The sequence below is a fragment of the Clavelina lepadiformis genome, chromosome 2 (assembly GCF_947623445.1).
Source record: "Clavelina lepadiformis chromosome 2, kaClaLepa1.1, whole genome shotgun sequence".
Taxonomy (NCBI): Eukaryota; Metazoa; Chordata; class Ascidiacea; order Aplousobranchia; family Clavelinidae; genus Clavelina; species Clavelina lepadiformis.
In genome coordinates, this window is record NC_135241.1 from 2,851,169 (window position 1) to 2,990,648 (window position 139,480).

The window sequence follows — 139,480 nt, forward strand, 5'->3', positions numbered from 1 at the left end:
GTAGATCACGCAGCCTGTTGTTAAAGATTGGCGGTTAAGTAAGGGGAATAGTTTAGCAAAAAGTCGATTTTAGCTATTTAGACTTGAAGGTAGGTTTAGGTTACCATGTTATGACATTTAGATTAGGTTAGCAAAGAATGTAAAAATTCGCTTCGAGCAGACGATTTTTCCCGGCAAAAATAGTGACAGCCAAAAGAAACAAGATCTCAACAAGGGAAGACACGCGCCACTTGCTGCGTTGCGGGATTCAAAATAGGAGATATTATCTATAAATGCAACTGCAATAATACCGAACAAATTTTCAATTTAAAATTAAAAGTGTACATTGATGACGAAAAATTGTGAATTAACTGAACTTACAAATTGACAAAAAATATCAAATGTAATGTTCAGCATCCTTATCAGCGCAACCTTAACAAAGCACGATAAAATACCGGATGTCTAAGCATGGGCAGCAAGCATATTAACAGCCATGATTTAGCAATGTTTGTAAATGTGCTCTACTAAAGATATCCATGCGCGACGAAAGTAGACAAATCACCACCCCTGGGTCAGCACCTTTTCAGAAAAACTCAATAACGTTTCACTTTATCACAAGTATAGCGGTAAATAGGACAACACGAAATAAAACTAAAAACTTTATATGAATAGGAAATTTAGTTCAGCGGTTATTGACGTGATAATCAATGCAGATTGAATGAGAAACTAATTTAGGTTCACGCTAAACGACGCTGCCGAATAAAGTTTAATTCAGTTGCGCAAAAGTGCTACTCGTTATTCTGCGATAGAAACAGAATTTTCTATGTACATCTCTCAGTGATTAGATTTTGACATATTTTGTCGCTCAAGTCCTGTTTACGAAAAAATAGCCATATTTCATGTAAAATTTCTGTATGGACGTCTTGCATATAATTACTTGATGAAAGAGTCTTCATTCCGTTCCAACCTGACCTGTGCAAGCATTTTCATTGAAGCTTATTATCGCATTCCACAGCGTGTTGCTGTAACAGTTCAAGGCAAGAATTCTAAACGCTGGTTATCGTCATTGAATTCTGAAACAAATAGTCAAAAGAAAATAATGCAGTGCAACTTTAGATATCGTCACAACAATCTATTTGTGTATCCTTTCTTGTGCTTTGCCATATTGCTTACCATCATCAATAACCAGCAAGGCATGGTTCGTCATCTTCATGCGTTGTATTTTCCGGCTTATCACGATTGCCAGGGTGGCAATAACTAAGGTGCCAACCACGCAAGGAACAGCGATGACCCACCATTTTATAGCAACGTCTTCAAAGAATAAATCTATTTGTTAACCAGAGTTGCAGAGTCAACACGATTTCACATGCATGGTACAAATGTTGCTAACAAATTGGTTATGATGTTCATTAGCCTACAGTTATGAGGCATTAAATGTTAAGTGTAGCGGCTAGAGATATAAGTTGTTTTACCGGGTACAAAATCAGGGGTCGGCGTTGTCTTATTCGTAGCAGGAATCCCTTCCGAATAAAGGGATATGGTTGCCGTGGCGGTTACTCGATTACCTGCGATTACCATTGCATAATACGCAGAATATTAGAATTTCTTGACCTTAGCTGATCAAATATAATTCTAGATACTCAGTTACCATCATTTCTATCTCCCCTATCCTTTACGACTGCTTTGAACGTAATAGTGACGTCACGATAAAAATCTGCACCCATTAACACGAAGCCGCTTGCCAAAACCAAAACAGTTCCCCTTGAAGCGTGCACTGTAAAAGATTAGAAACAAAATAATGAATAATATCGAATATGGCGTTTATGCATTTGCGTAACATAGTGTAGCCTGCTCACTTACCATATTTGGTTTGATTCGCATATTTTAAGCGCTCAGAGCCCATAACAGAGTCAAAAACAAGTTGAGCGTTCAGTCCGATGTCTGCGTCTGTCGCCTTCAGTTGCATAACTTGGTCACCTTCATAGTTCACAAATCTTAATTTGTTTGTTGTTGACATTCTTGGACGTACCGGTAATACTCGTTTCGTGCAAACACGATATATTCTATAGGTATGCACTTTCATGCATGTCTATACTGGTATAGGTTAGTACTGTTGGACTGTATAATTTTCAACGTAAAAAGAAACGTGGTTTTGATTTTATAGTTTTAGTTTTTGATTGAATGCAATTTAATTTTATAAAACTCAGAAGATTTATTTTATTTTATTTTGTTATAAATTATATTTTATTGGAATTATTACAAACAAATAATGCACAGGTATTTCGTAACAATACAAGAACGATAAATCTGACAGTTTCCCAGTCCAGGGAGGCCTACAGGTGCTACACCTTGCCCAAGGGTGACTTAGAGTAACGACAGCTAAGAGATAACTCCGTTTAGTCTCAAAGTGAACCCCTGTCGCCGGATGCAGTTTGAAGTCATACCCAGGACTAACTCAGAAGATTTAACTTGTCAAAGAAAACTCAACGATGTCATTACGCCACACAGTGTACTCTTCGGACTTACCGAGCATGACGTTAGTTGGCACGGTCGAGTGGAGCGATTTCTCTTCAAATATTGGGCTGTTGTCGTTCCTGTCACTCACGGTTATCTCGAACAGGTATGGAAAGTCGCTCTGTTATCACAAAACAGAAAAAATTTTGTACACTTTCGAGAAGCGCATCAGTCGGGAGACGCGTTATTTTAGTAAAAACCATTCAGTGATACCTGCTTTCCATTGCTCCTAAAGCAACGCACTGTTACGAGATGCCGATCAGCCTTTTCTCTATCCAAGTCGTAAAGCTGCAAAAGCCGCCCTTGGAAACTCGGTATTGATCCATTACTTGTTTGTGTCGGAACAACATACGCGATCGTTGATTGAGTGTTTGCAGTTGGTGGTGTGTGCAAACTGCTGGTGGTTTGGAATTGTTTTGACGCGTAGGTAGAATGCGGAAATTCCGACGTATAGTTGCTTGGTTCATATGTCGACACCGCTGGCACAGTGCTGTACGTCTTAAGACTTTCCGTTGTTGTCTCCAGTTCATGCGCTCGCGCTGGACTACCAAGCGATTCCATCGTAGCCGCAGTCCCCGTGGAATTGAAATTATCTATCGAGCGTTTGATAATTTTATCGGAGCTTGTCATTTGTTTGACGTCAGCGCCGAACAGCTTGGGCACTTGCGGTTTTTGTGAAGTTCCAGGTCGTGCCAAATTAACCTTGCTTACCTCACAACGAACCTCGTCACCGTATAAGGGGAACTGCAAAAACCGGTTATTAATGCTCTTGTTTAAACTGGTAATATTGGTCTCAGATTGTAAAGGGACACTTAGTGTTTATTAACCATTTAAGTGAAATACAATTTTAGATTGTTTTTCCCGCATACATTGTACAATTGTTTATGGAACTAGCTTACGCCTGATTGCAAATCTAAGTCATTATCATTTCTTAAATTTGGCATCTGAACGCGTGTATTGGTAAATATTGGTAAAGTTATGAAAGAAAATGTACCGTCGCGATTTCAACTGGACAGTTTCTTGGACCTTCGGGAATGGTGATAACTGTGGCGATGCCACCTGTCAAATACGAAATGAACTGTAATTATAACCTAACGATAAGTATTATAACGTTAGTTTTGTTTTAGTGCATAGCTATGCAGTTGTTCAGATTCATCGCTCAATAGGTTGAGTTATATTCAATTGGAACTCACCTTGTGTTGCGATCACGTTTGTTGCTAAGATAATTACAAATATCCAAATGTCTTGAGACGTCATGTTGGCATTTCTTGTTCTCACACGTATTCCTCCATGTATTATCAACCCCAGTTTAAATCATTCACAAACACAAGTCGGCTTACTTATATAGAAAGTTAAATACGATCGATCGATATGTGCTTCCTGACTTCAATGAGCACCTTCTGCTTCTATATCAACGATAAGGCATGTTCTTCATCCAGTTGATTAATTATACTTATCAAGCGTTTAATTTTAAAGCTTGAATACCTTTATGCTTGACAAGCTAAAATGGTTACAGGTAGGGCTTGCTTTTGTTGAAGTGTCTGAAAATCATTCTGCTTTACTATGTATGAGGCCTGATTTCACGGAATAGTAATTCATCGAAGTATTTCGACATAGGCTGTTGCGTTCATGGAATCCAGGCATGTGGTCAGATAACTGTGGCTCACGTATTTTGGCTTGTTCTTTGAGACGCTGGGAACGATTGAATGCCCCTATCAGTTACATTGTGTGTATTAGCCACCCTTGTAGTATGCTAATAGGGGCGCACGCAAAATGTTTTCCAATGGTACGCACTAAATTATTTTATGCCAGTAATGATGCCATTGGATTGTGCTTTACATTACATATCAATCAACCTTTACATTACATATCAACCTTTTGTCCGGGGCCGTATTTAGTGTTATGTTGAGGGGTTTTGAAATTCTTTGAAAGCCTTAAATTTCCGCCCTTGTCAACTCCAACGCCATTCAAAATGCACGAAGCGCAAAAATTCTGTTCTTTTTCGCCTAAAAAAAACTTTAAAACACAATGGACTTCGTATCTCACTTGCTGCGCAGGTATTAAGTAATCGCTAGTACTGTGTTTCTCAGAAAATAAGACAGGGCTTATATTATTTTTCGCTTAAAAATATGACACCAGGGCTTAATTAAGGGTATGTCTTTTGTTTTCATTTATTAAAAACAAACTTGAGAATTATGTTTATTCAAAAATGATCATATCATCGTCCTCTGTAATATCTTGGATGTCACTAGATTCTAAAGTTCCAACGAAGTTTGAATTTAACTGTTTTTCCTGCCGAGCTTTTGCACCTACTCTTTCGTGTTGAGCAATAAAGATTTCATCGCGTGATTGACTATGTCTTATTTTAAAGGTAGGGCTTATATTAAAATCATTCTCGAAATTCAGGCTAGGTCTTATTTTTAGGGTAGGTCTTATTTTCGGAGAAACACGCGTACACGACGCAAAATAAATATGGTTGTTTCTTGTGGTTCTTTAAAATAATTTAATTATTATTCAGAGTAATTTTGTTTGGTAACTATATGTTGTAGTCATTAAATATTATTACGCAATAAAACCTCCGTTGATTTTGTAGATTTTTTGCTAGGTTAGCCAGAATAAATCAATCAAGTACAGTAGAACAAGTAACGTACATTTGATAAATACTAAATAATGTCCGATCACTGGCGATAAATGTGACTCCGAAACCAACACAGTGAGTCAGTGACAGCCTGAGTTTCTTAAGGTGAGAAAACTTTTTACAGCATAAATTCAGAAAATAAAGCGAAAAATTGTACGCACGCGCGTAGTGTGCGTATACGCTGCGGGCGCCTATGATGCTAGGCCATTTATAACAAAACGACAGGCCTGCTCGCGCTATTGATGTACGCAATTCCAGCTATAAACGTTCTGATACACTGGTCAAGAATAATGAAAACAAAGCATTTTCTTCTTAAAATGATATTTTAAAATGTTTATGCTATGTTATCCGTCATTATCGTTTCAAAAGCTGCCTAAACATAACCGTTTACTGTATATATAATATATATCACGGTGACCCTAAACTAACCTAACTTCTTTCTTGTGTCGATGGCTTATTGTTTGCTGGACCTTTGCGCACTTTATCTTGCTGCTGCATGTCGTTAGTTCCTTCCCGCTTTTTCTAAGAAAGTCCCTTCAGTCTACAGCCTCTGTGCATCTAATCACAATATCGTTTCATCGACTCGCAGTGACGTATATGTTTCCGGCTTGAAACGTGTCTGGACTTAGTCTATAAGATGAGTCTTTTGCCTACCTGACGTCAAGTTGTGTTTTGCTTGTTTCGCTTCTTCGCTGTGATCTGTGCGATGCGTACCTTTCCAGCTGCTGCTTTGCAAAGTAGAAGGAAATACACTTATAAATGCCCTCCTATTGCTATTTATGTATTTCCGAAATCTTTTATGTCAAATACACCCACACCACTTACTGGAATATTGGTTAAACCAAAAGAAGCTCGATATCCTACGCTATTCTTTGTCTGTGCCTTTCTGTATAGCGCAAAACTTCCTGGTACTTCCTGCTAAGCGACAGCTTTAAATCGATCTACGAACGCTATGCACATAGCCATATCTCAAAACAACCTTTGATGATCTTGTTGTAGTGCTATGTCGATGTTACTGTGTAAATAAACACTGCAGCCGGTGTTTAAACTTTCATTCAAGCGTGATGGTTGACCTTTTGACACCAAGCAGTGCTTAATTTCCTTTGCGCTCGCTTATTTATCTGTGTAGGCAAAGTAGCCTATCTCACATGCAGATAAGGTTGTGACGGTTATGCTTCAATTTTCCTTTAACCCATGTACGTCACTGGTTGGTTCTTGCTGTCTTCATGGGCAAAGGTTAGCTGGTATATGTCTATACTATAGCTAGTAGCTACCGGCTACTGTGCAGTTTCATTTGGTATGGTGAGTTTTCAGGCTTAATCATTTCTTTATTGTTATGCTTCTGTCGTTATATTCTTATATTATTAATTCACTGCTCTGAATTTGTTGAATGCCTGACTGACGCAACGGCGTATACGGGTTAAACAGCCTTCATTTATGTTTGGATTAATAGCGTGATGCGATGTCTACGTCATTATCTAATGATCGACGAACAGTGTTTACATCAAAATCAGATAACCATCGAACTCAGCTTTGTCTGAAGCTAATCTAGCCTCAATCTTGTTTGTTACTTGACCACCATCTTGTTTCGTTAAGCTGCTTGCTAAGCTGAACTACCTAACATCGTTTAATAATACGTCAAAGTAAAAACAAATAGATATAAAACATAAATTTGACAAAAAATTGAGTAAATATATTTATCAAGACGTACAACTTAACGGTACGTATAAAATTTATAACTAAAAGTAGTAAAAGTGTCATATAGATGCATTTTAAGTCATAATATTGCTGTCCAGGATACAACAAAGTTGTTTGAAAGTATAAAATGCCCAGGCTAGTTGTGCAAACAGGTCAACATTCTGAGCAACATATCAGTAAACTTTATGAAAAAATGTCATTGCTTTGTTTTCTGGACGTTGTTAATTGAACCACGATTTCTGTTCAGTCTTTAACCGATGCTTTCAGTAGAAGGCTCGCTATTTGTCTTGCGATAGTTTAATTCAATGTTTGGTGTATTTTATGCAATGAAGTGAAATGTTATCACGAAAGTGCGTAACATAATAGTCAACTCAAACACTAATGCATATGAGATTGCACTAAAGTCCAGCCAGGTTGTTCTTTTTCTCCAACTCCAAGACTGTGTTCGTTCGTATTGAATAAGGAATCCCTTTAAGTTTGCTGTTTGTCATAGGCTCCAATCGGCTGCATTAGTTTCGTTCAGGTTCAAAGATGTTTCGCAACTTGCCCAGTAGCCCTTATGCAATCTTAATTTCCGGGAAACTTTATCTAAATTAGGGTTCACTTTACAACTCTTCGTTTGTTCCTCACTTAGAAGCCTTGATTAGAGCAAGCATTAACGGAAGTTGATGCCGATAGCCGATTTGAATCACTTCAGATTTGATTAGGTTCATTGAGCAGGTGTCCGAATTTCGCTCCTGAGAAGATTTGGTGACTCCCGTGGTTCACTGCAGGAGAAGATTAAAGGTGACCGTTCTCTTTCCGTTTTCTCTTCATTCGGCGAAAATTCTGCGGCCAGATAAACACAATATGGAAATAAAGGCGACACATTTTTGCATCATAAAATGTTGATTATTTGTCGCAAAACTTGTGTTTTTGATTGTTCCAATTTATCAACCGATCAATTTTAGCAGCCGTTTGAATAATACTTGCTTGATATATACCTTGAGATTTGCTCCCAGATTGTCGTATTAAGAGCGGCCGTGAGCCAGGTTTTCTTTTGTTTTGCGTCTTTAGCCTTAATTTTGTTACTTCGTTGTCAAATGTTCTATCTTCTAGAAAGGTTAAACAAGCGCAATCTATATTTCGTGGCTGGTCAAATATAAACGCCCTGTACAACATGCATCAGCTGTGTAGCAACATTTGCTTGCCTGTACGAGATGCACTCTTCACAGCGTGTGGCATGTAGATATCTTGTATGTGATAAAGTTTGCTAGATGTCTCCCTATTTTCTAACACCATTGTGATGCCAATCAACATGGCGTAGATGCCCACACCAATTCCGATCGAACCATAAAGCATAAGCACCGTTAAAGTCGTCACAATAATACCTACAAAACAATTTTTGTTTAATCAATGTCAAGGAGTTTTATTTGTGACGTATATATACTTATTTGATGATGTTGCTTACTGATTATTAGGACACAAAACCCAATCACTGTCAGCATTACTCCTGGCGACTGCAAGCGGACATTTCCTTTCACATGTAGTGCATATGTCGGTCGCAAGTTGGCACAGTTCTACGTTCAAGAAATAAGAATATAGTTGTTTTTGTAACAGAAATTACAACATTACGGTTGTATTCCTAAAAAAATCTAAACGGTTTTCCTCTGGTAACACTCAATAACCTATTCTTCATTTTATCGTAAAAGTTCTACTTCTGAAGTTGAGGTAAATAATCTTTTAGGCAAGTAATTGCTATGTTATTTATGGTTACTTCAAAATCAATCGACTTGTTTTAGTGTTTTAGTTTTTCATATACATGTAAGAGTAGGATGTTAAAGGCCATATGCTCAGCTTGGACGTAATGCATCTCATGAGGTTATGCGTTTCACTTACCGCTTTCGGTTTCAAAGTGTCGTTCCAGTTGATTAGATTTGGGCTATGTTTTCTTTTCTTGTTTTTCTTCTTTACGGCTGGGATTTCAGCTTTCATAGATTTCACTTTATCTGCCGAAAGCGACTTTGATTTCCGGCTCAAATTGCGAGATGCTAAAGCCCCGCTGAACATTTTCAACCAGTTTCTCTCTTACAGATACGTCAAACCCTATAAAAGCTTGCTAGATAAAGCACGATAAGTGAGCAATTAATTGAAACGTATTTCCTAGAAAAAAGCTTCTCTCTCAATTTGGCTTTACTTGAAAAATAATAGCATACGAAGGATTTTATTTAAACTTTCAGCAAAACAAGAGCGAAACGAAAAAACCTCTTAGTCGTTTATTTACTATATGCTGTTAAGGGTTACATCCTGTTCATTACGATTAATCGTGGAAAACTTCCTGTTATTTTGTTAGTTCAAAACCCGCTTAGCCGTTGAGCTACAATCATGTTACCTGCTTTGATTGTATTCATTTGTTTTTTCTGCCTGTCATTGTTGTCCGGTCGTTGCCCCTAGCGTCTGTACGAGACTTATTACACGCTTTGTCTTTTCTCAAACTCCATGAACTAGAATAACTCAATCTCACGACGCTAATGTTAGGTTGACCCTTCGTCTCCCTTATCACGTTGCTTCTTACAAACACGGTGAAGTCTTCTCTTAATGTTAATAAACATACTACTTTTAGTATTGCGCCCAAGGCTCTAAAATGGTACGATGCATAAGGTCGGATGTCTTTTACAGCTGTTGATGTAGACAGGCCGTTATCCCTTTTTTGTAGTATTAGGTTCCTACTTGCATCTTTGAAAACCCGAATACTTTTGGATCAAATATTTGGAAGGAATTGTCTACCGACATCTTTATTAAAATACCAACTTCCCTCACTATAGCCTAGCACCTGGCAAGTGTTGCCTTTTCCACTGTCCGTGACGAGGTTAGTAGGAACGATTTACCGTCAACGTTGAAAGTGAATGATCATGTTGAATTACTTATAATTCGGTATGAAAATGCGCGGGGAAAGGAAGCGTCATTCATTATTAACGTGCGGGTCGTAAACTTAATCATTCTGACGTTTTAATTTTCATTGTGAAAACCCGATCATTTCATCCGACCATGGATAAAAATGAAATGAAATTGTGGCGTTCCATCGATGTCATAGGAGGTAAGAAATATTCATGAAAATTTTATTAGGGCTTAGTATGAGAATTGTTTGAATCGTGAACGCACTTCGGGCAATTTCATTCTCGACAACTGCTGCTACGTCACCAGGCCCTTTAATGCTTATATAATAAGGTTGGAAACGCATTTGACTGTTTTTCGTGTATTTTCGATTCTGCTCCATCATGAAAAAAGTCCAGTAATAGATAGTCAAAGTATTTCTTGAAGCTGCTTTATTGATGCACTTATTGCAATGTTAAAGTTCCGGGAAGTTGTGTTCCTCCCTTTGAAACACGATCGCAAAAGTTTCTCTTAAATGTCTTCCCAGCCTCTTACAGCAACGCTTATTTAACAATCCGCATTGGGCTTCTGACAAACTAAATGTTAACGCACTCAAAGACAGATTTCTCTAAGCGGTTTAAATCTTCGTTTGCCAACGTTAACTTTGTTTTACGTGAAGTGGATACGTAGGCCTATTAGGTGGCATCTCTTTGAAGTACCATAATGTCTCAAAATTTATACGTTTAGGAAAATTATTTTAAGGAATTATTTAGGAAATATTAATTAATTGTCAGCTGGTATAAATTAAATCACTTTTCTGATTGTTTAACTTAAACTTGAATCGCATAATATAAACTTGCCTTATCTTTTCTCTCAAATGAACTTCCTATTTCCAGCAAAGCAATCTGCGAGTGAAATTATCACTTTGAGCTAGATAGTTACTTTTACCCCCTCCAGCTTCTGCTTATCTGGGGCTGTATGTAGTTTTTATACAGCCGGTAATTGCGGTACTTACAGTTTTGCTTCTCTATATTTTCTACAGTATTCTTCTCTCTTAAACAGCGATTTTACTACACTCCGGTGCTTGCGTGGTAAACTGTCAGTGCCATGGCATGGACCTGCATGTCTGGTACGTTTCTTCGTATTTTCATCTACACAACTAACACTGCTGTTATTTTTGCTGGTAATTGATAAGTGATATTTTGTATGTTGTCATAACAATCTCATTTCCTAGCCAGAGTGCGTTAGAATGAGGAATTCTTGTGAATCGTTTGGTTGAGTGTGTAGAAATGTCGCTGTATGCCCCAATTAGGCGGCATTATTACCTAGCGCAACCGATTACTTTGCATGAAGTTGAAAGCGTTCAGTTTGCTTTCATGCATGATTAATTGCTTAAAATTTCAATTTGCTTGACTATTTACCCAAACTGTCAATATGTTGTCATCTTGCTTTGAAAATAATTGGGCTTTGAATGATACCATCAACTTTATATCTCTATGTGGTTCGCTTTACCCTTGTTCATATAGAAATTTTGTAGAACACTTACAGAAAAAGAAATAACACACTTTTTTCTAATATTATTATTATTATCTTTTTAGTTAATCTGACAGCTGTGCTCGCAGGCTGCATAAAATACTGCAAGTGCAACAGCCAGTATGTCTCTGTACGGTCGCCAGCATTGTGATCAGATTGTTGCACGGGCTCAATCAACCACAAAATAAGCAGCTGCTTTACAAAATTGTTCTCATCTATATGCCTCATCGTATTAATGTCAAGTGCGTTGGTTTGATGAATCGCTATCTCTACTTCCTACTTTGTCAAAATTTGTTACGCAATACGCTTGCCTGGTAAATTTCTTCATGGAAAATCGACATCTCACACTTGCTGGTTTGTCACTTTCATGGTTTTCGGTTACGGAATGAAGACTTTTGCATTGAGTTGACACAGTATATTGGGTTTTCAGCATTAGTCCACAACGGTTGTATAAAGGGTTATTATGCACACAAAAGTACGTATAAAGAAGCATTCCAAAATGTCAATGCTTACTAATACTTAAACGTTTTTTAAGGTAATTGTGCTACTGTCGTTCGAGTTATGTTTTATGGAAACAAAATTATGTTTATGTAAAAGAAAACGGGTCCGAAATTGCTTGTTTTGGCAGGCATGGGTCTCCCAATTCGTTCTTAACGGCAATTGGAAGCGTTTGAAACAAATGGTATCAATTACCTGTATCTACAGGTACACCTCTTGTCTTGTCCTTTAAGCTATTTAAAACGTCGCTAACTCGAGCCATTTACAATATTGCTTCTGAAAAGTAGATAGTTTGCAATCAGTCAATGGCATGAACAATAAAAAGTTTATTACATAGCAAAACAAATATATAATGTAAACAAGTAAAAATGAAACAAAAAACGCCAATAAATGCCTGCTCGTTTTGATGCTGGTGTCAAACCTAATATCATTATTGCAGTGCTTATTCCACACATCAAACAGTTTTTAAAGTACTTATTTGACATCTTAAATCATTTCATATTACTGAAATCGCGGTGAGAATAATAGATACCATTTTGCAGGGAAAACAAACAATAATGAAATTCGTTTCTGCCCGAATTTGTAAAAGAACAATCTGTGCCACCGAATCCTCGTTTGACAGGATTGGGCAACACTATAATACAGAATTTTGGCAAACAGATTCAAAGTTATTTGGGTTTTGCAATCTTCTCTGAGAACCAAGTGCTCCCGATTTAGGCTGCAATCAAGACAAACGATTGTACATAATATCTTCCTAATAACAGCAGCTTTAACAACCGTTTATTAAAAGTTTTTAGTTTTCAGATTTAAGAAGTATTTATATTTTACAAAGTTTATCTACCTTATAAACACTAAACAGTTTGTGCTTTGCAATTGGTCTAACTTCTTTCATAGCACCAAGGACCGGGTATAAAAAACTCTGGCATGTAGCAACAACCCTTCACGTTTACACAAGTGTGAAAGCCGTCTGCTTCGCATTCGGTTCGATCTCTCGGATCCAGTTCGTTTCTGTCTTTGCAATACAAGGCCGCTGAAAAATTGTGAACATGTTACCAAATTGTGGTCGACACCGCTTACAAATTTTCGTGAAGGCATGTCTTGGTGTAGAACAGGCACTTGTACTTTGCTGTGGCTTAACGCAAATTTTAACAAATTTTAAGCTTCAGATTTTGCTGGACTTACGAGCTGGCGGTGCTGGCTCAACTGTGGGCGGGGCCACAGTTCGTTCGATGACAATCTCTGCACAAAAAAGTTAGGTCATTTAAAGTGACTATTGTACAAAAGTATATAAATACAGTATCGCTGGAGTACTGTTATCAATTTTACTAAAATGTACAGAATATTGTCATAATACGTTTCTTTTTGTAGCAGGGAGGTGGCGCTATTTGTCCCAGAGCTTGCATTAAAAATGAAACTCGAACTTCTTCGTAACAACACCCGGCATTAACGCATGACTCTTCTGACAGGAATCCGTTGTAGTTAACTGTAGTAACAATAAATACAAAAGATATCCTGCGCTTATGAAAATTGCCTTCATGTCGCTCAGTTTCTTATTTTGAAAATGTTACCCGCCATCTAGTAAAAGTAATTTATCTTTTAAAAAGCCACTAGATGTCGTTTTTTACCAACTTATATTTATTCTTGAGACATGCATTTATGTTGAATGACTCAAGCGCTAGCTAATATTTTTTAATAACAATGTTATACATACAGATTATTGCAATATCGGAGCCCACTTACAACCGAAAGTTGACGTCAAACAAGGTTCTCGATCTGTGTGTCCCACTCGCTCACAGCGTTCCTCGTTCGTTACAAACGACTCTGAAAATAAATATTCTAGTTTCAAACATTGCAACATCCAACGGGGTAACATGTCTAGTCGCAATACGTATCGTTGCGTTTGTAGCTTGCATGAGTTATAGGCAACGTTTTGATGAATAACTCACGAAGTTTAAAAAAGCACCACGGCGCTGAGGACCCAGCGTTTGTCACGTCGATTGTGCTGTCATAGCAACATCTTGGGTTAGATACACACTCGTCTTTAGTGATTCCTGTCACATAATTATATTATTTGTTAGCAGGTGTTGATTAATCTGTCGTTTAAGGCGTTATGAAGAACTATTGACTGCCTTACCAGGATGACCACAATCTACTCGTTGTCCTTCTGGAACAGTGTGACATTGCCCTGCGAAATAAATTTATTTTTTGATAACTTAATTGCGACTAACTTGATGCACAAAGCTACTGCATTGTTTTGAATCATATCGTAGTATCTCAATGTACCCAACATAATCTACTGTATATAAGTAGCCTTTATATATATGGGTTTAAATTGCCGTGCTTATCCATATGCAGATGCAAGTGTAGGGATACATTTGATTCTGGCCATGTTTAATGTTACAAGTTAGCATTTATTATATCTTGAAAGCAGCCTAACCGTAACTTGCTTTTCTAAAGCATGCTGGAACGCTTAGATCAATCCAGTCTGGATCGTAACAGCACTCCATTGTTAAACATTGCTGTTCTCCTCCTTCAGAAAGCGCCACAGCGTTTGGCAGGCAGGAATACTTCATTCTTTTTTCTTTTAACACGCCTCGACATGATTGAAATACTTGAAGCGACAAGGACTGCACGACTGTAAATCATAAGCAACAGCACTCAGAATACTATCGCTCCTTCCGGGCATAAGAAAATGAAGCTAGAATTCCGATTGTAGAAATCTTTGATTTCAATGTTTTACGATAAGATCTTTGAGGAAGAATCGCTTCAGTCATTGCCAACATTTTAGCTTGGCTTCGAATTACTTGATCAATGTTGCAAACAACGTTGTCTTATTTTGCTGAAGTCGATTCTAAACTTACTCGGTCCCGAAGGTTCGTCTGGGACATATTTTCCATCAATCAGACCTTGCGAGCTGGTTACCAAACCCGACATCCCTGCATTATAAGCCAACTAGGTTAGGGTCTAACTGCCGTGAAAATATTCAAACCAAACTTATTCACTTCGGTTTGTAAACGAGGGTGTATGTTTTTAGTTTTAGAAATTTGCGTTTTGTACTTACCATCCGGCAGCTCCGTTACTGTATTGGGGAAAGCTGTGGCTTCTCCGTGCGGTTCCCATTTGAAGTTTGGTCTAAACTTGCTAGGTTTAAAGACCGGCTAAAAACAAGAAGTCAAATTGTAACTTGTTTGCGAGCGTGAGAGTTTTGGTTTTACTACCATTTTATTTTTATTTGTCTCACTAATTCGCTTTGTTTTAGGAGTGATTCTGCTATAAGCTTGTGTTGTTTAGTTTTCCCATGATTGTACTTCTTTTCCATTTATCATAAGGTTTCTAAAACCTTCGATTCGAAATTTTGGTAAACATATAACTGGATTGATCGGAACTATTTCATTTTATAAACAAACTGCTGGATCTTATCCTCTAATTACTGAATTCATTTATGTCCAAATTACTGGGTTTAGACTGAATTGTTGTCAGTCGAGGTTAGAGATTTGGACCGAAACATTCACAACCTTACTATTAGCAAAAGTGAAAACCAGTGCGGCAGAAAGAGTTATGTCTAAAATCTCCAAAATTATAATATAATTATCTCTATAGAAAAAAGAGGAAAATTTAAAACTGGGCTATAAAACCAGTTCGGTATTACACCGAAGTTATACCATGCCACTTACGAGAGCTGTTGGCATTGGAAGCATATATCCGCCGTTCCCAATTTGCAGCGTTTCAAACCAAGACGGTTGGCTTGGGTCCCTGTCGACGGAATACTCAGAAGATATTTCACTGCTGGGTATCCCTGCATATACAGCGGGAGTTTATTTCGATAGTGGTTAGTTTGAAACGAGCATTACACTCTGATTGTTTATGCGTGGCTCTGAACTTGTCAAATGTTTAACTGTTATTAAGGTTTTTCTTACATGGAATACCATCGGGATAAAAATTCTCCAACGAAGGTAACTGGCCGCCGAAAACGTTCTGAACTATGTAGTCTTCATCCCAAATATGCTCCAATATCCCAACACCTTTGTAATTTGTTATAAAGTGATATTTTGTAACACTGCACAAGTCGTTACTGTAATCGGTTTTACACTGCTGCTATTTGCAAAACTTAAATTCGCTTAACGCGAATCACCTATATTTCCGAATATGTTTTCGTAACACAACGGCCTTCCTCCGGAAGTGCTCGACTCATGGAGGCAACATCCGGCGTTGATGCATTCGAGTGAGGAAGGATAAATACGACCTTTCAAGGCTTCGCAACTGATCCTCCAATCAGCATCATGAGCAGCACAAACATAATCTGCAGAACATAACCAATGAAAGAATGCTACTAAGCCTCAGTTTTTTTGATACAATTTTTACAAAGTAACTTTTTACCGAACGCTCCGACTCCGAAGAGTTCAGCAAACGTTTTTCCTTCGTTGCCCAAGGCTGCGATCGATTCGTTCATTGCAAGCGAGAAGATGATGCTTGGTGATATCTTTCCGGGAAATTTTTTGTGGTTGTCGACCATGTAAGCGAACATGGCTTCGTTTCTTGGATAATGTTTCCTAATAGCTGTATATTGGTCATGAGTTAGTACAGCTGGTCTTAGTCGGAGATTATTGTTATTAGTAAATGTCCCGTCATAGACTTACGCGTCGTTTTCTCTGATGCGGCCAGAAATGCCCACTTAAGGGCGGAGTTTTTCTTTCCTGCTATGAAAGCCTTGTAAGCCTCCCTTGAAAATCGGCTCTCTGAAATGCACAATAGTTCTAAATCCAAATAAATGGTTCAGTTGTGATATCAGGTGATATTCTTTTAACGTTCTTGAGTGCGGCTTTAAACTAATTACCGTGTTTGAACATCTGGTCAATCATAAAATTGTTCACGTTCGATTTCGTCAACCCTCCTGACGTCATTGACGATAACACCAGCGACGACATTGGGTCAAGTTGGGTTTTTGCTGGAAGAAATTTAAGCATTAAAACTGACCAAGATCCCACCTAGTTGACAGTAGCAGTAGTAGCCAGCAAGAATCGTGCTTTAATCGTAATAAATAAGAGAATAACAAAATCGACTTCGTTACCAGTCGCCTTCGATAGCAAATGGTTCATCAGTGGATTTTTCTTGTCGGTCATCATCAGCTGTGAGATAGTTGGGTCAACGCCTGAAAGAAAAAGGAGCGTTAGAACAGCTCATACGTTCGTATTAACTATGGTCAAAGTTTTACGTATAAAGAATTAACTCAGATTCAGAACAAATTTGTACCATATGTTTTTGCCACTTGGTTGAATATAATTCCCTTCATATCGTCCCCGCGTAAGTACTGCGCCAGGACAGGGTTTAGGTTCATTTTTGCACTTCCTGCCCAAACATATGCAGTCATCGGTTTCTTGCAGCTATTTTTGCGACATAATGTGCTACTCTCGTAACTGTTGTTTCTCTTGTTTACACAATTTACCTTTCATAAGTTGCATCATTTCGTTTTTATCAAGTCTCCCGTCTCTTAGCGCATACAGCCATTCACCATTAGGTATAGCTGTAAACGGAAATCAATGTGTTTATTACAGTGCATTGCAATTCATCAATATACAGTAAGTTCAATGGCTCGAAAACTATGTGGTATTGGTATTACTGCAACTACACTTGGTCTGGCCGTAGGCTAATCCACTGTCCTCACTTACAGTCGGCCAATAAGCTGTTGATGATGGATTGTGGTACGTCATCTTTTTTCATTTGCAAATAGGCGTACATGCTCAGCTTATACGGATTGCCGTCGTCGTTTTCTGAGTCTGTTGTGGGCGAAGTGCTCGTGGACAAGGTGGAGTTAGTTATTTCGTACTTTCCTAAAATTTGTGAAGAAACGTTATCGCCCGTATCGCCAAAACACTTTCATAACATAAATCACAATTACCTTTGTAACACCACGGTACAAGTCTGAGTCCGGTTCCGAACTTTGTTTTCTGATCAAAGCAACATCCCCTTTAAATAACACGTTATCTTGGCGTGGTGGAAGTTCACAAAGAAATTTAAACGGATTGAAACATTTTAAAACGTTTTTTTTTTCATTTCCCGGTGTTTTTCAAATGTTTACTTTTTCATCTCCACCAAACTATTCCCCAAACTTTTTTGACCTTCGACCTACAATGCGACTGATTTTCCACAACCTTGTTTACATTGACCATGGGCGCAGAATGGAATGTAAGATTCTGTGTATCGTAACGTAAAGTATACTTGGCATTGGTTGTTGTGCAACGAAAGGGCCAGACCCCCATTCGTACCTAGGTTACAACAACGTAAAGAGGTCTGTGGGTGTCGTGTTTTTTGTACAAATTTTCATTTCCTCAACACTATTTAGAACAGTGAGTCTATTTTCTTTGCAAAGGCAAATTTTCATAAGATATTATTTGTCGAAGTGCATTTTGCACCAAAGGGCACAATAATTGTAAGAGCATAGGGTATAGCATGCGTCTTCGGGAAAATCTGAAATGGTGCAGAATGCATAAAATCTTCTGTAATTCCAAAAAGCAGCGGTTTAGATCAGAGAACTAGAGTTTCCTAAAGATTGTAGCCTTTTTGTACTATAGTTTGTATATATACTATACTATAGCCCATTAATTGCATCCACGGCTTTTGTTCCACGCTAAACTCCAGTACATCATCAAGGATCATGCACTTTTATGGGACGCTTTACAGAACTCTGCTATTTACATTCTTTTTTTCTTTGAGAATACATGGTGTATAGTTTTTGCTTATCATATTTTGCTTTTTGCTTATCAAATGAAAAGCTACGAAAGCGATCACATAAAAGCTCAATCCACGTGTCTCAACCCATGCTGATTACCATGCCCGACATTGAGAAACACTGATATACACGAATCATAAACTTACCTTGTAATCTCACACTCATGTCGGGTTATTCCAGCATCAGCATAATTTCCACAACTTATCTTTCTCGAATCAGGGCTGACACATCTCGGGTGTAAACGTTGTGGTTTGACCCCAGTTGATAATAGAACGACCAGCGCTAAGGCTTGCACGTAAAGCCTCATTGTTAACGATTCTAAGCAATAAACCTGAAAAAAAATTTTAAACTCGGTTAGATTCCAAATATTTCATGCTTAAAATGTACTTGTTGTAAACACTTTCTTTTAAAGTAAATTTACTTTTTAGTACTTATCGTTAGGTCTATTTAATTGCCTTTCCTGCGAAACACTCGCACCTATTTGTCAATTGCTGTCTTTGTTACAAAACGTTACTGATTTTAATTTTTTTCCCCCCTTATAGGACAACTCCTCTTAGGCCTACCACTCATATAGCAGCGAACTTGCAAATTAAACTGGTAATGTAAGCAGTTTCTGCGATACCTGCATCTTAGCACGCCGTTTTGAAAGTTTTGCACGTTGACGAAAATAAGCTCATCGATGAGAGGGTAATAAACGTCCTTTTTAAAGTTCGAAAGTGTAACAAATTTCACTGTAATTGTTACAAGGTGTGCCTATTGTTGTAGTATTTGCTTGTGACGTAGGTTATTTATTGGTCTGGAACCCAAGCATGCAACGTACATTGCATATTCAGTCATCATAACATACTTGTATAATACATCCTAGTCATCTGTTTAAAACTTTAGAAGTTTCAGTGCCGGTTTTCGTGATGCCAAGTAATATATCACGGGACTTTAACGATATTTTCTAGGAAAGCGGATATTGCTTCCATTTAAAAATGTAAATGAGTTTGTTTATTTGTTTGTTGAAATCTATTCAAGTAGTCACACTTTCCCAAACTAATCGCGTTCGTTTTGATAACTCGTTATTATTGTTTTGACAACTTTAAGAACGTCGATGACACTGACACGCGTTTTTGTTTTGTTTTTTTCTACCACAAAAAAGCATTTCTCTGTGCTCGAGACGGATAAAAAACTTTTATCAAAAGCATGTATTCGCAATTCATTTAAGCGTATAATCTGGGTGAGCTATGTTCATTTTACAAAAATACAGTACTTTAACTTTAAACTGTTTGCGATTATTGAATACACGGTTACGGGCTTGCGGTTGTGCACGCACACAGGCGTTTGGCATGAAGTGCATACAGAAAATTTATTAGCGCACAAATACTGGTTGCATAAATCGTTTAGAAGCCTGAAATTTACTATAGCTACGTACATATTTATTGCGAACACACCCTTGGCACCTTGTGAAAAGTTGCATAACAATAAAAGTTTGCTTAGATTTATACCCTTCAGGGAATATTTAGAGGGACTATTGTTCCTTACACTTAGCTTTCGTTCAGCAATTACACAACTTGAACACAAATCAGTTGAACATGCGCATGGCTACAGGTTAAAATGAGAACACATGTGACGTCACTTCTTTCTTACTTTATCATCGATTTATAGCTAAACGGTGAGAGTTGAAAGTGGGCAGTGTTTAAAGTTCAAATAAATATTAACTTTTACATTATGTGGAAAAGCGCACATTTCCCAACCCCGTGGGATAGTCACTTTAAAAGCACACTGAAGCTCATGTTTAATCCGGTAATTGCGCATGATGATATTTAAAGGTTTATCGTAGCTCTTGATAATTTGCATGCACCTGCATGTCACATGCATTTGTTTACGAAATTGCCGTAACGTTCAATTTTGTTTTATTTTTTGTTGTTTAAAATTATGTTGTGTGTACTGATAAATTGTAAAACATAGAAATAAACAGTAATAACGTAAACCTATAACATGCTGGTCCCATTCGTTATACCCTTCGTCCAGCCTTGCCTTATACCTTTACGATTTGTTCGATCGTGCGTAATCACATCAATATTGCCGATGCAAGAATAACCGCAAAATGTTTATTGTTCAATGTGTAATCATTAGTTATTGTTAAAAAGTTTTTTTCAGCCCAGGTAGGTTCATGTTTTTATTTTTTTGAACATCGACCAATCTTGGGAAAAAACAAGGCGATTGAATAAAGTCATGTTAAAACCGCAAGTGGTTGACAAAATAAATATATCCTTAATAAGGACCAGTATACTGCTTTTTGATATTATTTTTCCTCGACCAGCAGGAAACACGTCATCTGAGATAAATGCGCCTCAACAAATACTACCAGGGCAAAATTAATAATAATATCTTAATAAAATAAACCTGATAGTGGCAAATGATACGATCGACGTGAAAGAATTTTTTGATTGCGCAAATAATTTTATTTTAATATCCTTTAATGTATTTGAAGTTTTTACTGTTTATATATTGACAGCTTGCGCATACGCTTCGCGATTGAATGAAGAATATCTTTCTTACTACTATAACGGTAAAAATGCATAAACTTATAAATTGTCCGAAAATAATGGTTTCTGTATTAAAATGTTTAACTATGCACTAACGATGTTGTTGTATTGAAATGCAAACGTAACGGTATTTAGTTTTTAATTGCTTTTATAAAACAATTCCTTATTAGCCTACTTCGTGCAAATATTAGTTCAAAATCAATACGTTTTGGAGCATGTAATTATTTAAATGTTTTTATAAAATATTTAAAAATAAATTCTAATAAAATTACATATAAAACCATATAAAATATTGCATACTTACCTCTGAAAGCAACAGCAAATATCTTTCCCACAAATGTTTCCACCGTTACTCGCGTTACTCAACTTTCTGCTTTTGGGTGGATCCGAACTTGAACTGTCTTTTTATGGGAACGAATGTAGCAACACGTGATCGTTCCGACCAATGAAAGCCTTCATTTAATTGTCTTTTTTTACGATGGAATTTTCTGGCAAATCCGGTTAAATGAAGGCAAACGAGTGGCAAATAGTAATATTCTAACACGCCTTAAACTGGTTTCGGAACGATGATATACGATTAGTATGTACGAGTAGGTATTTTTATTCGGCATTTACGACCTTTTCTATTTGTAGATGATTGTACCAAGGTGTTTACTGTCATCTAACCTCTACCATTTATAAGCAAATAATTGTGAAACAAAACCGGACGCAAGCCGCTTTGTCACGTTAACAATAGAAGACTTGATAGGTTTATTGGATGCCGTCTGTGATATAATATTTGCAGAAAAGTACGTCAACCCTTATCGACAACTCTACACTAGCTGCTATCATAATTTATTCGTAAAGCTATAACTGTAGTCCAGAAAAGCACAGACATCTAATCGTTTGACTAAAGCTCATACCAATTTGGTCGGTGTCAAGCTACGTATGTTTTAAAATGCTTTGCTTAGCTGCCGAAACAAATTTTTGTACGTTATAGGTATTGCGAAAATAGGCAGAGGTAATATTTTTTTTGAAAAATAAGGTGTCTTAGACAACGTTCTAATGTTTGCCACAGTTCGGGCTGTTTGGTTAATCCTATAATTAAGGGTAGTTTGCTAATCCTATTATTAAGGGTAAAGAGAATTTTAATTTTCGTTTAAATAATGCGGTGATGCTACGATTACCCAACCATCTAATCTAATGTCTCTGACATCTCGTCATTACAGAATACTTAAGCTTAGGCGGTTTCTTCCACAATTTCCTGCTACTTAGTTTAATTTACTCTACCGGAGCTGATTTTGATGAAACAAGGTATTTCATAATTGAGTTATGTCAGGTACTTGATTAAAGCGGTTTGCGCTGAGTGAGAAACCGAGAATAATAAAATTTTAATATGGTTAATAAAACCTCTACATGTTAATTGTCGATTTTGGCATACAGCCTTAGAAATAGATACCCTTATACTCGATAAATATTAAGATTTTAGATAATTGCAAACTGGAAGCCCTATTCAGGTAGGAAAAATTTGTGACCGTCTCAAGATAAACTAAACAGTCCACATTCCTTTCCTTCTCTCTATGTAAGTTGCAAAATTAATCGCGAGTCACTATTTCACTATCCATTGTGGTTATACACATTAACCTGCTTATTTTGCCGAAAATAAATTTTGAGACACATTTGGGTATGATATAAATTTAAATGTTTGTCGTGAACTAACTTAATTTACTGTTACTTGTTAACGTGGACATTTCATGCCTTTATTTTTCCACTGAGATTATAAGTTTTTGAATTGAAACCGTTACAAGTAAATCACATTTACCCACCATCATAAAAATTATTCTGATAAAATCTTAAAATCATTTTATTTTATCGTCCATTTTGGAGAATTATGATGTTTTCAAGTTTTCAGATTCTGTATACAAGCAACACGCTTTGCACGTCAACTCGGTGTCATATTTCTACACCTTTGTTTGTGCTAATTGTTCTTTAGAAAGCGGCATATTAGTTGGGCGTTAACACAACAACGTCCAAAAAGATTGTTGGACTTACCAGTTAGTTTAAATGATAGGTTTTTATTTAATAACTATAGCTTTGGAAAAGAAGCCGACCGTTCACACTCATTATATACTGAAGTCAGTTTTGCCCCTCTAATCTAAACTTGCTTACTTTTTCGTAATACTTAGTCAAACACGTTTATTTCTTAAAATGGGTTGTAATCGACGAGTTTGAAACCGTGTTCCTCACTGCTGTCATGGTTTAATAGACGGTCTTGATTTTTGGCTTGTTAATTTTTCGTTGAATCTGGTGGACAATTTTGTTAACTAAGTTCGAATCGCAAAACAATTGATTGCATGTCTGCTTGCTTCTATGGAAACAAATTTCACGAATTGAATTCGCGCCTATACTGTACGGTTGGTGCTTCTGCAATAAGAATATAAGAACGCTCATAGAAAAAATTTATAAACACACGGTGATGCGCAAAATGAACACTGTTCAAATATTATTACACGCACATTAATTCGAAAAAATGTAACAGTCTTAAATAACAAAGTATGAATATTTTCTACTACTATTGTTGCTAACAGTTACAAGAAGGTAGCTTCAGTAGGATTCGTTTCAAGTGAAAGCGAAACAATTTTAATCTCCATGAGAATAAGAAAAAGTTTATAACACTATTTAGGTGAGAGAACACAATGGCGAGATTGTAGAGCCACGCTGGCAAGGAGATGGTTTCGTCGTGGTCGAACCTACCAGTAATCCAACATGTTCAAAGGAAGTTTTCAAAACATAGAAATAACTTACAATGCCGTCATTGACCAGCAGTTTTAGTGAAAGCACCTACTCTATAAACTTTATGACAGCATAGTTGGTTATATCACAGCAGTATTTTGTGCTTAATGTAGACAACATGGCTTACCGTGCAATTGAATTAATGATATGAATAGGCATCCAACATATCGCAAACGACAGGACGATCAGGGCCAGAACCGTCGCTGCATGAATGTCTCGTTTCCTCTTTGCTTGACGTAAAGCAAGGTGACGTTTTTTGGTCCGAATGCTCAAGTCAGTACCAGTTCGCGAACGCATGAGAACTGGAGTAGACTACATAGATAAATCAAAATCATACAAAATCTGTCTCTGTTGTCATCTAACGGGCATATTACTTTAAACGTTCAAGCTTTGATGGCAGTAAAGAGCAGGTTGTCTTTATCACTATTAGGACGTACTCTTGGGAAGCAATAGCTGTATCATTGAGTTTATACTATAAAGTTTTATTCTGATAAACCTTTACCGTTATTAATTGTGGCTTTGATTGTAGAGGTGACGTTTTTATGGCTGTTTAGAACAAAATATATCAAAATTGTTACCGTAAGTGACACTGACGTGTCTAGAAGTGTTTTTCGCTGACCGTCGTCGAATGATACGCTGTGAAAGAAAGAAATAACAAATCGCGATTACTTCTTTTATTGTCACCAAGTTTTTAGGCCATTATCGTCACCAACGATAAGTGAAAAGGTCGAAATAAAATTCATAGCGGGTGGCTTACCGCAAGGAATTATCCACTTCAAGCATTGATTTAATTGAGCTAAGTTTATTGAGTCGGTCACTAAGCTCTTGATCGTCCACGCCCTCTGTTCGAGATATTTCGAATAATATTATGATGACGTAGCCTACCTTTCATAAGTACTTTGATAAAGACTTATGCTAGCGTAGTATAGTTATAACTTCGTTTGCAAGGTTACATTTAATTTCTGAACATTATTGATTTCTGACGTGGTTAATGATAAAGATTACAAACCATTTTTCAATGCAGTTGATGCTTTGTTTTTTGAGCTCTGTGCTGCGTTTTCTTCTGCGTTTTTCGGCTCCGTTGTTGGATTTAATATCGACTCTAATTAAAGAAAGATATAGTCATCAGTAAGTTTTATAGGGACTCGAAATGTCGAATCCGAGTAATTTCATTTGTTGCTCGGCCGAGTTCCGAGTACTCGGGTATTACGATACAATGTCATTAACTATATCACTTGCACTACTAATTATGTCACTAATTATATGTAACATTTATATCACGGGATTACATTTTGTCAATGACGAAATTTGACGAATAACTTAATATTGAGTGTCGGTAACAAGCATCGTGTAATATTGAAAAGCCGCACTTGGGAAAGCAATTTATTGCTGTCATTGTGACGTTTTGTTTTGGTATTGTTTATTTTTATTTTTTTATAAAGTAATTGGCCCGCCCTGGCCTAATTACAGGCACACGTGCGCCTTGCTGCGACGTCGGTACTGGGCCATGACGTTTTATTACCGCGGTCAATAACATTGGAATTACATTGCATGATTGATAGACGATAACAAAATTTTTTTACAGGGTGTTTCTAAAGTGGAAAAAATGGTATGAACACAAATTGTAGTAACGTCTAGCAGCTGTAACGAAACCAGACAATAACCTATGAAAGGTTAATGTAATTAAGTAATTATATAAGAATTTTTATATTTATTTATTGTTTTTATTTAGTTTATTTTTATTAAAATTAATTTATTTGTGATTGTATCGCATTTTCAAAATATCCTATGTACCGTTTTGACACCGAAAAACAAAAACTTGTTGTGCCGCTGTAGCAAAACAATGCAATAAGTAATCGGAAATTGCTTTGGTTGAATAGACATTTTGACCTGGCAAATAATGTTCATACAATCGAAGGCCGTAGGTGCGAATGTGCTAAATATAACACAACCACACATGATGCGGAATATTAGGCAATACTCAACTGAATCGGAGTATTAGAAATATGCCAACGCTCGGTCGAATACGATTATTCGGATTTGACTCTTCCCGTACCTATATTGAATCGCTAATTATAACTCAATTATTGTGGCTTTAAAATGCAAAGTTTACAAATGCAGTGCACATTATTGCAACCAGCTTTTTTGAAACTTCAATGCAATTGGTTGTTTGGTTTGACGAAAACTTTAGGTAAGATAGCGTTTTAGTTAAGCACATCCAATGTGTTACTGTGATCCATTCAGAGAAAATCAATTACTTAATTCCCCAGGAGAGATAGAGAGTTATTACTCGATAAAGCATAGTAAGCACGATAGCAATGCAACTATTGTCACACACATATATAGTTTATTTATGTCATACTCTGTCATTTGATGATTGGGAAAAACCGCCAGCAGCTTAGACCAAAGATATTTTACTTTTTAACGTACTTCAATATTTTATGTAAAATTTCATGCGTCAAGTATTCCAAAGTTGCTGTAGATAGAGAATTGATTTATAAGTGACGTCATAGCCAATAGATGGGAGCGAAGTTCATGTGCGCGCTGTTTTGACAATCAAGTCACCGATATCCGGTTCATTTTATTTTACCGTTGCAAAACACCATCGTTGACTTGTCTTCACATTTCCCGCGAACACTCGTTTCCCACTTTTCCGCTGTCCTCGTTTTCATTATGTTCGTAACGTCACCGGTTGGAGAGGACCTCTGCAGGAAGTTGAGAGTCAATGACATTTTCATCATCGGTCAAATTATGAGTTGGAAATGTGTTAATTGGCATGCAAGGAAACTTTTCTATAGATATAGTACGCCTTGTACACACATAACATATTCATATATACTTTCTATACATATAGTATGCCTTGTACATACATAACTTCGCAACAAACAGTAGCGTACTTTCATTTTGTCAATAGTCCATGCACCCCAGCAAACCATCTTAACACTCACCATTATGTTCGTTAAAGGTACTTCTGATTTGGCGATAAGGTTGTTGTTTTTCAGCATATTCCGGGTATCTTCTATATGAGTCTCCTGCAACGTATTTCCGCGAACTGCCGATTTTCTGATGCATATTGAATAGAATTTTATAATCTACAAATTGTATTACAAGTTATTTAACGGTTTTCCTTGACGAAAGGTGAATCGATTTTAATTGTGATACATTTAAAGTGAGCAAGTTTGTAATAAGACGCGGTGGATAGAGATTTATTGATCTGTTTCAGGGATGTCTACTTGAAAGGGTGTCATGTTAAAAACGTGTTGTGCAAGCGACAAACCGGTTAAAATTGATTTCTTCCCTTCAACATCCTGTCCTGTTTGATTTACAAATTTAGTTCCACCAACGACCATGTTGTGTAGGCTACTACGGCCCAGAGTCGCTGTTTCGTGTTAAATTTATATTTCTTATTTTCTTTCTATATCGTGTGGCTTGTCTAAAAGAATGATTTTAAATAGGTTCTCAATTAATTAAGGGTATGAGATTGTGCGCTATTCGCAGAGCTCTTTCTCGCGGAATTTCCCAAGATGTTTCAGTGCGTGGAAAGCGACTCACAAAAATAAAGACACACGTACTTGACTTCACTTGTAGCCGACGTCATAGTACCCACTTCCTCTGTCATAAACATTCCACGTCACTTTATTTAAAAATCTGATGTAAGAATACTTACTGAACATAACGGAGCGGTAATGGAGAATTTTTGGATGCTGGGGGAATTTTATGAATCATGTTTGGAGTTCCACATGCGGGAGAAGGCGCCTTGCTGAGAGGCGTGTCGCTGATGTTTTTCGATCTCAACAATTGTAGGAATACGACAAAATAAAGAATTGCTGACGTCAAAAGAGGTGGAAGAACACAAACCGTGAAATTAAACAACATGTAGTTCGGGTCCATGACCTGAAAGTGGGTTGTAAGTTTATTTCCAGTAGGGTAACTTTATCAGAAAAAATTAGCCTAAATCAGATGCTTAGGTTTAGTTTGTCTACAATAAAAACACATTGCATTACACGTAAAAAGCGTCGACGGTATTTTGTTTACCAGTTTTGCAATGATAATTGACGTTTTATTATTTCAGTGTGAAGTCACTTTATACCATAATCGCTTGTAGTGAACACATTCTCATCACGAAGGCCATATTGCTAAGTTGACTGAGTCCGTGTTCTCTTTACCTTTGTGAACTCGCACTGTACAAAGCTGATGTTTTGGATGATTGAAGAAACTTCCGTAACTGCTACCGCCACAGTTGTTCCAAATACGCGACTTTGGTTCACTTCATGCGATGAAAGTTGATATTTGTCTGAATCATGATAGAAGCTGTTGTTAAGTTTTAGTAAGCTATTCGCAATTATTAGTTAAGTTATTATTAGTTAAGTTATTATTAGTTAAGTTAAACATTGCTAGTTAAGTTTGATTTCGAATACAAAACCACATTCCAGGTGAAGCTGTAAAAACTGTTAATATGCCTCAGCGCATGTGATAGACATAATAAATATTACCAATACTACTGTACATAATCCTTCAGTGCATTAACTAACCGTTAATGGAGTGTGCCGGGAAATTTGAGAAGTGTGACATATTGTTCCAACCCAACAGAGGCAGCAGCCCAATAAAACACGAAGTGATCCATATAACAATGATTGTAACGAATGCTTTTCTTCTGGTAACTTTCGTATAATGCATGCGTGGAAAGCGAATGGCCAAATATCTGCAGGATCAACTTAAAGCTCACAGCAGTATAACAGCAATATTTAGTAATCAACGTAGCCATAGGCCTACAACCATCCTAAAGCATGCTTGATAACGTCATTATGGAAAACTCAAACAGAGACATTTAGTCCGAAAATACACTACTAGTCGGTTACCCAAGCGGTTGACAAATACAAAATGTCAAATTTTTTTACATATAATAAATAATTTTTGCAAGTATGAAGTGTACCTTTCTACTGATATAGCCATGAGATTGAAGATTGACGTTTGTGTGGGAACCATAATGAGGGATAGAACGGCAACACAGGCATAAGGCTCGTTGTGGGGATGACCAAGTTTGGTGAGTATTGCAAATGGAATTGCTATGATCCCAACGCAGAGATCTGCCAGCGCCAACGACGTTACGAACATGTACATAACCTAATGAACAATAATGACGAAGTTGATCTGACAATGACCATATAGGCACTGGTTGGGTTTGGTGTATAGCTACGTCCAACGTTTTCGCCGTAAGTTTGTGAGCACCTGTTATGCATTTGCCATTTGGATTCAAGGAAACAATGCGAAGTATAAGCTAAAAACGTGCAATAAAGAAACCAATTATTCTCCTTCTTGCTATTTCCGCTGTATTGGAGAACATGAAACATGAGTGTGTTCGCGTTTCCTTTTCGCCGCGTAAGCTCGTTATCGCATAATACTGTATATTGCCAGTAAATACAACTAACTTTGGGTAGACATTTGATATAGACTATAGAGAAAACAATGAAACAACATATGTTTATTGCTATTGTAGGAAAGAAGCAAGCTTAAATCAGGATATAAATTTTGCGCATCAAATTATTTTTAAATCAAAAAGTTACTGCCAATATAATGATAGCTCTCGCCTTGTGTTTAGCAATAGGGCCTATGTAGCTTGCATGACCAATGTTACAAGAAACAAACCTTTTTTCGAAGTGGACTGTTTAGAACAACGTAACACACCGCTGCGTTTCCAGCAATGACTAGGACGGCAACTGCAATTTCCAGGCCAATATAAATAACTGTATTTACGTCCATGATAGAATTGTTGTCACTATGCTCTGGAACGAAATGAATGATTTCGTCATATCTAAACAATTTTAGGAAGAGTAGGCTATTATTCGATAAACTACACTGTCGTGTAATCTGAAACATTTTAAAAATTTAATGCTTTAAAGACAAAAAATAAAATAAACAATGTATGGGGGGGGGGGGGGGGGATTTTTAAAGTAACGTAAGTAAGTAAAGAGCAGACGATTGCGCCGATGTAACAACGTCCTTGGAGTGTTTACAGTTTTTCTATAAACATATGCATAATTCTACATCCCGAAAACACACAAGCTCATCAATTAATTATGTGTCTTTCCCGGTGGTATCTACATCGTTAGCTTCACGTACGCGGAGGAATATTGATTAGGTCCCGCGTGCCGTGCTTTGTACACGATCAGACGACGTTAATTGCAACAAGTCAAATGTTTAGCCTGATTGTGATTCAACTATGTACAAACTTTCTTTGGACTGGTAACGTTAAGCCATATACCCGCTATAAGTTACGTAAACCGCAGAAACCATATGTTTTGCCAATACTTTACTTTTTGTTTACTTTTTAGCAAACACATTTGACGATTTTGGTTCTATTTATCGTAACCAAAATTGATCTTTTCACTCATGGCGCTATAAGTTTTTTAGCAAACGCAATCTTCAAAGCAAATACCATACTTTTAAATTGTGCATTTCATGCTGCAGTGATTCAAACCAATTTCAGGTCTAAATATCGTGCAGTTACATTTTTATTGTTTTTCTGCAATCAGCAATAGTTTAGCCTGCATTAACCCCATTTGTCTTGCATTGGTAAGACATGCGCAGTCGTACTGAGTTCAATCTACTTGTTTGATCCGACACCGCGTATACTTTGCTTTTCGTGTAAGTAAAGTTTAGCATTGACCGACAACAAACATTACATTACTCGTTCCTTTCACAGCTTATACAGCAACGCAAAAAGTTAAGAGGTCAGACCATTTTATCCCAACAAACAAGTTTAAAACAGCTTATAAGTTATTAGGCCTAATGCATTGAAAAACCATTCAAAGTTACTTGGAAAATTCTTATCCTATACGATTTTACTGTAACTTCTAAGCTATGATGCTTTTGCTGCGACTTCTGCATAGAACTGGCCTAAAGCCTATGTCATACGTTAAATTAAAATCACGTCTGCCGTGTTGTCATGGGACAGTTTTTTCCGAAATGCGCTAAATTTCCTGTCAAAGTGTTAAAACCTTTTTTCTTCACTTATACGTTTTTTTGGATTCCTTTCTTAAACTTCCTTTTCTGAAACCTAGATTTTTTTAATATGTGTCATTCACGCATTTGATGTTAAAGATCCTGATTAAACTGGTGACCTTCACGTAGGAAATTTTAGTCCTTCCTGTGATTCGTCAGAATCGAATATGTAATTAATTGCTCGAACAACGCTTCTCTAGGCCTTTTCCCAGAACGCTAATGTCATTTTACTTTGCTCGGGTACGTCATCGTGCGTAAAAAGGTTGCCCAGCAATGTTGCCGATAATTTTAGAGCACAACTTTCGTAAATAAGCCTACCATCTACAAAAGCCCTCGTGCTTTCTAAGTCCTTGCCCGGAGTAAACAAGGGTGCAAACGAATTTAGTTGAACGATGACAAAATTCACAAGGGCTCCGAAGAAACTTTTTAATGCACGTTTTTATCCTTTAACGATGACGAATTCCCACCTTCAGTTTCACGAACTGTTGACGAGTTTTTTAAGTGAGTTCGATCGTAAATTAAAAGACATGTATTGCTTGATTCATCTACTTAGCGGTTTTTTTAAGTGTTTATCTCAACCCAGCCCTACAAAGTAGACGTTTTGAAACCTTAAGGCTGAGTATAGATAGAATTCTCAGCACATTCCGCATATCATGCTGTTTAAGTAATCGAACTGTTTTTAAGCTTTATTAAGCAAATTGTCAAAAATTTGGAACATCTACGTCGATTCTATATTAGTCAATTTTTCTCATACACGGAACATGTCTCATTGACACCGGTGAATGTTTTATCATGGTTCCCAGATTACCCAAGCGTCCGAGCATTTTAATGCCAGCTGTCATGAAAACTTTGATGATCAGGACCCAACTTTTCAACTATTTCTACTCGTGAAGTTATTCTGGTGCCTTTACTGACAACCTGCTTTGCAGTTTTGTTACAATCGTTAATTTTGCTCTTCGCCCTACTCTTGAAGCCGGGAAAGGATTTGTACCCCGTTGACGTCATAACATTGCGAGGTTTCAATGAGTTTATGGGGCTGTTTACTGCAAACTGGAGGTGGCTGGCGACTGTACGTTATTGTTTGCTAGAAAGAGACAACAACATTTTACACTGTGCAAACAACAAAACATGCCTAGGTTATTGTTGTACGTCGTTGACGCTCTCCCAGGGTTGCCAGAGGTCTTTTAATTGAAGTTATTTATTTAAAAGTCTTTTGTTTATTTGGCTCTGTTTGTTGTTTATTAGGATGCCCAATGACTATTAGCTGCTGAGGCCAAGATATGTAATATTTCGAATAGGTTACATATGTAATGGACGCTGTGTAGGCTTTGGCAATTGACGAGAAAAATAGCATAAGTTGCCGAAAGTTCATCATTTGCTTGAGTAAGGAGGATTAGTTTGCACCGATTTTACTGACCACATATATTGTACGATCATTCTCACTTTCAAAAACGATATATTGCCTTCTTAAACACTAGGGACGGAAGCACCAACGGGAGGTGATGTTAGTAGAGCATTTGTCACCCACCATCTATATTATTTGTTTTACAATGCACACATGCAGGCTTTTTTGTATGAAAAAACGACCCTTAATCTGTTATTTAAACATTGCGGCTGATATTAGCACATATTTGGGTTTCTAGGTCGATTCAACCCACGGACTATTCAATCTAGGACGATTCAACCCACGGACGATTCAACCCCGGACCATTCAACCCACGGACGATTCAACCTATTTACAAAAACGTCTACGCAGTTCGTTATCAGGCACGGATGCCACAGCTTTTACCACTATACCAATACACATCTTGTGTTGAAATAAAAACAAGTTTATGAATCGTGCTGTAATGAGTAGGCCTGCTTAGCAAAAAGTAAATAAAGTCTACACGTCGATTAAAAGTCAAACCTTAGTTTGTTGATGAGAATGAAGATTGCCCGCAAAAATGTTCGAAGCAGGAGATCGAACATTTTGAGAATATTACAAGTCGCCTGTCTCCAGTCAATTTATTATTTTGAAAATAATGGAATAATCTTTCCTATAGCAGAGAGAGGGATTCTGTGGGCTATAATTCTGCTTATTTCGTTGTGGTTAGTTTGTACAAGCTAAGTTATGCTTTACTATAATCAACTATGTAACTTCGGCAAAACGTTTTAAAGAAAGGGCTTTAAAGTTGGAAAAAATTGCCAGAAAGTAACTATAAAAACTAGCAGATAATATTTGTAGCTGTAAACGCAAAATGAAAGCTGTTTATAACCTAAGGATCACAAAAACACTGCAAGCTAGACGACTGCTATTGCAATTACGATAGTTAAGCTCATCGTATTTTATTAATCGAATTGTATTTTATTTTGTTTTATATTTTGGGTTAACACGGTTCTGCCACCATCATATTTTCACGAAATACTTAAGCGTAACAATATCTGGTCAATATGATCTGCATTCGCTTTATTACGAAACATTCATATTCAAAACAACGATTACTACAAAAATAAACCTTTAAAACTAAATTGATCCGAGCATAACAGGATCAGGAAGGCCATTAAATAATCGTTAACCAAGAGACTGTTCTTGAAGAGAAATTTTCCTTATGGGGGCCTTTCACAGGAAAGTTGTCTAAAGACCTCGGCCACAATATAGCAATATAATACACTTATACCACTGGCTACAAATCCACACTGCCACAAGAATACTCTGTTCGTCAGTCAATTCGTGGGTTGAACCGTCCATGGATTACACCATCTGGGGTTGAATTGTCCGGGGTTGAACCGTCTGTGGGTTGAATCGTCCGACCACCCATATTTGGTCAAATTTTTGTGACAGGTTCTATGCTAAAACACATTGATAATGGGAATGACCGATTGCATGATTTTCCTCAGCTATATAGCAAAATTTAAAATTTGTCAATTTATGTTTGTCAATGTGTTTGGGCAGCAACACTCTCTCCGGAACTCACTTTATCTTCTCAAAATGGTCGTTGGGCTCTAGGAGCTTCCTAAACAGTTCTACTTCTTTTGCCAATTCTGCCAGATTAGTTAATGGGAGACCTAGTCGTGACTCGTGAGTGACCAAGTCAGATCAGTGATGTAATTGTACCACCTCTGGGAAGTGGTAACCTGGCTAGTTCTTGGTCACCTTTTACCGGTTGGTGGTGCAAGTATAACTGGATTTGCAAGTTTTTTTCTGAGGGTTTATCATCAAATATAAAAAATTGAAAGTAAACTGAAAACATTGCAACCATTATAAAGTCATTACTTTAATAGCTTACATTGGGGATTAAGTAAGCCTTCATGACGTCCCACTTCAACCTATAAAAAATGAGAAATTTTCTTTCTTTCTGCGCAAGCGAAGAGAAACAGAACAAAATATTATGTCCATGCATGTACATATATATTTTGTAAAGTACAAACATTTTCATAGTATCCCTATGCCATATCTTGATCGCTTTCACCCATTGTTCATAGTAAATTAGAAAAAGCTAACAATGGCGCCATCAAGCGTAATGTTACCATGGTAATCATGACAAGCTTGAAGTTGCGGGAGTTTTTGGTCATGATTAGGTTAGGTTGGGGCGCTTGGAGAGTTTTCGCGTCTTTTCGTTTATGTTTTGACTTCAACTGAAGATACAAAATAAATTGCTAAGCGTCCTGAACTTTTAGTTCCGTAGAATCTGAATGTGTTTATGTGAATGTGTTACATATTCTATCACTAGCTTATCAATAAAATGACACCCAGCAAGACAGTCTGACAGTCGGTTGCAATGTCCGGATAGCAGCTATAAAATGTGCAGATGCAGCCCACTTTTGTAACATAAACTAATGGATAAGGTTTTTCCGTTTTCCAAAGTGTTCGCCCAGGTTTGATTACATCGATTTTTATCCAAATTGTGCGATTATTTCTGTGGATAGGTTTAAGATAAGCGGCTGATTTATCAGCCACACATTGCAAATTTTTCCAGTGTAGACTCAAACCTCAATCTAACTGTTAATCGGCTTGGTAACCGAGTGGTTCAAACCAAGTTCTGGCTACCCAGTGGCGCCATGCCGTTGTAATGCCTCAATGCCCTTGTGCAAGACATTAGCGACACTTGTTCCTGTTTAATGGACCTGGTGGACAGTTCTAAAGTGGTGCAATGCTATACAAAAATAAAAATAAATAATATGTGACAATCGGAACTTGCACAAAGGCTAGCTCAGTAACTGAGGCTTCAGTGATAAGGAATCATCACCAACTTTAAGTTGTGCATAGACTTTCCTTGGTCAGGACTCAGGATAAAGATTATCATATCATACCACGATAAAAACTGCAGTCTGGTAGTAAATAATGTAATCTTTTGATAAAAGAGTCACTTCAAACATCAAACTTCATAAAAGTATGCTGTTTTGTCAGAATTTTTCTCAGTTTGCAGAGCTCAGTGTGTTAAATCAGCAATCAATCTAAATTGGGTCAAATACACAGTTCCTGTTATCAAAGAGATGATCTTGAATTAATTGAAACAAAAGGATTCTAGAATCTAATTAATATTTAAACTATTTTTTGGGGTTTGTCTATTAGTAATTAATATCACTGGTTTAATATTGATCTTTAGCTAATTGGATAATTATTATTGACTTAAAAATACATATGATTTGTAAGCTATTTAAAAAGTTTTGTTATCATTATTTTAATTTGCTGATGTAATCTGTTTTAGTGCACTTTTAACTTAAAAAAAAGCTGTTGCGCAAAAGTAGAACTGATTCTTTCAACATGAAAGGTAAAAAAGGCAAAAAGACACCAACTCCACCTCCTCAGCCAGAAGAAAATCTGGCCGAAGTTCAAGAAGAACCGAGTGAAATAAAAATCGACGGACAAATGATGACCCTGAGCGACTCAAACATATTGAACACGAATCAGATAACTGGCTACAAAAACAAAGGTGACTCTCTATTTATTCCTGATGATGCTTCATCCATACTACTTGAAGATGAAGAAGAAGGGATGATAAAAGTTGCCGTTCTGACGCAAGAGATTGTTGTTGATAGTTTGTCTAATGTTGGATGTTCTGCTTGCGGCACAAAACAGGTTTTCCTCAATTTGTCACTGCCTGGTTTCGGCTTGCAAGATATATCTCTTTTGCAGAAATATATTTATCTGCAAAAGCTCAATCTTTCTTATAACAGCCTGTCAGAGCTATCGGCCCTCAATTGCATGAGGTATTTGATAGAGCTTGATGTATCTCATAACGAACTTACATCTCTGCTTGACTTTCAGCCACCTTTCGGCCTGCAAGAAGCCAACTTTTCTCATAACTTAATAGAATCTATGACTGATTTGTCAGCGTATGATCATCTTGTTAAGCTCAACTTAGACCATAACAACATAGTAGCCATCAGTGGCCTTAAGGATTGCAGGTCTTTATTACACTTGACGTTGTCTCACAACAACATAGAAGAAATTGGTGGATTGGATAAGTTGAAGATAAGGCATCTTAATCTCAGCTACAACCAGCTTACACAAATTGAAAACCTTGACACCGTGTTAGAATTGCAAGAGCTTGATTTGTCTGGAAACTCTATTTTTGGCTTGATTGGTCTCACCAGCAGCAGCAGACTCTACTCCTTGAACCTGGAAGGAAACCAGGTATCTAGTTTGTCCGAAATACAACACATTGATTCAACTACAACTTTACGCATACTCAACTTTCTTAAAAATCCTATTGTAAACGAAGAAGAGTACAGAAAAAGCGTTATATTTGCCATGCAACAATTGTCCGAGCTTGACCATCAGGTAGTTACTGTCGAGGAGAAGGTGGCAGCTGTAAATTTGTTTGACCCCCCAGCCGAAGTACAAGCCGCTCTTGATCACATCACACACACAGTTTATCGATTTCTGCAACCGAGTAAAATATATGAGAGCACCCTTCCCAGTATTGAAATGCCCTACCCTATGCTAGTACTTACAGGGCCACAAGCATGTGGGAAGCGTGAGCTCGCACGCCGACTTGCTCAGGAATTTCCCGATTATTTTGGATTTGGAATTTCCCACACAACCAGGGTGCCATATCCAGGAGAACAAGACGGCAAGGATTACCACTTTGTCACTCCAGACCATTTTCAGATATTGGTTCGACAGGGTTGCTTTGTTCAAACCTTTAAGCACGATGGCTGTCTGTATGGTTTGACACTTGACGCTGTTGAAAGTGTCGCTAAAGAAGGACTGGCCTGTGTAGTACACATGGAAATCAATGGCATCCGCACACTAAAGAACACTTACTTTGAACCAAGATTTGTCCTTCTTTTACCAGTTTCTTCTGAAGCACACAGGGAGAGAATGGTAGAAAGAGGTGTGTACACTGAGGCACAAGTTAACTACGTTACCCAGCAAAGGAAAGCAATGTACCAAGAAGTCAACCAAGAGCACCCAGGTTTTTTTGACATGGTGATTAACAGCGATAAACTCGGAGAAGCTTATGATCGTCTACGACAACTCGTCATGGATTATCTTGGAACAACTGACCTCACCAATGTTGAGGGTGAGAGTGTACAACCAAGGCTTTCTACAACAGAAAATAAAGACGAAAGCAGCACACACCACACAACTATGTCAGCACATCGAAGGACATGGTCACGTCCGTCATTTCAAGGCGAATCTGCGACAACAAATGATCTGAATTCTGCCAACAACAAAGCAAAGCTGGAATCCAGAAAGACTCCAGTGGAAGAGGCTTCAATCCGTCGAAGGCAACATGCAGCCATTGAAGCTGTGGAAGGTTTTTCTCCCAGCGTCTATGACGATCTTTTTAGGAGACCCATGGTTCCTATGACAGCCCCAGGGATGTTGGAAGGAAGTCCAATGGCTCAGGCTGCATCTATGTACCAAGACCCTGCACTCTTGGCAGCTTTATATCCTGGCATGACTAATGAGAACTTTGAGGTAGGCATGGCTCAACACATAAATGGAAAATCTAATACAAAATCCAACTCATCTACTCCAGACAGTTCCAACCGGTCACAAGTAGCAAGTTCAGGTTTATCTGGTTTGTCCTCCGCTCGTGGATTTTCTGATCAAGAATCCGGCAAAGAAGGAAAATGCAAAGAAGCGATTGAACCTTCAGGCCTGAGCGAACAGGTTCTGGATTTAACTGCTCTAAGCGATGCACTTGAATCATTGAGAGGATCATCACGAACTATCACTCCACTAGCTCCACGACTGGTTCAAGGCTTCGACGAGTGGTTAGGAATCGGAAGAGATGAGGGTGACAGGGGTGGAGCAAACACTAAACCAGTTGTACCATCAATACCGACCGGAGGTCGATTGACTGTAGAATAGGTCTTTAGTTGTTAGTAGAAAAGTTTATGTGCTGTTTATAGGTGCGCTTTCTGCTTTTTTGCTGTTTTTAAATGAAATTTGGATGTTTGGTAAGCAATTTTATAGGCGTTGTCCGATATATTGGTGTATTCTCATTGCCACTTGCACTTTGCACTTACATTGTTGGGAAATATTTCTGGTAAATTATGTCTCTTGTGTAAAGTATGAGTTTGTTTTGAAGCATTGTACTAACCACACCAAATACATACAAGGTTAATCGCAATGAAATTAGGAAGGTAATTTTTGACAATTATTCAAAATGGCTGAGAATCTTGATGGTAAACTGTCTGATGGGGAAGAAAGTCCAGAGGAGAAAACACCAAGAGTGCCAAGTTTTTCTGGCTCAAGGAAGTCATCTGCAAAATCTGTTAAATCCACTTTAAAAGATGTCGTAGATGATTTTAATGAAGAATCGCACATTGTAACTCTCACCATCACAGTAGCAGTGGCCTACCCAAAACGTAAGTTAAGTTCTATCTTTTGGCAGTTGTCTGTTTAAATTTTTACCAAATCTCCTAACATGGTCACTTATCATCGTCATATGTAATTATTAGCTGATGATGACCATAGTAAACTGATGGAAGAGCTTGTTCGCCGAAACAAACGAACAGTTGAAGCGCCCCGCGCCAGTCAATACTTCCATTGTGAATACACCATGGCGCCAAAACATGACCGTACTCTGACAGATGTCGTCACTTATGGTGTGGCTGCCAAGGTTTTTACAGAAACTGACTACCGGGTAGTTAAAACGTGGGACGATGGAAAGAACCTTTGGGTAGCTTGGATGCACCGGTGGGTTTCGCATATTTTGAATTTTCAAGTTTTTGTAATTTCTGATATACTTTATAATTTACTTTCTTAGTCATGAAGTTGAAATAACTCCAAGCAATGTAACATCACTTTACAATCATGTGGTTGACTTGAAAATATGGGACACTAAAGATAAAGTGTCTGTTAAAGCGAGAACTGACCGACCGAAAGCATTTAGGTTACCCTCAGTGTGTGAGGTTACTTTCCCAGGGAAAGGGGTAAGTCTTGCACATTTGAAGTAATAGGACTCATGTTGTCTTAACATGCTGTGTAACTGCACTTTAAGCAGCAAAACTTGGAATTTATGTTTAATTACAAATAAACCAGCATTTACCGGATATAATTTTTCTCCTTGTCTTGATTATATAATATCATTCAAAATACAAACTTCAAATTATTCGCTTTAACAGTAAGAGGAAGAGTAAAAGTGTATTCAACACAAGTTAATTTATGTGTCGTTAAGAATTACTTTTGTGCTTGTTGCTTTCATGGCATTACAACGTTATGGTATGTTCCAGTAGTTTTCACTTTTAAAATTTTTTTAAGTGCATTATTGTATTAATGTTTATTGTTGTGTAACTTAAGTTTTACTGAAGTAAAATTTAGACCATAGAACTCTGAGTTTTATGCCTTGTAAATTTGCAATTTGCTAATCCATCTCCCAATACAATGGTTTTTTTTGATATACATTAATATTAATGTAATCGCAGGTTTACGGTGTTGTCGCAAGGCAGTCAAGCAGTTGGCTCAGTGTACAGCCTCGTAATTCAGTCGAGGACGTAGACAAATTTCCAGGGTTGTCAGCTTCTAAGGAGGAGCAGAATATAGAAGAGAAAGAGAAGAGAAAGGTAAAGAAAGAGGAAACGAGCGTTTTGAGGTAAGTTTAATTCTTTTGTATACTCTACTCTGTCTACCCTTGTTATATGACACGTCCATCATGCTCAGGCATAATGCAAGATTGTGCTATGGTCACTATAGTACAATGCAGACAGTCTAGCAATGATGTGTTTTTTTCAAAAAATATTTCGCTCACTCGTAGTGACCCAGTCATGCTCAACATACCCCTGAAAAACTTATCTTTTCTCCATTAGGGTGAGAAGTTCTCTTGGCCGACTTGCAGGGATCAACGCATCAGACGAAGAAAAAAAGAGAATCAATGAGCTTAAAAGACAGCAGGTACTGGTAACGTCGCGGCTGGACAGTCTCGCAATTCAAATTTAATTATCTTTACACTTTTGTTCGCATTAACTTTTACAATGGGAATTTGCAATGGTCGGAATCTGAATAGAGGTTTAATATATACATGAAATATTCAAAGTTCATAACAGCAACATTTCGTGTAAGTCGGTATATTATTTAAAATACTTCAAAAACAACAAATAATATTCACTTGATAAGCATATGGTGAAACAACTAGTAACTTCTGTATGATAGGCCAAACTCCAAAAAGAATTGATGAAAAATAAGAAGTCAATTTCAACTAAAGGTGGGGTAAACGAACCCAAACCAGAACAGGCTTCTGCATTGAAAGAAAACAGGTTTGAAAAAATTAGTTTAAAGTTCGGTTGAGTAATAAAATGCTGAAGAATACTTTTTGTAATATTACTAATAACGTTTTTTGTCAAGCCATTTAAATATTAATAATAGCTAATTATGTTAATTAATGTTATCCAGAGAGTTAGAAGCAGATGATACTCCAGTCAATCCATCGGAGAAGAAAAACCGCGCTGCTGAGACCAAAAATGCGGCGGTTAGTGCCCGGACAAAACCGACTAGTATCATGGTCAAGTTGGAGGGTTTATTTGCAGGTACTACTCCAGGAGTTCGATCATGACAACCAAGTAGTTGTATTGTAAAAATCACCTGATACTGTCCGCTAGATAGCGGCAGTACACAACGTTGTTTGCCGAAGTTGTGCATAATATGGCCTTCCGTTGCGCTATAATGCTTTGCAGTCGTTGTTATATTACTCGACTGATTTAGACACGAAAGTGAGCTTGTATTGACCTTTTCATATGTTGTCGATCTGTAGGTGTTAAATCGGTGACTTCGCGATTGGTTGATCCAAACGGGTCAGTTCTAGATGGTCTGGTCACTGTGTCGGTCAACGGACCTCTACTGCCCGAAGAACTGGACAGGTCTCTTAACCCAATGGTCATAAACTTGAGGGCGGTAAAAGATCTGCCGAAAACTCCGATACCCTATAGAAAGTAATTCATATGAATGAGCTCATATAGAAAGTAACCCGATGTTCTTTGATTACAAACGAACGTTTTGTGTAATGCATTTTTAGCATTATCTGGCATTCTTCCAAAGAATCAACGAATATTGGTAGACCTTAAATCTTCTTAACATGTGGTTGTGATTGTGAGGAGTGTTATTCAACACTCTAAAGCAGTGGTTCTAAACCTGGGCGCTACCGCCCCCTAGGGTGCGCTTTTGATTTTTAGAGGGGCGGAAATACTCAGGGGGCGCTATATTCAGAAGGTGTAACAATATTTTCCTCACGTCCTCACTGCAAATTTGCTTTAGTAGTTCTGCTAGATCAAGATCAATGTATACTCTTGCTTTGTATAGGCCAGTGGTGGTCAAACTGCGGCATAGTACCCTGCAAGCTGTAATCCGAGCAGTGAATAAGATCAAAGCCCATTCATTGAATGACCGCATATTTCGCCAACTTTGTCATGAAAATGAAGAAGAATTTGAACGGCTCTTGCTACATACAGAAGTCCGGTGGCTTTCAAAAGGAAAGTGTCTACAACGCTTTTATGACCTCTATGATTCTGTTATTGATTTCTTTAAGTTTGAATTATTGGATGAGAAAGTGAGTTCAGATTTGGAAAGCAGAAGAGCATATGTTGCTTATTTGTCTGATATTTTCAAGAAATTAAATGAGGTCAACATTAAATTGCAAGGAACCAAAATGTGTCTCATCAAAGCAAAGGGAATAATAATGGCATTTATTAGCAAATTAGATTTCTACAAAAATTGTTTACTAAGGGAAGACTTAAATCAGTTTCCTAGCTTAAAAGCCGTAAAGAAAAACCAAACCGATGATTCATGTTTGTCAGACACTGATCTAGACTGCTATTCCTCTCATCTTCAAGCATTGAAAGAAGAATTGTTGATCAGATTTAAAGATCTCAAAGAATTAAAAATACCAGAGTGGGTTGTAAATCCATTCCAGGCTGATGCAAACAATGCTGATCCAAATCTAGTTGAAGAACTTATAGACTTGCAAAATGACTTTGAAGGTGAAGTGTTGTTTCAGCAGATTGGCTATGAAGCTTTCTGACCAAAGGAACAAGTTAAATATCCTCATCTTTGGGAAAAAATTAAATTATTACTGTTAGCATTTCCTTCATCATACCTGGTAGAGAAGGGATTCAGTTCGGTCTTGCAACTCTTAACTAAGCAGAGAAATAGATTGCAAATAAGTAAAAAGGGTGATCTGAGGCTCTTTTTATCAAATATTGAACCAGATATACTTAAGTTGGCAAGTTCTCACCAGGCCCAAGGTAGCCATTAAATACATTTTTCCTGCTTTATTAATGTGTATTTTTCTTTATCAACCATTCTCTTATTATTTCTGTTATTATTACTCTTATTAATATATTAAATAATATCGCTTCTCCCAAATACAAGGCAACCGGATTGGTGATTAAGCCTGTCTTTTCACTAAACACTCATCATTTTTAACACAGCCCTTTCATTATGGTGGGCAGCAGACTATGGAAACCTCTGAAAAGGGGCGCTGGGGGAAAAAAGGTTAAGAACCACTGCTCTAAAGCAATATTTGTTAAAACATAATAAGGTTCAGTATTATTTATTAATCGAGTTGCTTTTATGCGGTATGAAACCTTTTTCCAAATCTTACTCTCGTTGACTTAGGCTGGCTGAAATATGTAAGCCGGTATATTGCAAATATGCGTTTTTGGGCAATCCAGCTCACGTCACCGCTGGCAGGTCTCATGGGAAGGACGTTTTCTTCGAAGATACTCACGTCATACTTCTGGGTAAGTCGCAGGTTTGTCTTCGATTAAGATTTATCTTTACTCTGCAATCGCATCTTGATTGGTTTTAACGAAGCGGCCAATTTGTTTTTTAATCTTTTTGTAGCGTGACCCGGTTTTCAAAGTGCAGTTACTTCTCCTTATAAAAATGTCTCTGGAAATATTTTATGGAGCGTGTAGAAATTTTTCAAGCTCTGGAACCTTTAAAATTCCGTTTTTACCGCGATGTAAAGCATGATAGATCTTCACGACCATCTTTTGGTTTTCAATCGATATCTTAAGTTTCGAACGTAATCGATTATGATTGTCGCGTCATAATCACTTTTGCGTGCGAGAGTAGCGGTACTGATACGGTACCGGAACGTTGCTGCAGGACTGAACCTTTTTATCGCTTGTTAGAGGCACAACAAAAATATTGCCTTTTAATAATTTGCTTCTTTAACATTTTTCTCGTGCATAGGTCGTTTGAATGAAGGTGAGATTCGTGGATTCATTCAAAGTAATTCACTCCAAGTTGAAGTTCACGATCGAGATCAGAAGGGAAAAACAGAAAATGGGTAACTTCACTTAAACAACTCACCCAGCGTAACGTACTATAGTTAGCTGAAGTCGAAATTAGCCGAAATTAGCTTGCCACGATTTCGCGAATGTTTTGTACTAAGTTAATTTACAGCTAGTTACCTAATTTATGTAAGTACAGTAAGTAATAATTTGACTTCCACGTCACAGGAGTGCTTCCTTATTTGGCGAGGAGAGATTTGACAACAAGCTTTCCAACGTAGGCGTGATCAGCGCTAAGAGAACCACCCAAAACGCTTTCCAGTCCAGAAACAAAGCGTACGACCCATTCGGTGTCGCGAAGATTTCCCTGACCGACATCTTACGGGGTTGCACGTCGTTAAATCTACAGGTTTATCAGCACTACCATATATGAACCCTCCTGTTTTTATGTTTATTTTATGCTTTTGAGCAGGGGTGCCCAAAGTTTTAAGTTTTATATTACGCTATTCTTGTGCCTTGGCGGGCCGCAAACACTTATGGTAAAATTTTTTATCTTAAAAAATCTCACCCGGTTGGCTTATCAACTAATGGCTTATCGCCTTATCATATCGGTTTCATAATTAATTTATTTCCTTGCATTTTGACAGTTTAAACTTGGAAATCTGATTGAACTCGCCGTCAACCGTTTTACACTAATTTATTCGATTCATCTTCATCAACCGTCATTGCGATAATGATTTAAGGCCGCTAAAAAGTTTATGCGGGTCGAACTTTAGGCAGCCTGCTTCAGAAAGTCTAGTCATTTAAATGGAAGTAGCTTAAACGAAGCGTTTCCAAAAAATGTCATAATTTCACCAGGATTTTCTCCGCAGGCATCCGTCAATCCTTGCCCCATTCCCGATGTCCTTAAAGATCCGCCAGGAGGGACGGATATGCCGCTGGTCGGAGTTGTTGGGGCAGTGGATAGACCCGAACGTCCACCTCAACCGCCCGGCCATTACATTCAAGCGGGGACCACTCTTAAACTAAAGATAACCCTCCGGTACCCATTTGTATCGAAAGAAAATGTCCCAAGGTTGCTCCCCCCTGCGCGACAGGTATAATCTGCAAGCGCCTGAATGGTTCGTTTGTTTTACTGTAAATACTTTTTGTGTGCGAGTTAACTTTAGTTACTTGCAGCCATCTATGACCACTGGGGTGTTAGTCAATTTTTCTTAATTTTTAGTCCATTTTAGTTGAATTTAAATCGTAGTTGTTTGTATGACTTTAATCACGAAATAACGAGTGTGCTATAGCTCCTCCAGACACCGTATTATTCATGTCATTTTCAGACTTGCCCGTTTTCGAGGGTAGTCTATTACTTCAGCTACAAAAACAAGGAACTTCTCCATCGTCTTGAAGACTTTGTGACTCGAACCAACGCCACGGCGCTCAAACTCGACCATTTTGAAAAAAATATTATGGACGCCGCACTTTCTACCTATAAGTTAACTTCGTAAGTCCCCCAATTAATTCTTTTATTTTCATTCATGAAAAGAAATTGATTGAGTTGCCGTGTAAAACTGTAAATGTTTATTTAACATTAAAAGATTATAAAGCTATTAAAGATTGTGCACGACTTAGATGAGATTGTAAATGATGTGGGTTAACGCTATGTTATAGGTATAACAAATTATTATGACTGTTAATTTGCTATTAACTTATATTTCTTATCTATTATTATTATTATTAAAGCAAAATCATTCATACATTTTTGAGAAAAGAATTACATTTATATAATGCAGAGAACAAAAGCGAAGCCGCACTTTAGACATCATCACCGGATTCCACGTCATTGATGGCAACCTCCACTTAATGGTGCTAGAGGGCTTGAGGGAAGGCGCCATGCAAGGACTGTTGGATCAGGTCCAGCGAACCGAATCGGAAGGTTTATGACGTCATAGTCTTCATATGTTCCCAAATAATCTGCAGGGCAAATCGCCAAGCTAGTCGGGAGTATCTAAAATGCTGTAGAAAAGTGTAGATCGTCTGGTTTGAAAGATTCAATTTTTTGAATTTCTGATTCCATTGCTTGCCATTTTATAGATCCCAGTAACGTCATAGTTCACCTTTATGACACATCGATGTCGTTCAGTCATCGTTTGTACGCATCACTAGATGTTGATCTCTGCCGAATTCGTCTCCACCAATCAATCCCGGAGATCATGTCACAACCGCTACTCTACGTTCGAGACGTGATTCCACGAGCCAGCTTCGATTGTCTGGTGAAGATCCAGCAGGTTGGTCACGCCAAGAATCAAGTCAATCGGTCAATTATATGAATTTAGAATAGAGAGTTTTGGGACTTAATGCGCGAGTATCGTAGCGTTTATGGAGTTTGGGACCCAAACGCAAGAAATACTGATACCAATAACTTTAAATTGGTCAGAAGGTGATGACGTCATATATAGACGCGAAACATTTTTAATGCTGGGTTCTATACCAAGTATTCAATTGAACGTGTAAATCTTCATCATTTTTCCAGTAAGGTTGTAGTTTTGCGTCGCAGATTACCAAGCTTGGTCGCTTGCGTGACGTAATCCACTCTGATTTATTTCCAACCTCGGAGATGGTGATTTCTATGAGCAGAGAATTCGGAATTCCCCTGACCTACGACGATTTCGAACAACTCCAGAAAACCCAACCGCAGAAAGACGGTAAAAAGTGACCCCGCTGTAAAAATTATTATCAGCCCCAAATAGGCCAACATGTAATTAAGTATGAAGCCCCATGTAACACCTCTGTTCAAGGTCATGTTAACGTGTTTGCAGTCTTGATAATTTTCTTTGTATTTTATGGGCAGTCGAGGTTTGCGAACCTGAGGTTTTGCCAGAACCCGAGATGGGTCGCAAATGGACTCCCATTTCTTATACGAACCCCGCCTATGATTCAATGTTGAAGAAACGGCACAAAGAAGCTGTGAAACTGAGCCACATCACCACAAACATAGTGCGTTGCCCTTACGCGTCTAAAACTTTCAACTTGCGTTATGTCCACTGTTTTTCGTTGTAAATTATGATACTTGAAAGTAATTATACGATAGGATTTAGGAATGTAACCTTTATGTTATCAGTTATTTATGCAATTTCTTCTTACAATGTATTTCTAAAATTGTCTTGGCCGTGTGTTACCTCATAACCACAATTTCATGTTGTTTTCTCTCAAATTGCCAAGGGGAGCTTTTGACCTCCAAACTTTTTCTCAGTTGGCTGTCCAGGAAGCCGGCAAGCGACGTCGTCCTCTTTACCCGACCATACGTAGTCTCACAGCAGACGTAGCTGCGCACAACTACAGTACGCAGACCTTGAACACTACTGAGCTTGCAAAAGACATGCTGCGTGACGTTTTAAGGAAAGAAGACCCGAACGCCAGGTTAATTTGTTCTTAATTGACGGCCTAAAGTTGTTACGTTAACAAGAGTAAAATGAATGTAAAGCTGTAAGCGAAGCCCACTGAATATCATACAAAGTACCAATGATGCTGAAGAGGCTGCTTTGCCAAAACTGTCCGTCTGAAAATTATTGCTAACTTCAAGATCCTTACCGCAGCCATGAAAGTTTTACCAACGAGTTTTCAGCAGGATCAGTCGAATAATGTCAATATCCACAAATGCAGATACGCTTACCACCCGGTTTACAACTCGGCCATGCTGGTACCGGTCAATGTGGACGCTTATCACAAAGAGCAAGACGAAGCCGCCAGAAGAGCTTGGAGAACGGCGGACGGATTCAGCTACCCCGGGATGAGAAATAGTCAAACGTGCAACGAACATCCACTCAAGCCTGATGACTCTCGCATCTCCGACCTCAAGCTGCGTTTCCGTGACAACGTCCTGCACAAAAACATTCTCGAACCGACTACGCAGCGAGATCGCATGAAGTATGTGGTTTTGCTACTCTATGGCGGCTTTTTTAACGCTGCTGTAATTACAACTGCTTCGTGATTAGTTGGATCTAGAGGTATCAGCCAGTATGGACCACTTTGAATATTGTGGGTATGCTTTAGGTGGGATGAACGTCACAGAGACATGGAGTTGTACAAAAAACCTGGTTCCCACTTCGGGGACTCACCGCCGGTTACAATACATCTCGCCGGCTATCTCAAAAAGCTTGAGGAACAACAACAAAAACGGTAAATTTCCCAGTCGATTGAACAAATATTTTTATTTTAAGTTTTTTTTAAATTAGTTTGTTTTGTTTGGAACAAATGTTACGAAATGATTTTAGAAGTTTATTTGGTAAATAATGAAGTAAAAAGAAAAGCTTCATCCCAATCTGAATAAATTTAAAGTGCGGAAGTAGAACGCTGGCGTTCTCGTGTAATCGTTGATGATCCCCGGATGAACTTTCATCGGGTCTTGCCAGCCACAGAGCAGACCAACTCCTCCAACCAACTCGACCGCCTGACCAGCTTGCTCAAGAACGAGCCAAAGAAATTATCCTTGAAACGACCACCTGCCCCGTCTATCCCGCCCCTCTCTGTGGTATAATGTCTATTATCACATTTGTTCTACAACTTGTTTCTTAACAAGCTTCAATAAGCGTCAGAGAATTTGCTTTCTATCACTTGGTGTCCTGTCGGATGAATGAGAACCACCCGACATACCTGACCATGCCGTTTAGGTTTTAAACCAAAGCGTAGACACCGCTTCGCGAGAGAAAGGCGTCAAGCTTCCTCCGGCCTTCGACGAGTCTCGTGAGAAGCACCACGGGTTCGCTCCGGGTCCTTTTGATGAGAAAGGTTGGACTCTAGAGATCAACAAGATCCCGATCAAGGATGAGGAGCACGGACGCTTTGCCAAGATCCACGGACACGACATGAAGTAAGATGTTTTTTTGCGATATATGAAATAAGAACGATTTTGGTAGGGTATGAAACAGTGCCTACTACTGTACATTATACAAACAATTTTTCGGCTTTCCAAGACAAACTCGTTGTTTTTGTGGAACATTTCGGAAAACTATCTAGGCCCTGAGGCGTATTTACCCAAGTCATATTTTGTAACGTGCTCATATTTTTGTCGCATTGCACAGTTTAAGATACACTGGAAGGTTGCTTTTATTTCAGGCTGAGTCTTTGTGATTTGGGATCTCAGAGTCAGAAACAGAACAGAATAAGAGATCACTCGCCAGCAGCAGCCTGTTAAATCAATCAAAGAAGAAAAAGCACAGATTTTCATTTTCAGATTTTTACCACAAACGAATCGTAATAAAATATGTTTCTCAGAATTAGCAAAGAAAGCATTCAGTTTGGTTTCACTTTTGCGTTTTTATGCCAGTTCAAGTAAAGTTTAACTTAGTGAAAAGAATTTGTAGCATTCCTATATGTTTACTACAGTGTTCAGTAATAATAGATGGAAAGCCAGAGATTTATGTTTACGTTCTCAACTACAAAAAGCGAACCTGCCAGTGATTTTGCAGTATTATTCATTTTCACTTACGACATTAAAGTGGTATGAAATAAATTACGACTCGCAGTGGGTTGAAAAAATAATACAGTACTGTTAGATCAGTTTACACATTTCCTGAAAGAGGGTTTTCATATCAAGTCCAAATCTAAACAAAGACGGTATCATTTTTTACCTGCAGTAACCTTTTTTCATCTGCAGCCGGTACCATAAGGAAAGAACTCTTTTGTCGATTCATCGTCCGATAAATCCTCTTACTGATGAAGAGAAGAAAACTCATCTCTTCCAGATTCCTTCGATTCCAGAAAAAAATTCCGAAAAAATGGCGAAAGAAGAGGTAGAATTGTGTTTTTTAGTTCTTGCATTCTGGAACTGATTAAACAAAGTTTGTGTGCGCTCGAGCTATACGAAATAAAACCAACGGTTTTTGAATTATACGAATTGACCGTAGTGATATTTGATGTCTCTGCAGGTACCGAAAGATGCCGAGTTTGGCGAAGGACCTCACAAAAAGAGCGAATATCGCCACAAGTTTATCCCGCACGAATCCGGGCCAAGGTTGCGTGAGATCTACCCACGTCATACTTTTGAAGGTGTTGCTCCATTGGACAAGGACGGAAAACCAGTCAACCGTGACGCCAGTATCCACTTGCTGGCCGCAGATAAAAATCTGATCGAGCAGCTCGAAATGAATAATAAAAAGATGCTAGAGAGCGCAAGATCTAAACCCGGTTCCACCTTGCAGAACGAGGCAAGTGTGGAAATTGCGCCGCAATCAGCAACGCCAATGCCGGTACAGGTTGCATAACTGTTCCGATCAATGATGGGCTCGATTTCGGTTTGGGTCTTTTTGTCTCACAGTAGTTTATGTAGTTACTTAATACCTAACGATATTACACTGTGATAAAACGCGTGTTTAGGTACCTTTACATGCCATGGCATATATAAGTTATAATATTATCAAAATTTCACTGCGCCATGTGCTTACACTACCTGCTCGCTGCCTTAATAACCTGTACTACTTTTCCTACTAAAAGTTGAAAGATTTATTTAATTATTTCCTTTTATAAGTTATACTGTTTAATTGAATTTTTTAAAGTATTTCTTTTAAAAGATTGGTCCAGCTATCAAAGAGTTGCCTGGCATAGCGTTGCTGTGAGTGTTCTTTGCATCATGTGACGTATCAATCCTGCTTTGCTTTTTAAAAGGTCTCGATTTTCAATACATTGACATTTTTACATGAAAGCAGCACACAAATTGTGAGATCAGATTTCACGCAGCAAGAAAAATATTACATGCTTAGTACTTTTGGTGGCAGTTTGCAATTGTGCTTAACTATAACTTCTAAACATCAATGACATAAACAACTAACGTTGTCGTATTCATACAATTCCCCGAAAGTTCTGAGATTGGTGAGATACTTTTATAGGCTAAAGGTTTTTTAGATTAAGCTTTGTAATCAAAAATTACGGCCGTCATTACATTAAGTATTCCGTTTGGGACATAAATTTTTCTCAGCGCAAGCTCTGGTCTGAAATACTGCACGTTTTAATCGCCTAGTGATAACAGTTATCCACATTGCAAACTAAAATCCTTCTGCTCCTAAAATCCTGTAACTCTTCTGCTAGTTGCACTTTTAGTGATTGTTACTCTGCGTCGAACGTGTAACACTATGGTTATTATCTTTAACCGTGCTTAGTTACGTATTTATCGGTAAGTTTATTGCAGCTGGAGCACAACAGGATATTAATATGTACTGACTGGTACTCGCGATATCAGTTGATACCAAACTTGCACTTCGACAAGCTTCAGTTTACGTTCGTTAACATTTATAACCCATAAGACTTTATCTCTTTAAGGGCATGCTACTACAGTGTGTAAACAATTAATCGAAAGCATGCATAACGTTGTTCCGACTGATAATAACAAAACCAAAAGCCTATAAAACACTTGGGCACATTTGGAGTTGGATGCTAGAAGTGTTTGCAGCAGACGAAACAATAAAATGGAGCGATGGTAAAAATATAGGCCATATCTCAAAGAGTGATTTTCTGGTCGTATGTAGAGGAAAAAGCTGACGGTGAACTATGTCCTTTGTAACTTGTTGATAAAAACCACTGCCTCAGTTCTCTGAAACAAGCGGATTTTCAATGCATCAACATTCAACATTTTTACATCATCAAAACAGTATAAATACACCAATGATACTATAACCAACTGGGAAAAAGACGCTTCGCAAAATTAATGGCCAATTTATTGATCATAGTAGTCTATCAGTATTTACACAGAAACTAATGTACAGATGAGCTTCCTGTTCTACATAAAAACTGTGGTCAAAATAAGAAAAATATACTTTTAAATTTGGCAATTTGTGTTTAATTCATGTATAAGCTACTGGCTGCGTTGTAAAAACAAATTAAACAATTTTTATCTAATTGCATGACGATAAAACACAAGTGAAATACACAGGCTTACGTAAAAATAAAAGTGGTTACAGTGCGTGAATTGCGTTTAACACTTATTTAAATAGAACGCCTTTTTACGATGCACACAAGTAAGTGCATTAAAAACGCTTGATAAGCAGCAGGAAAACACTTAATCGTGTTTTTTTTTAAGTGAACAATTAACAGTGTTTGTTTACAGTTTACAACTGCGTTGAACAAAGATTCAAACACCAATTACATAGAACAACTCTATCACTGTCACTGATTTTCCGAAACTTTTCGGGGTAGGCTATATATAGTGGGGATATGGTGGAAACAGTTGTGACAGATCCATTAAAATTGACGAAAAATTAATATTACAGGTCGAAACGGAATTACAGGTCAAAATTTTGTTTCTTCAGTTTGGTTTCACAGTCACGAATCCCAGCCTTCACCCGAATTATGTCCTTGTCGACGTCCAGTTGTTTTTCCGGAACATAAATTTCCCTCAATCGAAGCTCTGGTATGTAATATTGCAAAGCTTTCTTGTATTTGCCTTTTGTGTGATAACAGCAGCCCATGTTGTACAGGCAGAGACACACCAATGTAACAGAACCCTTGGCTTGTGAAATTGATAGCGCTCTACGCAGCCAGCCTATAGCCTGGTCAAATTTTTTCAAAGACACTAGGCAGACGCCAACATTTTTTAGGCAGTTTGCCCTAAATAAAATGTGTAACGGACATCGTAGCCTATCTCTAAATGAGCTTAGGGCTTCGTGGTACTTATTCATACCCATGTTGCATACGCCAACGTGATAGCAAAGTTCGCCTAAACGTTTGTAGTTTTCCTCTGAATCTTCATCGTAATCTGTAATTATCCTTGTTGCTTCATTAAAAAACTTCATCCCTTCTTCAAACTCACCGACTTCATTACAGCATCTCCCCATCATCATTGTGACGAGAGTTAAAGTATTCAACGGTCTAACGTTATGGTTAACCACGTATTTGCATTGCTTCGAGCATTTGCCGTACTCTTTTCGATCAAAATATGCTTGAGCCAGTGAAATCCTCATTGAAAGCTCTTCTGCCAGTTGCTCTTCTTCTATTGGTTGGTTATTCTGCACAGAGCGCAGTTGATACTCTTCCCATTCATTTATAAGGTTGTCGTTGAGTCCCAAGCGATAAAGAATTCTCAACCTGAAGGAAAGTTTTGATTTTGCTAGATAGGTGTCAACCTTGGAGATGAAACCTCGTTTCGAACCAGGAGAAGCACCTGTTTCTTCAAGCGCTGTTCTAAGCGCTTCTTGGAGCATGTAAGCTGTGACAAAGTAATCACACGTACTTTTTATTCCTACTACTTCCAGAACATCACGTATAGCCAGAGCCCGCCCGTATTCATACACAGTGTCATCGCCAACCATATCACTTTGACTTCTTCTTGACCTGTACACTTTTAATCTAACCTGACACGCAATGGCTACAGCATAGAGAAGCTGATGAGCAGTATCCTCACTTATGAGACCCATTTCGTGTATTCTCTCAATAATATCAAAGCAGGAACAATCGTCTAGAGAAAAGAGCCTCCCTATGGCCGATAAAAAGATGGTAGTACACCTGTAAACCACTCGTTTTACGTCAAAAGTATTGTTGGAGGCTACCATATTTAGTTGTGACAACACTTCGAAGTTCTTGTAGTTTTCTTTCAGTTGCTTAAAAGCCAGTTGATGAATTTTATCTTGATGTGTTTGCAGGATGCATTTGATTTGACAAACAAATTCGTTGTAAACCTGCCCATCGCCAGACACAAAGCATGTTTTTGTCAAAAGATCCCATAAATAATAACCATTTTTTAGTTCTTCTTCATTGCCAAGGTACTTGGCCATTTCACTGACTGGCTTGATCAATTCCGTTGTAAAAGGCTTTTGTTTGGTGACTTCTTGTCTACCGAGAGGATTTTTACAAGCATGAGCTGCCAATCCATCTGGACATATTCCGCTCGGAGTAAATTCATCATAGAACCAGTCCGAGCCTGATTCAGAGTCGCTGTTCAAAGAAGGAATAGCGAGAAATCGTAGCAGGGTCTCCTTCAAATTTATCATTATAATCAGAAATAGAACGGAATACCAGCGAAAATATTCCAAGATCTTTTTGTATTTCAGTTCGTTGTTTTGCACGCCTTCCTCCAAAACTACTATACTTTCAAAGTCAGAGTAAGGAGTGACTTCCTTTTTGGCAAGAGAGCCCATTCCAACATGCGTGAAGCGGCAGGGTGCAGTTCCCATTATTCCGACACATTTGTGGGATATGGAATCCATAATTGCCGTGTAATCCTTTGTCACCATTTCTTGTAGTGAACGAATCTCAGCCACCCTCATAATTTCTGTTTCTCTCTCTTTATTTTTGTCTTGTTCATCCGTGATATTTTCGAGATTGTCCAGCACCTGTGTCACCTTTTGCCTCATCCAATTAATTTTTACCGCAATTTCTTGTGAAATCTCCAGTAAATTAGCACCTTTTTTTTTGGCGTTAGCTAATTTAAGAACGTGGTTACAGAGCTCAAACAAATCATTTTTGATTTCAGTGTTAGCTGGTTGTCGTAGTAGAGCTGCGTTTAAAAGCCCAGCGCTTCTTACTAAACTGAATTTGTCTGGAGATTTTGTTCTATATAGTCTTCCTAACCGATGCAACAGTGGCGTGGTTTTTGTGATATCAAGCTCTCTTTGTTTATTCATAATTCCTTTTACAGGAACGCACAGTTTTTTCAACTGTTTGGCAACACTAATTTCTTCTTCACCGAGTCCCTCCATATCGCAAACTGCAACCTAACTTATAACTTACAATACTTGTATCGTGTAGCTTGCTTTATCATGTAGACTTACATAGTTGCATATTTATATTAATGACGATATGCGCTGACATAACGAAGGAACGACTGTAGTTGATGTTCCAGTCGCACTTCGGTAAATATTAGTTTCCTTGCTTGAATAGGCAATATCTGCATCTTCCCCTGGCTTGTTTGTTTTTACTGATTAGCGCTCAAAGAGAATGAGATTACAGAACAGTATAAAGGACATATCGGATTTTTCCCCATTCATAATAGCTCTTCGACAAAAGAAAGTAAACACCTGACGAGCCATGTTTCGAGCTCTTTATGAAAGCTTCTTTAGTGGATTTGGAATGAATTACGAAGTCAATAAAATGAACAAGTCTTGTCAAGTCGAATGAAAGTGCAATAATATCAAGACCTTGGTTGCGGAAGATTTCGCGATCGTCAGATATAAAACTCATTCGGTATGACCAGAACAACGAAAACTCAAGTCCAACCTTACAATAGTGATCTATAGCTGTTACTCTATAGGCTACCAGTGTTTCTTAATATTTTTAGGATCACGAACCCCTACAACATTCTTCAAAGAGCTATGCACCACTTTTCAAGAAACACAATGCAAAAATGGAAATTAGGTTTTTATCAACGTGGTAATTGTCGAAAAGACAGCAAACAAAACAAGATACACCCAATTCACAACTAACAAAACTATACAACAACAGAAAAATCACTAGTGAATCAGAAAAGAAATAAAAGTAATGGAGCGAGCAGCAAGCAATATGCCCTCTGCCCTTTTAATTTAACACGTTTACTAATGTAGCCATTGTACAAACTAGTATTTAGTCAAGGTGCATGTCTGACTACAGCTGTGGTCTGATCAACTGGAATAACGACCTTATGGACAGATGACGGTAAATGGATTTCGTTTTATGGACCTCTAAAAGTATCTTTTTGGATCCCTTATGGGTTCATGGACCTCAGGTTAAGAATCCCTGATCTATACCCTCTGAATAACAACAATCGGCCACAAGTTACCAGAAGCCTAGTTACCAGAAGCCTAGCCTTGTGACGGTTACGTCACGAGTCATGGGTTGTTTTGTAAATGCTGAAAGTTTATTTTGGGATCTTGCGATTCAATAATTGCTGACCAAGCTTAAATTCTCCGTAATGACGTTCAGATGAATTACCTCGGTTGAACTGGTGTGCCGTATATATACTGTTTTAATGTTTGCAATCTTTCCTTTTACTCTTTACCCTTTCACTTTTACTACTGCACAATGTAACATGCAGTAAGCTTTGCCCAAAGGCGAAAGCCTTTTTGTCTGATAATTACAAATAAAATGGGAACTTTATCATTTAGTAATATGTATAGACAGAATTTAAGCAACTAAACAGCATTGTCACGCCGTTTGAGAAATGAGAACTCATATTATCGAAGCAGAAGCAAAACAAGTTATCATCTTTAATCGTCCTTGCTCATATTGTAGCCATAGCCGCCAGTGTACGCGGTCTTTATGGCAAAGATGTTTGTTTTGTAATACTGTACTTCACAAAAGTAATTCAGCAACGAACCAATTATTATTTGTTATAGCCTAATACCAAAGACGTATGACGTAGACCATTTGCAAAAGAAAATATTGCTTGCCATGTTATAAATCCTAAAACTTAAATAGTACTTTTATGTAATAAAACTTAGTTATATTTGTGTCAAATTTATGTACTGTAAATTGATTACGCAATGGGTATGCGTATAATGGTTTGACAAATGGTGTTGATTTTGTGTTTCATTAATAATTACGATTTGGTACTAGAGTGAAATATAAGGAATTCATATTTTGATTTTGTATCTGGAGTATATGATAATAACCTAGACAAAACTATATTTGGAAGAAGAAACGTCTGCTTCGACGCTTTAACATGTCATAAACTTCAATCAAATTCCAAAAAAAAAATGAATACTTTGCAATGATTATTTTCAGTAACCAGGCATGACTGTCTATCCGAATAATTTATAAATAAAACATTGTTACTACAGCAATAATTATTATATTTCAGTTACACAATTATAATTTTGAAACAAAAGCCGAACTTGGTTCTTTAATCCAAATTAAAAAATGCTCCCAGAAAACACAAAAAAATTACTACTCTCACCGCTTGCTACGACTGACAACTGTCAACTACTTAGCTATCAGCTGGCGGTTTGTTCAAAACTTATGAAATGGGTTTGAAAAATTAACGTAGCCTATTTCTTCTGTTACTTTTTGGTTTATCAGGCTATTTTTACTGTAAGTGTATGTTTGTTGTTTTAGTCTTGACTAAGGCTCTGACAAAAAATAATACAGTATAAGGTATCATGTTTTATCGTGGTCATGTACAACGGAGGAAACTTTTGAAGCCGAGGTCACACACAAAGAAAAAGAATTCCTCGCTTAGGCAACCGGGCTGGGATGTAAGTTGATACGAAAAACGCACATTTTCCAGATTTTTAAGTTTTCAATTTGTGGAAAAATTGTTTCTGCAATAAGCAGCAAAGCGGTTAACCCAGCAAACTGTTTTAAATCAGCCACACACGTTGCAAGTTTTCCAATCCGGCACTGTTGTCTATAGCCATGTTTCTTGTTGTGGGAATTTATGCTATACATATTCATGTAGAACAAGGATGGGTAAACTACGACCTACACAGGGATTCTATGAAGCTGGAATATATGCGTAACACCTGTTTTTGAGACAATCAAAAACCAAAATTATAAGTAGGCGTAAATTCAACGAATATTTTCAGACGTTGCATGGCTTAAGTCAAAGTTATGTGGCCTAAGTCAAAAAAAAAAAGTGCAATGAATATTACGGTCTAGTCCATAACAAGTGCACAACCTAATGACATCACAATTTGGGTAGCAGGGGTCTAGTATACAAATGCATCACGCTGTTATGCACTTCTGCACTAGACCCGAATGTTATTAATTTATAAACGAATAGTTGGAACTATTTTAGAGATGTCAGTTTAGCGTATCAAATGTGTTATTAGCCTATGCAAAGATATCTCACAAAGGGTGAGCAGTTTTCAAACTGTTTAAACTCACTTGGAATAGTATGATTTACTACAAAGCTTTAACTTAGCCACCAATAATTTTTCCAGGTTTGGCAACCCTATTGTGGCACATGCACGAGACTGGTCTATGTGCGTGCCAAAATTTTACAAGTTCAGGCCGATTTATGATAAACAGACTACTCAAAGCTGGTTGTTTGAATGCCGATTTATAATAAATAAACAAAAGACATTGAAAACTAATTATTGCATCATAATTGCTTATGATTTTACCCATCTGTTAAACTCAATGCCTAATGCAACCAATGCGTCAAAAAGTTTGCCTACTCTTAGTCTAGATCAGTGGTTCTCAAACTGGGGTCCGCGAGACAATTTTCTGGGACCGCGAAGCACCTTCCAAAAAAACCGCACTTCTTGCCATCAAGCCAAAAGCTCGAAACCGGTTGAATGTGATTCACGATATTAGGGTTACGTTGTCCAAAACGGAACCAAACATCACTGAACTGGTTGCAAAGAAGCAAGTACACCCGTCACATTGATACCATAATAACCAAAATGTTGTTTTGTGTTGATTTTTTAAGGGACCGTGAGGCATTTAAAAAATTGCTAGGAGACCATTACATACTTCCTTTTGAAAAATTTTGAGAACCACTGGTCTAGATTATAACATGACCAAACGATATTGATTAGGAGATTATTTTGTCTATAAGGTAACTGACTAAGTGATGTTTGCTTTTAGAACACAATTCAGGACCTTACTGTTCATGCTGCATCACCGGAAGAAATGGTAAGCATTTTAGCGTATTTGGTTATAATCTGTATATTCTAATTGTTTATATGCTGTTATTATTTTACCTTAAAAAGATCAAGGTTTTTGTACTAAGCATATGCAATATTTTGCTGTGTATATATAAAAACAGTCGCAATCGACTTCAATTAAAGTGATCACATGTTTTAATTTTCACCATAAATATTGTTGACAAGCTTCGAAGGCAAATCCGTCATAAATCAAAGAATGTCGATGCAGCTCGTCGGGAATTAACCGCAAAGAGAAAAGGACTTCCTGTTGATCTGGTTTTAAGTCCTGCCAAGGTTGAGTTGGAAATGAAAAAGTTGGCAATTTTAAGAGAGGTAATGCTGCTGTTTTTGGTATATACAAAGGTAATACAATATGATATGCCACTGTTACATGAGGTGGGTTTTTATCATTTAAATAAACAAACATATTCCAGGTTTTATACGACCACAATGATTTAAATGAAGTGCTACGAAGAACTGATAAAACAATGGCTTCTGTAAAGACATTATTTCACGATTCTACATGCAGAAAATCAGGTATAATTGCAGCTTACTGTAATCTCATTTAGTTGTGCACATGAATGTTATGCCTATTAAATATTTTATGCTTTCAAGTCTTCCTTTTTCTTAAAAAAGGACAACTTTTTTGTTAATTGAAATTTGATTCCGACTAGGTCGTCCAAACATTACTCTTGCTCCCGGTAAAATTCAAGGCCGAGATCCTCCAGTTTCCACGGCAACTGAGCAACCATCAAAATTTGATGCATTGTCAGATTCAGTGATGGATAGTCAAGCACTTAATGATGGGGTATGTGTGCTGTTTATATCATTAATATTAAAAGGAACCAATCCAACAGTATTTTGAAATTAGGTGGTATGGAATCATAACCTAGCAGACAATACGTAAGCTAATTTAACCTTGAGCTATTTTCTCTTTCAATTTCACTCTATAAGTTGGAGTAGAGTTTAATAATAATACATTTATCCTAAACTTCTAGTTTACGTATATCATAAACTTCTAATAGTTTGTTAGATATCAGTGTTGTTACAGACCTGTATTTTGCCTTTTATCTCTCCTTACATATGTCCAGATGTCATCATCTGATGAAAGTGAATATGAAGATGATGTGCAGTTTGAGTCGAAAGTTGACTACGACCGCTTCATGAGTCTATTGAAGGACTCCATGAACAATACAAGGAACCCTAAAGCAGCAGGTATTGCAGCAGGATATTTCTCATATTATACCATCTAGATTTGCTGAATATAAACTGCTAAGAAAGAAGACTCATTATTTGTTTTATTTCATTCTTGTTTATTCCAGATTCTGAACTTATGAAGACACCTGAGAAGAATTCAAATGTGAGGTCACAAATGCAACAATCAGCACTGAACTGCACGGAAGAAGTGAAAAGAACTCTCTCTAGAATATCTCCGATAAAAGAAAAAGAGGAAAACAAACCAAGCGATAATAAAATGAAGGTTGATGACCAGACCAGGTAATTGTTTGTCGTGATCTTTAACAACGTTTTAATCTGAAATTATTTCTGTATTACTCTTGAATGTATGTTTGTTGTTTTTGTAGAAAAATTGATCACTTAATTACCAGTATTGCGAGTGATACATCCAAACTGCAGAAAAAACTCAACAATTCAACAGCTACAGCGATATCAGTTCAGCCCAGAGCTAACATAACCCAGTGCAATATGACATATGATGACTTACAAGGTTTGGATAGTATTGAATCTAATGGCGTTTACTTCAACAAGTAGCATATTTTACTGAAGTTGTCATTTATAGTACTGTAAGTTACATTTTTCTGCAATTGGTGCATACCAACGAGACAACACTGACCGTAAATGCTGACATGGTAGTTTCCTGGGTCAGGTGCTATGGCTAAAGTTGAAAAGAGCATCACTGCTTTCGAAGGACGGACAGGTAGAAGAGAGGAAGAACAAACCAACTCTGGAACTGGTTTGGCAGGCTTCACTGCCACCCTTATTGATGCAGTCACCCGATTAATTTCTTATGTTAATGAGGTATGGTTAGGGAAGGGTTGATAAGTAGCATGTTTAGTAGTATGGCCACTAGTATGTGTGCAATGATATTGCTCGATTCAGAATTTTTCAAAAGCTCATTTCAGATCAAAGAATGTATTTGCTAAAAGTACTTTGTCTGTATAATTCCAACTGTATTTCTTTTGTTTTATTTTTAAGAACTCTACATGGACGGAACGTTGTAGATTTTATGACATCATCATAATCATCCCATAATATTCCGGTACTTATTATTTTATGTTCAGGGTGAGATCAAGACACAAGAAGTTGAGAAAAAAATTGGATCTTTACAGGAAAAACTTGATCACCAACAAGCTGTCACCGAGGCACTGACAATGGAGCTTGTTAACACACAAAAAGTGGTAAAAATTTTGTTTCATTCGTTAAAACTTCTTGACAACAGCTTGTGGGTTATGTTTGGATGTATCACTCGCAATACTGGTAATTAAGTGATCAATTTTTCTACAAAAACAACAAACATACATTCAGATTAAAATGTTGCTAAAGATCACGACAAGCAATTACCTGGTCATTTTCTCGAAAGTTATTGATTTTGTGCAGTAAATTTTATTTTGCTTTCATAGGGAAATGAATTAGCACTCACTACCACCCCTTAGCTTGTAGTTATATTCAAAGTTCATATTATTATACAAGTTTTTTACAAATTTTACCGGATGTTAGATAAAGCAAGGCCAGGAACAGGTCAAGTCATTAGAAGAAAAACTAAAGCTGGAAAAAGAAACACAAAATCGTGAAAGCAGGGAAGCAATGTCTCAACTTGAAGAAAGATTTAATAATTTGACGCAAACTGTTTGCGATTTAGAAAATAAATTGGGTAATTTTTGATTTTCCGTGATTAAATTAAACTGGAGAATTGTTTTTTTTTTCGAAAAAGGTTTGAGACAGTTACCTTTCCAATTTTGAAAAATGTTTGCAATTTTTACAGTGATTTCTGAAAACACAATCGTGGTCGATGAAGCGGAACCTGATGTTAATGGGATCCAAGTCTTCGAGGTAATTGCAGTTGGAGCAGAACATTGCTGTATCTCAGCTTCTGTGCCTTAAAAATGCTGGAATATTCCGTTATTTCACTATTCCCATGGTGTTCAGGCGGGATGCAGCTCGAAGCAGGAAGATAAAGACGCGGAGGAACTTGCCTTAAAAACTGACATGGTTCGACTTCTGGATGCGTTAAAGTCCCAAAATGACAAAGTAAGTTTTCATGTTGTGGCATGTTACTAGCACAGGACAATTGTAACTACATAGTCCTGCAATTTGCTCTCACTTCATAAGGTTGTGGCATCTCAACGAGCCCCATCACCCCCTGCTGCGATGCCTTTCCCGACATCTTTAACTTTCGGCAGCACTCAAGAAGCTGCACAAACTATCGCTTCAGTTGAAAGTCACTTGCGTCATCTGCAACTTCAACACGCTGAAGCACAACATAGAATGGATGAACTGACACAGCAGGCTAAGGTTGAGTTTCCTGTAACTACCACAACTTGTGTCAAGTTCATCTTACTTTAAAAGCTTGGTTAACTACAAACTTTCCATAGAATTTTTTGCTTGAATTTGAATAGATTTTCTCCGGATTGTCACCACCTGGCTCTGTGGCTTCATCACAACACGTCGCTTCCTCTTCAGTTGGAGTAGCAGACTCCCTTGATCTCGCTCCACTTCCTGTGAAGTTGCAGATGGAAGCTGCAAAACCGCTCATCCAGCAAAGCAATGTGGCATGGTCTACAAACGAGGAACGTGTTGTTCCATTCTCATCCTCCCCGCCGTGTCACGATGTCCCTGAACTGATGAATCCACTTCTTGTCACTTCTGTGAATCCCAGAGGAAACGAAAATTCGTCGACTGAGAATCTATTTGGCAGTGATGGCGGGAGTTTTAAGTTCCTGGAACAAGACACAAGTGAAACTGAAAGCAACATCTCGTTGACAAGCAGCATCATGTCCTCACCTCATGCTATGCAACAACAGAAAGTTGTCCTAAGCAGCATTCAAAGAACCCAGGTGGTTTTACCAGTTTACTAACTTCTACAAATATTCTTGAGTCTTAACTTCTACTAAATTTTTAAAGTTATCAAGAGGTTTATTTGATTTTCTAAATCTCAAAAACTTTGAATTCTTATGTTAAGTTGAGCTTGGAAGATCGCATATCAGAGTTAAACAGGCAACACAGTGAAGCACAAGGAAGACTGCAGAAGTTAGTTGCAAGGCGACGAAATGGTGAGTGTATTTCTTACCATACTCTTAGTTCAACACTTGTTGAGGTAACAACAAAAGATGGGAGCCAGGGTAAATTACAACGTTATTAAAATCTATCACTACGTAATAACATAGTCTACATTTGGAAAGAGCAAGCGCGCTGCATTTGAAACCAGACTGAGTGCCAAATAAATTTATGAAAAATTTCAAAACATTTCACGCATAGTGTGGGGTTGCATTAATACCACTGAATCATGTTGATAAAGATATCAATGTACTGCATACATATAAGCTCCTTTCAGGGAAATGAGGCATGGTTGGTGAAGAACCAATACCAAGCTGGGCAAAGATTTTCTTTAGCCAAGAATAAATATTAATAATAAATACTAATAATCAAACAATACCAATCAACCAACTTTCCATTTTAAACAGATCAAGTGGGGAAGAGAGTGCAAGTGAGTCTTCCAACGACTGACATGTTTGAAACCCCTCAGGTTAGCAAGAAACCACAAAGCAAGCCAACACAGGTCAGTCATTGAATTATGCAGCATTCTTTGAACAATAAATATCTAAAATACTGTAACTTATTCAAGCATAAAAGTGGGATCAAGATCACGCTGATCAGTGATCAACTTTATAAAACAATTTTTATTTCTAGGACCCGAGCACAGCAGCATGGCACACATTGACATCTCATGCAGAATTTAAATGATTAAACACTGTTATTTTACAAATTTTGTAACAATTTTATTTAAGCATGATAATAAAATAGCTTTTTTAAGAATCCATGCAATATGGTCAGTGAGCTTAGACAGAATCAGTGTTGGTAGCAGATACTGGAGGTTTATAAGAATTACATAACTATTTCGGAGAACTGCATCACATATAGACTAGCATAAACCTATTTTTTTGTAACCACTACTAAATTTAAACAATCCTCTTTCTATGCGCTCATTTCTTAAGTTTGCAAAGCCAGAAAAAATGGCTGCGTGGTGGAATATACAGCATTCGCTATGCCAGTAAACATTTAAAAAGTTTGGTGTAAATGTGTCATCATTTGTGGATTCCTTTCAGATGTTTTTTCTTTTGAAGAAATTTTTTAGTCTTCTTTGATGCTCTCTGGGAAGGTAAATTTTGCTTTTTCTTGCTGTTCAGCTTTTGCTTTGTCTTTGATAATTTGCTGATATTTTCAGCCGCCCTCCTATACAACAAAATGGAACCTGCATTAGGGTTATGAATGCTTGGCAGGCAGATTATTCATGTTGTTTGCTGTGGTGGAATAATCTTTATCCTCGTACTGAGGATAGTCTTCGCCTGACTTCTGAGGAAAGTCTTTGCATAGACTTAAACCCGGCGATGATTCTTTATCGTTCAAACCCCGGTCATCAAGCTAGATCTTGTGCAAGTTCCGATCGTCGCACATTAATTTTATACATTGTTTTTGCCCAAATTTACAGCTGTTAATCAGGTCCACTGAACTGGAGCAAGTGTTGTTAATGCTTTGCCCAAGGTCATTAGCGCCACTGGGTATAGAGCACTGAACAAAAGCTGTATCACTCGAACCACCAGGCTACCGAGCTGACATTTATTTACTTTTAACAAATTGAAAACCATTAATTATCACATTGTAGCAATTCCTGTAACAAAACTTGGTTATCAGTATTGGCCAAACTGGTAAGCTGATATCTAACGAAACTCCATTACTTCACTGTTTTCGTTGGTGAACGATACATCAGTTTTAAATTTGTGCCAATCTATTTACAATTTTGGGCTGTGTTTTTGGGGCTTTGGATCGTAAATCCACTGTTTAATGAATTCATTGAGAACTGATGGCCCCAAAGTGGATTCTCTTGTACTGGCAGGTCTACTTACTACAACATTCACTTTTAAATTAATAGCTACCTTATTGCTCGGAGACACCTTTTCTTACTGTCTATAAATGGGAAATATACTATACTAATAAATGGGAGATATCTAAGCACTACAAAAACCTGTGTAAAGTTTTTCTGATCCAGTGGCCAAAACAACCGCCATACAATTTTCAAACGAGCAAAAGTAGTTTGATATGGTATAGCAACAGACAATAATAGGTACAAGTATCCATCTTAACAAAACAACATCTTATGCTTGTTGGTTTGCGGTTTTGACGTCAACTCTTGCACTTCACGAGCCTACCTTGCATTGAATTTGCCCACTGGTTTGTCAGTCTGGTCTCCAGCAGTGTCATCAGTATTATCATCGTGTTTGTTCTCTCCCATGAAGATATCAGTGACCGGATTAAACAAATCGCTTTCAACCACCGTCACAGTGTGATTTGGCATATCAATTGTATTTTCATTTACATCCACGCAAGCTGTGCCATAAACATCATGTTCCTGTTGGTTTAATGCAGAGACATAGTTCTAGTAGTCTATTTCATGTATAGGCTATGACTTAATTTAAATGTCACAATTTAAGTTAAAGTTATACATTTACAATTGAAAATATTAGGAATAAAATACCATTTTGATATTGTGTATTTCCTCCAGGCGATGTTGAACTGCTTCTCTTTTCTTGGTTTTTATTCGAATTCTTTCTTCTTTTAGCTGTTGGTCCAGTTTCTCACGAGCTTGTTTTCTTCTTTCATCCTTCCGCTTTCGGAAGCCAGTCAAAAATTCTTTTCGTTTTGTTTCATCAAAGGTTAAGCTAGTCTTAGACCTATATTGTCTTTTTCCCATACCGATTTCAGTCGTTCCAGCTTTCAGAGGTTTTCATAAGCCTACGCTGGTCAAGTGTACTACTTCACGCAAAACTGCTATAAAATAACAAAGCAAGGCAAACTACATCAAGAACTATTGCATCGAGCCAAAACTAAACATATCCAAAGGCAAAATTTGTAATTTTCTTCTGACGAAAAACAAGAAACCGAAAGGCATGAGGGCTACAACCTACAACATCATTTAAAAGGGGAATCCCCTTTTACTCAAGCTACGCATAAAAATCTGCTATTTAAAATAATTACTTATTAAATAATTAAATGATTCTATCCTTAAGTAAAAGAACATTACAAAATGACGCGGTTTTTCTATTGAAATACATAATTAACAACATTATTATACACTATAGTTTATCTGCTTGAGTTGTTATCGCGTATACTCCAATATAACAGTCTATGACCCATACACAGACTGTTTGCTTTATTTTATAGTCTTCTTGCATATCAGCACGGCCACGATGCCCTGCATAAACAATCCAAATCTACTGTCTTGCTTTTTTATCTTATTGACACGTGTTAATTCCGAAATTATATAGTCAGTGTTTAATGTAAATAAGTGTTTTAATGTAATAAATGTAATCGCAACCGCATGATATTTGAAAGCCACTCCAACGCTACTTCAGTTATATTAGAAAGGTGTAAAAGTCCGAAACAAATCAGTAACGAAGATTGCACGTGATAGTCTGTCCTACCATCTTTCCTGTATCAGCAGGTTGCGGAAAATACGTCAAAACACATGTGCTAGTACAGCGTAGAAAGATGTTCAAAAAAGGGGCGCTAGTTAGAAGATTAAAGACAATGAAACCACACGTGGAGTTATTTCCTTGCGGAACGATGTGCACGGTACCTTACTGCTTACTTTGGGAATTCAATAGCATTAAACAATAGCAGAGGTGGCCAGTTGGTACTTCGAAAGTACCGTCGGTAACGGTACCGGTAGGCTACTTGACAAAGATGTACAGACAGTTCCGGGATTCGGCACTATTTTGAAAATGTAGTTCGGTACTTCTTCAGTACTCGGCAGCAGTACTTTTTGTGTAAAAGATGCTTCTACAAATGCAATATTTGCCGCTATAATGCCACCGGTAACAATTGTTCCAGGTCAAAACATAAGTAACGTTAATCGCTTGCAATTTCACTTAACATTTCTAGATTTAAAAAGATCAACAGATGCTAAAATCAGCATTAAAGATTAATTAACATGTATTTTTGAAAACATACTTGTTAAAATTTTGAAATAATCACTTGAAGTACCGAGTACCGGGACCGACTGAAATTTCTTGAAAAAAGTAATTCAGTATAGAGACAGTACCGGTATCGGTACTGCCCACCTATGAACAATAGATGCTTTCTAAACACTTGTTATACCTACTCTCAGTTACGGATTACTGTAAACATAAAACATAATTACTAAAACAGAATTATCAGAATTCAGCTTTTGGGCCAATTTGTTTTGATTTTGAATGAAATGAAAATGTTTTTTATAAAATGTCTTTGCTGAAAACTTGTACTTGCAGTACACAAAATTTGTTCTTATGTCGTTAACACTATCTCCATTACATGTTATTTAGCGTAAGTTATATACCTTGGCATCTATTACTTTTTGCAGTGTACCTGTGACGTAAGTGTAATTGGGCACATTTTGTATTTTTGTTTGATATTCTTATGTCAAGCAAATTTTGAAGTTGTTTTAGTTAGTCCATTGAGCAACCTGAACAGTCTGTTTTTAGCACGCACTTGTGTAAAAGAAGCCCAAAGAAAACAACTTCTGGCAAGTCATTTCTGTTTTTCACTTCTTCATTTATCGGCCCCGTCCATAACCACGTATTGCTGTAAACCCAATATATAAGTTCCGTTGATGACACCCCGAAATCCAGTGAGTTTTTCTCCACGTATTGGTGCTTCCATGTCGACTTTCTACCGATGCTTACAGCAAACGACTGATAAATGTTCACAATAAGACTTCAACCTGCGTAAACACTTGGCGCGATCTAGGTACGACGAGCGTTACACAGATGTCAGCTTTTTGTTAGGGACTAGAATGACTAGATGGTAGGAAAACATCAAAAATAAACATACGAGCTATAGCAAACTTACTCAGCTTAAATAGATACCGTTTTTGCAGTAAAGTTGTAAATAATGACGCGGATTGTGTAGAACTCGCTGTTTTCTGCGCGTGAAATTGAAATAAGTCCTAAACTTCGTTGGAAACAAAGCCTGGTGGCAACTTAACTCAGCGAGACTATACATTCTTTATGAACGATTTCTGTGGTCAGATTTTCACCCAGCTGCTTCACAAAACGGATAAGCTTTGTTTTACATCGAACCCCGTCAATCTTTTGTTGTTTTAGAACGCTCAACTGCCATCACAGTACCGGTCGTTTATCTGCAACAAGTTCAGTATGCCCTCAACCTAATTTCTTGACGTCTACTCTGAAAAAATGTACATTTGAGAGTACTGGCCCTGTCTGATCGTCTGCAGCTGTCAAGGCAAACTAAAAAAATTCATACAATTTTGTGCTGTACAATTTTATTTCATATAATGCAAACTACCAACAATACCAAACCATTACAGGGCGCGAAAACTAGTTTGTACAACACAGGTGTCCACATCCAAATCAGGGATGTAAACAAAACACACCACATTTTTTTTTTTTGTGAAAGAGGACGATATGTACAAACTCACCAACAAAGAGCATAGAACACAATTTGTGAGAGCAACGAAACAAAGCGATCAAATAAATACGCACAAAAGACATAATACTACCATTGATTCACATCAGGTAAAGGCGAAAAGACTGCATTTCTTGTGACCTTAACTGTACTTGGGGTTTTTATAATTGCTTTTAGGGTTTTTATAGACTTGCATTACATAGAGAAAAAAAATGGCTAAGTAACCTAAAAACTTTCAAAGATTTTTTAAATTTTTGTTGATAGTCAGTTATGACATATTGAAACGCAATAATTCGTTAAGCGACGTAATAAAAATGGCTGCCATTCGAAAACTACGCAATAATACGAGCTATGTACATAGGCGCCGCAATAACCACGGTTTTTAAAACAAGGTACTAGCAATTTCGGGGACAAAACAGGACGATAAAAGGCGATTACGAGGTCATCTAGTCCGCAATGATGACGTTAAATATCTCTTTCGAATAGCGAGGGAGTAAAAAGCGTAATTGCGAGACTTGGGGCGTACGAATGTGTAAGGACGATTACAGCGCAACACTTAGACATAGTGGTCAAGTTCTATTGCACTCAAACACTGAAAACAAGTTCTTCGTTATTTAAATTATCCAATCTCTATTTTAGGTTCAATGCAAGCAAAAAAATTGAAAACAATTGTTATTTACCCCAAACCCATGGCGATGGACCCTTGAAGTGACTGAAAAGGCAATAAAATGACCGTTTATGCTTTGGCTATGAAAGTCAGACGTGAAAGCAGCGTTTATGGAAGTATTTCCGAATCCCGACAAAAAAAGGAAAACGCAAAAAATGACATAGGACAGTGGCCGGTGCCAGACGCAAAAAGTTGTATAGTTAACCACGTTAACGGCCAGGAAGCCCCAAATAGGGAATGGATCGTGTCACAAGCGGAGCCAGTGAGCATTGGGATAAGAAAAAATACGAAATTGAAGAAATTACTTGTTCTGCGTGTACGATTTCGTTTGAAGAGAGGCACCGTATCAGAGCACGCTTAGAAGAAATATGTCAAAAAAATACCACAAGTTTGTGCAACTAGTACTGGTCGGTATACAACACATGGATATATGTCTAACGTTTAAAGATACATATATGACAAATCCAAAAGCACCAAAAGCCTTGTGATGTTAACACTACACGGGCCGAAAGTCTTCATAACGACCTACACACTTAAAACTTTATCAAAACGACGTGAAAGTACCATTCGCCAGATAGAACGCAACATACTGTACTTTTCCAAACAAACCGTCTGTGATTTTGGCGAAAAGACAAACCAATATGTTACCATACCGTTAGCATGACAATAACCACTAATAACGACACAGCAATAGTAGCAAAAGATGCTGTAAAATCCACACACCTTGATTATCCAAACTTTCGATAGCTTTTTTGATAAACAGGCGCGCAAGTAGCAACAGCTGAGACCGCCCGGTCGGTCACGTGACCATCGGGCAACCAAAAAAAGAAAAAATGCATAGTGATAAAACACTGAACAAAAATTATTAGCATATTGATGATTTTTTTGATATTTTCAAACATTTTTGTTATAGGTAGATCTTACTATTACACAGAACATATAACGCTAAGAATTTGCATTAACGGTGTTAAAAAGGAAATTTTCTTAGATAGCTCGCTGAAAATAAAAACTGTTCAGAAAACTTTTACGGCTGAATATGGCCCAGAAAACTATCGTTAACAGTGCTCAGAGCAGGTCATATGAAATACTGCGTCGTTGAAACATGCGGGAAGTGGCTTTTGAACAAATATGCCAAATGCGTCATCTTAACTTCAGTGTTATACTGCTCGCTGATGCGGGTACTGTGTAACAGAGAAACCTGGCTCGGAAAACAATATACATCTGTGTCGCGGGTGTTTACTGAAGGCAAGAGCATAAAAAGTTTCGCGCATTTTTTGGACACGGAAACTTCTTGCACGCATATCAAAACCTGAATGCGTGTAGTCGAAATTAAAAACCAAAACCGTATCGAGTAAAGGCAAATTCGTTAAAAGTACATTTGTTGTTTGGCCATTACACCTAGAAGATATTGAAGAAAAACCGGCATACCACAAAGATGAAGGTTAGATTCTGAAGATAACGCCGAAATGTAACGATCTCGCTTTTCCGCTTTCTACGTAAGATCCCCCAAGGCAAGTTATTTCTGCAACGTTTCTGACAATCCTTCTTATCTTTTACAGCGCTGCATGAGTCGCACTGGATTATTTTATCAAATTGGTTCAGAATGGACTTCATAATAGTTTCTTATGCTAACTGTAATGAACTATAATGCGAAGCTAAGACATTGTGCAAGATTGGGCTAGGGGGGGTCAAGACTCGGTTACAGTGTTTTAACATCCTTGTATATTATGATTTGGCAGCTGCGATCAATGCAACACCGCGCTTGGAGGTTTTTTATTCGACAAATACTCGCACGGGGATCAAAGAAAGTAAAATGCGCCCACGTTTAACGCAAAATTATCATGTAGCCCGACATAGCGTTTTTACCTGGATGAAGTAATAAGTTTTGGTTCGCAGACGAACCCTTTTAACTTAATACTTTTATGCGGCGCTTTGCAATGCGAAAACAAGTTTGTGTGTAAAAAGGTGCATAGAAGGCCCGGCACACGAACAACCATAACGCTCCTTAGACCGGAGCCGTTTATTCGCACTTGGAAGCACTGAGATACGCAAGATACACAACAAAGTGATTGTTTGGGGGGTTGAAAGCGCACGCGACACTCTAAGAAGACGCAAGAAAAAATTCGACGCAATTGCACGATGCGCCCACGTCCGGCAGCTTTTTTTTGAAAAACAATTTTTTTTAGATTTTTTTGGGACCTGCCGAACGAAGGTTAAGAGTACGTTATCACAGCTGTGCCAACACCCACGGATTTATCGTCACGTTGAAATGCCTCAACGACGACTGGCTGGCCTGGACTGTCGGGGTCAATTTACTGACCACGAACGTTCGATAATTAGCAGCGTGTAGCCGGTATACGTTCGAATCGCAAACACCTGGGCTTTTTAACAGTGATTCGTAATGGCAAAAGGGATGCAATATCAACGAAAAAACAGGAAAAAAAACTACGCAATACGCTAAAAAGGCAATTTGGCTCAGCTATTAGAACATGTACGTAAGGTATAGACAACGTTTTAATCTCGATCAAAATGTGAAGACACTGGTAAACTATGACGTCACGCGCATTTGACCAAACGATGACTTCAAGGAGCTATGACGTCACTAACCAAACGAGTTTTTACTGGAGAGTAACTATGCTAGGATAAGCTTCGAAATGTGATTTTCAATGTGACTATATGTAAGTTACGAAAAAAACTATGATCTTCAAAATGGCTTGTATGTAACTGCGTTGTAGCGCGTGTGCAAAGAACAAACAACGCATGTCAACGTTTGGTCAAGGATTCAACGGACAAGTACCTATAAAACTACAGACGGTAAATAAAAGATTTTTTTGTTTTTATCTGTGTTATAAGAACAATAATAAAAAGGTTACGCTAAGAAACACAAGACAAACAAGAAAAATCTCCCCGCACCCTGGCTTCATACAAAGGATTGTCTCTCATCAAAAGGTAGACGACATCGACATCACGTAAGTACAAGTCGCGCAGAAACCGAGCCAACAATTGGGCTGGCTACAGCGAAATCTGAATTTTAGGTAAGTAGGACGATACGGACAGTGCTGACAGCATAACACGCACCAGAACGGTTTTCCAAAGAATTTTTAAAATGAAGCTGATTTACCAACGTAGACCCGGTAATACTACAACTATTTGAACAAGTACAAGACCGTATGAATGGGGAGAATGCCGGTACTATGAATGAGCCGCAGAAAGTTTAAAATCGAGGCACGGCAAGTTCCGTGAAAAGGCCATGCTATCTCACGCGAATAAAATCGAGAAATAGCAACAGGTCGAACTAACACATCAATTACAAAAGACATCTCACAGTCGTCAGTTACACAAATGCAAATTTTATGTTTTTTTTTTCGTGGATGAAGTAATTATATATAAGGCACAGACAACACAATGATCGCAAAGATTTGGGGAGGCCCCTTGTTCAAATGTGCTTGCAACCTAAATAGATGAGAAAACTGGCACGAACCAGTGGTTCTCGTATTGCACATGCGACATGACATTTATCACAACATAACCGCCACACATTAGCTGATTTGACACCACTATACACTCGGGAACGCAGAAAATCAGTAACTGGCTGCAGACTACGAAAGTATAAGCGAGGAACGTTTTTTGGGAACTTCCAATCGGACGGGAGTGAATCGACCAACGTTAAGCGTTGGTCGATATTTGAACTGGAGCAAAAAAATCACAATTAATCTCGATTAAGAAAATGCATTAAAATCCGAGTGTATCAAAGGATAACCGCAATTAAGGCAGCGTGTGGCATAAATGTAAACATTTCTCTCTTTGCATTAAGCGGTGCCATTGGTGAAGAATTTGCAAAACATGCAATTGCAAAATCAGGCCTTGCATAAGGGACAGTGAGACAATTACATCTTGCCTGCGAAAAGATACGTTCGAAAGTCTACAGAAATTGAACTAGAAGCTTGAACATGAGTGGCAGTTTACGCTTCTGCGATGCGGCTCCAAACCATCAGCCTTGTTCCGGGTCGATTCGAGTTTTTATTTAAAATGATTTTTATATTGAAGTCACGTGTCAGTGTCGTTACATTGCACTTGTCGGTGTTCTGGCTCATGGGAAAAAATGAAAATTAAATCCAAGTGTACAAAATAACGACAAGGTAAAATCGTGGAGTTGAAAAAGTGCAATGTCAAATATAAAGTGGGGGGAATCCTCTAGCACCCGCGAAAAACCAGACAGACAGCCCGGACTTTAGCTGTTTTTAACCCGACGTAGAATTAATGGGAACCTTCGCTTAGATCAAATATTAGTTTAAACGCACGGAGATTAGCGTGCACACCTTGAAGTTTTAACAGAAATCATGCAACTTGTTACACAAAAAAGGCGGTGGCAAGGAATAACACAGACAGACATAGCTCACATAGCCGCTGAGAGAACAATTGCTCTAAGATAGAACACGCACACTGTTACAGGCGCTTCTTGCCCGGTTGAGGACAAACCGCGCACCAATACGCGTGAAAATAACACATGCGAATTGGTGCAAGAACGATCGGAAAATATATTGCAAAAACTAGAATTTCGACGCAGCCAAACAGACGACAACTGGTATTTTTTTCCATGTGTAATGGTTAACTCGCACAGCTATTAAAGTGATTGCATCGAGAAGGTAAAAACGGTGAAATTTTTAACGTAAATCAGGCGTTTTGGCGTAATGCGCTTGTTGAGATTGAACTTTTAACTCGAATTTTTTTGCGGATTACTTAGATTTTTTTGCGGTGCAAACTGAAATCTACGCGCCATATATTACGGTGTATCTGCTATATGATATCCAAAATAGTGCAATCGGGGAAACTGCATGAGATAAGTATCGCATTAAATAGGGTAATACTTTCGAATAAATTTACAATTTTTTCGCAATTCATGTCATCTACCATTAATTTAAAGCATAGAGAGGCATCATTATTTTTGAATTAGTTTGTTTCGATAGACCGGATAAAAAAAAGATGCTGACTTTGATATTATTTCGCTCTAGGTGTTTGAATTGTTAGAAAAGCAAGCAGTAGGCGCAAAATGCACAGGAAACATAAGAATTTAGGAACACTGCAAACAAGGGACTCGTCGATACTAGAAGAGTGCTACTATAGGCGAAACTGAGCAAGTAGTAACCGTATTGTGAATGGAAAACAAACACTGCAACAACGGTTTGGCCAAAGAAGAGAACATAAAAAATGAAACGAAAAAAGGGAAACATACGTCATTGCCCAGTGAATTGTGGGATGATGGAGAGCGGCTCTCTCTCTTTTTCTCTTGCCTGGTTGTTTATTCAGAACTCACTACAAAGAAGAAAAAAAAACGAGCTCGTTACCAAGAATTCGAGAGCGTCATTTTCTGTTGCTGTCAAAAACTGTAACGTCATAAAATTCTTTCAATCCAAATACAAGCGAAGAACCCGATACCAGCAGTAAACACGTTACCGACATCGTATATTTAAATAAGAAACCATGTAAATGGCAACTTTTTCCGAGGCATAACTTACAGAATATATTTTTCAGGGTCGATTCAATCCCGTGGGGGAGTGAGTTTGAGCTTGTCATTGGATCAAAGCTGGTAGGTGGTGTAATGACACGCGGCGATGCGGAACTGTTGTTTGAAAAAAGGAGGCAATGAGTTTATCAGCTGCTGTTGAACTGGGTCAGGTACTTGTAATTGGATTAGAATTCATTTTAAACGGCTTAAGACAATTTAATTCTAAATCCTTGTCACAAGGTGCAGCTATAGGCGCGTGGCATTGTATATGCAGTCTTATGATAAATATAAATGTCTGACATCCCAATTTAGGGGTGTTCAATCAGTTACAAAACGAAATTATGACAACACAATGCCTGTGCTCTCACTCAAAGCTAATCATAACAATAAGAGCATTAAAACATTCTTGCTTACTTCGAGGATGTCTTTGAGCCGAATGAGCCTTCCGTTGGCGAATTATCACCGAAGTTTGACTGCGAGTGCGACACCGGGCGGGAGGGCGCCCGATTAAATGAAGGTCCCGCGCCTTTTGGGTCAACAAAAAAAATTAGAAGTTTAGTGAAGTTACCAGAGAACGGCAAACTGCTGAGTTCGAGTTGCCTGTGGTAAGTAGAGCACTCAAAGTACACAAAGACTTACTGGTAGTGCTTGAAAACACCGATGTGGTGCCCCATGGATCTGAGCTAAGTGAAGCAGTTCTACTTGACGATGTTTGGGAAGAGCCGCCCCACATGGAGTCAGAAGACGTCGGGGAAAAAAGACTGCCCCACGGCGAGAAATCTGTCGGTGATTCCCGCACGGAGCCTGCTATCAAACGGTTAGATTAACATATTTACAAGATGAGGTGGACGTAGGCTTTGTTTATGCTAATACGTTGAAGAGCTCCAATCCAGGGAAGCGTGGAAGTAACTAATCCTCTTGCTCTCGACTCTCTCATTACCCATAATTACCTCATTACCCACCCATATTACCCAAGTGCAGTACGTCACTCTAGTGTTGACTCCATACAAACTGCACAGCAGGTACATTTAAACAACCAAATCTTATAAATTTCAAACCAAACCGTCGTCACTTACTTGTTGGCGTGGGCCATGAAGTATCATTTTGTGATGGAGGTGGTGTGGGCTGCTTCCATGTTACTGGGCCTCCTGCCGACCCAGAGAAAAATTTCTCTTTACCTTGTGTCAGGAATATTTGCTTCATAGTATCAAGTTCACCAACGCCTGGGAAATTAACAATTTGTAACGTTCTGCTTGTTGAATTGTGCTATTGCGTGTAAGGGCTACATTGGTGCAGTCAAGGTCAAGGTCAACTTACCTATGAACAGATTTCTGATCTCTGGGTGGACGGAGTTGGCAAAAACCTCACGGAAGCCACGGAGGAAAGAAAGAGCCATGTCGTAGCGTTGCTTCCAGAGTAGCTCAAAGAGTTCAGACACGCAAGTGTATGCGTGCTCAGCGCTGTCTTTGTCCAAACCTAGATATACAACAAGTAAAGCACGGTACAATTTATGAAGCATATACAGTTATACACTGCACAGTACGTATTGTTATGACCAATTCAATTGTGTTATTGATCACTATTAAACAGTTGGCGTTGCAAAAAGTACAGCTGGAGTCACACAAACCTGCTGGTGTCATATCAGATGCAGGCACATAGCCATTGTGGATGAGGCTTAGAAGCCTTTGTTCGGCAGATTTCCAATGACTAAGAAGATTCCCAATGATAACCTGTTGCTTGCCGGTGATCGACGGGGAATCATTTCGTGACACCTTGTTCATCGAGAGACTACGGCTTGTCCCAGCAGCCCCGAAATCTCGCATCATGTTAGGAGCACCAGCACGAGAATCACGGCCGTTCAATAGCATAAAATTATCGATTGGGCTGGTGGGAGATTTGCTGGGCCACTGATCAATGCCTGTTGTAAAGAATACTAGTCATGGATACGGCGACGATTACGTTTTGCACAGATGTAAAAAATTGCTCTTGACTTGACGACGATTCATTAAAATGGTTCTTGTTGATGTAAATTACCTCCTGATGCGGCAGCGCCCCATGGAGTTGAGCTACGTCCGATCATAGCTTGTTGTTGGGCCAGATCGACAGATGACGCACGGCCGGTCCACGTACCGAAGACACCAGCATTTTTGCTTGCCGGCGCAGACAACTTACGTTCAGCTGTTTAGGATGCACAAAAACAATCGTTTTAAGACAAGTGCGTACGAATGAACAAAACTATTTTTACCAGTAAATGTACAACACAATTGTAATCAATGGTAAGCACTGCGTACTAGGCTAAACAAATACATTCATAAATTCGATAAAATGAAACACAAATATTCAGCATCTTGAACTACCCTGCATTTTTGCAGCGTTCCAGGCATCCTGATATTGTGCAGTAGCTGCCGGGAAACCACGGGAAGGCTCATATCCATTTCCTGTGGGCTTCCAGGGGACAGTAAGGAGGCTGTCGGCAGCAGCATCTCCCCAGCCTTGGTCTGCACAAAAATATTACAACTTGTTCTGCATCGTTTATAAACCTTATCATATAACACTTAAGAGAACTTTTAAAGCGTCCTAAAGTGATATAAATCTTTCTTTTATTGTGCTATTAACTGTTCTGATACATAAGTACATAACCGTTTAGGTGTTTGACAGGAGTCTTACAAGAGGTTTGGGGAATTCCTGAAGCAAAGACACTCGCTGCATCTGCATCTGTCAGTCGTCCAACGGTGGCAAGGCTGGCAGGTAGACGGTTGTCAAAAAGCTGCTCAAAAATAGAATGAAAATAATTATCTTGCAAACAGATAACTAACATTAAAACGCCATAATGCAGTTATCATCCAATAGTGGGTTACGTAGGTTTCACCATCACACATCAATTGATACACAATAATTTTGTCAGGACTTACAGCTGGTTTTTGAGCCAAAGTGGCTTGAAACATTGAACCAGATAACATGTTTGCAGCTGCACCATTACGCAATTCTTCAATACTGATGACCTCTTGTTCTAAACATGAAGTAATTTTATTATTATATAATTAAATATATCTGAATGTGTGCGATATAAGTAATTAGAGTTAACAGAGTTAAGACAGTGTTACAGGCAGTGGATGATGTACTGCAGTACTGCAACTGGCTGTGAATTGCTTCCGATTAAGTGTTTGTTTGATAAATTGCGTTTCTAGTTAGTTTATTATGAGAATGCGGAAACGAGTCCGTGCATATTTTAATGAGCGAATGCAAAGGAAGCTGTTTCCAAAACAATACACCCGCGTGAACAGTCAACAGACTTTCTGCATTTTACAGGCAAAACACTTCATGATACAGCTAAACAAGCTTGTTGCGAAATTGCTTTGACATATGCTGTGAAACAAACAAAGACAAGACTAACATGACCCAAGCTATTTATAAACGATCATGTATGTAGTGCTGATATTTATGGTGATGAATAATTTCAGTGTGTCCAGCTTTAGTGTAAGCGGGCCTTCAAACTTCGAACTATGCTGTTAAGTTTCTGCTTTCATACATAGTTTTAATTGTTACAAGCTTGCTAAACCAACAAGCCAGTAGGCTCTTGCCTACATAGGCTTCAATAGCTTGGACAAAAACAATAAGCCTTCCTGGTTATGTATGTACCATTGTGTGGTGTAATGTTTGGCCGCCTCATTACATATTCAAAATTTAGCAATTTTCGTTTTACAATAAAGTTACAACAACAAGGATAGGTAAATCAGATTAATTAAATCTGCAATAGTTTTCACCAAATAAGAGAGAGTTATTGGTGATAGTGGTGACGTTTTTTACGCATGTTACGTGTTTCAGCGCATGCGACATTCTGGGTTATTGGAAATAAGCAGGATGTGACCTATAAAATGCCAGGATGTCACAGGAAGTCTGTAACTGTCATAACTGATGTCTTATTTTAGTTAGTCACAACACATTAGTCAACCTCATGAACATTACATGTCAGGTTATATCAAAAAATGCTATTCTATATCAGTACGCAAACTAAAAGCAACATTAAATGAAGGCACAAAAATTTCAACGCAACCTAATAACCAACCTCTTCGTAGTTGGGCAGCTTGCAAAGCATTGAGGGACACATCTGGGTACCTTGCAAGTTTACGTGCCTGGGGTGGACCACCAATGGGTGGGTAGCACAATGGATCTTTGGGAATGGCTTGATTTAACATGCTGGTTGCAGCAGCATTGAGAGTGGTAGCATACGATGTTAGTGCTGGATTCATCAATTCCCCGTAACTGCCAGCTGCTGCTAGAAAACATTAACAAATCACCGTTTGTCCTGCAGTGTAGCGGTTTCATCAGCGATCGGTTATTAATAACAACTGGATCTTACTTTTCATTGGTTGCAGAGGGACCTGGGTCATTTGAGGAACATATTCCCCAAAGCTGCCAATACGAATGTCGTTCTTAGATGGCGGTGGCTTAATAGCATCGGGAGGGAGCTCACCTGACAACAATATTTAGGTGCAAAATTTTCCATTTGTATGATTTAACCCAAACTGTTTCTCTTTCACAACATCAAATAAAAACAAAATATAGTAGTTTACAAAGAAAACACCAACACAACTCGTAAATTTAATTTCAACAGTTGTTGAACGGGGAGTTATGACTATGTTTTATTCAAAAAAAATCAGACAATTAATTTAACAACCAAGTCGCCTTTGGAAATTGATATTTGTAAAAATACCTCGGTAAACTTTGCCCATTTCTCCCATTGGTCCGATAGGAGGGTAACATTCATAGTTGCTTGATTTCTTTTCAACTTCCTTTTCACCATTTGCTTGTAAATAAAACAAACATGACTTCAAAAATACCCTGATTTCAAAGTTATTGCTTAAATTAAGAGCTCATCCGTGTTTGAATAAGTGCTCACTATTCAGACCAATAAATCAACTGTACTTGAACTTTAGCTTACTTATTGCCGGAGCGGTGGTATTAGAAGTGGTCACAGTGATCGTCTGTGGAACAGTGGTGACTGCAGCAGGGGCAGGGGTGGTCACTTCTTTTGCTGGGGGTGTGGGCTCAGAACGTTGTTCAACCACAGGTGCAGCGGGGGTAGGTTTTTCTGGCTGCTTCAAAAGTGAAAATGGAAAAGTTGGCTTCGGAACATCATCTGGTGAAAATAAAATATGATTATTACAGATAGTGAAATGCTAAATGTGAGTAAAACATGAGCAATTGGTAATTACTGAGCATATTTGTTACTAGGCCATGTATTAAAATTTTTTTAAATATTTACCAGGCATTGCACTAATCTTGTCATCTTCAAGAACTTGCTCAAGCGCACTGAACCAATCACCATAACTCAATATTTTTGCAGGGTCGATGTCAAAGAAACACGCCACGGCATCCAGGTACTGAGCGGCTGCAACATTAAAAAATTCATTCACTGAAACGGATGGAAAACTTGAATCATAATCACTGCAACAGAGTTGATGTCAGTCTGTTGATTGGTGCTAGGCTCTTATCTCTTAAGGTCACACACATGTAGGTTATTCAACTAAGATTATAAAGAGATACTGAAGGTAGTAGGAAAAGAACAGATAAAACAATATTTACACTTTCAAATTCTATGGTATCAAATATCTAAGTTATTCGAGTCAGTTATTTGAATAGAAAGAAAAGGTTTTCAATTGAACAATAAGAAATGCGCAAAATGATCTGTTGTTGTGATATCAATCATAGACTTGTGCTACAGTGAAGCAATAGAAAAAAGAAAAAAGCAACATTATTACTACAACATTTTTATATCATAGGGCAGATAAATGGAACTGGTATTCACACAACCGTTGCTTATCTATCATCACTGATAATAACTTAAAAGCTTGGTTATAAAATAGTTGCCTAAAATTATTAAAATATATATCATAAATATAAAGGCTATCACATCCTTGCAAATATTAATAACAGCAAGTTGACCGGGTAACCATTAATCATGCCACACCCAAATGCTGTGACACATCTGTATTGTCTGTCATTTATAAGAAGGCAAGAACACGATCAACAGTAGTAACTACCTCCACACCATTGACCTAACATGTCGTAATTTAAACTTTATAATTCCCAACATTTAAATTGCATTGTGTGTCTATTTCGTTTCATTGGTTTCAAGCGATCTTACCAGATAAGTTCATGACTTTGCTAACAGCTATTTGAAAAAGTGGTGTGTCATCGAGATGGTGCTGGAAGCATGACAGCCTTGCCTCACTCAAACTCAAGTAGATGAGACCACGACCAGCAATGTACATGTACGATTCCTTTACAACCCCTGGACAAATATTAAGTGTATTTCATAGCCAATATGTAATGTATTAACATATGTTTGAAAAAATACTTTATGCTAAAAATAATAAAAAATTGTACTTTGCAACCTGCTACTACATTAAACAAGCGTACCACAGTTGAGAATTTTATAAATATTTGTATCAATCATTGTTGGGTATTTTCTTTTCAGCAGATTGTATTTTGTGTATAGAATAAGATTAACCCAGTCCATTACAGTTTCCATACTGTCATGTTGCAAGTAGGTAAAAGCAACAGTGTTTCCATCTAAATATCACAAATAGCATTAGAAGATAATTCAAAATTAATACTCAAAGTCAGTGACTAGATTTAAGTGTACATGTTATGGATCACTTTGTGTTAATCTGTTGCTAATCTGTTTAATACGAGCTAAATAAGGCCCACCTTTGGCACCATTGACCCTGTAGGTCAACTGGACACCATTTTCATGACCAATTCGCTTTGAATTGACAATGATTGTCTCAATGCACTCAACACGGACCTCTTCATTGCGAACATCAGATGTCAAGTAAAGCGTATCACTTTGTAGGACAGCACAGCATGGATAAGTGCCTATTGAGCATTAATGTAATAGTTTAAGCTGGTTAACTTTGGCAGCTTAAAGTATCGTGTAAGTTTTAATAAAGGTTTAAAACCAATTCCTTTATTTCTGGCATAACCAGTTTAGTGTCAACAAATCTTTTCTAATCATACCTTTAGGCATTGGTCTGGTAAACTGTATGCCAATGAAAGATTTTTTGGCAGCCATTTTCGGATTTTCAGCTGCTTCAGCTAAACTTCCACTGTACTTGCAGTTAATCCAGTATTCCTGCAATGAAACAAGGTTTCCTATCAGTATTATACAGCTGTCAAACAAATATATAAAACTACTTCGTCTATGGCAAGTGCAGTTTATGACAATGCAATTGACATTTTATCTACCTTCAGTTTGATGCCATCATTGGCAGAAGGACGATACTGCCATATCGGAGCATTGGCCAGCAGCCGTTTATTGCTTCTCGTATTTCCATTTGCTCGAATTTGAGCAATATCTTTTTCAACCCATACATGAGCTAATTGTGTAGCCAAAATTCCTGAAATTGGTAAAACATGGATTAGTATGTCAAAGTAAAGGAAATTAGTCAAAAGAAAAATGAGTCAACTTTTTTAATTACCTTGGGTGGAAGGGTCTGTAATGACATTGTCATTTGCATCTGACGCTTTGAATTGATTTTCATGTTCGATATGAACAAGTTTGCAGTCATCACAAACCAATATGCCATAGCTTAAGATGGCCCAGGCATTTTCCATGCCAATAGCTGCACCACAGTCAGCGCAAACTTCATTGCCCGGCTCCTGAAGAAGATCCATAACAACGATTTGCTTTGATGGATCACTAGGAGTATGCGGCATGGGCAAAGATGGGGGTAATGGCGGGTATTCCGACCTGATCATTTTTCAAATTGTCTTTCGTTGAAATTGTTCTCGTAGTTAAGTTGATTTCAAGCACCAAAGATACACAGTGCTACACTCAGGCAAGCATCAATTGTTTGCACACGATAAAGTTCAATGTTTTTGTTCAATCTCAAAGGTGTACCTTCTTTGAAGAAAGATCACGAGGGCGTAGCTAGCTACAGATGCACAAAACTGAATGCACTCAAGAAATAGTTTTAACACAGTTTGATCATTGCATGTATACACAAAGAAATGAAATAAGGCGATTATAGTACAAAACCTGATGTGTTGAGAAATGAATGTGCTACTTCCAACAGAACAGTGTTTTTCGGAAACTTGTCCCAATATTCACGTAGTACCTACACTATACAATTAACGGTAGAGTATACCCTGAGGGAAGTTTTCTTGACAAAATCTTAGGGATATTATGCAAGGCGCGTCAAGAAAACAACAGCATGATAAGGAAAAACTTAAAACACACAAAACTTAAATACAAAAAGGTGGTATGCTGGGAAGAATGAAACTACAGGGAACACTGCACTTCCCAAGCAATAAAATAATCAAAACAGTAAGCGAGCAAAAAAGTTAATTGGCAGCAGTAGAAACCACAGTGTTTAAGAATCAGAGTGTAGCCTAAAATACAGAAATATGAAAAACGTACATACCAATTACACTAGTGAATATAGCAAGGATACCAAACAATAGTAAAATACAATAAGAATGGTTTGTAAGTGGTTGAGTCAGGTGATTAGACAACCTGATAAGTGTACACTTTATACTGTTAAAGTGCAGCTTATGATGCAGTCCAATAGGGCACTATTGCACGGCGCCCTGCCTGGCTGACTTTGTTCATTTGACGAATATGAAGAAAAAAGGAAGTGCTTGACAAAACAAAAACAGAAATGGCAAAACTGGTGGACACCAATTAATTTTGCTTCTTCAATGACAATTTGAAATTGCAGTACTTGCCTTCAAAGCAGAAAAAGCACGATCATGTGATATGATATACCTGAAAAAACAGAAGTAAAGCCTTACCAACCGCGATTAAATGATTTTCTTAAAAATTTGAAATAAACTGTATTTTAGTTAACTATACATTTATTCTGCATCTTAGTAATTAGCAAATCAACATTAAACCTATATATGATCCAATTTATTAACACTGCAATGCTCATACTAAGTGTCCACTATGTATGCTAACATAAAAAAAAACAAATTATTAGGGTGAAAGACTGCGAATCAGTGCACTTGTAAGCCCAAACCTTAAGTATAGAAAGCGAGCAAGCACCAAATTAATCGCTTGTTCTACCCACAAAACCAAAACCGACTTACATTTAAATAGGCTACCGTATGGAACGTACTAAAATTAAGCAAACACGCAGCGTTTCTAATAAACTCAACTTTTCTGCCAAAAACCGTTTTGCGCAACTCATTGTAAACTAGCCATCAGAGCGACGCCATTTTTTTGTACTGCTGCTCCATTTATGGTAAAGCACTGAACGACAGATCGAAACAATCGGCAAGCTGTGTTAATAAGAATACCTCTGGCGCTTACTATGAACAAAAACCAAATGTAAAACAAACCTGGACGTAGATCCGGAATTTAAATCGCTTCGTTAAACGTATTTGCCGCAGAAATCCACAATGCCTTTAACGGTGAGAAATGCAACAAAATCGCACAACCAGCCGCAGTTGCATACTAAATGGGAATAAGCGAGAAGAGCGAAGCGAAAGCTGGCGATTGGTACGCCCATGTGACGTCAGAGCTAACCCACCTAGTGACAGACAGAGAATACGTGCCCGTTTATCAACCACGTGACAAAAACGAAGAAAAACGGAGTTTATTCTCCTTTTGAAAATGAAAAGGCGCAGGACGCTATTCTTTTCTCTTTATTACCGCGTCATTTGGCTTGCCTCGTGTAGGTCATCCCGCTGTTGGAGAACTTGCTTTTTTCTAATTCAAAAAGAGGAACAAACGAAGCAAACGAAATGCTTCAAGTAACCATGTCCCTTGTGGAAATCATAAGCTAGCGAACTTAAGCGAAGTCAACAATAAGGGCTGCTGGAATCAATAATAATAATTGGTTTCAAAAACCTTCTTTCCAATTAACGTTACTTAATAAGCCGCCGCGGTTACTAGCTGGACTTTATCAAACGTCTGGAATGGAAATAATTACTCGATATAAACCGTATGGCGTATACACTCCTTGCGACAAAGCAGACATTTACGGTATAAAATAAATGAACTGCGTAAGCCCAACGGTGGACTCAACGAAAAGTTCGTTGGTGTTAGCTTAAACCGCTCGATAGGCATTATGTACACAAGAACAATCAAACTCAACTGAAATGTCCAACAAGATCAGCCCAGGCAAGTAACAACGTGTTATGAATCGAAAAGCCTCGCGAAATAGTTGACGTTTCAACTGTAAGCCACACACAAAGAGCATTTTTTGCGTAACGAACCATAGCTAACTGGTTTAGTTGCTTGGTCAAGCTACAACCGCTTTTAGTTTCCAGAGCAAATCCACATAATAAAAGATAGTTGGTGATTTACATTCCAGCACACAAAGCTTACGACGTTCGCTTAAGCCGTTAAGAAGAGATTGATAGTAGGCTACGATAGTGTAACAAACGTGATACTCAGATTAGGTTACGTTACCAGTTAGCTTACGCACTAGTTACCAGCAGCATAAACTCACAAACTACGCCCGTAAAGTCGTAATACACATGTATAATAAAACCTCGTTATCTTTTGCCGCTAGTCTACAAGTATAATCTTGTACACAAAAACTGTTCAGTAGTTTTACTTGCTGCTGTTACGTAAGGTCTGTTGATAAGCGATAAGCTACTTACGAACTGCTGTCCTGAACTGTTTGCAAAGCTGTTAATAATAAACTGCCCGCTACCGCACTGCTCTCTGGTGAAAAGCCCAACAATGTAAGTTTAATTACAATCACCTCTCTTCGAGTGAGAAAGTGGTTTCGCGTTGCCCTTTCTTTAATTCCGAAGGCTTATTGCTTTTGTCTGTGTTATATTGTTGTCAAGGGTGAAACCCCTCTTCGGGGGTACGAGAACTGACTGTACAATAGGCACGCTCGGTTTATATTTAAAACTTGCACCTATCTTGCGCCATACTTCGATAAATTTCTCAGTTAGTTTCGTTTCAACACAACACGACATTTCTATTGTCTTTCGCGCACACTGACATAGCAGAATTGAAACTCGCCTTCAGTCGCTTAAGTTGCCGCAGTTAGTTGTTGCCGTTTTCCACATTATTTGTATAATATAACATTATATCAATTAAAGCGCCTGTAGCTATAAATCTAACTATAACACCAACAACGCTTGAGTTGAGAGCTCAGTCATTGAGACAAGCTAATTTATGGAGATATGGGCACGAAAATGACAAAGAGTTTTTGGAATAACTGGTGTTATCACGTGACGATTTGGCTGAATCACACAGTTTTTGCTGAGTGCATTTCCCTTTTGTTTAGAAAGCTCGCCTGCACTCCCGCTTTGTTATGACAAACAAGCGTAGAAGTCGCTGGCGAAAAATCTCTATGTGAACCCAGCCTGCGGCAAGAATTAATTATTTGCTCCAATTGTTGGGCAAATCTGTGACCTGAATTCTATTGTTCTTAATGATCCGGCCATCTGTCTCTAATTTGAATATCCGCGTTTTATTGTATTCTTACCCATAGACGTACCACTTGAACCAAATTAAAATGGGTTAATCTTCATCATTTCATTTTTCTAAATTATTGCGTAACACACCTCGGGTAGCAATTCATTCTGCGGATCTAACTAACACGCAATTCAGCACACATAAATGCGCAGTATGTTATGCCTGCTACTTTATTCTATTTTGATTACTGATTGCCGATTTTACTGTGACCTACATCGAAACCTTTTTTAACAGGCATGCTTGCTGTGTTGAACATATGGAGAATATTTTCCGTCGCGAAAGACTGCGAGGGAAAAATCGATTGTGCAGTTGGACTGACATAACCCTTAGGTGCTGAGTGATGCTTTTATTAAGAATTGATCGGTAACCTACACAGCAACAAACAAGAACAACAAAAACGCTATAAACGTTGCCACACAATGAAATAGGCAGAAAACGCTATTAGCTTATAAGTACAAGTGGATTGCGCCTAGGAATAAATGAAACAACGCGAGACGGTAATGGTCCAATAAACACAAAACATTTTTTCCAGCCCAGTTCAACCACAAGCAAACCGCCCAGTTTCAGTTTTGTTCAATATCGGCCAATGAAATGAATTGCACCTGGTTTCTGTTGATTGATCATTTGAAAATTCATTTTAGAAGTACAAGAAGTAAAGTGTTAGGAACGACTGTTTATTCAAAGAACAACTGAGCCAATAAACTAAATACTAGTATAGTTAAAGCTCCAAATTCGTAGCCAGTTAATCGATGTCTATGTCCGTCATTGTCAATATACCATCAACAATCTCTTTTCACAGTGAACTGTACAAATATAAAGAACGAAATTAAAAATTGTGCCGTACTTACTCTGTGGAACGATTATGTCTTCGTAACGTCAATTTTTACATCTGTATTCGCTGAACAAGTCTTGGTTTTCTCAAAGCCTTTGGCTTCCAGGTTATGAGCCAAGGCCAAGCCATTAGTTGATGACTCGGCGCAATTATTCCCTTTTTTCGATGTTTGTTTGGTTTTACTGGATGGTAATATGTTGGACTTATGCGTAGCAAAGGTCGTTTCTTGTGTGTTTATTTCGACAACGCTCGTAGGCTGTGATATAGGGTGTGAAGATTCGGATTTGTTGCTCTCTAGCACTTTCTCGCGGTCAGAAATATTGCTGTTTGTTGGATCTACGTTTGATGTCGATAAAGAGTGTTTGAAGTGGGGAGAGGGCAAGATTTTCTTGATTTTAATCGAGCTGTGAGTGCTTGTATTTGATTTACGCCCAAAGCTACGACGTTTGGACATGGAACTGAAAAACTTCGGTGCGCTGAAATATTGCTTCGTCACTCCGAGTTTCCTCTGACTTCGTCGTAGGTGGTAGCGGCTTTCGTCTCTGCTGACAGCAACTTGACTGGCTTCATGACCGTCGTTTTGTGTGCTTGATTCGGACTGGTAACTAGTACCTGGCCGGCTACCAACGGAAGTTTCGCTAGCCGACTAAAAAACAAAAATATAACATCAGCCTACGTATAGGTCAAAAGCAAAAGTCCAAACGCCCGCTGTGCTAGTTCATGTAGACTCCGCGTTGCAAGTGATGACCGGTTTTAACTGGTTCTCCTCGCTCTCTCAGTCAAAAAATTGAAGAGCTAAGCAGCACAGCTTGGTCAGGACTGATTAAGAAAGACATCTGTTATGTAATCGTGTTCTTACCGATCTCTTGATCGTTCCTTTGCTTGGCGACGAGGAACATTTTCTATGTATGGTCGGGGTCAGGACAAAAGACATTGCCATGTCACATCCGACCGATTTACTGCATTGCGTCATAAACAAAAATGCGTTTGATTTTTATACAAGTTGGTTTATGAAACTTTGGTCGTTGATTAGAAAAGAAAACCCGTTACGAACCTTGTTTTCAACACGCCGTTGATGTCGGCGCTTTTTTCTTTCTGCATTGACAGTTTGGAACGTCTCTGTCGTGGTCTCTGCGGAAAAAACTTACGTCAAACTTGGGAATAGTTACATCATCGTAAAATTTAAACAGTTATGTTGCGTAATAATAATGTTACCCCATCGTCGTCATGACGCACGATTTGGTCAACCAGTTCGTTGGTTTCCGAAAATAAAATTTTTGATTCGTTGAGCTTTTTCTCCAATGCTGTGTTAAGTTTTCCTGCAAATATACTTAATAAGGTTCAACATATTTTGTTGGAAGCTCTATGTTCGATTCTCTTGGTCGAACAGCTGAAGCCAATTTTTATTTGAAATTTTATTTCTTACACACAGAGTGACACTGATTTACAAAAACGTTTATAACTTATATGATTTTTTATCTCTTTCAAATCTTCTATTTTCCGAACTCTGTCATAGCTGGTTACTTGGTTAAGTAGCTAAAGAACACGGAGTTCAAAACGCATGCCTGATGCAGTTTATTGATTAACTAAAGCAGATAATCTCACACGCTGGGATATTCTTTTTACCTAGACTGAATAAGCGCGCAGCTGCCACCCTTTCAAGGGTTTTTCTCATCACAGGAAATTCTTCTTGAATCGTGTTGAAATCGTCGACGTGCAGGGAGTACGTAGCACAATAAGTAACAGCCACCACTGACGCAACCCGGCGATCGTTAATTAAAAGGCAAATCTCTTAAAACAAATAAAATAGATTGGTGAGGCAAAACTGCAATAGAGATACCTCAACCAAACGTAATGCGACATCGCAATGCCGGGATTACGGCGTTGCTAGTCTCTGGCGTTGATAATTATAAATAAAAACAACTAAAACAGGAATATTTCAGTCACTCGCCTTTTCGCTTTAAGCACACATATAGTATATACAAGACTTTTAGTATAAGATAATGACATACTGTAGAATACTGAAATACTATGGCTTGCGATATTGTAGACCAGAATTTTCCCAATTCTCTAGGCTTGCAAGATGCTTTTAAAGTGAAGGATAAGTCCAAAAACAAGTTGATCTTAAATCAAAGTTGTCAGACAGTATCCTGGAGAAAGGATCTTCACCAATATGTTGTGGTTTTTAAGATCAATTTGTTTTTAGACTTGCTCCTCACTTTAAAATAATCGGGATAAAGTATCAGATTAATGAAAAAATGCTCAATATGTTTAATGATGTGTAAGTTGGCTTTACTTTTTACATAAAACTATTGTGAAGTTTAAAATTAAGGAAACTTTAAAAATAGTAAAACGGCCTCCCTACGCGTGCTTTTAAGGGACAACCTAATCACTCAAAAACGTTGATTTTGAGCGGTTTCCAATCGGCTCATTCTCGTCATCGATCGACTGATTAACCGCAACAGAGGTATCGGGGACTCCTATAACCCCGATAAATAAGCAAATAAAGTTTTGCTTAAACAAACATTTTATGATGTAAAATATCAAAAGCTATTGAAATCCGAAAAAGAAAAACTTTGTATTTTCTTTAACTGTTTACCAGTTAGGCAGTTACGATAAAAAGTTAGCCGATAACTTTGAATCGAAGGCCACTGGACTTGTTTTTTTATTGTTAATAAACTATTGCAATGTATACGACTAAGCATAAACATAACTATAGTCGACATGGAAGCTCGTTCAGGCCTACTATAATTCCATAAAAGAAACAAGAAAATAATAAAAAAATGTTATTAGGGATTTAATATAAACCAATATAAACATTTGCCTGAATCATTTCAGCAGTTCCAAACTTATGAGATTGTAGCATTTTGAAGCCCAATTCAGCCAAGGCTTTTTAAAACGTAGCTTGTCTGGGCCTGGGTCCATCGCACCCACAGAACCACACACACATTGCAAACATTTAGGCATATTGTTTGATAACAACCATTGTTTCGCCAAGTTATACAGAATTTCTTAGTATTTAGTTTGGGTATTTTTATTTTGTTTCAGTTGACTTGATAAGTTCAAGACTTGGTAAAATGTTGAAAGGTGCCCATGTTGTTAATTTTGAGCCATTTTTCTCACCACGTTGTTGTGATTAATAACCGTTGACAATGCATGTCCTATTTTGAACACTCTTTTGTTCGCACGTCACGGGGTGCAGAAATTGTTTCGCGAAGGGCAAAGTGTGTAAAGCTGGTCTATTGTTCTACAGAGTAACAAAGCGAATTCTCAACCTTATATCTAGCTGTGCGAGTTTTTTCTCTTCAAATCCTTGGAAGCTTTACGCAAAATTTTCAAGAATAACTTAGGTAACAGGCAACAAAACACTTATTACAACAAAACTATGTACTCTATAGTAAAATAAATACATAATAAATGTTGTCAAGCTAAAGATATTCCTGAAGAAGTAAAAAAATTTAAGTTTTATAGGCTAATAACAACAGTAGCTGAATTCCATCTTGACTTACCTCCGAAAAAAGATCCATCGGAAAGTGTTTTGATCGGTTTTTCAGTGCCGCTTTTCCGGATTTCGACAACGCCATGCTGGATGAAATACATCTTTTTTCCCGATGAACCTTCTTTGACAATCACGTCTAGACCAAAATTGATAAATAGTTAATACGATGGTCATGCACAGTTATGAGGAATGTATGATATGGTGCAAAATTACTGGACTAATTATCTAGTTGAACAATCACACACGAACCATCTGGCTGAAAGACTTCAAATTTAAGTTTCTGCACAACTTCGGTGACAAAATCAGGGTCTGTGTTTTTGAAGAAGGGCACAGAATGTACCAAGTGGCGGCAATTGTGATTGACAACGTCCTATACGTAATGAACTATTGAGTAATCATAACTATTCCAACAAGGGTCAGATATATAGGTCTACTTGTTAATCACTTCAATTAAAATGCGAGTTAATAATTAATAATTAATAATTATCATAATCAATAAATAAAATCATAAAATCATAATGAATAAGTAATTAATCATAACGAATAGCTTTGTTCATTTCACTATTGTATAATCATCTAAAATCAGATAATGTTGCTTTACGTTTCGGTTTATGAAAAAAAGGAATCAGAAATATGCACAGTTTATTACAGCAATATATGACGTATGGATGTGCAGAGAAATCAAATCCAGAGAAATCATGTAATACCTCTTTAAGATTGGCAGAAAGCTCTCTCAAGATTCCCACCTCATCAAACATCTTTCCTTGGAAGCGATGGTCGTAATAATCAAACACTCTCTTTCGTAATGATTTGGGAAGTCGCCGATATCTCATGTACTCCTTCACTTGCATGTACTGCAAACACATAGAGGTGCTCTGTAGACTATGAAACTTCTTTGCAAATATATACAAAAGTGTTTTTCAATTTAAATTTTGAGAAGCAGCTCTAAAGTAGTCCCTACTTTTTCTTTGTATTGGCGTTTGGACGAATCCATGGATTGAATTAAAGCAGTGGCGTGGCCGATGAACATTGCAAAGCATACAGCGCCTAAAGTGGTGAGTGTACGGTTAACTTGACGACAGATAATGAATCACGAATATGATTTATGGGGCAGAAAAATCTGTTTTAGAAAACGACCTGAAATCATAGAAATCATAGTCATCCAGAGATCCATAAGATTTTGAGGTTGTTCCCGACCGTAGCCTATACACAGCATGTGAGACATTGCCTTGAACAGGCTCCATGAGTATTGTTCTCCCCAAGATTTGTCCTTAAATATTGAACAATAAAAACTGAACAAGGCATTGCAGCAGCTTAATTAAACGTCTTACTCAGTGCACTAATTATCTTCATCGAACGTAGACATAGGTGACTATAGGTATATTATTGCAGCTGCCTAAGTTGACTGATAAATAAGATCGATTAAGTCCGGCCGAAAATTCGCCTTTGGTAGCCCCGTGTAGCGTAATGAGCTACGATCAATAACTTCGTAATCTAATGATCTTCACTACTTCATAGCACTATCATGTGAAAGGAATACCGTTAGACCGACACTTGTCGATTTCGGAAAACACTTAGCTCTATTCATCTGTATTTTGGAACTCTACGCTTTACAAGTACAACACGTATCCTGTGCTTTTTTCCTTATGTGTTTTGAACCGGCTATATGTTATCAACATGCAGCAAATATATAGCGCGTTCATAAGATAAATAAATAGACGCATCTTGCCTTACCACAAGATCATCGAGCCTGACCCAAGAATTGTTTGGAAATTCATTGACCATGGGTACCAGAAATTGCAAGCAGCCGTTCCAGTGACCGATCAACAGCATCAGGCAAACGAGGTTAAATATTCTGACGACAGCTACTGCTAGATCGTATTGCATTCCGACAATCTCAAAATAGAAGCAAATAATTTTTGTTAACTTTGTCTAAGAGGAGAACATATTAAAAGAAGAAGAGGAAAACATATAAAAATTAAAAAAATAAAATCATATTAAGGAAAGCAGTGACCACACAGAAGATGTTTGTATATTTGATCTCGACGCCAGGTCTCAACGTTATAACTTTATGCTGGAAACCTGCAGAACTGTTTGTGGTTTCCAAGTGAAGTAAAAACGTTCATTGCAAAGTAACACTTAAAATTTTTAAAACAGTTTAATTTAAGGACGCAATTTAATTGCTGGCATGTTACTTGTTCCCATTGATGTACGTATCTGATTAGTCTTGAGATGCGAAGTAGTCGAAGGAGACTGACAATCTTGGCAAGTCGAACAAACTTCAACGCCCGAGATGCGCTCACACTTGCTGAGTTTCCGATTGTCACCTGAAACGTGACCAAGCTGTATTAGGAATCAATAGACATCATATGAAATAGTCATGATAGCGCAACAGACACCTCAGAAAAAGGAACGTGACTTCTTGTAACTTATAGAGACTACCAACGTCACTGAAAATGCAACCTTGTATTGATTGCATGGGTAATGTTTCAAACAGGTCCCGACAGTATATAGGCCTAAGCTAAGTATCAAATATTCAACAATGAAACAAAAACTATACTAGACATTAATTGATAACCTGAGGCTTGAAACTTTCTATGTATTATTTTATTAGCGTGTGGTATAACAAAGGACAAAACTAAAAATAAAAACAAATATTGATAAAAATTTTGGTAAATCTCCACAAATAACTTGCTTGTCCAATACTGTTCTTCTAATTGTTTCAACAAATAAAATCATAAAACTAAGAATGGCCAAAAATTAAAATTTTGACTTGCTAAGAAAAAAAGTGTCAACGTTGCATTTTACTTTAATTCAAACTTGCAGTACTTTGTTTTCAAGATCGGTCGATATAGGATTAGAAGGATTTTTATTTTCCATTATCGTAGGAGGGCGACGAAAATTGAAACCTTATTTAAAAGCGAAATCGTTATAAAGCAACTCCTAATCTTCAGGGGCAGAATCGTTTGTAAGTTCAAAGTTTAATGATACATGCTGCACATGCAGGCTTGTCGGCGCATCCCGAAATGAAATACAAACAAAAACAAATACATTAATGTATCAAAACCAAGACGGTGTCATATTAGACAATTTTGAACGTTGTCTCATCCAAATGAAGACAAAAAAGACTAAAAACCTAACCTCTGTCAACTTTGTATAATACCACCGATTCATCACCTGCAGAAGGTAATCAACAGGGATAGTTGAAACCAAATCAATGATGAACCATGACCTCAAGTATCGGAGTCGAATCGTTTTTAAATCCAATATGACGTCACCGTCTCCGGAATCGACTATGACGCCCGTGTGAAAGTTGGCCACGATATCGAAAAGAAACCTGTTTAAAAGCGGTAAGAATCACGATTTACTGAAAAAATCTTGTTTCAAAAAAAAGAAGTTGTTAAAAATAACCAAGCCTTCTAGTTAAAACCTTTCCATCTATGTACACATAGCCTACGCCCTACTGTTAATATATGACCATAAAAATATTGCTCGTTTAACTTTCGCAAACAATGTTTGGTTAAAAACAGAATTGGTACCAAACATCAAGACTGAGATTGAAAGCAATCCATCCAGAATCGGTTGTCATCTCATCGTTAAAGAATGAGATTGCAACCGGGATGACGAGCATGCTTGTGATCAGCAAAAGCAAGGTGATGCAATCCCAATAAAATCTGCACAAAAATTAAGAATTTTAAGTCATTTGTGCAAAGTATACCGTCTCCAACCATGCCACATTCGTCACCAAGGCTGTGCTTGTCTACACCATTCTTGTAAACTGTAAAGAGACAGACAATGCAGAAAAACAGATCGGATTTGTTTCGGAAGACTATTTCCTTGTTAAAATCTTGACGTTATAGCGGTCTTCATTAAGCGCAAGTTATAATGCTGCCAAAATTCCGGTTAAGTTATTTGCCATATCCAAGGTTTACAACCAACGGGGAATCTTTCAGAGTGCTCCAAAGCTCTGTTCAGACTGTACCTGAAATTTGAATAGGGATGAATGACGGAAAATCCTGCATTTTCGTGCCTTTGCTGTTCCTCCTCGACTGCTTTTTCACTCCCGTACATTCTCACCGAAAACTTTGTCACCGGTAAGGACATTGATGCTCCTGAGTACCTAATGGGCGATAAAAATAGAAAGTATTTGAAAACAATTTAGACTGAGTCAATCTTTAAAACCTGCCTTCTGTTCAGCTTTGCTGTACGATTCACGATATAAGTATTAATTTGAAAATTTTTCAACCAAACCAAAACATTCATAAAAAACACAGCATCAGTCAAACTGGTCTGCCTCTGCTGATGGATGAAATGTCGAAACGAAATGCCAATCTTGAAGCGTTTGAAAATTAAAACTTTTATGGTCACTGACTATCTTGGGTAATGAGTAATAACTTTAACTCAAGCAATGGCCATCAACAAAGTTTTAAAATCAAACAAAACACGGTCTCATATACAAAAATCTTTTGAAGCGAAAGCTTTGCTTTTCGTCCTACAACGCTTCAACTTATACCACACTGTGGAAGCTCGCTTAATGAGGTAAATTGCAGAAATAACATCTCTTATGAAGCTATACCACTCTGGGAGTTCTTTCATGTTGGAACTTTTACGAGCCCTCAGGAGATTTTCGATTGTTGAAAACGTTCAAACATATATAATCATGGTTGATAGCTGTCACCATTTCACCGGAAAAATATTGAATGTTTAAAGCGTTGTTTTCGATTTCTTGTCAAGTTAACTTGACCTTTTTAACTAAATTACTCTAAACCTAACTTTCTCAGTCTAAATTTCAAAATTCTAATTGAATCCTGATGGACATTTTTATCTCTTTAAGGTTTAGCACAAAAATTTTATAAATATCGTTTCGGTGTGATATTATCACTACCCGTGTACATTTGATAAAAAATAATAAATAATTAATTGTAACGGTGAAATTAATGACTTATCATTAAAATTGCATTTGAAGAAAATGTGCAACGCATCATTATTTTTGATAAGCAACGCACAGACAGTGGCAACTTCACAAGTGAAAAAAATCCATATCTATAAGAAAATGATCTTGCCGACAAAATATCGTACAACATCAATTACGTGGGCACTGTCTTAGAGGACACATTTTTATGATAATTGTGCAATCAAAATTGGCAAGTATTATTTGACACTACTCCATTATAATTTTTCCATTTCCATTTGTACTAATGCCAAGTTCCAGCTTTTCCTAAGGCCTAAGGCATGATGCAAAGTACATGGATGGCATCACAATCTTTACCCTCAAGGCGATGAAAATCTTTACGCGATTTAACATCGGCGATGAGTTCTCACCGCTCGAACCGGATTTACCAAGCTTATTTGTGTGCAATTTCCGGTTGTGTATATTTCGTTTTGTTGTTTTTTTTCATTTTTGTCTTGCGTAAATTTAAAAGAATTTCAATGCCTTGCCCAAAGGCATTACAACAGTGAAGCAGCTGGAAATTGAAAATGAATTCGCATCATCGTGAGCCCGGCATTTTAATCACTCTGCTACCGAGTCGATGCGTTTTAAAACATCTTCGGTAAAAATAACAAAGCCGGAAAAAAGCCAAACGTTTCCGGCAAGATGATAACGGTCAGTACGTACCAGGCCAGAGTGTACAAAGCTGATTTGTTTCGCCTGCTACGAAACCTTCGTTTCCAACCTATCATTTTCTTGACTGAGACCAGCAGAGGTAAATTGCATAGAGTTACTTCCACTTCGTTGACGAATTTCTTCTTTCTACGTGCTCTACGTGCTAAGCTGTTACGAGTTTACACAAAGCTTCTAATTTTCATGCAACGCCTCTTCGATTTGATTTGCAATACGGTTTCATTGGAGGCATAGAAAAAAATTCCCCTTAATCTACATGGACCTTTTAATTAATAAACCTTCATTAATGCTTTCATTCGCACTATATTATAGAAAAGCTATTGCCCTCACCTACAATGACCTTTGAGTGAACAAAGTCAAAAGCAGCGTTGAAAGGTCTTTAGTCTTATTTCATGCAGTTTTCTATGTTACATGGTTAATTAAACAAACTTAATTTAACAGCCAATTGAGTCTCACAGCAAGGACACGGGCATGGAAATCGAAACATTTCCTATACCTTAGTATAGTGCAGTAGAAAAAGCTCACGATCGATTGTCAGAAGCCAGCGGCGACTTCAATTAAACGTGCTGCTGCAAGAACTTCCCGACCTTGTTTTTGGCTGGGCTAACGAGAACCAACGCTTCGTTGATCGATATTAGGCTCAGTGGAGCGAGGTTTCATTCACGGGTTTGCTTGCGCAACCCCTGACGTAGCTTCTTTTAGCTTGGTGCCCGTTTTACAATGGGGACTTTTAGTAGCTTATTCTTAACTCTGAAATGATTTAAACCAACCAGTAAGAATCTTGAGTACACGCCGTCACCGCAATTGCTTGAACTTTATTCAATATTTTTGCAAAACTTAACACAAACACTAACAATTTTCTTGCAATTTCAATATTATAGATCAATTTTCTATTTTTGTAGTTTTCATTTGCTAACGTTTGTTTCTATGACTTAACATTTTTGAAACTTTTTAAAACTTTTTTCTATGCAGCCAAAGATGAGAAATTTATATTTCAAATACTAAGTAACTATAAGAACTATAAGGGGTTGGATTAACTGTTGGATTGGAAATGTTGGAATTGGAACTGTTAGAATTAAAATCGGAACTGTTACTATGATAGAAATTCAAAACAAAAACTTTTTAAATTATTTTCGTTTTATCTTCAATGCGTTATTCAGTCTATCATCTATCAATCAAACAATCATCGTTATTCAGAGTATAATAATGACATAATTGTCTGCAGTTTATGTAATAAATAACTTGCCATAATAATAACAAACTAAAGTGTATATAGAAACTGAACCGTTTTATGGTAGTTATTGTATTTGTTGTGATCATTGCACGAATAACTTTATAGATAACTGCAAATTTTTATCTAAATTTTTAAGATTTGAGATTTATTAATACTGCCGCGACATCTTTTGGATAAAACAATGTGCGTATACTAACAATAATTAACTAATCAAAGTTTCGCTGTTAAGCCGCAAAAGTTCTTCGATAATACCTATTTTATTTAATTATTAAACAAAGGATATTTTATAGTTAAGGATTTTATTCAACCATAACAATCCAATCAATTTTTGAATTTTGTTTTGCCGCTTTATCTTAACAAGAGAGACCATAAATTTCAATTTTCAAACATAAAATTGCAGAGAAACAAATGCACAAAATATTGCTGTATCACGCATGAGATCAGACATACATTTATTTTTCAGAAAATCATGTTTGTCGAGAATAATAGAATTTAGGATGCCTGGAAAACCTGTGATTTTATGTTTATGAAAATCAGTACAATCCGTCTGATACCTGCCGCAAATTAAGTAACTACCATCTTTGTTATACTTTTAACGACCTCTACCTGCAACTTATAATTATCCCATCTGATAGTGTTTGACTTTCAACTTACTACAAGTCTTTCAAATGAGTGCCCCACACGTGCATTGGTTATTAAACTCGAAAGCGCTTGCTCTGATCATTACGCCTTCCAACGAACACGACGTGTAATTTTTAATGATTATGTTTGATGACAAAATTACCATTTTTCTATGATGCTTGCATAGTAATAGAAATCTAATGAACCTAATGAGTCCTTTTACACCCAGTGAGCTAAAGTTCTCAATGTAAATCACCGGTCAATTTCAAAATCGTGGAAGCGGTTAGACTTGATATAACTTTATGTAGTCATAAAGACTTACCAATTTCCGACTTTCTCAAAATACAAAGGCCCTAAAACAGGGTTTTCTTTATGGTCGTCGACTTCTTCCGGGACTGTGGATCTTTCTCGACTATCGTGTTCTTCGATCTTACCAAGCATTTTAAACTAGGAATGTTACAGAGCTTAACTTAAAACTACACTGACTATTTAAGCAGAAAAAACCTATAAAAGCATTTCAGATTTGCCTGTCAAGTAGCTTTTTTACGTTTTTATATTTTTTACAACTGATCGAAATACTCTGATCGATGCCAGATAAAGCTTGTACTGAAGTAACTAGTAATGTTGTAATCACTAACCTCGAGTTATTTGAACAATTAAGCTACTTAAGGTTGTTTCTTATGGTAAAGCTTAGAAAGGTATTTTCTTTACGAATCAGATTTTATCTGACGTGAAATAATATTGATTTGAGCAATCCCTTTAAGCTTAAAACTCTAAATTTAAACCTTTTCGACGTAGGACCCGTATCAGTTCCTATCAAATCGATGTGCCTAAATTTGAAATGGCAATAAATTGCATGTCCCGCCATCCCTTATTCATCGGAAGCAAAATTCATCTGGTCTGCAAATGTTGTATAGACTTCGATTTTGCCCAGGCGTTAAAAGATTTTCCCTTAGGCCTAACCTTCCCTTAGTTTAGTGGTTGCCTCATTTTACAATTTCCTGCTGCGAAACCGTTTGGCCCGTTGAACTTGGTTGACCTGACTGCACAGCTTCCATAAATGTTGTAAGACGTTCATGTTATCTAAACATAACAGGTGTTTTGCGAAATGCTTTTAAGATGCTTTGACCGGTTGACTGAAAGAGAGGATGATGAAGTGTGTGTGTGTGTGCGCGCGCTCGCGGTAAAACGTTTTGTCGGAGAGAATTTGAATTCTGTAAATAAACTATATAAATCAGTTTATATAGTTTATCAATTTATTTAATGATCAAAAGTTTGAGAATACCCTAAAAAAATCATTAAAAATTCGCCTCGCTCAGTGCGTTGCGTTTTTTTTGCAAATAAGAGGTTTTGCGATTTGTTTAAATGCGTTTTGCGATTTGCATCGGACATACAAAGAAAGAAATAAGCTGAGGTATGAGAAAAATCGTTTAAATGTGAAGATGTAACAAATAATAATAATAGACCACTTTTGTCAAACCAAAACTTTGCTTTGGATGTATCACTTGCGTATATTATTACAAAGGTTATATTATGGCTGCTATGGCGCACAAAATTTTTTTTGCTAACTAGTAGGGATATTCCTTTCCAATTAGGCTACTCCATTCATGTCAACCGCTACTTCTTTGGCCTTTTACAAATTTCGTGCTTTCCGTCATTTCAGCTATACCGCGTGGCTTTTGTTTATATCGCACTGCAGTTAGCGGAAGATTGGCTCTGTTTGATTTGTGTGCTCAACGTAACGTGCTTCCTGGTAACAACCTTATAGAGTTATATGCAAGTCGGATTACTGTTCAGTCAGTAATCCAGCAGGGACGACGTAATTACGTTTCTAATTAGCACGCAAAGTCCTAAACGTCTGTCAACAGTAATTGTGTTTTAGATGATATTGTTTTCAGTTATTCCAAGATTTTTGAATAAGCTCCAGTAAAGCAACTAGTTTTGTTTTACAGATAAGTATTGGTTCAATATTGATATATATTGCGGTTTTTCGTTAAACTGTTTCTTGCTTCATATATCATATCATCATCTTAATAATATCATGAAATGATGCACATTTTAAAGCAAACAAGGAGGGCAATTTTAAAGATTGCCTTTAAAATTTCTAAGTTTTTCCACCTAGCCCAGAATGCGCGGGGGCGCAATAAATACATTTTTACGCTTCAAAAACACTTTACAACATCTCAAAATGAAATGTATTCTCTTGTTTTACGTACAATAGCTGCCTATTTATAGTTTACAACTTTTAAACGCCGTAAACGAAAATCTTTAACGCCCTATATCTCCCATTTTTAGTTTTCCTGTTGGTGGAAGCTGAAAAGTTATCGCATGCAAACCTACAAAAACCTATGGACCAAAAGAATTAAGATCGTGAAAAGTCATGACCCAACAGGCTTCTTATACGCTAGTGGTTATAAGTATTTAGCATTGTTATGCAATAAAACTTCAATAGATTTTATAGATTTTTGTTTAAGTTCACCAGAATAAATCAATCAAATAGAACGAGTAACCTACATGTGATACAAGTTACATAGAGATGGTAATTACGAATTATCATGTCAGTGGAGAAAATTATGATCCTGAAATTAATACGGTGACAGCCTGAAACTTTTCAGGTCTAATAAGAGTAAATTGAAAAAACACAGCTAAAAACTGGCAGGCCACGTTGCGGACACCTATGGATGAGGTCATGACACAGAGTGACTTAAATTGATATAAGTCAGAATAAAATGACTTGGCAACAACCATACTAACAAGATTTACATTTTAGCGGCAAAAATGTTTTTACGATCCTGGACTACTGTAAAATGTTCAAGGTGTCAGAAATCAGAATCACTATGGTGACGTATTAGTATTGTTTTGAGTTTGGGGAACTCCCGATGTAAAAAACAAAATTTTGCTTCAACTCGGTTTGTGGCCTTCCTTAATGCTGTAACCTTTGAACTCTGGGAGTTCCTGGAATTTTTGGCCTGGCAACTAGTTTAAAGTGGTTAGGTCAAAATATCTGTCTGGTTTTAGTATGTGTCTGTGTTATTAATGCTATATATTGATATTATTGATATATATATAATAATGATATATATAATTGATATATAAAAATATATTGATATAATTCTATCAATACTGATAATACTTTTTGTTTGTTAATTAGGGTCTAGTGCAGAAGAGCACAACCTCAAGATGCATTTGTATACCAGCCCAGACCCCAGCTACTCAAATTGTGACGTTATTTGGTTGTGCACTTTTGCACTAGATCCATCAATTCTGTAACGTAGGCTAGTTTAGTTGTCAGGCAGTTTGGTAATTACAGGAGGAGTTTTCAACTTTTACTGGTAAAATAACCACACAAAATACTGAAGGAAATCGCCATAACGCAGTGGCACTTGGTACTTAGTATTGTTAAAGTGCGTTGTTAAAACAACTTGTGTTTACATGACGTTGTCGACACTGCTATGTGCATTCATGCACAAGATTTATTTATAAAGGTTCATGCTAAACTGACTATTAGGCTACATGTTCACACTGATTTGTGATAAACAATCTTACTTGAACGCCGATTTATAATAAATAAACAAAGAATTAAGACTTCAGTTCACGCCATGACGCCAAAATTTTGTTTTTTGCATGCATGATTTATTTTCGAAAACTGCCATACTTTCCAATTAGGCTGTACTGCATAGTACATAGCCTGGTAATGCGATTAAATCAGTCAGTAGTGAAAAATGAATGATACAATGTGTGAGCAATCACTAATTGCTCAACCACATATGAAAAGTTTTATTTTAATTTCATTGTTTAGATATAATGCTGCTTTTTCACTTCACGTAATTAAACGATACTGTTTTTGTAAAATGACATCATCGCTGTATCACAGATTAATCGTTTTAAAAGATCTTTCTTATTCTGGCCTAATTTCCAGGTTGCCAGCTTCATTGCATCCGTGGTTTCCTTGGAAAGAGCAGAGCATGGATAGTTTTATGAAACCAGGAAAAGAACTGAGTCGATCACTGGATACAGATGTAGCAGATGAAAATAATGAAAGCGAGTCATCTCAGATTCAACATATTTCAAAGGAAAAACAAAGTTTTGTTCAAAACTTAAAAACGATTTTTAGAGCAGAATGCGAAGAACTAATGAGTACATTTTCTGCATCAAATAAAGCTGCGATGGAATTTGTTCAAGCCGAAAATGAACATATTAGAAGAGAGTTACTCGAGTTTAAATCAGCTCAAAGTGCACTGGCCATTAAACAAGACAAACTAATTGCTGAAATCTATGACCTCAAGGAAAAGTTAACATCGTTCCAGAATATAAACTTCTTGAATGAAACTGTAATTAATGATCTTAGCTGTCAAATGAACAGTCTCGGCGAAACAGTTAATGACTTAACAAAGAGAAGCAGAAACATGGAATATTCCCAGGTATATATTAGTGCAGTGGAGATTGTAAATTATTGAAAATGTTTTTTATCACTGAAAGGCCATTTGGCATTTTATCACATATATAAATGTCTAATAGCAAATGATTGGCGCTTTTATTGCATGTCTCAATTCACACTACAAACACATGTAAAATGCCGAAAAAAATTGTTTAGATAGTAGGAAGATATTGGCGTCAGTAATAGCATTAAAGGAATTGCTGGAAAATTTCCATAAAAGTTTCTAAACCGAAAGTTTTTAAAAACTGGAAATACCAAATTAAACACAGTCTTTTTCATGTAATTTTAATGTAAATTTGCTTCCAATAATCCATTCTTTTTGTTGCTCAATTATTTCTAGAAATTTTCCGTTTTATAATTTTTGTCAATAGAATACAGTACTACCCATTAAACTTATATCTTTAATCAATGTCACTAGCCATTGCTTTTTTGTACATAGGACTCACTGTTCGAACCTTATAAAAGCAACAACAAAGACAATGCATTGAAAGAAGATGACTCATTCATGAAGTTCATCCAAAAGGAGGCAACAGAGAGCATTCAACCAAGGAAGTTATCAAAGTTTAAACTGGATTCAACTGACGATGACGAAGAAACAATCGACTTTAATTTTAAACCAAAAACTCAATCAAACATTGCTTCAAAGTATATTGTTCATAGAACGTATTATATTTCTACTAGAAATCTACAGATTTCTTTAGAATCTCTACTAGAATCTATTATTTATATACTACTGTTCCTTAATTTTTGCTCATAATTGGATCTCTTTTTACTTTAGAAAAGCCAATTCTATTTTTGCCAGCGACGATGAGAGATTAAACCAGTTACCTGCTGCTTGGGTTGATGCTTTTGATAAACTGGCTGATGGTGTTACTCAGGTTAGAATGTTTATGAAAAATACTAAGAATTTACTTCAGAGCTAGGCATTGGATGTATCCAGTCGCTGTTGCAATTTGTTGTCAAACACATCGGCATTGTATGCTTAATGAATTTACTTACCATATGCAATATTTTAAACAGGGTGACAGGAAAATAAAAAAGCTTGAAAAACAAATTTTAAATTTGAAAAAGAAATTTAACGAAGGACAAGTTTTCACCATCACAATGGAAGAACCCGAACCAGTGACGTATGAACCAACAACCTCACAGCAATCTCAGCTTTCATTCGACACTCACCAAGATCCTAACATTAGCACAGGGACTAACAGTAACATTGCTGGGAAATCTCAGTTTCAAGCTGACAGCAATAAGTCCCAAGAACCAGATTCTACGAGCAGTGGATTTAAGTTTAATGCTACCCCGACTATTTCAACGACACTATTGGGAAACCTTGGTTCAACTCCGGTGCCAAATGCAAAGAGTGTATCTAGCATTGGTAAAAATGATTTTAACAAACAGAATCGAGCGACTAACCCTGTACAAAATCGTCCAAGGAGGAGATCGACTTGTAGACTGAGAAAATAAGTTCAACTGCAGATGTAAATTGGTGTTTGATTTTAACAAGTTAAGAGCAGAAATAATTAGGTGAATTGAAGATTATCATGGACCTTGTGGACACTCTCATCTACGCTTCAGACAGTGCCATTAACTGAACATTTCTTTTAAACATTCCTTCTTTCTGGAACAGAGTTGTATGTTTGTTGCCAGTTTTTGTAGACTTATACTTAAGTTTACGAAAACAATCTTCACAAATAAAAATGACTATCCCTGGACGAAGTTATTTGACTGACAAGAAGGATAAAAATACAAAACCATGAACAAATTTACGATTTGTGACCAAACAGAAATGCTCAGTTACTACTTTAAAAACCTCACCTGAGGCACCATCAATAGCAAAAATACAACCCAAGTCACACTTGGTAAGCTTTGTCAAACAGCACCCATTTCTTCAGCCAGGTTAAAATCAAAATGCCAAACGCTGGGCAAAGAGAAGAAAATGAGGTATTGAAAGCATGTCATTGTTGATGAGTTGTCCGCTTAAAAAGTTTAAAACTGTCATTTTTCACAAGTGTCAGAGCATACATTAGTGTAGTTAAATAAATCAACATTGTGATGTTCTTTAGTGTGTATTAATCAGTGTATTTCTAATCTATTCTTCTCTATGCTCCAAAGCAATGTATTGCTATAAGAAATGCAGCTTTCTGTAGTGTATATTTCAAATTTTGTAAAAATATCTCGCTTAAATTTTTCACATTTCCTTAAAATTTTCAGAGTAAATTGCTATGCATAATTATGAAAAAAAGCCTCACTGTAAAGATGTTTATACTCGTGTAAAACAATAAACATCCAAGAATAATAAAATCTTGTGAGCTTCCATCTTTTATTGTTCATAACCATCCTCAGTAAATTCACCTGCAGCAAACAACGTAGGGAGAAATTACAACTGGGCTCTTCAAACCACAAAGAATGTGAATACTTTTATCATTAAATGCTCATACTGAAGTAGCAAACACTATGATAGAAAAGAATTGCATCTATGTAATGTGTCTATCATCTATCAGGAGTGGGAAAACTTTTCTTAATTGAAGTCCACATTTGTGTTGGCTGCAACTCTTAAACAAAACATTAGAAAAGTTGGCTTTTCTTTTTTTGGAAGCAAACTAATGTTTAAAAAGTCGCACTTACCCAACCTCTTTTATAGATACTACTCATTGTTAAAGTATTGTCAGTTGCATTACATAATTCATAATGTAATCTGAAAATATGCGTTTAACAAACCATAGAAACGTTAAGAAGTTATGCGTGATTCCAATGCTACCAAAAGTGTGAATCATTGGGTGAACGTTACTTTAGAATAAAACCTCGATCAGAAATCTTTTTAAATTAAAATGTTTTTTCATGCCAGGATGTTAACGGTGGAATGTGTCTTTTTCTTAACAGTAGTTTACTATAGATTAATTAATTATTTCTGTTTCATACTCTTCATATGTTACTAATAGTATGTGCATTTATTCTAGAGTAACTGAAGTGCAGATGTCAATGACTTTAACTTGATTCGAACTAAAATAAATAGATATTTCAACTCCTCCAAACATCAGAAAAGCCGCTAATGACTCCAATAAGGGTCATAAACTCCAGGTTAAGTTGATTGATTTAAATGATCATGAAGGATAGCGTAGTAAAAAAGTTTGGAAACCACTACCTTAAGCTCTGTTAATGGTCATCAGTGATAATTCTGAAACACATCTGCACATTTCCTAACTTCACCTGTTTATTTTCGTTGAACAGTATGACAAAAACAAGTCAATTAAAGAAAAGTCTTTACCCAATGCTGTAATACATCAAGCAACAATTTCACAACAAATTAGGCTTTCATTCGGAACAGCACATAAATTTACAGAAAAAAGAGCTACCACTAACATTCAAGACAATTTTTTATTAACAGTCAGCAACAAGTTTAGTTGGAACAACGTCTCTCCAGAAAACCAGAAGATGGTAAAATTTGCATTGATAGCAGATTTTTGGGATGTCAAAGAAACATGTTACACACAGAAGACAGCCTGCCGTTGTTGCCACTTACTCACCTTCTGAAGGCCTGAAGCACAATTATGAGGCATCCAGTGGAGGTGGAAAAATGAAACATCAGCTATGGGCATTATTCTGCTGTGAGGAGAACGTCTTGCCGCCAGTTCCCAACATAACTATGAACATACCAAAACTACCTTCCTTTGATTTTAACAGTCCTGGCAGCACTTCCACATCTGCACCTCCAAAATTGAGCAAGATTAATTTACTTAACTAACTAAGGTTAGATTAACCCAAAATTTAGAAAAAGGACTAGTGGAACATAAAGATCATCTTTTACCATGAACTTAGATTCTGTTTTACTAATGGACCTTAGTTAGCAAGTGCACTCAATATGAGGAATTAGACTGTTCAAACCACAAAGAATAAACCATTTAATGTTTTTATTATTAAAAACCTGCATTAAAATTTTAAACACTTTGATACAAATCCTCTGCATACTTACTGTATATAAATAATGTACATACTCCTGATTGTGATAACATAGAAAAAAGATACGTTTTTAAGAAGACGAATAAAAGTTAAGGAACTACCATATATGCATAATTCCAATCACGTCCTAAATTTCTTAGTTTTGCGATTGAAAAAAATGGCACCACACAGATAAATACGGTGTCTTAAGTTTTTTGCTATTTTAAATGTGTTTGTAAAATAATGACCAGAAATGTTTCATTGGCTCTGAAACTAGCAAAAAAGTAATTTTGTATCTCTAGTAAACCGGCACTTCTAAAAAATAAATGGTAAATTCCACATTAAAAGGTAAAATTTCAAGGTAGTAAAAATAAATATTTCTATTTACAAGCTTCCACTCTTGCAACGTAAGTCGCTAGTACAGTAATAATTCAACACAAAAACAGACATTTGATCACAGTCGTCAATGCTATAATGCTACTGCTATAGAAAATGTCTGCACCGAAAGTTTGTAGCACTCAAAACACACAATAATATTAATTTCAACCAATACAATGAAAGTTGACTACGAGCAAGTTGGTTTACAAACAACTATTATCATATTTTTGTGTTGCAATGTTGCCAATAACATATACCAGAGAGGTCCAACTTTACAATGGACCTATATTTGTGGGAGAGATCCCTCTGAACGCGTGATGTTTAAGACGCAAAACAATTATGATAATAACAAACAATACACCATCACAAAAGCTATAGAAATGACGAATCAACATTGAACAATCATTAACGAGTTTAAATCATTTATAGACTTTTCTTAGTCTGGCGGCAAACAAACAAACAAACAAACAATACTACTACAAACAAACAATACTACTGAAATTCTTATTTCTGGTTGTGAATCTTAGAATATGTTTGATAAACAATGTTTGCCAACTTTACAGAAATGAAGTAAAAAAATTAAATTACAACAAGCAATCAGTGAAAAAGTTGAGAAAAATATCATTTCAAAAATATTTGAGATATAATAAAATTTTCCGTTCAAACTTTCTTTGTCTTTTTTGTGTTTGTTACGAGATACTGTTGCTTTGACCATAATTTGGGTTTTTGAAATTAATCCACGCATCTTCCTGTTCATGTAAGCTAGATTTATCTTAGCTTAAATTTGTACTGCCATCTAACTAGACCAGGGGTGGGCAAACTTGTTCAATGAAAGAGTTACTTGCGGAAAACTATAAACACCAGCGAGCCGCAAAATCAGTAATGATTGTCAATTTGGTTATTATATTATTAGTAGTCATTTTGGGATATTACTTTTCAGCTAGAAGACCCATAAAAACTTGTCGGCGATGCATACTTTGACCACCTTTGCCATAGAGTATATATAATATAATGCCATATAATCTATACCTGAAAACAATGTCGGATTCTATGTCTAGTGTTACGTCATAAACGAAATGCTGGCCTAAATAAAGAAAAAAATAGACAGAAACGTTCATAAATGGTACTCTTGGTAGCCTTTACAATTTTTTTGGAGTTTTACAATTCGTCTAGAACAGTGGTTCCCAAACTATGGTACGCGTACCACTAGTGGTACACAAAAGTCTTCCAGGTGGTACGCGAGCAACTTATCAAGTTTACACCAAACGATCGCGGCATTATTTTAATTCACATAAATTAGGTAGAGCGTAAAATTTCATGCTATATTCCCTACTGAATACTAATTCCTTAGGGTATTGACGCATTGGATTGTAAAACAGCGTTTCTTTGTGACGAAATACAACGTCATTTATTACTAGGTAATAAATCCTTGAAGTCAGTTTTTATAGTCCTACAATGTAGGTGGTACGAGAACGCTGCATAAACCAAAAAAATGGTACGCGAGTAGATAAAGTTTGGGAACCACTGGTCTAGAAGAGCCAGAAAAACATGCCGGCGAGCCGCAGTTTGAACTAGAACTAGACCGAGGCAGCAACATTACTGTTATTCAGTCAGGCAAAGTTAGGCACATAAAATCGGCTGTCTACAGTAATGAAACCAATTGTCTATCAAAAATCAATTCAGCTAGGAACACATGTTTTGCGAAGTGTGGGTTTGATAAAAACTTGATGCGCAAAAATATCCTATATCACAATATTTTGATTGTAAAGAAACGCAAATCTTTTGCGCTAACTGTTGATTATAAATATCAATTTCATGTTTATCTTTGTGCCAATTTCATCACAAGGAGCTTGCCTTCCAGCAAGGCAGACAAAACTCCATAATCAGATAACACGTACACTTTATTGCTGTAGGTTATTATTATTATTATATATCACTTAGGTTGTAATGTTAAGTTATGCTGTGAATCCTACAAATACTTGCAGGCCAACAAAATGGCTTGGCGGGCGACAAGTGGCTCGTAGTTGGACCATGCTGCCGCTGGTAGATATCGTCAAAAAACAAAATTTTAATAGTTGAGCTAATACACTCACAGGGACCATAACAGTTTGTAACGCTACTGAATTGGTATAAAAGGAACACAAAAATGCAGTAATATCTACTTAATATAAAGTTTAGGAATGAACAAAAACCAAACCAAATCTTTACTCCGGCAAGGACTCAGGCTGAAATATTTCACAGGTGGCTGTAGGCCCATCTGGAGTTACTCCCCCAATAACATACAACTTTCCTTGATGGGTTACACATGAACAAGTGCTGTGTGCCCTTGGCATGTCTGTGAGGCGTTTCCACTTCTTCGTCTCCGGATTGAATAGCTCTGTCGAACTCAGAGGTTTTCCTTCGTTTCCAAGGCCTCCTACAACAACAACTTGATTGTCAATTGAAGCAACGGCAAAGTCGCCGCGTTTAGTCGGCATCGCCATTCTCTTGTGTGATTGCCACTCTCCTTTCTCGTTCTGCTCTAGCGGGTACACCTCGCATGCATCACAGAATCCCTGCTGGGCGTTTTGCCGCAAGCCGCCAAGCGACAGAAGATAGTTGTCGGTGATCCCGTAGCAAGGGAAAACTCTTTTGCTCGGGATGTTTGGATAACGGCACCAGGATCTTAGGTCAAAATCAAAAACTTCAAATGCATCAACTGGTATTTTCCCCATCCTGCCTCCAACGACGACTGCCTTGTTGTTGTGGCAGTAAGCCTGTGCAGCGTATCTCGCTGTGGGCATCGGAGGAAAAGCTTGCCATTTCTCACTACCACTGGAGCTGATAACCAGGCATTTGAAGTGATCTCGTGGATTGCTATCCATTGCCATTCCTCCGAAGATGTGGATCGTGTTATCTTTAAGGAAACTTGCCATTCCCATCAGCGGTTCGGACACCGGGGCCAGTCGCTTCCATTTGTTCTCGGCAGTGTAGTACACCTCAACGGCATCCACTGGGGCTTGGGTGGGGCCAACACCACCGATGGCGATAATCTTACCGTCAAGTGCGGCTACGATTGGTGCAGCCCGCTTCGTGGGCAGACCCTTCAACTTGGTCCAGCTATTTTCAGTGGGGTCGTAAGCTTCCAGGGTGTTGACAGGTTGACCCATCTCGTCACAACCCCCAATGACATACAGCAGTCCATTGCAAAATGTAACAGATGTGTAGACACGAGGGACACTCATTGACGCTATGCTGGACCACTTGTAGTTCGTAACAGCCATTCTATTACACCTTTAGCTCACATTAGCAGAAGACAATACCTGCACTTAAAATAAGGAAAACAAACCACGTAAGAATTATGAATACATTTCCCTTAAGGCACATGATCATGAAAGGAAACCTTATTTCACGAAAGCACGAGTGTGTGTATCTCCAAACAAAAATTACAGATCAATCACTTCATTCTGTTTGACCATAAAACTAGAACAGATTACAAATATGATCACGATACCAATAACTCAATATAAAGATTGAATTTAGGTGATTAACAGAGCGAATTCAATAATTGATGAAATAGCAAATGAAAAAAAAACATATGTATATAATTTAAACTTGTTATAGGGCAATTGCTGACTAACAGAAACAATTCTGATTAGACTGGGTATTTTGAAAAATTAACTGGTAAAACATCTCAATAAAATATCAACAGCAGTTTCTGCTACTATTAGCCAAGGAGCGATGATAGACATGTTTAAAACACTTCATTTCCAATCCAAATGCAACATTTAATCACATCTGTATACAAGGGACAATATAATATTATGCTTTATTTATAAGTCGGTGGACAATATTGCACATGGCTACAGCATTTTAAAACGTTTGGTTTTTCACCAATACCCTTTCAGCACATCACAGGGTTGTTCAATAAACACAAATGTCATAAATCTGATATCATAAAGAATTGTTGATCATTAATTGAAATAATATACATAATACTACCACTGCAAATATATTATCTGTTGAAATGTCTCATAGTTTTGTTTTGGAAACCACGTTCATTATAAATGGCTTTTTGAACAGCAATCAAGCATTTCGAATAATATTCAGAATAATTATTTTGCCATGATTTTTTTCTTATACCGAAAATAATAAAGCCTAAAATTGAAACGTCTAATTAGATATCCTAATACAGCGTGGTCCAACTGCAGGCCCGCGGGCCAAAGTTGGCCCGCGAGCACCGATTTTTTGGCCCGCGAACTGATAGTCAGCTTTGATAGTCGCTACTGTATAGTCGAGGAAGAACCTCGACCGCAGATGTCACATTGATCAGCATTTAATAGCTAAATTTTGAACTATTCTAATTTCAGTTTTAATGAAACAAGAGAACTTTTTTCAGTTCTAATATCAATGTCACATTGTTTTTCAGTTCTAATTTCACATTTCTTCATTTCTAATTTAAAAACATTGGCCCGCAAGATAAAAAAATTTTCTGATTTTGGCCCGCGATGAAAAGAAGTTGGACCACGCTGTCCTAATACAAAACAATGAAATGATAAACATATGGAAAACATGCAGTAACTTTTGATTAAATATAGTGCTGCAATTATGCAAGGAATATTGGATTGTGCTTAGGATGTACATCACAAGCTTTTTAAATTATAACTCATGCATACTTAACATAGATTTTACATAATGATTATCTGGAAACAATAATGACATCAAACAAAAATACATGAAATAACAAAAAACTAAAATATACATAAACTCTGGAATACTGACAACATACGTGGAACTTAAACAAATTTATTTTCTAAGCTGACGTGAGTGCAAAATTGTAGTTTCGTGGAAGCTCTGGTATTGGAGGAGGTTGATCGGGGATCGGAATATTTTCCAAATCCAACAACCGGAGTTTCATTTCCATGCTGAGTAGAAGATCTAAATCCGATTTAGCCTTTGTACTCTTCATATTCTTGCCAAGTAATGTGTTAATGCCATCGGTCCATGTGCACCAGATATCCAAGTTTGGTGCAATGAAGTTAAGAGCCTCTTCTGGGTCGAACAAGATGGAAAATGCGAGCTCTGTCGTGCTTTTATGGGCTCGTGCATGCTTAATGTGTGGGCAGTGCTTGCCTGTAACTATTTCCTTTATGTCAGCAATCGCTAGTTTCTCAGGCAGTGTCTCGATGCCAGGTGTCACAGTCGAGTCATCAATGTCACCATAGTGAAAAATTTTGTGATTGGGTGAAAGTCTACAATACCATCTCGACTTATCTCTTCGCTTGTTTGATATCTTATAAAACGCTGTTCCTTCCACCAAGCAATTTAAACGTTGTTGCCGTATCAGGTCCATAATCTCGGGTTTTACTTCCTGTTGCAACTCAACAACAGGTTTGGCTTGCGAGTCAAACTGTTCCTTGTCTAGCCTCTCTTGCTGTCGCTTTTTGAGAATCTCTGAGTAACTAAGGGCTTGCAATTTCTGTTTAAAACCTTCCATCGAAGCAGGCTTGGTGTTCAAAGCCAACACAATCTGATCATGGACGACACTCATCACTTTATCAAAGTCATCCTTGATGGCGCTCATTTCTTTCCAGGTTTTGTTGAACAACTGTATGCAGGTGCAATAGAATTCCTCGAATGCGTGATCATGGGTGAAGAACATGGGGTAAAAATGTTGCCCCACTTCGGTTGGTTGTTCCCCGATCTTAAGTATTTCGCAGAGCAATCTTGTTATACAGACAGAACTCTGGCCAAATGGACATTCATGCTTATCATCACGAGAGCTATTCTCCAAAACCAATTTTATATAATTATCCTGTTGGTTTCTGGCAAAATAAACCATGAGGTCTAAGGACAAGACACCAGGAGGGGTTTTGTCAAAATCTAAAACAGGATTGTTGGTGTTGATAAAACCTAGTTTTTTAAAATCGCTAGGGTTGAATGTAATGTGACCCTGAGGCCTTTTGGACACTGGAGACACGTGCTGTGATGTCTCAAAAGCTACATTTCGAAGTTCAAGAAGTTTCTCTCGTTCCTCTTGCACTGCGGGATCCAGCTTCATCATCATTCTCTCCTCGAGAGTGTTAAACGTGAGGACCTGGAGGACGTGCAATTGATGCGCCATCTCGTTTCCGATAGCGGTTGGGGTGCGAATAACATGATTAAGGATGACTGTGCGAAACTGCTTTTGTGCCATCGTGTCAGAAATTTTTCTTCGGCCACCCACTCTTCCCTTATCGCTCGGCGCTCTCATAAACAAACTATTGATCAGTGCAATGGTGTTTTGTTGGATTTCAGCATTTGATCTTTGCAAATGTGAGATAAGATTTGAGATGGTGATGGAATCCTGAATTTCGTGATAAAATTTATTACTGTTGACTACAGCACACTCCATAATGCCTAATGAACGTTGGAGTATGGTGGCATCCGCATCAGTAATTTTGTTAACTAAGCCAGCTATTTTCTTCAAGAATTCATGTGTTAAAGCATTGTCCCAGTTTACAAAGCCATGATCCATCAGCTCCAGAAAGGCAGTTAAAGCATATGCCAGTGTCTCCCCCTGGCATTCTTCCTGTTCCACTTCATGAACAATCCACTGGATTCCTCGCTTTCGGATGAATTCTTCCGAGAAAGTAGGATCAGCAGAGCTCTCGGATAGTTTCTTCAAAGCCTGCACCTTGTCTGCTAAGCTTGGAGGTTGGTGAAGCGATTTTACAATGTGCTCAACCACCTTGCTTGGAGCTAATACAAGTCGCAGTACGGCACCTTGCTTGATCTCATTGCGAGTTTTTTCTGTGATGTACTGCTTGGAATCGGCATACTGCAGGGCATAGCAATCGTGATCCGAAACGTTCCAACGCTCACAAACATCTCTGATGCTATCTTTAAGGGACACCTTCTGATTTATTTCAAATAACTTTGGTGTTGAATTGGGAATTTCAATGGCAACTTTCAACACATCCCGCCGGGCTTGGGCTAATCTTTGAATGGTGCCAGGGTCAAAATCCTGAAGCATTGGAACTCCAGCAAACTTGTTATCAGTATGAGACATCCGACTGCTGGTTCGATCCACTTTCTCACCAGCAGCACCAGATTTTGAGGTCATTATTAATTTTTAATTCTAAATCCTAAATTACAAGAGAAAAAGCATGTTTAGGAATTATTTATAGCAGGCAGGGATTGCAACACTGAAGTTTTTCACTCAACAGACGCGTCCTGGCAGTAAACATAAATTTACACATCTTAGAACCCAGTATTGCCATCAGCTTGTCAGAAGTTGTGGATTTCAAAAGAAAAGTCACGTTTATGCAATCACGTGATGTCACATCACAGACATGTGATCAGTAATAATAATGTCAAAAAATCACTTCCCATTTCACACCAATGCATTTGTACAGTTAAACAGCATAAAATGCCTAATTATTTAATCACGCACCATAAATTTATGCAAGTTGAATACACAGTAAGAGAACACTAAAAAGAATTTTAATAAAATTTAATACCTTAAATTTGTAGTAGTATTCCGTAATATAGTCTTAAAAACTTTTTAATTCCGCAAGTACGTAAATATTAGCTGCTTAAATACACTGTAATTCATTGGATATATCCAAATCCTTAATGTAGATACTATCATGGGGTGTTAAAACTCTTGCCTGATATTAAACCATGAAAAATATTGCAAGGGTTTAATAAATACAATTTGATACAGTCTTGTTTTATCACTAAGTCTTGCGGCAATTATAAACGAAATAGACAATAGAAGTTTTACCATTTATAATGGCTAAACAAACAAAATATAAAACTTTAGAATCATACAAAATTGTTTGAATACTCAATCGAAATCATCAACTAAGCCATACAATCGAAACAGTTATACATACAACTGTGATCTGTGAATATATATATATATATATATATATATGCCAGGATAATCATAACACATTTTTGCATTGGTCAGTAATCAACTTGAAAACAACAACAGCAACTTGAAAATATGTATAACAGCTGATGGCAACATGCACTCTTACCAAAGACACGACATAATGATGATGCTCAGAACAAGACTGATGGTGGAAGGTTTTTCAAAGTTGTTATTACACTAAACATCTATCAAATGTAATCTCACACTTCAGTGTGCAAAATGCATTACACAATAAATACAAATCTTGCTACTGTAACAGACTTAGGTAAAGGCAAGTTTACAAAAGCCGGCAACAAAGGTTCAATGGTACCAGAAAAACGCAAAACGTTTAAAAGAAAGATGCAGTTAATGGCACTGTCTGAAGCGTAGATGAGAGTGTCCACAAGGTCCATGATAAGGAATACGTTCTTTAATTCACTTAATTATTACTGATTTTAACTTGTTAAAAACAAACACCAATTTACATCAGTAGTTGAACTTATTTTCTCAGTCTACGAGTAGCTCTTCGCATAGGACGATTTTGTACAGGGGTAGTTGCTCGATTCTGTTTGTTAGGATCACTTTGACCAATACTAAACATACCCCCTGCATTTGGCGCCGGAGATGCACCCAGGGTACTTCCAAATGCTGGCGTGGGTAATGATGGGTTGGCATTAAACTGAAAACCGGTGCTTGTTGAATCTGGTTTCGGAGGATTGCTGCTGCCGGCTCCAAACTGAAACGTTCCGGGTGTTGATGAAAATGCTGGTTTATTTTGGGCACCACTGAAGTTAAATCCTGATGTAGAAGCAGATGGATTAGAAAACACCGACTGATTTTGGCCACTATTTCCAAAACTAAATGCTTTTGCTGGTGTAGCAGTCTGAGCTGGATTAGAGGCAAATTGGAAACCTGTTTGAGCTGGTTCAGCAGATGCTCCAAAATTGAAGGTTGGCTTGGGAACCGACTGTGATGTGCTAAACATACCGCTGCCTTTTTGTGTAGTTGTAGATGAGGAGGCATTAGAGCCAAATGAAAACCCAGTAGCCGGTGCAGTTGTGCTTCCGAAGACCGGAGGTTTATCTATTGTAGGGTTGGAAGCTGGTGCAGCTGCTTTACCAAACATACCATTTGAAGGTGCAGTAGAAGCTGGAGTAGATCCGAACGAAAACCCAAGTTTAGTAGGTTGGCTGCTGTCATTCACAGTGGAGCCACTTGCATTGGAGGTGGGAGTTTTTCCAAAGGAAAATGAAGGCGGTGTTGCTGATGATTGCGGTGGGGCTCCAAAAGATGACTGCGTTGAACTAAAACCAGAAAATAATGCGGGCTTTGCTGCTGTTGTTGTTGTAGTAACCACAGATGAAGCTGGTTTTGTCACACTTCCAAACAGAAATGGTGGTGCGGTTGACGGAGTTTGGGTAGTAGATGTGGCGGGTTTTTGTGCATTTAACGTTGCACCAAAGCCTTCAGATGTTTGTTTTGCTCCTACATTAAATCCTGCAAATGCAGGTTTTTGTTGCACAGCTTGTGTGGTTTTTGGAGCAGTGAGGGTGAATCCTGTAACTAGAGAGGCAGTGGAACCAGTCTGAGTGTTAAGATTGCCTCCTACGCCAAATGTTGGCAACTTAGCAGAAATTACTGTACTGTCAGTTTCATCAAGATTTCTCTTTTTGGTGACAGAATACGCAGTTGGCTGACTTGAGACAGATGTTGGGGTGCCAAATGATGGTGTGGTAGATGCTGGCTTAGTAGAAGTTTTAGGTGCTCCGAACAAGAGTTGAGAGATAGCACCAGGACTGCTTGAGACTGCAGTAGTCACAAAACTAGCAACAGGTTTAGGCTCTTCTTTGCTAACAGAAGGCTGCTGAACTCCAAACTTAATACCAGCTGGGAAGCTTGGGGCAATACTTGTGACAATTTTATTTTCGGAGGTAGCAGCAGTGACGGATTCTTCGCTTGAAGTAGTCGTTGGTTTGGTTTCGGGTTTTGTAGGTATTCCAAATTTAACCACATTAGATGATGTACTTCCAAATTTAAATGTTGATTTTTGAAAATTTGCAGAAGAATCGTTCTTCAAATCAGTGCGTGGGCTTTCACATGCAACACACTTTGTGCGTTCGGCATCATTTGGTACAAGACATACTTTGCAATCCCACTTTGATGACTTGCTTTGATTAATTCCGAAAACAATACCTGATGCTGGGCCTTTCTTGTCACTTTTAGATTCAGATCCAGGCTTTGGGGTGGTACAAGCTTCGCAGTTCATCCTACTTTGATCATTTGTTATCAAACAGGTTGGGCATTCCCATTTGTTTTTATCTGAGAAATTAACGAGAGATTTTACGATTGGAGATGACGTAGGCGCTCCAAATGAAAACGACGACTTTGCTGATGGTTTAAAGTTAGCCAAGTTGCTTGTGAAAGTAGTTGAAGACTTTGTCTGCGATGCTGGTGCGCCAAACGTAAATGGTTTAGAATCAGAACCTGAGGCTAAACTGGCACCTGGCTTAGGAGTTTCGCAGGCTTCACACTTACTACGACTGTTATCATTCATAATCATGCAGGTTCCGCATTCCCATCTATCTTTTTGCTTTTGAAATATGCTACTCAAAGGCGGTTGACTTGACTGTGATCCTGGCTTGGGTGTTTGACAAGCTTCACATTTTGTCTGCGAATTATCATTCATAATCATGCAGGTACCACATTCCCATTTACCTGCAGGTTTCTTAAACAATTCACTCAACGGCTTGCTATCAGCTTTGGAAGACTTTGCTTCGGGTTTTGGTGTTTGACAAGCTTCACATTTGTCACGATCATTGCTGTTCATAATCATGCAAGTTCCACATTCCCATTTGTCCTTTGATTTTCCAAATACTTCACTCAGTGGTGGCTTTGATATAGCAGAACTAGTTGTGCTGACAGCTGTCGCCCGAGCTAACGGTGTTTTTGAAATCTTATCTCCTTTACCCAAAATATCCATCACACTGCCTGCTTTGACTGGAGTAAAATCTTGGGTCTTCGTTTGAATGCTTTTGGTAGTGTGTGCTGATGAAGACTGGTCCATACTCTTCTGAGTTGTTCTGGAAAGACTTGCAGCTTTACTTGATGCATCGGGGGGTGATTTAAATGGAAATGTCACTGAGGACTTCTGAGGAGTGGGTTGGGATTTCTTCACAGGGGATGGTCGAGGAGCAGGAGGAGAAAACACAAATTCTAGATCAAAATGATCTTTTTGCTCCACTCCCTCTTTTCCTTTAACTAAATTAATCTTGCTCAATTTTGGAGGTGCAGGTGTAGAAGTGTTGCCAGGACCGTTAAAATCAAAGGAAGGAAGTGTTGGTATGTTCATAGTTATGTTGGGAACTGGCGGCAAGACGTTCTTCTCCGGAGTTTGTGAAATAGCAGAATAATGTCCAACTGCTCGTCGCTGATGTTTCATTTTGCCTCCACCACCGCCACTGGATGCCTCATAATTGTGCTTCAGGCCTTCAGAAGATGAGTAAGTGGCAACAACGGCAGGCTGTCCTCTGTGTATAACATGGTCCTTTGTAGATGATGCCAAATTCCTTGCAGTCTGCCGGCTCTCCGAGACAAAATTTTTCACAATCGATTTAGTGACCAGACTGTTGTCGAGTGGCATCTTTGCAGATGTGGTAACAATTGCACTACTAACAGAAGTAAGGCCTTTTGTCGGGGGAACACGCTTTTTCTGTGGACTGTTAATACTGTGATCCATGGTCCTTTTCCTGTGTGCTCGAGCCATGAAGGAAGTGGGTGTTCTTGTATCAGGAGGAGGAATCTTCTTCAGATCACGAAGAGGAGTAGACATTTTTTCTAAAGTCTGCATTATTTTTCGTGCTGTGGAACTCAGAGCCCCTGTAAATTGTGACGACGACTTCTGGCCAGAAGTTTTCGTTTTATTTGAAGAACTTCCTTGGACTTTAGTAATTTTTGGAATTCTGCAAAAACATTTTTACCAGTGTTATTATCAAAAGATATTCAAGTACAGAGAAATAGTCCAATCAGCAGACATTTAATTCTTTCATATCCTTGCTTTCGCATAAACACCAAATCTTAGACAAGCGTAAATTTCGTTGTATGATATATATATATAGGCCAGTGTTTTTATATCTTAGCTCTGGCCTCTGGACCAAGTACTTGTTGAAAATTGAAATTAATATTTTTCAGCATAAATCAGTAAAATGAACTTCGAGAATTATACAAAAGCCATTCATTAATTAGCATTTATTCAACCATATATACTACTTTTTGTATATTGCATATTCAGCTAAATATTATGAGTAGTTAAAAAAATAGTGGGCATTGTTACTACCAAGGAGCTTATTTATATTTATTAAAGTGCTCCGTAAGTGATTTTGAAATATCTCTTAGTTTGCAGTTGTACGAATGCGAGACAATTTTTTTCATGTCTGTGATAAGCAACCAGCTTTTACCTATCTAACAAACCCACTTTCAAAAAAATCCTAAAATCCACGAAGTTTTTTGCTTCGCAATTAATCTGAATTTAACATAAAATAGCAATTTTTCTCATTGGACTGCACCACTACACATATATACAGTAGATACATACATTCAAGAGATATATTTTGTATATATAAGCTAATATCAAACTTTAGCATTTCAGGTTATAGATAATTTCATAAAATGTTCAAGATTGATAACAAACCACCTGTATGGAGAGGATGTACTCATTGCACCACCATATTGTACACGACCAGAATAAAATGAGCTAGGAGATGTGCCAACTGTAGGAGACTTTGAAATGGAAGGGGCAGGACTTGAAAATGATGAGAGATTAAATGCGGGTTGCTTATCACTAAATGCTGTTGGTTGCTGACGGCTATTGCTTTTTGAGCTCCATATTTTTCGTAAAAAGTTGTTTTGTTCCATGGTTATTTTGTAACTATACAAATGATAACAATCTGTGCTCTAATACAAGTTGGTTGAGGTTGAGCCTATAACTAAAAACCTGTGAAACGAAAAAAAACATCTTGTTAAAACAATGTAAGACTGTTAAAACATGTATATACTTTGGTAAAACACAATATAAACGTTACATAACATTTCCATAAGTTTTATAAACTTGATCGAGATGAATATGATAATGAAGTCTAGTCTGCGAGCATAACAATATTCAGGCAGTGTTGTCAACTAGCTGGCATGCATAGAAAAGCACAATTAAGTGCAACATTCAATAGTGCACATCAGGCGCATTAATGCTCACAATAATGAATAAATATGCACTTAAATCTAACTGAATTTCTGTATGCACTGAATGAATAGTGGACAAACAGTTTATGTATTTTGTAAAGTTGACAACGGCTGTAAAGGAGCTCCTTAAAGTACCATAACTTAATTAAAGTGCACACTTAAAGTGTACAGCACCAATAGGTCTTTTGCAAACACAAGATCTTCATAAAAAGCTTAAAATTGTAATCTGGTAAGTGCATTTCTGCACTGAACCTGAAAGAGGCTACCTAGTTTTTATTTCACAGTGCTTTGAATTCCATGCATTGGTTTTATTTGACATGTGGTCCTGTTACGTGGTCAGCGTAGCATGCGACGTGAAATGCTTTAAAGTCTGTGTGGTATCTGTGACACGTTAAACATTTAATTTTGTCTTGCATTTAAAAGCAAAGTTTTAATTATAGGCTAGCAGTAAATATGAATCGAATTACTTTAATTACACCTGTCGTATTTAATTTATTGGATCTCACTAAACACCTGAAAGGGCCGAAACGAAGAAAATAGACCTACAGTTAGAAAACATTGTTTTCGATTTACCCCTTTGAAAAAAAAGCCTTATGCACCGGGCATATATCTGGTGCACAAAATTGGTCATAAAAAGTTACTTTGTATAAGCTAAGTAATTCCCAAACAGGGATATGTGGTGCACATTAGTGCTTATCAGTGCACAATTTTTGCTGCCTTACTGGTGCACACCAGTCTTTCAATATTACGCTGTCCGGTGCACAAAAAAACTTACATTCCATACTGGGCCTTTAAGGCTGGTGTGTCCTTATTTTTTCACTCTTCAGGTCTCTTTTATCACTAATCCCTTCCATTTCTTTCACCCCTCAAATTCTTTTTATTGACCCTGCTAAGGGTGAACAGTATACCGGTTAAGAAACGCTGTTTCAAACTATCTGACTTAGCCAGTTAGCTTACTGACCATATATAGGCCTGTTGCCTATACTGTTATACGATTACGGTATGATGTAGGATATTGTATTAACCTTCCGCTTTTCCTTCGTTCAGTTGAATGAGCATGTCTAAATTTCAGACAAAAAACGTTTTATACACTCATTTGGAAACAGCATAGGAAGTAACTGTTACACCTAATCCTCACAAAACGTTCAAAATTCCAACGCAATTTCGTCTCGTTTCCGTTTCAACACCTCCCCGCCGCACATCACGCTTCACTGCATCGTTTATGATTTCATCGAGACTCTCATACACCGCAACGTGGATGGCAAAAAATTACGCAACTAGCATTTCTATTTTACAAAATGTTCATTATGAAATAACCAAACATAAAAATTATAAAACAAAGGATTTAAATAAATTTTAAAGGCTTTATAATTTAATTGATTCTAAAACGATATTGAAGTACCGTGTACTTAAATTTGTTTTTTACTGTTGTTATTTAGTTGAAATCACTTTGTAGGGTAATCTGTTTGTTCACAAAAACATTACAGTTATTAAATATTTTAACACTGAAATGTAATAACAACTGCAGAATTGAGTTTATCAAGTTAAATTTTTTCAACAGTTACTGCACTTTGTACACATTATCTTCAATATACTAAGGTAGCCTACAGTAACCTACAGTAGCCAGTACAATGCAGTAGTAAGATTTCTGTAACTTTGCCAAAAAAATTAAAAATTCGTGCAGTGCAAAGCGGAAACGGGGAATCGGGGATCTCCTTCGCTTCACTATCAGTAGCGAAGTGACGTGGCTGTATAATCAGTTTGTGACTGTTAAAGTGCTATCCGAGAAATATTTCAATTTTATAAGCGATATTAGCTTGCAATGATGCCGTTTTTGCTATCTAATTTCAGATGGTGACATAATATTGAATTTGTTATATTTACAAAATTTTAGAAAGGCAGATAGCCTACCTAGCCTGTAGCGCTGTACCGGTAGCTCTGTTAAGTGCAACCAATAATGGCAAGTGTGTGTGTGCAAAAATGCTTGGACGCACTTGGGGAACACAGTTTACACGGTTCCACTAATTCAGGCCGTAAATGAGTTGAAAATTGTGTGCGTATAAGCTTAAACTCTGTATCCAAGTCAGTAAGCTCAAAATTTCACACCGTAGGTGCGCCATTGTCTGATTGTAGATCATGGCAAATAATATCAGGTGCGCCTTTGCCAAACTCTGCAGGCAGGTACGTAAAATGTGAGGCCAGCTACATCTACATTCGAGCTGTTTCCGTCGATTAATTGGTTGAGTCTGTTTATACCAGTGGTATCCAAACTTTTTTGGAATCACGAGTTACATATGGCTTATATATATTAGTACAATGGGCCATAGTGGGAAGTGTGGCATCTGAACGCACTAGGTTCATCAACATGCATGCCAAACGTTTGTATCTTCATGCTAACTTATAATAAATGAACAAAAAAAATGGCTGCTTAAATGCCAATTTATAATAAATCAACAAAGATTTACTGGTTCAGTGCACGACATCACACCACAATTTTGGTCTTTGCATGCACAAGTTCTCGTTGAAAAATGCTGTATTTTCCATTCTGGACAATGGGTCAATTGCCAGGTCAACAAGATTGATCAACAAAACAAGTTCTTAAATATACGTAATGTGAAATGTAGTCTACTTAGTCATTTGGGCACTTTACTAATAAAGTACTTAATGGTTTGAACTCATAAAATTATTAAAAAATAATGTTTTAGTAGCCTGTGGAAAATATATTTGAGCACTAATCTGCGAAAGTAAAGAAATGCAGAAGCAACAACACTAATCTGCAAATAAACGGCAATTAGGGGGTAGCCTGCAAATTAAGATATATGTCAATTTTCAATTTGAAATGTCAAGAATAAATTACCCTTAATACTTAAATTTCCTAAATTTCAGTCAGCAAAGTAAAAGCAAATAAAAAGGGCATTCGTAGTTTTGATCTACTTCATCACTTCCACAAATTAGGGTTTACCTATATAGGTAAATAGGTATTTACTATATAGTAGAAAGTGTGGCATATGAATGCATAGGATGCATCAACGTGCACATCAAACTTTTGTATCTTCACACCAATTTATAATAAATATGCGTAAACAAAGAATTAAGGCTTCAATGTTCGCCATCACGCCAAAATTTGTGCCTTTCCACGCACGATTTCCCGTCGTGCCGTAATTTCCAATTATTTACCAAAATAAAACAAAAACTGGTGGTGGATAAATACCCTAACAATTTTTTATTGGACATGCTGCAATAATGTATATATATAACAAAGCTTTTACCACTTCTTGTAGACTCATGGGTCTGTTTAGTGCTTAATTCATCTCACTTATAAACTACAACTGTTGATTAGCTGGCCTACAGTTGTATTGAAAGGCATTAATCAGTAGCAAACTTTATTGCTATACAATGCTGTACAATGACAATAAATCTATTGAATCAGACGCTGATGCAGTATCTTTAACTGAGTCAGTCGACAGTTCCCCTACAAGAGGACACAGATGTTCAAAAAAGATGAAACTTTTTTCACATAGAAGTCATAAGAAGCTTGTTAGGGAAAAACAGACAGTTGCTGGAGAAGGTGCCGATAACGACATCGTATTCATGAGAGAAAGTGAGTCTACTGATGTTGTGGAGGCAAGTTTTTCGAAAGACCAGGAAAGGGATTTCGGTACAATACATAAACTCCATGTCAAACTTCTAGCTGGTGAGCACCTTGCCGCTCGAGATTCTAATGGTCTAAGTGATCCGTATGTAAAGTTTAAGCTGGATGACGAGACTGTTTACAAAAGCAAATGCTGCAAATTGACTCTTAATCCAAAATGGAATGAGGAATTTACTGTTGATGTGCATTTGAAGTCACATCTACGGTTAAAGGTTTATGATAAAGACAGTTGGTACGATGATTTCATGGGTGGAGGAAGTGTAGACTTTTCAAATCTTGAACATAATGTAGATGTCCCGCTTGATATTCATTTGGAAGACCCCGAAACAAACGAAGAATTGGGCTATATTCTTCTTTCCGTTCGTCTCTTTAGCCATGACAGCCTCAGTGAAAATCCTGAAATGAGATCGATTGTAGAAAAAACACCACTTCCTGTACCACTGCCGCATCAAAAGGAAACGTGTAACACATTAAGTCTAAGGAAAAATACAAACTCTGCTTCTAAAGGCACAGGTGGCCAGTTGCCAGTAGCTTTTGCAAGTGTTCAGCTAGTATCGGGTTCAGATTTGCCCGCTCGCAGTGCAAGCGGAACCTCAGACCCATATGTGAAGCTTTTACTGGGAAGGCAAAAACGAAAGAGTAAGTGTTGCAGTAAAACCTTGGATCCTGTTTGGAAAGATGAATTTTTATTTCATTTGCACTCAAAAGATTCACCTGCCATGTTAGATATATCTGTGTGGAACAGAGATGCATATCGTAGAGATGATTCTATTGGTAGGTGTGAATTAGACCTGATGTCTTTAGAATGTGAAGTTACTCATTCTCTGTCGTTGAACCTCGTTGACACCCAAGGTACTATTCTTCTTCTTGTTACCATCCATGAAATCGAACCAAGCCAGAAATACCTTACATCCTATGACTTAAGTGTATTGAGACAAAGATATGGCTTGTTCTCAACATTGGCTAAGATATCTGACATTGGGTTTGTAGAAATTCGCATTGCTTCTGCCAGTGGTTTGAGACCTGCAGATTTCAATGGAAAATCAGATCCTTTTTGTGTTGTGCAGTTCTGCAATGCTAGAGCACAGACACAGACGTGTTATAAAACCCTTGATCCAGTTTGGAACAGAGTTTTTACTTTTCCAGTGTGTGACATCCATGATGTTTTTGAAATAACCGTTTATGATGAAGACAGCGAGAATGAAAAAGATTTCTTGGGAAAAATTGTCATTCCTATTTTGTCGTGTAACAATGGGGACACTCACACTTACACCCTTAAAGATAAAAAGCTGAAGGAGAAGACAAAGGGAACAATCACTGTCCAGATCAGTTATATCTTCAATCAAGTACGAGCTGCTATCAGAACCTTTTCTCCAAGAGAAGAAAAGTTTATGGAAGAGAGCTCCAAATTCAAAAAGAGCCTTCTTGTGAATAATTTCAGTCGAGTGTGGAGCATAGTTCAAGCAATTATTGGAGCAGGAGAATTTTTCAACTCTTGCTTTACTTGGGAAAATAGGCTTAGAAGTGTATTGGCCTTTATAGCATTTGTGACTGTAGTATGGAACTTTGAAGTATACATGTTACCATTTGCACTGCTTCTGTTGCTGATGAAAAACTATGTTGATATCTTTGTGCGCAAGATAAAGCCCCGGAGACAAGACATGAGCTCATATGAGCTTCAGGGAAACGCAGATGATGAAGAAGACGATGAAGAAAGCTCCAAACTCTCCTTTATGCAGCGTCTGAGAGCAATAGAGGAAGTGCTGTGCAAAGTACAGACTATTTTAGACCTTATTGCATCATTTGGCGAACGGGTCTACAATACTGTCACTTGGAGCGTTCCGTTTCTAGCTTGGGTACTTATGATTGTTCTCGTTGTGGCCTGTTTTATCCTTTACCTCATTCCACTTAGGATTATTATCCTAGCCTGGGGTATCAACAAGTTTTCAAAAAGGCTGAGAAATCCAAATTATGTTCCTAACAATGAAGTAATGGATTATCTGTCAAGAATACCGTCAAATGTTCAACTGCTTCAATATCAAGAATCTGCTTTAGATCAACACTCGCAAAGGAGTAGCAAGAAGAAAAAATGAAGCAATGAAATGAATGACAAAACCCGTATTCCACTTGTCGATTTTGTTAACATTTGGCCTATTTCTGTTGCACTGCTCTTAGTTAACATCTCACTGTCAGCATGATTTATGGTACAGGTATTTTTTATTTTTACTAGTAAACAAATTGCCTTGTTTTATGAGTTTTTGTTGAAAGTCGCTTGGTTAAAATAGCACCCACACAGTCATAGACAATGTCACCACAACTTACATATTTAAATCGGTTTTCCATTAACTTGTTAACTACAAGTATCTTTCAGCAAGCAAGCAAGCAAGGTTTTAGATTTTGTTATTATGTCAACAATGAATTACCTTATTTTCACTGTCTTGCAATATATATCTTCATATTGTATTTATGGCGCTGGGTATCCAGCCTCCTAAAAACTGGATGCCCAATTTCTGCTTTGAGACCAAGTTTTGATTCAATTTGCAAGTATAAAAGTCATACCTCCGATAATAGTGTGTAAACGAATAAAAAATTGTTAGTGTTGGTGTATGGTATTCACCTTATTTGCCTAATAACATCATAATCATAAACATAAAGTCACTGCACCAAATCTACTTTTCTCATTTTAACATGTTTGTGTTTAACATTACACAAAACGTCATAGACATATAACGTCAGTTCTTTTTAAGACAAACACTGTTTTGGTCCCCAAAACAAAAACTGGTTGTCATGACATTTAGACATTTCTTGAAATTGCACGCTGTGTTTACAGCCATGAATTTACTACACATTTCCATAAGCTATGTGAGCTATTCAATTTTTTGTCATTAAATATGCTGAAATAAAGCCAAGTGTCCAGCTGGAAATAATTTCAAAATGTTAAATTGTGTAGGATCGCTAGAACAAAACTGCAGGATATTTTTTTTCCGAACCGGTGTTTCAAATGACAGCAAATGTTTGGCCTCAGTTTTTAGGCTTGCATCATATTTTAAGATTCAGGAAAGATTATGTGGAAATTTATTTGTGTTTTTTATGTATATACAGTATACACATGGTTTTATTGTGCAATATATTCTTATGTACTTTTACATTATATTATTTTGTTTCTCATTTTTTATGAACTATTGCGTCAGAGTTCACGCATTATTGTCATTTACTGTACATCGTACTATATTTTAGCACTGCTTAAAATGTGACAAAATTTGTCATTAAGCATTGTTTACCATTGACCTTCACCATACCATACTTGTAGTGTTGATAATTTTGATCAATTTTATTGTTAATGTATATATACACTACTTGTTAAACATCGTAATTATCAATGTTTTTGTTGTTTTATTTGTTCTATTTTGATCGTAGGTATTTAGAAATTGTGTTTTCATAAACTTGAATTCCTGTAAAAGTCGCTTACAGCACATATGTAAAAGGATAATTTATCTGTCAATTTTTATCACACATTTGTTTAAGAACAAACATTTTGCTATGTTGTTTGCTAATTTAAAAAAATTTAGTCCTGAATGCACATTTTTGAAAATATGTCCAACTTATAAGTTCTATTCTGATTCCGTAGTAGATAGTACTGCTGTTTTAGCAGATGTTCAGCTATACACCTTACGGCTCTACTACTTATGCTAGGTTGGTACTTGCAGTATCAGCCGAGTTCACATTCATCTTGTGCACTTCCCTAAATTTTAAGGTGTTTTTGGAATACGCTTTTTTTTATGCTTCACTTGATTTCCATTCCTGTGGACTAAAAATTTCTAGTTATTCATTTCTTGTGTTCCTGCCTGGTGGTTGATTCCATTAATGTTGTAAAGTTTTGAATGAAGATTTGTTTTCTTGTATATTATGTCCTAGGTAGCTTGAATAGCTGAATTTAAATAGTTTGGACAATTGTTCTACATAAACTGGTCTTCTCCGTTTAATTCCTGTAAAAAGCTGTTTCACAATGGTAAGATTTGCATTGAGTAATGTAACAAATTAAACTACTTGCATGAAATTGATCATAGGCCTTGAATGTCATTAGATTTGTTTATGCTTGGGGTTGCCTAAGGGATCCATAAATAGCTGTAAATGCATACAAGCATACATAATCATATACTTTTTTACAGGTTCTTCTAGCTGCAGCCGTGTGCTCTAAGAATGGCCGTGCATTAATTTCTCGACAGTTTGTTGAGATGACAAGGTCTCGAATTGAAGGGCTTTTAGCAGCATTTCCAAAGCTAATGAACACGGGTACGACAGATTATCTTATTTGATATTCTAACTGAAAACATTATGGAAAGCCATATCTAATTAAAGCGATAGTGCTAAAAATTAATTATTAACAACCTAAGTTTTCTCTTGGAAATATTATGTATGTCACTTACTTTTGTGAAACAAAATAACTCTTTCCCTTTCTAAGTGGTTCTAGCAAGTTTACATCATTTTCTTGGTAATTTTATTGCGTAATATTTTTGTTATGTTTTACAAGGATTTGTGTTGAGAGTGTAGTGCAAAAAAATTTAAAATACAAATAAAAATACATTAAAAAATACACACAAACCAGCTTAGTGACTTGGCTTGAGCGATTAGGAACTACCGCCAAATTTTAGTCATGCAATACTTTCCCCAGTCCAAGGATAAGCATTCTTACACTATTTTGGAACCCAGTGATATTCCTGCGCTGGAACAATCTTACCGTACAAGCGATAGCAGACTAAAAATAGATACATATCAATAATTCGAAAATTTCCAGTATTGTTGCTAGCCCTACAGGAGTTCAGAGGAACACAAAGTACTGTAGTATTGTATTTAGAAATTATATTTACTTTTCTAAGTCTTATATTTTCATCAGTTATCGCTGTGTACATGTACACATATTTTCTTGTTATGCGCTGTTATAAATTACATAAACCCTTTCTTCACATGTTCTGACTAAGCGCATGTTTACACAAAGTAAGGAAATTTGCTGAATACTTGAAAAATATGTGAGATATGTTGGCTTTTTCCTAGATTTTTTGCTTGTTTGGAAATTTGCTCTGATTTAGTCAAAGACCACTATCATTGTGTAAATGTATCCTAGTATTAACTTTTCCTTATTTTCTACTGGTCATTGACATATCTGCATTACATATGGTACATAGATATCTGATTTACACACCTCAGATATCACCCTTTAATCACAGGGTGGCAAAAAGTTTATGTCAAACTTTTTTAACTCTAGGCAAACAACATACTTTTGTTGAAACCGAATCGGTTCGGTACGTTTACCAACCACTTGAAAAGATGTACATGGTTCTGATCACGACCAAAAACAGCAACATCTTAGAAGATCTTGAAACCTTAAGGCTTTTTTCTCGAGTGGTAATTTATTTTATTACAGTATTACGACAACTTTCTTAAAAGACTACATTTATACTTTAAAAATGTTGAAATTGTAACTTTTATTATACAATACACACGCTTATTAGTATACTCTATCACATATAAAACAATAAAATTGTTTTAAAGTGTACTTGAGATAATACTATATTTGAATCAGTGTCCAGTGTTTTCCATTTTAAACATTTATTGTGCTAATTATTTGTGGTTACAGATTCCTGAATACTGTCGTGTGATTGATGAAGCCGATATCCAGGAACACGCATTTGAGCTTATTTTTGCGTTTGATGAAGTGGTGGCACTTGGGTACCGGGAAAGTGTTAATTTAGCGCAAATTCGAACATTTACCGAAATGGACTCCCATGAAGAAAAGGTTTTCAATGCTGTTAGGGAGGTAATAATGTTGAAAATATGTTATATGAATGATTTCAATCTACTGTAAATATAAATGTACGTTAAGAAAAAGACAGTATGCATTTGAACATTCATATTTCTATTGTGCTAAAACTGCTTAAAGAAAAAGGTGAAAAACTTCAAATAAAACAGATATCATAGAGTTTAATTTTGTGTGCTGCGTAAATGTTTCCAGACACAAGTCCAAGACGCTAAGATGAAAATGAGGCAGAGAGCGAAAGAAATCAAACAAAAGCAGAGAGACACGATGCGAGGTGGAAGAATGGGTGGTAAGCTGATAATAAAAACATTCGTTCGACTCTTAATTCCTTAAATTATAACTGTATATGCAGTTGATTTTAATTCTTTCTAATTTGTCATAATTTTAGGATCAGCAATGGGTTATGGTAGTAGCAATGCGAGCAGAATGGGTGAAGTAATTACCCAATCAATAGCACCCGAGCCGACTAAACCCAAGTCCGTACCAAGCAGGTAAGACCCTTCTTACTGTACAAATTGCGATGAATAAATCATAAGGTCTCTTCTCATTACGCTCTTTGTCTCAAATTTCTTTGAATTCGACTTCAAATTTGCATGAATTCATTACAGGAGCAGTGGTAAAGCAATGAAACTCGGGGCCAAGTCTAAAGATGTTGATCAGTTTGTTGATAAATTAATATCGGAAGGAGAAAATGTTCGATCTACAGGCAGCCTTAAATCAAAGAAGATGGACATTGCTAAAACTAGTGTCCCTGCCGCTTTAACAGAAAGGTAAACGTAAACCAGCCAGTTGAAAAACTGAGGAGAATTTCTAGTGAATTATTCATGCGCTGCATTTGCTAACATCAGTAAAAGAGGGAAAAACGCATCCCACATTTATTGATTTCAATTATAAACATTGTCGACACTAATGTTAAAATCGTTTTGTGTTATGTAATAAACATAGATGTATTTAAATAAAATGCACACCGTTACATCTATTGTATTTAAAATAGATACTTAAGGTTATTTTAAGACAACCCGTTAATTTAAGTTTTAAAATATTTACTGATCACTGCGTTTATAGCGTGCACATCCGTATTGAGGAGAAGCTTAACATCACGGCTGGCCGAGACGGCGGTCTACAACAAATGATAATGCAGGCAATGTGTTGGCTTAGAATAGCAGACGACCAGTATGGCTGTATCTTCATCAAGGTGGACAACAACGACGACAAAGGCTGCCAGTTTCAGGTATATTACTTATTTGCCGAATTGCATTTTTCTTGTAAAGTATTGTCCCATTTTAATACTTGATGTACTCTATCTGATAATATGGATGAGGGAAAAACATTAAACTTTGGTAAACAAAGCTTTTAAGTTGTGTGTTTGTGAGTTTCATTATAACAACCTCATTCAACGATTCGGCAGCAAGCAATGTGTTTTTTTATCAGCAAATACAATAGTTTAACAGCCCGTAAATCATATAATAGTAAAGCTTGCCTTGTAAAAGAGTATACCCACAGCAGACAAACACTGCTATCACCTGACACAGAGATAGGTGCGAAAGCAGCTAAATATCATCACTTCCGCTTGCTTATTATAACAGACACATCCGAAAGTAGACAAGAAGGCTTTTCTATCATCTGGTATAATCGGCTTAAAGGATCCTGACAAACCGTTCCCATTAAAACAGGATGTGGGCATCTTGAAATGGGGATTGAAGGCTACAGACGAAAGTTTAATGCCCTTAGCAAGTTGGTGCTAATTAATTGTCACGTCGTGAAATCGTATCTCTTTTGCTGTTTGCATTAGTCTTTCGCAACATTGTTTTTTCCGGTGTTACCGCCACCTAGTTTTAATACGCTACATACAGATGCGTTAGAGTTTAAATCAAAACATCAGTGCTCGCTGTATGTAAAGGAAACATGACTTCACTATAGCAGATGTCAAACACGTCAACAAACTATTATGGTTACAGGCATACAAGCATAAATACCTATTTGCTTACGATTGCGTATGTGTCTGCTGTATACATTATGTTTGCCATCCATGTAACAACCCGTTGGATTAAGCTACTCTGACATTGTAACACTAGTTGCCTTGACAATATAAAAAATGCGTGTTTGTTATAAACTGTAACGACAACACGTTCTTAACGATTCGTTTCACTTAATCAGTAAATTGTTGGCCCAACGACAACGGAGAAGGAGGTTGTGACGTCAACATCGAATATGAACTTCAACTTGAAGAACTCGAGTTGATTGACGTTTGCATTTCGATCCCGGTGCCATCTGGTGTCGGGGCTCCCAACATTGCCGATCTGGACGGCGACTTCAAACATGATTCCAGAAAGAATATTCTAGAATGGTGACGACGGCGTTGGTTTTATCTTTGTGTGGAGATACTTGCGAAGTAATTTATTTTCTTGTTATCTTTGCTTATTTTGCATATGCAGGACTTTGCCTGTAATCGACGCGTCCAATAATACTGGGTCGATGGAGTTTAGCATCGCGGGGTCACCAGATGATTTTTTTCCCATCAACGTTTCTTTCCATTCCACCAAGAAATCTTTTACGGATATTCAGGTAAGTTACGGTAATAATTCATGTCACGTAACTCATAATGAAAGCATCATAGTTATGTTATTACTCAGTCCATTTGTTATAATGTTGTTCATGCAACGTATGTATGCATTTTCCTAATTTAATTACACAAAATTAACTTCCTGAATAAGCGATTCGTTCCTGTTCGCACCACGTCGCTTTAAATGTAACATTGTGAGCAATATCGTGTCAAACACCGCATACCTAAAGCTTCATGTGTTTATTATGCGCGACTGCTCACGTCTTTCCTTATTTGTTAAGATCACCGGAGTTGAGATGGCGCAAGGGAGATCCCCGGTTAAATATTCCTCAGAAAGTGCCTTGCTCGTCGAAAAATATGAGATCGTTTAGTCCTTTCACGATCAGAAGTTTTCCCTTTTTGTGAAATATATAGACCTAAACCGATGTCAGTGAAGGCACGGACGTTTAGACTTTTATCGATGACAACAAAATAAGCAAGAACTCTGTTGCCAAAACCTATGTTTTTTCTACTTAATGTACTGTATATGTAAATAGCTTCCTGTTATTAAGTGCTAAATACTAAATTAGGTGGAGTTTCGATACGCGTAGGGGTAACACGTTGTAGCGTAGTTTCGCATTTATTTTTTGTTATTCTCATCCGACCTATGACATAAATTTCGTATTAAGAAGCGTGCGATGTTTACCGGATGTTAGAGTACATGAAATGCTATTTTTCTCTGTTACCTGACGTATATCGTGCGCTCTAATCAACGTTTAGTTACAAGGCGCTGTACACTGAACTAACTCACTCTGTATTCCAGCGACTTCTGTTTTCAAGTTCTAGGCCTGATATGTCTTGCATTGGCCCGTGTAGTGCAATATAGTCCAATTATACCTGCTTTCTTATAAAATCAAGCCTTCAAATTAGTAACAGTTATTGCTGTAGTAACACAGACAAGTTAAAAGAAAATTAGCTAATAATTTCCGGTTTCTTATTAATCAATTTGAAGCAGCAGCTATTGTGCATTTATCGAATTGTGTTGCTGGCGATTGACAAGTGACAAGATTTAGTGATGTTGTCATATATTATAATAAAACATTGGTGCAAGTGTGAATGTGCTAATTTTATAGGCCTAAGTTAGTATTAGTAACAAACATTAGTTCTTTACTGTAAAATACTGTAAACATTAGTTCTTTACTGGTTATCAGTAGACCTACTTATAGATAAGTTTAGCTCATGCTTTGCGAGTGATACGACATTGGGTGATCAACGATTCCTCATTCTAAATGCTGAGTCCCTTTCATTATGACATTTCACAAGCGTAGTGTCTGAGTTAGTTTCAAAGCGTAGTTTCTAATACGTAGCCACATTGCTTTCTGTTTTCGTCCGGTCTCAAACAAAGATTTTTTATTTTGGGAAAAGTCATTAAATGAGGGTTTTGCTGAATCAAAATAATCTTGTTCCATCTTAGGCAGCCAAGGTACACACCAAAATCTTAACTGTAAAATTATGTCTTAATTAAGCAGTAAATTTGGAAAAGTATATTTCTTTTAGATAAAATTACACCTACATAAGTAAGATTTGAATTAAATTTAAGCACTTTAAAAAAAAACATTAACCAAACAACAAAACGCGATCTTTTAAGAATTTGTGCAAAGCGATTTCTTTCTTGTTATGCGTTTATTCTTGTAGAGCTTACAAAAGAATTTGTTTTTGTCGGTAAACCGTGGTAATTTGCCGGTAATTTTTCAGCAACATTTGCGCCTTTTAATCAAGAGCGCGGTAGTATGCAGGAAAGTATGTGGCTAAGCAGCAAGTCGATTCACACATGTCTTAAATCGCTTCATTAAATTAATGAGTGATCCACCACTGTTAGCAAGACCGCGGTACGACACTAACATTTTGAAGCTCTTGTGTACTGCTTTTCTAATATACGGGCATTCTCTAATTTAATTCTGTTTAACTCTAATTTTACAAAATTATGTTCTGAAGAAGATAAGATGTCGATTGTTTTGTGGCCTTCACGCGTTTGCGTGCAACTCCGGCACCGTGGCTGTGGATCAGATTCCAATCCCATACTGGCCATTAGGATGTAGTTTATGCTGAAACGTGAAGATACCGGTATTCCGGGTAATTGTGGGTTGCGTTAAATAAAAGTTTAATTACGTCTAAATCGGATCAAAAATAATAAAGAATCGACGATACGTGCAAAGTGACTAGCAGAGTATGTTTTCTTTTCCTGTTCTGCTGTTTCCGATTTATCTGAACAGATACGGTATAAGGGTCAAAGTTCCAAGATCTATTACGAAATGAAGAAAATTTTCATCCCATGCATATCATCTGAAATGGAGTATTATATTTCTCAATGCAAGAGTAAATAGGCTAACAGTTCAGCGGTACATGCTGTGCATGTTAAATATATTATTTTGATATAGGCCTAAATACCGTGCTAGCGGATTACGGTATGTTTAATCTGCCTGCCATACCGGTACCTAGTGGAAAGTATGGAGATTCATCAACATCTAACGTGCACACCGGATTTTATCTTCACACAAGTTTATAATAAATTAACAAAGAAAAGCCAGTTGTTTAAACGCCAATTTATAATAAGTATGATAAGCCAATATAATAAGCCAGTTTGTTGTGTGCTTAAGGTATTCTTTGTCACTTTAATCAAACTATATCACTTCATATATTTATTTCGGCTGTTAATATCCGTGTTTTAAATGTTAGGGAACATGTCTTCAACATCTTCCAATAGTTTAGCTATTTCATTGTTTGCGTTATTTTGGTTTTAAATTCGTTAAACTTAGCAATTATTTTATGAGTTTGGTGGCCATGCTAACCTACCATCTTATAGCACAATTCTATTATTGCTATCTTGCATGTTTTAAGCCCTTGAGCTTTACCAGTTTTTTCTGCTCGTTAATTGTTCGTGAGCATGTGTTGTATTGTGCTGTAACTACAACGGTTAGCATCTTAACTTTCAATCCGCACAGTTAATGGCGAAAAATAAACAATACAACACAGAAGTAAACAAAGAATTAAGGTTTTAGTGCACGCCATTATGTCAAAAATTGCGTCTTTACCTGCACGATTTCTCGTCGAAAGTTGTCATACTTTCCAGTTAGGTCTGCCTGTTTCTGTACAGACCATAGTGTCAAGTGTTCCACCTGCACAGGCTGCATGTACAAGGTTCATCAACGTGCGTGCCAAGCTTTTTTATCTCCATGATAATTTATTAAATGAACGAAGAAAAACTGGCTGCTTCAAAGCCAATTTATAATAAATAAACAGAGAATGTAGGTTTCACTTTACACCGGCGGTTCCCAAACTTTTCTAAAAATTTTGCCTGGCGGACCCTTCGCAATTATTTTGATATTTCGCAGCCCTATAAAAATCAAAGAATGCTATAGGAAAAATGCAAAAACCACACCAATGAAAGAAAAAGCAAAAACTTTCAAATACGGTAGCGTTTAATGGGATGGGTGCACTTGTTTTGCTGCAATGAAGTCATCAATGTTTGGTTTTGGAGAAAGAGAAAGCTTTATTATCGAATCACAATCATTAAAAAAATTCTCATTGCGGACCCTCTGAAGCTGCTGTACAGACCCCAGTTTGTCCGCAGACCCCAGTTTGGGAACCGCAGCTTTACACCATCATGCCAAATTTGCGTCTTTAAACACAAGAGTTCTTGTTGAAAGCTACTGTACCTTCCAGCCAGGCGTACAGACAACGAAGATCTAGCCTAGGCCTACTCTAAATGAAGTAAACTTTCATCACTGGCATATCATTTCAATTGGAGTGCTAGAAAATATAAGTAAATATCGTAATATTTCTGATGTAAATTGATATGTGAGTACAAGAGTTGTACCGATGTTACTGATGCTGATGAATTGGCGCTTTTCTGGTCTGCATAGTTGTGCAAGAGCACCCTCGCGTGCGATTGTAATTATATTCAGTAGCGCACTTAAGATGCGTTGATACAGTAATAAACACAATAATGTGTGCTTAGCTGCAATTTGTATGCATTTTTCCATGATTTTTAGTAATTTTTGAGCAGACAGGTTGCACAAGCTAAGGTTGCACAATGCACATACAGATAACACTTGCTCAATTAAAAACACCTCTTATAATTAATCATCCTGAACTAAAAAAATTTAAAAAAAAATTGTTCAACACACCCACTGAATTCGCCAAAACGAGTCTTGCAACAGCAACTTTTCAACGATCTGATTTCCACTTGAAAACCATGTTGGAACACCAGCAGCCCCGGTGACGTCACATCTGCTCCACGCACAGTGGTTTTAAAATGTTTTCGCCATGAACTCGTTAACGAAAAAAGATGAGAAATTTCGTTTTCATGTTTACAATCAACCAACTTTTTTTTAGAAAATAATTTGAAAATGACTTAATTTTCCATTTCAGTATTAGCAAAATGTATGGAGTGCGAGTCCAGGGCTATTTTTGTGCGGCACATGAAACAGTGTCGTTTATAATGTGATAAAAACGCACATATACAAAGTAATGATTGAATATGAAGTAGTAACTAAACACATCTTTCACTGTAATTAGACCGAACAGTTTACTTCAGGGATGCAGGAGCATGTATGGAAAAGAGACTGGTTTAATTTGATATTAGAAGATTTGTTTGCTTTATGTTTTGGTCTTGTTCTTGGGTTAGCTGTTGGCTGCATGACTGACACTTAAAATTGTAATAAGTCGTTTTTATTAATGGACTAAACAAGTAAAATGAAAAAAATAAATGCAAACCACCTTTTAGTAAAATCAGGTAAAAATATGCTCGGTAGCCGAGTGGTTCAAGCACTGACATCATCAGGTTGTGTTCTGTGTTCAATATCCAGTGGTGCTACCATTGTAAATGTACCTAATTCAGTTAGCAATGCCCTTGGGCAATTTGTAAATGATGCTTGCTGCTGTTCAGCAGACCCGATGGACTGTTCTAAATTTGGGCAATACTATGTAAAAAACCTAAAACACAAAATGTGGGACAATTGGAACTTGCACAAACGATAGCTCAGTAACCAGGACTGGAGCGATGAGCAATCATTGCTAGGTGTAAGTCGCGCAAAGACTTCCTCAGTCCGAGGTTAAAGAATATCTTAGCAAAATAGGTACATTAAATATAACAATGTTGCATTTCTGACAATGCCACTTAGAAACAAGAAGCTACCTTGTTTGAGGTATTTTTTTTCTTAATTCTTTTCTAATTAGGAAGTGTTTTGTTGCTGTTTTTAGTACATTTGCAGATCTTTTACCATATAATAATTTTTAGAATAAAACATTATTAACATTATATATCTTCTAACTGTAATTTTTACGTTAGTAGAATACATGTTAAAATAATTTTATTTAAGGATTATATGAAACACAAAAGGTTGCTGTATTTTTCCATTAAACGGTTCAAGTCAACGGTTTCCAACATGTCAACTGAGTGTATTAAAGAAAAATCTCAAGAGAAAACCTTAACCTTCACACACAATGAGCAAGTGACCCATATTGGAATACCATGTTGCATCATGCATACACAAACTGGTTGTATTCCCCATTTAACGGAAGAGACCTTGGGCTACTTGGATAAGAAGCTCATTCAAAATATATATCAAGTTCCTTCGCCGTCAGTTATAGATTACCAGGACATTTTGGAGGCAGCCAACACGAACACATTGGAGTGTCTTTGCATGCCAAACACTAGTGTTTTATATGCAACTGTCCAAGACTTTTCTTGTCTGCCGCCAAGTGGTTACAATACAAACAAAACAGTCGCTGTCTGGGGTGCAGGTGGAAAAATTAGTGTAACACCACAAAGTTACATGAAATTAATAGAAGTGCTAAAACCAGACATTTTTCAAGTATTAGCGGATGGTGATGTTTTGAAGGCTGAATCTCGAAAAAGGATCATTAAATCTGTGAACCGATCTGTGCAGTACTTGGATGAATGCATAAAATATCATCAGCAGAGCAAACCTTTGGAAAATTCAAAAATGATATGCATGATTGAAGGCGGTACTAATCTTGATGAACGAAAACGTTGCATGAAATTGATGCTGGAAAAATTGAAAGGTCATGAAGATTGCGTTTGGGGATTTGGCATTGATGCACTACCAAGAGAAAAACATATCAGTGAAGAAACCAAAACAGTTATAAAATTGCTCAATGATGAACTACCTGCAGGCAAACCGTTGTTGGTTCATGGATTTGGTCATCCATTGAACATAATCGATCTAGTTGAAGATGGTGTTAGTGTTTTTGATAGCACCTATGTTACTGAACTTTCTGAAAGCAATCATGCACTTGTCTATGGCATTCCCAGCATTGATTCAAGTTTATCTTTGCAAAATGGTGACGCTAAAACAAATTGTTCAATTGTTGATGTTGATGTTCGAAAGTTTGTAGAAACAATAGACATTTCTGATTCCTGCTTTTCACGTTCATTTGCGCCATTGGTAGAAAATTGTCCATGTTATACGTGTGTTAATCATACCAGGGCATACATACAGCACTTAACTGTTGTAAATGAAATGTTAGCTCCAGTTTTGTTGATGCTACATAATCTTCATCACCATTTAACTTTTTTCTCTGCTGTACGAAATGAACTTAATGCTTGTTCCAATTTGAAAAGCTTTAAGCAAAAATTGATTGCCTTAAATTCCATGCATTAAATTATAGTGCAATTTCTCCATGTTGTACTGGTATTGAATGAATCCTTTTGGTGTAATTGACTCTATTTGTCTTTGCAAAGAAACCTAGAATCAATGTGGTTCTAACATTTTGCTATGGTTGCTGAGGCTTCTTTGATGAAACAACAATCATATCATTTTGCAGCATTAAAAAAGTAAAATAATGGCACTTGCTGTAAGTGCATTGAAGCAACAAATTGAGAAGGCAAAGGAGAGTCTTAAGTCAGTTGATGACAACATTAAGAAGGTGACTGGCCGAGACCCAAATGAAGCAAGGTAAGTTACGCAATAATTATTATTGTTGACAATTAAAAGCATTGAAATAAAAGAAATTGAAAGAAGAACAAAAATGCAGAAAATAGCACTATTGAGTTAAGAATTGCATTTGTTTTTATAACAACTAATTTTACTTCAATTTTTTTAGGCCACTTCCCGACAGGGGCAGGGGTAGAGGAGGTTCCAACTTGGGAAGGTATTGTACATCATACTTAGTCATTATTCTATATTTATAAACAATAATCTTCTGTAGCTTAAATTTCAAACTTACTCCCCAAGTTTCTGTTGGTAATAATGTATGGTTTTGAATGAATTTCATCCTATGCAGTAAATTAGCCTTACTTAGAATATTTGTGTGCTGCCCTTTTATTACACCCTATGATTTCTGAAACAGGCGTCACTATGAAGACCCCAAAGAAATAAAGGAAGAAGAACCAGCGGCAAAGCGGACAGGAGGAATATTTCGCAGGTTTCTACTATTTTGAGCAGATGTCCGCGGTTAGCACAAGTACCACAATAACCAGGTTGTTTATTTTTTCAGGGTTGGTTCTGCACCCAGCGGTGACCAAGGACGAAGAGTCCTCATCTCACGGCGCCATTCTCAAAAGCAACAACAGGAAAGTGAAAACGAAGATGATGAAGATGACGTCGTGAAAGTGAGCTACCTTCTTGTCCTGTTGAACTTCATCTAGTCATGTTTTCTGCTTGCATCTATATAATTTACTTCTGACAAAGTTCTGTAAATTATTCCTTATGTTTCCCATTTTTATCAGCCCAAAGTGCAATCGTCTGTCATTTCAACTGCAAAATCAGTTACGAAAAGTGAAGTGATTTCGGCTCAGAACGTTGATGAAAAAGGGAAAGCTCGGTATGACAAGGCCTTAATGTGTCATTGCACAATTTAACTTTGTTTTATTGGAAAGAAATGCAAATGATGTATAATGTAGCTGTACAAAAATTTAACTTACTTGTAGAAATCGAAGGATGTTTGGAATGCTCCTGGGTACCCTTGCAAGGTTTCAATCAGACGAAAGCAAAGCAGATCATTTTGTAAGTCCTGTTTGATTCTGATTTTCCGATGAATTTACATGAAACACAAGATAGCACAAAGAATATTTTGATACTTGCATGGCACCAAGCAGTTGGTCTGAAGATGTGTAATTCGTTGTACGAACGGTACAATATAGAATACATGCAACCATAACCGACTATAAAGCAGCCAACACCATAATACATTATTAACATTAAGATAATAATAACAACATCAATACAGGCTAAGCAGGAACAGAGAAGAACGGAAATTGAGCAGCGACTGGAAGAAGCGTCGGCGGAGGAACGAAAGAAGGCGGCTGCAGAACGGAGGGGACTTTACACGGAGCGTCGAAGCCAGCAGAGGAAAATCTTGCTATTGGAGCAGAAAGTTGCTCTAGCAGGAGAGGTGTGGAATATACTATTGAGTGCTTTCATTGGCATTGAATAGGGATGCACAATACAGAATATTGTCCGAGAATACTTTGAAAATTAAAAAGTTGAAACCTGAACAT

The 139,480-nt window shown here is 37.3% G+C and overlaps 19 protein-coding genes across 24 annotated transcripts in view; 8 read left to right on the plus strand and 11 right to left on the minus strand.

The window, feature by feature from the left end:
* Positions 1-571: 571 nt before the first annotated feature.
* On the minus strand, positions 572-4,065 carry LOC143446458 (uncharacterized). The gene is made up of 9 exons (XM_076946093.1): positions 3,687-4,065; positions 3,488-3,552; positions 2,707-3,237; positions 2,506-2,614; positions 1,840-1,956; positions 1,628-1,753; positions 1,452-1,544; positions 1,153-1,290; positions 572-1,052 (listed from the first exon to the last, which is right to left on the minus strand). Exons 1-9 carry the CDS (start codon positions 3,748-3,750, stop codon positions 1,012-1,014), a joined length of 1,284 nt encoding a protein of 427 aa, XP_076802208.1. The 5' UTR covers positions 3,751-4,065; the 3' UTR covers positions 572-1,011.
* A 2,735-nt stretch (positions 4,066-6,800) lies between these two features.
* On the minus strand, positions 6,801-8,923 carry LOC143446141 (uncharacterized). Its single transcript, XM_076945650.1, has 5 exons — positions 8,708-8,923; positions 8,280-8,388; positions 8,020-8,199; positions 7,813-7,923; positions 6,801-7,657 (listed from the first exon to the last, which is right to left on the minus strand). The coding sequence occupies exons 1-5, from the start codon at positions 8,876-8,878 to the stop codon at positions 7,539-7,541; spliced, it is 690 nt and encodes a 229-aa protein (XP_076801765.1). The 5' UTR covers positions 8,879-8,923; the 3' UTR covers positions 6,801-7,538.
* A 3,096-nt stretch (positions 8,924-12,019) lies between these two features.
* On the minus strand, positions 12,020-21,833 carry LOC143447169 (uncharacterized). Its single transcript, XM_076947124.1, has 23 exons — positions 21,279-21,833; positions 18,587-18,771; positions 17,610-17,677; positions 17,380-17,541; positions 17,157-17,234; positions 16,964-17,059; positions 16,782-16,862; positions 16,548-16,658; positions 16,351-16,449; positions 16,091-16,270; positions 15,846-16,013; positions 15,631-15,735; positions 15,388-15,509; positions 14,775-14,871; positions 14,575-14,649; positions 14,151-14,348; positions 13,848-13,898; positions 13,660-13,764; positions 13,454-13,534; positions 13,068-13,196; positions 12,896-12,952; positions 12,555-12,743; positions 12,020-12,431 (listed from the first exon to the last, which is right to left on the minus strand). The coding sequence occupies exons 2-22, from the start codon at positions 18,745-18,747 to the stop codon at positions 12,592-12,594; spliced, it is 2,376 nt and encodes a 791-aa protein (XP_076803239.1). The 5' UTR covers positions 18,748-18,771; positions 21,279-21,833; the 3' UTR covers positions 12,020-12,431; positions 12,555-12,591.
* Positions 21,834-23,395: 1,562 nt separating this feature from the next.
* On the minus strand, positions 23,396-29,625 carry LOC143447059 (uncharacterized). The gene is made up of 12 exons (XM_076946984.1): positions 29,393-29,625; positions 28,680-28,870; positions 28,279-28,448; positions 27,913-28,040; positions 27,414-27,640; positions 26,695-26,809; positions 26,337-26,451; positions 24,756-24,848; positions 24,504-24,588; positions 24,325-24,382; positions 23,874-24,058; positions 23,396-23,703 (listed from the first exon to the last, which is right to left on the minus strand). The coding sequence occupies exons 1-12, from the start codon at positions 29,621-29,623 to the stop codon at positions 23,535-23,537; spliced, it is 1,767 nt and encodes a 588-aa protein (XP_076803099.1). The 5' UTR covers positions 29,624-29,625; the 3' UTR covers positions 23,396-23,534.
* Positions 29,626-35,440: 5,815 nt separating this feature from the next.
* Positions 35,441-38,305, plus strand: LOC143446272 (leucine-rich repeat and guanylate kinase domain-containing protein-like). Its single transcript, XM_076945844.1, has one exon. It carries the CDS (start codon positions 35,493-35,495, stop codon positions 38,052-38,054), a length of 2,562 nt encoding a protein of 853 aa, XP_076801959.1. The 5' UTR covers positions 35,441-35,492; the 3' UTR covers positions 38,055-38,305.
* Positions 38,306-38,352: 47 nt separating this feature from the next.
* Positions 38,353-50,102, plus strand: LOC143446271 (uncharacterized). 2 transcript variants are annotated; one of them, XM_076945842.1, is made up of 24 exons: positions 38,353-38,554; positions 38,648-38,885; positions 38,956-39,121; positions 39,614-39,780; positions 39,995-40,079; positions 40,338-40,441; positions 40,578-40,711; positions 40,936-41,113; positions 42,795-42,919; positions 43,377-43,473; positions 43,646-43,826; positions 44,290-44,514; positions 44,749-44,912; positions 45,202-45,344; positions 45,503-45,696; positions 45,966-46,113; positions 46,260-46,405; positions 46,662-46,828; positions 47,072-47,335; positions 47,462-47,587; positions 47,747-47,939; positions 48,079-48,278; positions 49,065-49,200; positions 49,336-50,102. In XM_076945842.1, exons 1-24 carry the CDS (start codon positions 38,353-38,355, stop codon positions 49,669-49,671), a joined length of 4,119 nt encoding a protein of 1,372 aa, XP_076801957.1. In that variant the 3' UTR covers positions 49,672-50,102. The 2 variants fall into 2 exon arrangements, with proteins under 2 accessions (XP_076801957.1, XP_076801958.1); XM_076945843.1 differs by lacking the exons at positions 49,065-49,200; positions 49,336-50,102 and adding an exon at positions 48,524-48,871.
* Positions 50,103-50,562: 460 nt separating this feature from the next.
* On the minus strand, positions 50,563-55,572 carry LOC143447080 (uncharacterized). Its single transcript, XM_076947012.1, has one exon. It carries the CDS (start codon positions 54,091-54,093, stop codon positions 51,682-51,684), a length of 2,412 nt encoding a protein of 803 aa, XP_076803127.1. The 5' UTR covers positions 54,094-55,572; the 3' UTR covers positions 50,563-51,681.
* Positions 55,573-56,402: 830 nt separating this feature from the next.
* On the plus strand, positions 56,403-63,011 carry LOC143446519 (uncharacterized). Its single transcript, XM_076946176.1, has 18 exons — positions 56,403-56,562; positions 57,899-57,946; positions 58,144-58,290; positions 58,392-58,494; positions 58,632-58,765; positions 59,049-59,172; positions 59,280-59,454; positions 59,541-59,683; positions 59,843-59,994; positions 60,258-60,374; positions 60,694-60,847; positions 60,959-61,026; positions 61,123-61,224; positions 61,306-61,488; positions 61,593-62,030; positions 62,156-62,246; positions 62,658-62,752; positions 62,884-63,011. Exons 1-18 carry the CDS (start codon positions 56,467-56,469, stop codon positions 62,935-62,937), a joined length of 2,424 nt encoding a protein of 807 aa, XP_076802291.1. The 5' UTR covers positions 56,403-56,466; the 3' UTR covers positions 62,938-63,011.
* LOC143446520 (nucleolar protein 12-like) lies at positions 62,854-65,117 on the minus strand. Its single transcript, XM_076946177.1, has 3 exons — positions 64,727-65,117; positions 64,401-64,600; positions 62,854-63,426 (listed from the first exon to the last, which is right to left on the minus strand). The coding sequence occupies exons 1-3, from the start codon at positions 64,940-64,942 to the stop codon at positions 63,279-63,281; spliced, it is 564 nt and encodes a 187-aa protein (XP_076802292.1). The 5' UTR covers positions 64,943-65,117; the 3' UTR covers positions 62,854-63,278.
* Positions 65,118-67,493: 2,376 nt separating this feature from the next.
* On the minus strand, positions 67,494-83,321 carry LOC143447174 (uncharacterized). 4 transcript variants are annotated; one of them, XM_076947131.1, is made up of 23 exons: positions 83,175-83,321; positions 81,311-82,599; positions 81,078-81,229; positions 80,850-80,964; positions 80,541-80,708; positions 80,250-80,402; positions 79,975-80,121; positions 79,093-79,218; positions 78,769-78,966; positions 78,541-78,633; positions 78,187-78,300; positions 77,893-78,099; positions 76,739-76,836; positions 76,494-76,593; positions 76,184-76,324; positions 75,861-76,004; positions 75,454-75,744; positions 75,144-75,302; positions 74,903-75,049; positions 74,466-74,633; positions 74,241-74,352; positions 73,837-73,940; positions 67,494-73,633 (listed from the first exon to the last, which is right to left on the minus strand). In XM_076947131.1, exons 2-23 carry the CDS (start codon positions 81,588-81,590, stop codon positions 73,620-73,622), a joined length of 3,231 nt encoding a protein of 1,076 aa, XP_076803246.1. In that variant the 5' UTR covers positions 81,591-82,599; positions 83,175-83,321; the 3' UTR covers positions 67,494-73,619. The 4 variants fall into 4 exon arrangements, with proteins under 4 accessions (XP_076803246.1, XP_076803247.1, XP_076803245.1 ...); XM_076947132.1 differs by having other exon boundaries at positions 74,466-74,630; positions 77,893-78,102; XM_076947130.1 differs by having other exon boundaries at positions 77,893-78,102.
* A 2,286-nt stretch (positions 83,322-85,607) lies between these two features.
* On the minus strand, positions 85,608-95,587 carry LOC143445883 (potassium/sodium hyperpolarization-activated cyclic nucleotide-gated channel 3-like). 2 transcript variants are annotated; one of them, XM_076945261.1, is made up of 17 exons: positions 95,224-95,587; positions 93,589-93,726; positions 93,146-93,280; positions 92,784-92,943; positions 91,802-91,933; positions 91,341-91,502; positions 90,744-90,876; positions 90,568-90,653; positions 90,314-90,460; positions 89,856-89,976; positions 89,617-89,742; positions 87,734-87,898; positions 87,323-87,426; positions 87,162-87,238; positions 86,967-87,066; positions 86,124-86,753; positions 85,608-85,884 (listed from the first exon to the last, which is right to left on the minus strand). In XM_076945261.1, exons 1-16 carry the CDS (start codon positions 95,286-95,288, stop codon positions 86,136-86,138), a joined length of 2,469 nt encoding a protein of 822 aa, XP_076801376.1. In that variant the 5' UTR covers positions 95,289-95,587; the 3' UTR covers positions 85,608-85,884; positions 86,124-86,135. The 2 variants fall into 2 exon arrangements, with proteins under 2 accessions (XP_076801376.1, XP_076801375.1); XM_076945260.1 differs by having other exon boundaries at positions 85,608-86,753.
* A 4,551-nt stretch (positions 95,588-100,138) lies between these two features.
* On the plus strand, positions 100,139-103,288 carry LOC143447085 (uncharacterized). Its single transcript, XM_076947021.1, has 4 exons — positions 100,139-101,505; positions 101,962-102,167; positions 102,301-102,400; positions 102,543-103,288. Exons 1-4 carry the CDS (start codon positions 100,807-100,809, stop codon positions 102,984-102,986), a joined length of 1,449 nt encoding a protein of 482 aa, XP_076803136.1. The 5' UTR covers positions 100,139-100,806; the 3' UTR covers positions 102,987-103,288.
* A 2,127-nt stretch (positions 103,289-105,415) lies between these two features.
* Positions 105,416-109,102, minus strand: LOC143447051 (kelch domain-containing protein 8A-like). The gene has a single exon (XM_076946974.1). It carries the CDS (start codon positions 109,097-109,099, stop codon positions 108,041-108,043), a length of 1,059 nt encoding a protein of 352 aa, XP_076803089.1. The 5' UTR covers positions 109,100-109,102; the 3' UTR covers positions 105,416-108,040.
* Positions 109,103-109,143: 41 nt separating this feature from the next.
* Positions 109,144-112,932, minus strand: LOC143447050 (engulfment and cell motility protein 1-like). The gene has a single exon (XM_076946973.1). It carries the CDS (start codon positions 112,918-112,920, stop codon positions 110,629-110,631), a length of 2,292 nt encoding a protein of 763 aa, XP_076803088.1. The 5' UTR covers positions 112,921-112,932; the 3' UTR covers positions 109,144-110,628.
* Positions 112,933-112,942: 10 nt separating this feature from the next.
* On the minus strand, positions 112,943-118,701 carry LOC143447049 (nuclear pore complex protein Nup153-like). Its single transcript, XM_076946972.1, has 2 exons — positions 118,406-118,701; positions 112,943-117,674 (listed from the first exon to the last, which is right to left on the minus strand). Exons 1-2 carry the CDS (start codon positions 118,624-118,626, stop codon positions 114,215-114,217), a joined length of 3,681 nt encoding a protein of 1,226 aa, XP_076803087.1. The 5' UTR covers positions 118,627-118,701; the 3' UTR covers positions 112,943-114,214.
* Positions 118,702-120,609: 1,908 nt separating this feature from the next.
* LOC143445134 (multiple C2 and transmembrane domain-containing protein 1-like) lies at positions 120,610-126,514 on the plus strand. Its single transcript, XM_076944022.1, has one exon. The coding sequence runs from the start codon at positions 122,344-122,346 to the stop codon at positions 124,690-124,692; it is 2,349 nt and encodes a 782-aa protein (XP_076800137.1). The 5' UTR covers positions 120,610-122,343; the 3' UTR covers positions 124,693-126,514.
* LOC143445135 (coatomer subunit delta-like) lies at positions 126,515-132,073 on the plus strand. The gene is made up of 12 exons (XM_076944023.1): positions 126,515-126,608; positions 126,769-126,892; positions 127,863-128,002; positions 128,235-128,414; positions 128,610-128,703; positions 128,803-128,905; positions 129,023-129,184; positions 129,480-129,645; positions 130,001-130,148; positions 130,572-130,761; positions 130,850-130,979; positions 131,259-132,073. Exons 1-12 carry the CDS (start codon positions 126,606-126,608, stop codon positions 131,346-131,348), a joined length of 1,530 nt encoding a protein of 509 aa, XP_076800138.1. The 5' UTR covers positions 126,515-126,605; the 3' UTR covers positions 131,349-132,073.
* Positions 132,074-133,037: 964 nt separating this feature from the next.
* On the plus strand, positions 133,038-137,805 carry LOC143447103 (queuine tRNA-ribosyltransferase accessory subunit 2-like). Its single transcript, XM_076947037.1, has one exon. It carries the CDS (start codon positions 136,344-136,346, stop codon positions 137,640-137,642), a length of 1,299 nt encoding a protein of 432 aa, XP_076803152.1. The 5' UTR covers positions 133,038-136,343; the 3' UTR covers positions 137,643-137,805.
* LOC143447102 (uncharacterized) overlaps positions 137,726-139,480 on the plus strand; it is a 4,612-nt gene continuing 2,857 nt past the window's right edge. The window contains exons 1-7 of the mRNA XM_076947036.1: positions 137,726-137,936; positions 138,085-138,132; positions 138,331-138,405; positions 138,478-138,592; positions 138,710-138,804; positions 138,911-138,986; positions 139,210-139,374. Of these exons, the coding sequence (XP_076803151.1) occupies positions 137,824-137,936; positions 138,085-138,132; positions 138,331-138,405; positions 138,478-138,592; positions 138,710-138,804; positions 138,911-138,986; positions 139,210-139,374 (687 nt within the window). The 5' untranslated portion in view covers positions 137,726-137,823. The remainder of the gene's footprint in view (positions 137,937-138,084; positions 138,133-138,330; positions 138,406-138,477; positions 138,593-138,709; positions 138,805-138,910; positions 138,987-139,209; positions 139,375-139,480) is intronic.

Bases quoted from the DNA above. Each gene is read 5' to 3' on its own strand.
- LOC143446272 (XM_076945844.1), top strand. From the start codon at position 35,493: ATGAAAGGTAAAAAAGGCAAAAAGACACCAACTCCACCTCCTCAGCCA.
- LOC143447085 (XM_076947021.1), top strand. From the start codon at position 100,807: ATGAATGATACAATGTGTGAGCAATCACTAATTGCTCAACCACATATG. The intron at 101,506-101,961 runs GTATATATTAGT...TTTTGTACATAG, and splicing joins GAAACATGGAATATTCCCAG to GACTCACTGTTCGAACCTTA. The intron at 102,401-102,542 runs GTTAGAATGTTT...TATTTTAAACAG, and splicing joins TGGCTGATGGTGTTACTCAG to GGTGACAGGAAAATAAAAAA.
- LOC143447174 (XM_076947130.1), bottom strand. From the start codon at position 81,590: ATGATCAGGTCGGAATACCCGCCATTACCCCCATCTTTGCCCATGCCG. The intron at 78,103-78,186 runs GTAAGATCCAGT...AATGTTTTCTAG, and splicing joins CCCTCTGCAACCAATGAAAA to CAGCAGCTGGCAGTTACGGG. The intron at 75,050-75,143 runs GTAAGTTGACCT...TTAATTTCCCAG, and splicing joins GATCAGAAATCTGTTCATAG to GCGTTGGTGAACTTGATACT.
- LOC143447059 (XM_076946984.1), bottom strand. From the start codon at position 29,623: ATGTTTCAGATTACACGACAGTGTAGTTTATCGAATAATAGCCTACTC. The intron at 26,452-26,694 runs GTGAGTGTTAAG...AACTTCCTGCAG, and splicing joins TACCTTTAACGAACATAATG to AGGTCCTCTCCAACCGGTGA. The intron at 23,704-23,873 runs GTAAGCCATGTT...GATTACTGGTAG, and splicing joins ATCATTAATTCAATTGCACG to GTTCGACCACGACGAAACCA.
- LOC143447080 (XM_076947012.1), bottom strand. From the start codon at position 54,093: ATGGAGGGACTCGGTGAAGAAGAAATTAGTGTTGCCAAACAGTTGAAA.
- LOC143446141 (XM_076945650.1), bottom strand. From the start codon at position 8,878: ATGTTCAGCGGGGCTTTAGCATCTCGCAATTTGAGCCGGAAATCAAAG. The intron at 8,200-8,279 runs GTAAGCAACATC...ATTGTTTTGTAG, and splicing joins GTTTTGTGTCCTAATAATCA to GTATTATTGTGACGACTTTA. The intron at 7,924-8,019 runs GCAAGCAAATGT...TAACCTTTCTAG, and splicing joins GAAGAGTGCATCTCGTACAG to AAGATAGAACATTTGACAAC.
- LOC143446520 (XM_076946177.1), bottom strand. From the start codon at position 64,942: ATGGGAAAAAGACAATATAGGTCTAAGACTAGCTTAACCTTTGATGAA. The intron at 64,601-64,726 runs GTATTTTATTCC...TTAAACCAACAG, and splicing joins AAATACACAATATCAAAATG to GAACATGATGTTTATGGCAC. The intron at 63,427-64,400 runs GTAGGCTCGTGA...TTTGTTGTATAG, and splicing joins GTGGGCAAATTCAATGCAAG to GAGGGCGGCTGAAAATATCA.
- LOC143445135 (XM_076944023.1), top strand. The intron at 129,185-129,479 runs GTAAACGTAAAC...CTGCGTTTATAG, and splicing joins CCTGCCGCTTTAACAGAAAG to CGTGCACATCCGTATTGAGG. The intron at 130,149-130,571 runs GTTGGTGCTAAT...TCACTTAATCAG, and splicing joins AAGTTTAATGCCCTTAGCAA to TAAATTGTTGGCCCAACGAC.
- LOC143446271 (XM_076945842.1), top strand. From the start codon at position 38,353: ATGGCTGAGAATCTTGATGGTAAACTGTCTGATGGGGAAGAAAGTCCA. The intron at 38,555-38,647 runs GTAAGTTAAGTT...TGTAATTATTAG, and splicing joins AGCAGTGGCCTACCCAAAAC to CTGATGATGACCATAGTAAA. The intron at 44,515-44,748 runs GTATAATCTGCA...TGTCATTTTCAG, and splicing joins TGCTCCCCCCTGCGCGACAG to ACTTGCCCGTTTTCGAGGGT.
- LOC143447050 (XM_076946973.1), bottom strand. From the start codon at position 112,920: ATGACCTCAAAATCTGGTGCTGCTGGTGAGAAAGTGGATCGAACCAGC.
- LOC143447049 (XM_076946972.1), bottom strand. From the start codon at position 118,626: ATGGAACAAAACAACTTTTTACGAAAAATATGGAGCTCAAAAAGCAAT. The intron at 117,675-118,405 runs GTGGTTTGTTAT...ATGTTTTTGCAG, and splicing joins AGTACATCCTCTCCATACAG to AATTCCAAAAATTACTAAAG.
- LOC143447103 (XM_076947037.1), top strand. From the start codon at position 136,344: ATGAAACACAAAAGGTTGCTGTATTTTTCCATTAAACGGTTCAAGTCA.
- LOC143446519 (XM_076946176.1), top strand. From the start codon at position 56,467: ATGTTTTATCGTGGTCATGTACAACGGAGGAAACTTTTGAAGCCGAGG. The intron at 59,995-60,257 runs GTATGGTTAGGG...TTTTATGTTCAG, and splicing joins TAATTTCTTATGTTAATGAG to GGTGAGATCAAGACACAAGA. The intron at 61,489-61,592 runs GTTGAGTTTCCT...GAATTTGAATAG, and splicing joins AACTGACACAGCAGGCTAAG to ATTTTCTCCGGATTGTCACC.
- LOC143445883 (XM_076945261.1), bottom strand. From the start codon at position 95,288: ATGATAGGTTGGAAACGAAGGTTTCGTAGCAGGCGAAACAAATCAGCT. The intron at 90,877-91,340 runs GTAAGGCAAGAT...TCAATATTTAAG, and splicing joins TCAGGCTCGATGATCTTGTG to GACAAATCTTGGGGAGAACA. The intron at 89,977-90,313 runs GTATTACATGAT...CATTACGTATAG, and splicing joins TTTCTGCCAATCTTAAAGAG to GACGTTGTCAATCACAATTG.
- LOC143447051 (XM_076946974.1), bottom strand. From the start codon at position 109,099: ATGGCTGTTACGAACTACAAGTGGTCCAGCATAGCGTCAATGAGTGTC.
- LOC143445134 (XM_076944022.1), top strand. From the start codon at position 122,344: ATGCTGTACAATGACAATAAATCTATTGAATCAGACGCTGATGCAGTA.
- LOC143446458 (XM_076946093.1), bottom strand. From the start codon at position 3,750: ATGACGTCTCAAGACATTTGGATATTTGTAATTATCTTAGCAACAAAC. The intron at 2,615-2,706 runs GTATCACTGAAT...TTGTGATAACAG, and splicing joins TTAGGAGCAATGGAAAGCAG to AGCGACTTTCCATACCTGTT. The intron at 1,053-1,152 runs GTAAGCAATATG...TATTTGTTTCAG, and splicing joins CTTGCTGGTTATTGATGATG to AATTCAATGACGATAACCAG.
- LOC143447169 (XM_076947124.1), bottom strand. From the start codon at position 18,747: ATGAGGCTTTACGTGCAAGCCTTAGCGCTGGTCGTTCTATTATCAACT. The intron at 17,678-18,586 runs GTAAGTTTATGA...TGTTATTTAAAG, and splicing joins CATGAGTGTGAGATTACAAG to GGGATGTTGCTTTGATCAGA. The intron at 15,736-15,845 runs GTGATTCGCGTT...CAAATTACAAAG, and splicing joins AAACATATTCGGAAATATAG to GTGTTGGGATATTGGAGCAT.